Here is a 144,179-nt window from a genome sequence, read left to right on the forward strand (position 1 = left end):
TCCTTGGGCATGTGTTGGTGGTTTCTCTACTCTCCTAATCCAGGAACCATAGGGGGCCTTCTCAAATTTCATCCGCCCCAAAGACTGCTCATCATATGTATCGTAAGTGCTAGGGGCCTCAAAATCTCTCTCTACTCAAATCGACCCCGACATCCTTGAACACTCTAGTGAGAAAACGGTCGTAGGGGAGTACACGGGTCGTGCTCTCGCAGCATGAGATCATGTGTATCATCATCAAATACCTCACGTGAATCCGTCTCCCCATCAAAATGGAGTCCATGAGGAATGCCTCAAAATAGGAGACCTCGTCTCGATGTCCGCCTCGTGGCAGTAGGATGGAAAAGATCATGTGGTGTAGTACTCTGATACTCATGGTCAAGCTATGGGCCGATGGTTTGCCCATCCCCTAGGTGTTTGCAAGTCTACACATCCTCTGAATGGCCTCTCTAGGCTCAAAACCCAGCACAGTGGGTCAAACCTTGGACTCATACACCTTGAGTCCAATTGGAGCAATATCTAAAATGAGGCAGATGCTCTTCGGGTCCAGCTGAATCTCAACACCTCTAACGATGGAAATAATCGGGCCACCAACTCCATATGTAGCCCTTGAATAGAACGCACGCACTAGAATCAGGAAAATCGACTCCAAAATCGTCACTACTAACAGCCAACCTATCCGACTAAAGAGGCCCTCAAACCCGAAATGCTGCAGTTGGGAGAAATTGATACTTTTCATTGGAACTACTTTCCTCTGAGCAAATTTTTGCTTGTATCTTTGATAATCCTCCACGGAGCTGAAGAGGGTCGTGTCAAACCTCGCCTTTTGACGAGCCTCCATTTGAACATGCTGAGACGGCTCGGCTGGGCACTTGCCCTATGCCCTAGAGGCAACCGACACTTTCATAGGAGCCATGAGAAATCTAGAAACAAAGGAGATGGGGGCTGGTAGAGAGAAAAGCACACACACCCGAAACCCTCGGTGTGCAGGAATGGAGCTGAAACTGAGTGTGATGCGCTGAAGAAGGAGAAGTTGTCCCAAATCCAAAACCCTAGCCTCTAAAAATCAATTCGAAGCCCTTAATTTGTTGCAATGGCCTTAAAAAATACTCCTTGGCAATTGAATCACCACAATCCTTGAAGAACTAGAGGAAACAAGTGAGAAAATGAAGCGCAGAAGGGTTTTTAAATAGCTAGCCTCGACGAATTGGTCAACCGCCTGGTCAACGCGATCAATTTTTCAACTTTTTTGCATTTTCTCGTCTTGTGATCCTCCCCTTGCCCTTTTCAGTTGAAATCCCCAATTTTTTATGCCCAATACCAAGGGAATTTTGATTTTTAGTCAAAATTTGACCATTTATCTAAGTATATGTCTATATGATGCATATGACATGAAATTCATGCAATCATAAAGATAAATCAAAGCTAGGATGACTCACAATGGTACACTAAAAGATATGCAAGTAAAAATTTAATGCACCAAGAAAGAAATGAGAGCTTTTAAGGCAAGAACAAGTGAGTAAACAATTAATTTCAAGTGTTCTCTATGTCATAAATGAAGTGGAGCTCTCAATTTATATGTTTCTAACCTCGGGAGTCAAGAAAAACAAAAAGCAGCCTCAACCGATTGAGCTGAGGGTCGATCGGTTCACTAGCCGTTAGAGCATTTAATGTTTTTGCAGGTTACCGTTGCCTCGATCGGACCTCGACCGGAGGTCGACCGGGAAGGAGGATACCTTGACTAGGAAGGGAAGACTACTGGATAAGAGAGAGTGTCTTTAACACTCCTCGACTAGACCTCGACCGGACAAGGGAAACCGATCGACCGGTGCCCTGACCGGTTTAGTCGAATGGCTAATGCCTCAACCGGTTCAACCTTTTGGCTCCGAAAACCTATCTTTTTCAGTTATTTTCTTTTCTAACACTTAGGCAAGGTCTTTAGGTAAATTAATATGTCAATTTTGAAACGTTTTACCTAAGGTACATTTGATAAAACTTGGGTTTTAATGAAATTGTAATTTTAAAGAATAAACCGAGTTTTTAAAGATGTATGAAATGATATGTAAAACTTAAGCGCACTCATGCATTCAACTTACAATTGTTTCCTATAATTAAAAGTCTTCTAAATGACTTGATCTTGTATCCATTATGTTCTTTGATGAATTTCCAAATTAATACCTGAGATTCTTTACAAATCAAACCAATTCGTAACTTAACCATGATTTGTTATCATCAAAACCTAATTAGGAGAACCCTTAGGCTAATAGTATAATTATTTTTTTAAAAAATGTATTTAGAGAATAAATGAAAAAAATTAAAAATATATAAAAGATATTTTCTATTTTATAAATAAAAAATAAAAAATAATTAAAATATATTTTCTATTTTTAAGAATAAAAAATATTTTTTGTTTTCTTGTTGTCAAACATATTTTTGTTTTGTTTTAGAGAATAAAAAATTGTTTTAAAAAATAGTTGTCAAATAAGACCTTAAACTTAGCATGCTTTTTGAAATGTATTGCTTTTTTTTTTCTTCTATATAAAGAAAAAAGAACCAAAAAAATTATATAAAATTTAAAATGATTTACTTTAAGTTTAATTTTTCTTGGTACGCACCACATACATAATAAACTAATCATAGAATTAGTATTCAAGACTGCTTTTTCTTCAACATTAAAAATATGTTTGAAACTTTTTTTTTTACTAAGGTTAACTTTTTAAGAATTTGTTTGCAGGATAAATTTTTAGAATAAGTTTCATATTTTTTTTTTCTTTTTATGATTTTTAGGATATTATGAGAATAACACAAACATGAGAATAAGATTATTTTGAAAATAAATCTCATTTTTTTTTAAGACAATCTTGCATAGAAAAGATGTTTTTAGAATTGTATTTTCCAATAGAATTTCATTTTAAAAATAAATATAACTATTTTTAAGAATTACCTTAAAAATACTTATATTTGATAATTATTTTAAAAATGTTATTAGACAAGTATTAAGGGTGTGTTTGATAATTGTTTTAAAAAATAATTTAATTTTTTTTAATATTAGATTATGATTTTTATAGAACAAAAGTCTGTTTGGAAGCTAAAATGTATATAGTCTATTTTTAATATTTTTAAAAATAATTTAAACATAATTTTTATATCTAGTGTTTTATTTTTAATTATTCTACATATTTGTATAATTATTTTTTAAAATAGTTTTTAGAAAACAATTAAAAATAAGAGAAAACAATTACAAGACATTTTTTTTAAATAACTTGTTTTTTATTTTCTATTGTTTTATATTTTTAAGAATAAAAAAAAAAAAAAAATTTTGGTTGTTAAACGTGTTTTCTGTGTTTTTTTTTTAGAGAAAAAAAGTTGTTTTAAAAAACATTTTCCAAACAAACCCTAAAATTCTTTCACCTTTGTGAATTTTGTTTAACTAATGAATTCAATTCAATTACTTAAATTTTCTAATGAATTTGTTGCAATTTTTGCAAAAATAAAAAAATAAAAAAATTACACTTGATTTTGACACATCATCTTGAGCTAATTCTCGTTGAATTTTAACACATCACGCGCGTGACAAAACATAGCAAATTAGAGATGTGCAACTTTGCTTTTAATTTCAGTCATCTACCCTCTTGAATAAAGTTGGAGGATAAAAAAAGGATTATTATATTATCTAATTTGGTTAATTTGCAATCAAAAAATAAGAAGAAGATGAAATATAATAAATATTATCTAAGTTTTCTCATGACATTAAAATATAAATGTAAATTATTTTTCATTTTTTCGAGTGTGTTTTTATTTCTTTCCCACATTTCCAGTTGCTAAGAAGGCAAATTTATGAGACTTTTTCGACTTTTTCTTTTCAGCCTTTTTTCTTTTCTTTGTTTCTTTCCCCTCCATTTGTAAACAAAGGCTAGCTGACGACCCCAAGACCTGAAGACTTTTCTCTCTTTTGTGGTTTCCTTCCTTCCTTCTTCTTCATTTTTTCTCCAATAGCATTATCACAAGACAAAGACTTAGACTTGGAGACAGACTTTTAGTATTATTTTTTTTCCTTCTCCTCGGCATGCTTAAGGAGACAAAAAAAATCTTGTATTCCTAGTGTTTTTCTTTTCTCGAGGATCTTAATGTTAAGTTTGGCTTGGAAAAAAAAATGCTAGAAAGAGATTTAATTTATCTTAATTTTACAATGAAAAAACAGGAAATCACGATGGAGGATAAGGAAAAGATGATGAAAAAAAGTTCAAAAATACTTTTCTTAAAAGACTATATGGAAAAATCTAAGGTATGTTTGGTTCCTAAAAAATGTAAGAAAATAATATTTTTATTTTTGTATATTATGTAAAAGGATATTGAGAAAAAAATAAAAGGAAAAAAGAAAAAGAAAAATATTAAGAGAAATCCCACCCCACTTTTCTTGAAAAAAGATACAAAAGTTTGGGGAAAGTGTATTTCTTGTAAATTTAATTCTCTATTTCTTAATTTTTTTTCATGAACAATCAAATAACAAATAAAAAAAATTACAATTTTTTTTTATTTGTTCATTTCCTTCTCTTTTACCCCAAATATTTTCATTTTCTTAATTTTTTTAGGAATTAAACATAACTAAGAAAATGTGTAATATATAATAATTATTTTTTCAACTTACTTTTAACAAATGAATAAGAGATAAATTATATATATATATATATATATAAATTTCTCTTTTTATGTGTAATTTTTTCTTTTCTATTTTTGTCCCTCAAACTTTTTGAGAATAATGGGATAATATTTAATACCTAACTTTTATTCTTAACTCTTCTAATTGCCTTTTTTGGCACAATATTACTATTTTAATTGAAAGGATAAGGAGAATGAGTTCCTTCTCACATTACTTAATTGCATGAATTTGATCACTCGCTCATTTCCATCTAATGTTATTGACTTCCTCAATTGATTTTTGATAAGCATCTTGAAAAGTACTAAGAAAAAATATGCATAAATATATAAATTTTCTTAAATAGAAAAACAAAAAATCAAATATAACACAAATTAATTCAAAATTTTTGTTTTTCCATATGGAAGGAAAAAGAGAAATAAATTTGAAAAATATTTTTAAAAATTGCTAAGTTTAAACTTAAAGCATCTCCAAAGGTATGTTATATATACAATGCTAATGCCCAAAAAAAAGGCATAAAATGATATTTATTGTGTCACTCAAAGCTTCACAGCAAACTCCTAGAATAGAACCATGAGAAAAGCTATGCCAAATATAACACATGCTATCTTTTCAAATTGATGTAACAGTGAAATGACACCAATCATTTTTATTTTTATTCAATTCTTTTAATTATCTTTTCAAATTTTTTCTTATTTTTTTTTCCAATTATTTAATTATTTTAAAACCTTTTCTTTTCAATAAATTTGGATTGATTTCACTTCACACAATCTTAATGATATCAATGTAGAGTTTGGGAAACAATCTTTATTAGATTGTGGTAGTATCAAGGAAGGTTGTCAAAAGTCAATAACAACTATTATACAATTAATAAGCATAGGCTTGTTATAGCTATCTATCAATATGTAAAGTTTTCGTATATGAAATCTCCTTATCTTGTAAACTTCCATATATGTAAGCATTCAACCATGCATATCTTGTTTTGTGCTCTGCTCTATATACAATTAGTATTCCTTGGTTAATGACAATTATCTTTTTCCTTCACAAGATCATCATGGTATTGGAGCATTCATCTACAAGCCTTGAAACCATGTCAACCTCCTTATCCCTAAAGGAACCACAATCATGGGCCTTTAATCATCATCTTGAAAACAATGATAAACTTGCTAAAGAAATAGAGGATGAAAAGGTCCTAACCCTCTTCATAAATTATGGACTACAAATAATGGCCTAGTCATTTCATGTCTACTCAAAACACTGAAAGGAGACATGCAAAGTTTAGTATTTGGCTCTAAAACAGCTCATTGGTTGTGGATTGTGTTGGAAGAACAACTTCTTCCCATCATAGCTAAGAAAGAAGGCCATTTAAAAGGATTGTAAGTGACCATTCAAAAGGGATAGAAAATTACTTGAGGGACTTCAAGTCTATTTGTGATAATCTTGCTACCATTAAGAAATCCATCAAAGATTTTGATAAGGTGTAACAATTTGCTAATGGTCTGGGTCCAAATTATAAGAACTTTTGAATTGCTATGTTCACCAAACCACCAAACTTGTTATTTTCTCTAAAAAATTTTAAGTACAAGTCTAAGAAACTTTGGCAAACACTTAATTTTTAAAAGAAAAGCTTCCAAGTTATACTAATCATGATGGAAAATAATTTCAGTATATTTCATCACATTTTGTTTTATAATATACATACATATATATAAGAAATGCCTCGAGATTAGAATGCTCAAGATAGGAAAAGGTTTTTCTTAAAAGTTAGAAATTTTTATTGGGATGATTCATATCTTTTCAAATATTGCCCATACCAAATCCTTAGATGGTGTTTACTAGAAGAGGAAATTCCTAGTGTGCTTACCTTTTGCCATGAGGAAGCTTGTGGGGGAACATTTCTCTTCTAAGAAAATGGCGGCTAAAATCTTTCAATGAGGGTTTTATTAGACAATCTTTAAGGATGCTCACAATCATTGTAGGGCTTGCTATCGTTGCCAAATGCTAGGGAGTGTTTCAAGGAGGGACATGATACCTTTGAGCAACATCTTGGTAGTAAGTTACTTATGGGGTATTAACTTTCTAAGGCCTTTTCCCCTATCTTTTGGCTACCAATATATACTTGTTGATGTATAGAATACTTGACTAAGTGTGTTGAAGCCATACCAACTAGAGTCAACGACCATAAGGTTGTGTTAAAGTTCTAGAAAGAGCATGTGTTTGCTAGATTAGGTTTTCCTTGTGCCATTATTAGTGATAGAAGTACCCATTTTTGCAATAAACCTGTTAAGACCCTCATGAAGAAATATGGAATTACACATAAGGTTGCCTCTCCATATCAACACCAAACAAATGGTCAAGTAGAGTTGGCCAATAGGGGGATCAAGAACATCCTAACCAAGGTTGTTAACACAAATAGAGAGGATTGGTTTTATGTGTTTTGATCAAGAACATCCTAGCTTGTTTTGATGTGTTTCATTTTTTTATCTTGTTTAGTTGAATAGTACCCAAACTGTACCTCTTTCTTCTCCATGTGCCAGTTCTTTTCTAGTCGTTTCTTCCTTTTTCACTTCTTTATCCCATTAGATATTCTTGTCTTATACCTTAACTTTTCATTACTTTATATTCACATTAAGGATAATGTTGAGGTGGGTTGGGGGTAGGAAAATTTTGATATTGAAGGTTGACATCTATGGAAATTTGCATGTTGAATGTTGGTATAATGAGTGCTTTTTGGAAATTTGTGGCATAGAGTTAGGATATAGAGTGGTGTGTGTCGTGTGGATGCATTTTTGCAAAGGTAATGAGTTGAGTTTGGTTCCTATTAAAATCCAAAGTGAAGAATCTAACAGGATAAGAGCTTGGAATCTAATTTAACCTTAGGTTCAATTGTCACTCAACCTAGGAATCATTCCTCACTATGATTAGTCTGCACACACTACACTTAGCACGCAGGTGAATGGGGAACGCTAAGAGGTCTAAGACCATAACACAATGGATAAAAGGGTGAAATTAATATACGCAAGTTGTGTCTACCTTAGAAATTTTAGCCTAATCATGTTTTTGCTATTAAAGAAAAAATATATATATATAAAACTAAAAAAGAAAAATGAAAGTTGAATCCCAAGTTTTGTACTAATTAAGTAACTCGACCTCTTTTCCTAAGGCAACAGTTGAGATTCATATAAAAAGGCATGAGATTTTGGGTGTTTGTGATAAGGTGACTGAGCTTATGTAAGCTTGGAAACTCGAGTATATGCTCAAAGAAGGCTTTCAATCCCTAGTGCCTTAAATCAATTGGTTGAGAATCCCTGACCTCAAGGCCTGCTATATGGGTAAGAAGGACTTAGCATCATGTATTGCACTACCCACTAGAAAAAAATAATGAGAATTGAATAAAATAATTGTAGCTGAAGTTAAAAGTCAAGTGTGGTGCTCCAAACATCCATAAGCTTCTTGACGTAAATTGTGAAATCTAAGAACTTAATGGCAAAAACTTTTACATCTAGGTACTAATGAACCCTTCACCAAGGGTGGTAAGGAAGGTCTTTTAGTAGGGGTGATTTTTAGAGTTTTTTAGGGGAAATTTTGGGCCTTATACCTTGGAATGTTGGATTTTGAACAAATGACTGATGATGGAACTTGAACAAGGCAAATTTCCTAATCAAATATGTTTTTATAAGTTGAGCATCGTTAGTGTCAATGAGTAGGTTTGTTACGTGTAATCAGAGAAGGCATTCGGTTGATGAGATAAACTGCAACTTTAAAGGATGAGGACCAATATTTGAGTGGCATGAAAGCATGATGAAGCAAAGTAAGAGCATTTTTAACAATATGACAATGTTTGCACTCTGTTGTACCAACATGTTCAGGAGTATGAGGACGGGATTTGAAGTGTTGTATTCCAACTCAAGAGAGGATATGGCTAAGACCAGTGGCTTCGCCACTTCCATACACATAGATGGTTTGAATCGTTGTATAAAAGTAACGTTCAACAAGAGATTGAAACTGTTAAAAAACATAAGTGACATAAAATTTATTTTTGAGCAAATAAAGCCATGTATATTTTGTAAAGTAATCCACAAAAATGACATACTAATGATAATTATCAAAAGAAACAAGAGAAGCAGGTTCCCAAACATCCATAAAGAGAGTTTCTAGAGGTCTAGAACAATTTAACAAAGAGATGCCAAAAGGGAGTTTATGGCTTTTATTACAAAAACATGCATTACAAGAATTAGGAGAAAAACTAGATTTAGACAATGATAGTTTATAAGAAGCAATGATCAGATGAAGAATTTTGGAGGATGGGTGGCCAAGACAACCATGCTAGAGGTTAACATTTGGAGAGAGAGGATTTGTCATGGTTGTCGTGTGAGCTGAGGGTTGTGGTAAGAGATTGATTCGCTCACTAAAGTTTGCCATTCATACATGTTTCCTCTACTTTGACCTTACACCAAGGATGCCCCGATAGTTAGATCCTTCACAAGTAAGAAATTAGGGAAAAATTCAATTGAGGTGTTATTATGAGAGCAAAATTGAGAAACAGAAAGAAGATTTTTCTTGACGTTAGGAGCACACAAAACATTATTCAGTTTGAAAGTGGAATCACAAGATTTAAGAGTGGTGAATCCTATATGAGTAATAGGGATGTTATTACCATCTCCAACCATAATATCTTCATTACCACCGTACTCATAGTGAATTGAAAGGTTCTATAAGTCTTAGGTGATATGGTGAGAGGCCCCTGAGTCAACTATCCAGCCTGATTGATTACCCGGATTCTCATGAGTTGTGTAGTTGACTTGTGGTCAGGTGAAAAGTAAGGGGTGTGATCGGCACACTTTGGCAACATGGCCAAGTTTGTCACATAACTGGAAACCCACTCGAGAGTCCTTGTTGAAGGGAGGTCACCAATTCTGATTTGACTAGTCGGACGAGAATCCTTGACTATATGAGTTGTTGGAGTAATTTTTGTTTCCACGGTTTCCATAAGAATTCTGTTGAAATTAATTGTTGTTGTTCCAATTGTAGCCGTTGTTGTTCCAATTGTAGCCATTGTTGTTTCTATATATATTGAGTCGTGATGAGGGTGTCAACTTTTGTTGGATTTCGACGCTTAAGACTAAATTCATAGTCTAAATTAAAGCTTCTCTACTAATCCTTCAAATGAGATGGGTGACTCTCTGGCATGTAAAGCGGCTTTATGCTCTTTGTAGTCATTAGTGAGACCATTGAGCGTGCGAACCACGATTTCTCTATCACACAAATTATGCCCAATCATAGCAAGATCATCAATAATGGTTTTAACGGATTGCATGAACTCATAAATGCTTTTACCTTCTTGGCTAACCTTGGTGAGAGAGTCAATCAGACCAACCATCTGAGCATTGGATTTGTTGGCATATATAGGTAGTTTTGAGTTTGTTCCAGACCTCCTCAACATTTCTGTACCGTGACACAAGTGGCCCCATTGGTCCAATAACAACAATCTGGATGGCAAAGAGTAGTAGTCAATCTTGACGAATCCAATTTTTGTACTTTGGATCATCAGCTAGTGGGCATCGATAAGTTCCATCCACAAATCCCATGAAATCATATCCGAGGAAGAGATTTGTCATTTGCGAGCTCAACATTGAATAGTGTCCTCCTTTCTATAGTTTTTGAGGAATGAGTGTGACTGTATTGATTGACATAACTTGTGAAGAGAAATGGGTTGAAGAAGGATTTGTACTACTATACATAATCGTCTCTTTACTTGATTCAGTCATGATTGAGAGTTTAGACGAGATGAGGATGGAGCATAGGGCTCTGCTGCCATAAACAAACAAAGCAAGTTGAATGCAATGTTTTGTATTTGATTTTAAGTGATACAAGGCTTTATACAGTTGAATTGCCTAATTAGATAAAAGGAAATTTATCCTAGAGATTGACTAAATATACACGTAATTGAATAGTGAATATTATATACTAATTACAAAATAAATTACAGAATAAGTAAGAGATTATTTCCGTATATTCAATGAGGAGATTATGACTTAACAGAAGGAGAAATGAACGGTGTTGACCTATCCGAGTCAATATTGGTACTAAATGCTATATTATATATAAAATAAAATGTGTGAATAGCTGTATCGACAAGGTCAGTTAACTAATTTGTATTATGTGGCAGACATTGGATTTGAGTTTCTATAGAATGCCAAGCATCATGTTAGACGTGACACACAAAGCCAAGGAGAAGAAGAAGCAAGCACCAGAGAACCAGTCATGGATATCAATGTGTTGAGTTTATGTCCACAAATTCGATTAATTTGTACTAGCTGTGTATGATTATGTGGCTAGCATTGGATTTGACTTTGTATAAAATTCCAAGTATGAAATTACACATGCCACATACAAAGCCAAAGGGGAGAAGAACCAAGCACTAGAGAAACATATTGTAACATGTTCCCAACCATATAGAAATTGTCTGCTTTGGACTCAAAGGGACCCTCACAGCTTTAAAATGCGTATATAGGGTTACGAGAAATCTATACTTATATAGTGCCAAGAACTTTCCTTCCTATTCGATATGGGATGTTACAAGCACCCCCTCATATAGATACAACGTCCTCGTTGTGTTTCACGGGATTGTGGGGCCAAATAGACGAACATCTCTACGGGGCCAAACAAACCCTTACACTGAGTTCAAAGGTCGGCTCTGATACCATTTGTAACGACCCGTTCCCAACCATGCCTCTGATATCATTTGTAACAACCTGCTCCCAATCATATAGATTGAACAATATCTACATGATTGGAGTGAATCGTTACAAGTCATTATCAAAAGTATATATATATCTCATGCTCCTTTAACAACAAGGATAATAGACAAAAACCCCTTTGCAACAGGCTTCCTTTAATTGGTAGCTCCTCAAATTTAGGTGGCAACATGCAGTAATTGAGGAGCTTTGGCGGGTGGCTTCGCCATAGAATTATTATTATTTTTTTATTCCTTTATCTCGAATTTCATGAAGAAACTAACTATAATCCATTATTATAAATATCGGGCACCATAATTTGGTGCTGCGTAGGCATAGAAATAGAAAGCATAAGCCTGGCCTTTCCGAGAAAAGATTAGATACTTTGTTACAGTGCTAAAATTTTACCTTTTGCTACATAGATGAAGGGATACCTTCTTTTTTTCCATTAGGACTTGAGTCTGGAACTTCCCACATAGAATATTGCAAGCACTTTGTTAAGGGAACTTCCCACATCCCCTCCTAACCCTTTACCATCTAACTTACAGCTGAATTGCAACCACTTTGTTACAGCAAAGCTACAAGTGCTTGCACTTCACCACTAGTTATATATATTAAGTGGTTTCAAGAAATTACTATTTTGTTTTTATTTCTATCATTGAGACTCCAAAATGGAACTTTTCACATACCCACCTACGGGACAAAACAGGTTAATTTTGTAAAAAGTTTTCATGGTACTCTCAAAACCTCCTTTTTCTTTTTCCTTTTTCCAAAAAATAAGGCTATTTTTATAAAGAACTCAAGGATGTCCTCATTTGAGTTTATCTAGAAACGGATTACAGGTCTGAAAAAATTTTAAAACCAATGTTAAAAATCTAAGGTTGTGTTTGATTACCGGAAAATGTGAAAGAAAGAAAACAAAGAGAAAAAATAAAAAATAAATAAAAAGTGAAAAAAAAATAAAAAATATATTTAAAATCTACAAATAATTTTTATGTACTCTTTAAACTAATTTTACTTATTTCTTTTTATTATATAAAGATTAAATCATTTGAATATATATAATTTTTTTTATAAATTTTAATTATATTTAATTTTCTTTTATATTTTTCATGATGAAACCAAATACGAAAAAAACTATTTTTTAATATTTTTTTTATTTAGTATTTTTTTTGAACCAAATATAATCTAAAGAATTAGACTTACACTTCAGGTGTTTCTTTCATGAATGACTTTTTTTTTCACCGAAAAGACTTTTCAAATACTTATTTTAGTTTCTGTTTAAATAGTAGTTGATTCTTCATAGAAGTACTTCTGATAAGAATTAATATTATGGATAAAAGAGCTAGAAGCTAATTGAAATCCTATGATTTATTATGGATAAAAGACTTTTCAAAGCGATTGATTCTATGATTTATTTATTAATGACACGGCTGCAATAATTGAAATCCTTGGAAATAAATATGCTAAGCCAAAGATACTATCGCGATAAGCATAATCCATGTAAGAGAAACTAAAAACAATACCAAGGACGTGATCACAATGATCAAAATCCATGGAACTAGAGAAGGAAGGCCAAGGATGTGGTTGCGATGAGTGGTCAATCCATAGACGAGGCCGCAATAATTGGAATCCATTGGACTAAAGAAGGAAAACTAAAGATGTTGTCGGGATTATTGAAATCCGTAAAACTGAATAAGGAAAAAAGCCAAGAACACAGTCACAATGACCAGAATCCATGGAAATGAAAAGGAAAGCCAGAAAGGTAGTTGGAATGATCAAAATCCATGGAACTGAGAAAGGAAGGCCATGGACATAGTATGACCGAAATCCATGAAAATAAAAAATGAATGTCGAGGACACGCTTGCGATAACACAAATCCATGAAACTAAAAAGGAAAAAAAACACAAGGACATAGTCGTGATTATTAGAATTCATGGAACTAAAAAAGGAAGGCTAAGAATGTGGTCACAATGATCGAAATCTATGGAACCAGAAAAAAAGGACCAAGAACACAGTCAGAGTGAATAAAATCTATGGAACTAAGAAAGTACACCCAAAAAAGTGGTGCTAATGACTAACTAGGATTCGTGGAAATGTAAAGGGATTTTTTAGAAAAAGCATTTGTAAAGTGTCAATCTATGAATAAAAATCTAGTGATTCTCTAAATTATTAAATTTGAAACTTCGCCAAACTTTTAATTTTTACTTCCAAGTATTAGCTAACTCTACTAATCTTCTCAGAATTACTCCCATGCATGTACTTCAAAGGAAGAATAAACTTATTTGTTGTACATAATCGCTTCTACCAGTTCACACTGTCCTTATCTTTTCAAACTTTATATCGCCATCAAACTCACTTAGAATCAATATCGGTACTAAATGCTATATTGAATAGTTGTATCCACAAGATCAGTTGATTAATTTGTATTATGTGGCAGACATTGGATTTGAGTTTCTAATGAATGCCAAGCATCGTGTTACGCATATATGACATACAAAGCCATGAAGGAGAAGAAGAAGCAAGCACCAGTCAACCAGCTATGGATGACAAATCCAAGAAGAAGCAGGAAGCACCAGACAACCAGTTATGGATATCAACCTGTTGAGTTTATGTCCACAAATTCGGGTAATTTGTACTGGTTGTGTATGATTATGTGGCTAGCATTGGATTTGAATTTCTATAAAATCCCAAGCATGAAGCTACACATCCCACATACAAAGCCAAGGAGGAGAAGAACCAAGCACCAGAGAACCAGAAAATGCCTGGTGATCAACAGTATGTATCTCTCTCTCTCTCTCTCTCTCTCTCTCTCTCTCTCTCTCTCTCTCATGTTCTTTTATCTAAAATTTTAGTATTACACACTTAATCCTTTTTTTCCATGCATGTACTCTTAATGTTTTCAAGGATAACAGACAAAACCCCTATGCTTCAGGCAATCTTTAATTGTTGGCTCCTCAGGTTCAGGTGGCAACGAGAAGTACGGAGCTTTAGGGGGTGGCTTTGCCATAGAAAATTTTACCTTTTTTGTTCCCTTTATCTTGAACTTCATGAAGAAACTAATTATAATCTATTATTATAAACATCAGGCACCATAGTTTGGTGCTGCGTAGGCATAGAAAGCATAAGCCTCTCACCTTAAGCAGACCAGAGCAAGGAGTAGGCCTTTCCGAAAAAAGATTAGATACTTTTTTAGAGTACTAAAATCCTACCTTTTGCTACATAGATGAAGGGATACCTTCTTTTTTTCCATTAGGACTTGAGTCTGGAACTTCCCACATAGAAGTATTGCAAGCACTTTGTTAAGGGAACTTCCCACATCCCCTCCTAACCCTTCACCTTCTAACTTACAGTTGAATTGCAACCACTTTGTTACAGCAAAGCTACAAGGGCTTGCACTTCACCATTAGTTATATATATTAAGTGGTTTCAAGAAATTACTTTTTTGTTTTTATTTTTAGTCTACTCTCTTTATCATAGAGACTCCAAAATAGAACTTTCCACATGCCCACCCATGGGACAAAACAGGTTAATTTTTTAAAAATCCCTTCATATTACTCCCAAAACCTTTTTTTTTTCCCCCAAAAAATAAGGCTATTTTTGTAAAGAACTCAACGGTGTCGTCACTTGAGTTTATCTAGGAATGGCTCTTAAAGGGTTAGAAGAGCTTCTTAATTCTTCAAAATAACCTTTCTTATTTGACAAAATTTGAAAACCACTACTAAAAATCTAAAGTTATGTTTGGTCCCTAGAAAATTTGAGAAAAAATGTATACAAAAATAAAAAGGAAAATAGAGAAAAAAAAAAGTAGAAAAAAAAGAAGAAAAAAATAAAGAAAAATAAAAAATAAGTTTTCACTTAATAAATTATTTTTATATACTTCTTTAAACTCATTTTACTTATTTCCTTTTATTATATAAAAATTAAATAATTTAAATATATATAATTTTTCCATGACGAAACCAAGCATGAGTAAACCATTTTTTTGAACATTTTTTTTCTTTTCTTAGTACTTTTCAAAAACCAAATATGACCTAAAGAATTTGACTCACTTGTAGGTGTTTCTTTCATGAATGACCTTTTTTCCACCAAAAAGACTTTTCAAATGCTTATTTTAGTTTTTTTTTTAAATAGTAATTGATTCTTCATAGAAGTACTTCTTTATAAAAATTAATATTATGGATAAAAGAGCTACAACCTAAAAGCATTTTTACAAGAATCACTCCTAGCTAGACGAGTGCCTTCATAATCACTTTAACAACTTTGTTGTAGTATGTGGCTCATATTTCAGCGAAAAGACATATGGAGAAAAATGGGCAAAATATCGGAGTGAAACGGAGTGGAATGAGAGCATAGTGAAGTGGAACGGAGCAGTATGGTTTAGGGGTATTTTTGGAATTTCATTCCTAAAGGTTAGTATAAATACCTTTTTATGTAACCCTAATTTTAATATAGTGAATATCCTCTTTCCCCGTTTCCGTGGACATAGGCAATTAGCCAGACCACGTTAAATCTTCGTGTTCTTCTTTCTTGTTTTTTTTTTTCTCCATTAATCATTGCACGGATTCCAACAAACTTCTTCCAAATCGTTCCCTTTATACCTTCCTTCCAAAACTTTATATGAGCCTTGAGCTTTTACAAAATCCTCTCACTGGGTATCTCCACTTGTACTGAATGCATATATGCCAGAAACACCAACCCAAAACAACTACTTCCATGAGTATAGTTTACTAGCGGTGTACCATGGTGGTGGACATTGGATTTGAATCTTTTTATAATTCAAAATCTGGTGCTAGACACACATGCCAGTGTACTTAGCCAAGAGAAAAAGAATAATCACCATAATATCAGCCATGGAAGGATAAGTTCTTCTATCTCTCTCTTTCATATTTTTTCTTCTACACATTTTTGAGTTTTATAATGTTAGGCACTGATCTTCTTCCCATGTAACTGGTAGGTCATCAAAGCCATCAAACCCTGATATTACAAAAAGTTTCAAGGAGGGATTAGACGATGTTATTAATGTGAACGCACTCTTCACCTCAGCAGTCTTCATTGGATTATCATTTTCCAGCTCAACTCCAACCCTTGAGACCAGAGAGGAGTGTAAGCCGGGCGTGGGGATTGCAAAATGGCTGGTGATATTCGAAATTATAGCATTTGGTTTTTTCCTTGTATCCAGCCTGCTAGGCAAGGCACTTAAGATTCAGCTCCATATCATTAAGCCGAACTCCCCCTTCGTATGATATACATGCCGGGCGATGATGGTATTATGCGCTGCTTGTAGTATTCTTGGCTCTGTCTTCCTATTCCTTGCAATGATCAATGTCCTCCAGATGAGGTTAGGGAAGTTAACCTGCAAGGGGAATGTGTGGATTGGAGCTGGTTCACTGATTATTCTTTACTTTCTTGCTCTGTTGTTCTGGGTACCCTCGCTTGTATATGTTCAAATCATTTCCTGGGATATAGAATTCTAAACCCTCCAATAAAAAGGATGTGACTCTGCTTCCAAAGTCGTGGACTAAGCTCAAGAGTAGTAATTTGTAATATACCTATTAGTAGTCCTCAACTGGTGAGACTCCGGTGATTAATAGTGCTATCAGCTTGTCTATGTTTGCTATGTTTTGTATGCTTGGAATCCTTGAAGTATGGTTTGAAAGTGACAGTCCATGTATTAGCCTAATTCCAATGCTCGGAAATTCATGGACTAAGCTAAAGACTAGTTATTTGTAATATACCTAGTAGTAGTCCTCAACTGGTGAGACTCCGGTGATTATTAGTGCTATCAGCTTCGACCTTGATTTCAAGTCCTCTCTCTCTCTCTCTCTCTCTCTCTCTCTCCCTAGTAGTAGTCCTCAACTGGTGAGACTCCGGTGATTATTAGTGCTATCAGCTTCGACCTTGATTTCAAGTCCTCTCTCTCTCTCTCTCTCTCTCTTGGAGGCTTCAATATATTCATAAATTACTACAAAATATAAAGAGAACAAAATTACACTTGAAACATAAAAGTTTTTAAATGTTAAAAAAATTAGAAACACTTCTTAAAATAATTGTCAAACGTATTCTTGATATTACATCATTCAAGTGTCATTTGAATGTACTTGTTTTTTCTTTCTAAAAAACGGAAAAGGGTAAGTGTATACCCCCATGTGGGGCTCATTTTCATGCAGCTTGTTTTGCCAGGTGGAGGGCTCTTTGAGAGCCACATGCTACCCCGAGATTGGTCTTCAGAGAATCACAATAGTGGATTTGAGATGCAATAAGAATGTGACACTTGTCAAGGAGAATCAGGGGGAGCGCGCTTTCGGTTATAGGCAGCAGGTTGTTGTCTGGAGAGGGAGGTGATTTTTTGGTTAGTGGGTTTCTGAGATATTTTTCAGGGGGTGGTGCTTTTAAGGGGCTGGTTTTGCGAGATATTTTGATGAGGGAAATTAGCTTGGGAGGCAAGTTTGGCTAAGGACGGAAGCAGACTGGAGGGGTGAGGTTTTTCTGGGGAAGGGGAAAGTTTGAGAGAAAGAGGCAGAATTGTAGAGCATTTTTTTAAGAAGAGATAGCTTAATGAGAAAGACTGAGGGGAACAGAGTTTAAGCTTGAGATGGGAAAGGCAACTAAGATAAAAAGGCAGAGAGGTAAGCTGTGAGCAGAAAAAAAAACCAAAGAGAGAAGATAGGAAAGGTATGACTGCCATGGATCCTTCGATTTTCTTTATTAGTATACAGTCTCATTCCCTTTTCTTGATATTTTATGTGGATTGCTCGATTATACGTTGATTGGAGCCAAAATATGTGCTCCAATGACACATATTCGATATGATTTGTGCACCAAAGGACATTCAAATCACCCAACTTGACCTAAATCAATGCTAAGGCCCTAGCCATGAGTTTAATCTATACTTTGGAGATTTATCTCAGGTTCAAGGGAAGAAAATTGTGCAAATTGAATGACTTTAGATTTTGAAAGATCAAGAAAGAGCTAAATGAGGAAATAAGTGAGTCAAGACTCATTGAATGTAAGGAAAGGCAAAACAAGGATATCATGAGGTTGGAGGATGATAAATGACCATTATGGAGTAAGAAAGAAGGCAAGAAAGCATGGGAAATGAGGCATGAAGCAAGATTCAGCTACATGGAAATTTGGAACTCAAAAATCTGATGGCATTATATACTCTGACTTTGAGGACAAATTTGGAGCACTTTCTGGAGTCCATTATATACATACTGTATATCGTTTCAAAGCTCGGGAAGTTAAAAGTCCAACACTTCAAACGGTTTGCAAATCAGAGTTGAAATGAAGAAGTTATGGCCATTTGAAGACAACTGCACCAAGTTGGAGGGTCATTTCGAAATGATTTTGAAATTCAACTTATGAATTCGAAATCCACTTAAAAATGACACCAGTTTCGAATTCACCCACTGCCACTTTGATGTTCCACCTCCTCTACCTCGGGAATTGCATCTAAAGCACTCCATCTGCCCTAGGTGGACCCCACACAACTAGAAATCACCATTTTATTATTTTTTAATCATTTTTAGGAAATTATTTTGTAATAAGTGGCCAATGAGAGTGTGCCACATGTTAGGTAATTGAGGATATTATATAAACTCTCTCAATTCTAGGTTTTTGGGGATCTTGGATTTTTTTTCTGGAGAGTTTGACATTGAAGGTGGAAGAAGACGAGAACTTTGGTTTATTTTCTTTTTCTTCTTTATTGAATATATTGTTTTTAGTTTCTTTTGATTCAAATTATGGATTTTTACCCTATTATGGATTGTGAATGTGACATCACCCCCATGAGAGGCTAAGAGCCAACTTGGGGCTTGAAGCATGAAAACCTAAGGGCTAGGAAACCTATAGGGACAATGGGTAAATTATCATAATAATGAGATTAATTATTGGTTGGGTGACAATTTATCATTTTTTTTATCCTATCCTTGTGAGTTCGTTTAGGGAATGATACGGTAGGTTATTACTTGATACTAGTGATTCTTGGTAATTCTTGATCATTAGTTATCCTCGTCTTACCTACCGTTATTTGCCCTTAAACAAAGCTATAAGGAGTAGGAAGGGTTAAAAAGTCAAATCTTAAATTGATAATCAATCTCATTCATTTGATGGTTTTAAGAATCTGTTTTAAAAAGGAAAAATTAGGTTTCAGATGCAATTTTGAGTTATAGAACTCAACTTGATCGCGAGTGGCCAAGGATCCCAAAAACCCTAAGATCATATTACTTAAAATACCCTTGTTTTCTCTAATTTCTATACCCTAGGTTGGATTGTGGAAAACTCCAAACTTGAATCAATTGAATTTAAAATCAATATTCATTTTCTCTTATTAATTTAATTTCTTTTACTTAGTTTCACATTATTCACATATTGTTTTACACTTAAGGATTTAAACAAAAACAATTCATTTATTCTAGTATTGACAATTTTCATAAGTCAGTCCTTGAGAACGATACCCGGAATACTGCAAGAGTCGTAGTGACTCTTTCTCTAGTTTTTCTTGACCAGAGTTACTACGTAAAAAGGCTAAGTATTTTGGTACAATAGAGAATTTCGGTCATACATTCAGTTTATGGTTCATGTTTGATTCATGGATTTATTGTGGCTATCTCGTCTATTTTCCTTAGGGTGATTTGAGAATAACATAGCTCTGTTTTAGTTTCACTATGCATCATATAGGAGTCTTGTTTTGTACTTATCTCCATGGGACGCATTCTAGTTCACTCACCTACAACTAAGCCTGTTGATCTAAACATGAAACATGGTTTTGGGTTGTCTTATTTGTTTCATTGGTTTATGCTCTGTTTCATTTTGCCATTCCCCTGTTCTTGGTATCCTACCTTGTTGTACATCAGGTTGTACATCCCTACCTGAGAGAGCCAAGTAATGCTATCACAGAACGTAGCTCATGAATGTTGAGGATGAATAAAGCTCCTCCAGATGGTTTGGGTTTGCGCAAAGATCTTGGATAGGAAAGAAGCAGGGTAATACTGAAGCTGTATCTTGTGGAAATACTACAGTTATGGTTGATCTGGATCAGTTTGTTACTAAGGATGTTATACCAATCAATGAGAAAGAAGTTGGTGCTCTTCTAGTCATGGCAATGAAGCTTTCTATCACACCTATTGTTCACGCTACAACGCAATGCACGATCATATCTAACCATCTTACACTTGTTGAAGATTTGGAGCATTATGTTACACAGATTCTTGGTGGTCTATGCTATTGATGGATCTGGAGTTGCTCTAGTTGTTGCTCGAATATCTAAGGAAGCTACTCATTCACTTTGTTCGAGTCATCTCGTGCACTAAGCTGAAGCAATAAGCAACGGCGAAGACATTGATCTTTGTAGTCATGGCTCTGATACTGGTTTTGTCGACGCTCGAGAGCTCAGATGTTCCGTTCATTGTGACCCACAAGAAGGCCTCTCACACTAGGCTCAAGTCCGACGAGGAGCGAGTCTCCGTGTCCATCGACATCTGCAATCAAGGACCCACGACCACGTATGATGTAAGTCTCAGTGATGATAGCTGGTCACAATATGTATTTAATGTTGTCAGTGGCAACACTTCAATATCATGGGAAAGGCTTGATGCTGGTGGTCTTCTATCACATGCTTTTGAATTGGAGTCCAAAGAAGAAGTTTGAGTGGGCTAAGAGGTTGTTGGCAAAATATGGGTCCCAGATCTCTGTGATCTCCATTATGTCTTTCTTTGTGTATCTGGTCGCCAGTCCATCAAAATCCGGTGCTGGGAAAGGAAGCAAGAAGAAACGTTAACCATTCAAGCTGGAAAACAAAACAATTGGGTAGCATATATGTGATTAGGTTGGGCAAAAAGTATCCCCTATTATGACCTGTCACAATCGCCGAAAAATGTACGTCAATTCCACCAACTATTTCACCAACCAACTGCTCCTATTCTCAGAGATGATCACAGTGAGTTTCGAAGCCATGAAAACTCAGTAAGAAAGGCTGGAATATCTAAGATATTGGACGGTGACATGCTTGCTCAGTTCTTGGAGTTCATGAGTATGCAACAAGAGTATGCATCAGCATCAGGGTTCAAAAAATCAACCGAGTTTGGTACGACTCGGCAGAGTCGTATCTGCCTCGAAGCTGAGCGCAACGAGTCCAAGACCAGATACCTAGATTCGGCTTAAATCGGTTGGACTCGAATGAGTCGACCGATATTCCGAGTTAACTAGGTCAACTCGGGGAAAAAAATTCAACAGATTCTTTGCAAAAAAAAGCCCCATCACAACAAGTCTTGATTTTTTAGAGAAATCAGAGATTCCTCTACAAACGAAAACCTATGAAAATTTTAAACAAACCCTTGAAAATTTGAAACAAACCCGTGACCCTTTCAAAAGCCTTTAAAAAGAGCATCGGTTGAATAATAACTTACCTAACCCTAAATCCACCATTGTCGGAGTGTAGAATCTTCGTCTTTGGTGTTGTGCCTGGTGGGAAGGTAGCAAATCGTGGTCTTCATGGTGTATTGGGGAAGAACATAGCAAGGCTACAGAGTACAGATCGGTCTTCGTGATGTGTTGGGGAAGAAGATAGTAAGGTTGCGTCTTTGTAGTGTTGGGGAAGAAGACAGAAGGCTGCATCTTCATGGTGTTGCTATGTTGGGGAAGAAGAAGAAGATAGAGGGCAAGGGTTTCAACTTTCAAATCGGCAGGTAATAAATTAATAAAGGAATTCCTTTTCAAATATTGTTTAATATTGTTGCTATATTGTTGTTATATATAATCTGTTATTCCTTTTCAAATTAATATATATACTTTCTGTATATGGTTTAATATTGTTGTTATATATAGTCTGTTATTCCTTTTCAAATATTGTTGTTATATGTCTTATAAACTAAATAAGACATAATTAATAATTTTAAATTATTTCATGAATTTTTAAATTTTTAAAAATAATTTTGAATTCAAAAAACCAATCTAATTAATTACATATAAAATCAAAACATTTTATAATATTATGTTCATAATTCAATTCTAAATGAGTACATGGAATGAAAATTTTGACTCATTTTTAAAAAGTTAAACTTTATTAATTATTCAATTTAAATAAAATATTATGAAAAATTATTACTTTAAATATTTATTATTAATTTTTAACCCAAAAAATGATGAAGATGTTAATATTTTTATGTTTCTAACATATACTAAAATAGTATTTTTTTTTAATAAAAATAAAATAAAATTAACCTATGATTTTATTAGAATATCATATATAAGTAAAAAAATTATAAGTACTCTTTTGTAATAGATACTAAACCTTTGTTTAGGTTATATTTGATTTCCAAAAAATTATTAAGAAAATTTATTTATTTATTTTCACTATTTTTATCATAAAAAATATAAAAGAGAATCAACTGCAATTAAAAATTAGCTAAACATTTATATCTTTTTAAATTATATAATCTTTATATAGAAAAATAAATAAATTAAATGAATTAAAAGAGCCATAAAAAAATAATTTATTAACCTTAAATTTGTTTAGTTTTCTTTTTTTCCTCTAATATTCATAAACCAAATATAGCATTAGTAAATGACTTATTTAATTAAAAAGGTTATTGAAAACCCAATTTTGTAAATCTAACCCTTCATTATTTTTTTTGGCATCATTTTAAAAAAACATTCTCTTTTTTTCCTTATAAAAATAATTATTTCTTTTAAAGCATTCATGTAAATACTTAAAATAATCAAGGGTATTTATATATTAAAAAAAAAATGAGTTACTCTTCAAATATAAGGATTATTTCATCATTTTTAACTAATTAGGTTTTAATAAATTGAGTTACTCTTCAAGTATAAGGATTATATAAAATTTTGTATAATGGTACAAAATATAATGTACAAGAAATTGTATTGAATACTTTAAAAATATCACTCAATTTTCTATTAGTATAAATAAATTTACATTATATTAGTGACAAAAAATTTCCCTATTACTCAATTACATTAATACTATATTGCAAAATTAAATTACTATAGAAAATTAATAATTATTGAATTTTTTTTTTCAAATAATCATAAATGATTTAATAATACGGAATGAAGAGTATGCATTTACATGGTCCATTACATTTATATTTGAATTAATCTTACTCCATTATATCATGTAGATTTTTTTTTTTATAATATTCTACAATTAAATTACAATAGGAAATCAATAATTGTCAAAAGAAACTTTTTTAAAAGAATTTTTTTTATAAAAATATTCATTTATTTAACTATTATTTATTTTAATTAAAAAAACATATAAATAAGTGGAAAAAAAAATGATGAACTTAGGTGAGATCGTGTTTATTGCTTTTTTAGTAAAATTTATTTTTATATGGTAACAATATGAAATATATAAGTGAGTGGAAAATTGAATATTATAATTCTTATATAAATGTGTTTATATATATTTAATATGAAAAGTAAATTGTTTTCCTTTTATACATGGTTAGGTTAAAATTTCAAAATGGCTTCAAAACATGATATTGGTTGGGAGCATGCAGAACCTATTGGTGGTAGTAGAAGAACCACAAAGTGTAAATATTGTGGGAAAGTTATACATGGCGGTATAACAAGATTAAAGCAACACATCGCACATATATCTGGACAAGTGGAAGGATGTCCAAGTGTACCGATTGAAGTGTCACATAGTGTTAGACAACATATGTCTAATACTTCAAAAGAAAAAGCACAGTTAAAGAAAAAACAAGAATGACTTTTGAATTCCTTAAATAGAGAAAAATTCTATGAAATTGATGAGGGTGATTTTGATGATGAAATTGAGGAAGTTGCTATGGCTAATTTTGAAAGAAGACAAATGAAACAAGCAATGAAAGAAAGTCGTCGAATTTTTTAAGAAGGTGGAAAAAAGCATCAAAAGGGTGGTAGTTCCTCACAACCTTCTAATACTAGGATTAAGCGCGGACTAACACGTAGCTTCAGTGTAAGAGAAGGAGCTAGCATACCTCCAAAAGGAATTGATCCCTACATGTTCCCATCAAAGCAGAAATCAATAAAAAGCTTGTTTTCTACTGAAGGTGTGAAGAAAGTGGGTAAAGCTATTTCTAAATTCTTTCTCTTTAATGCAATACCTTTTAATGCAGTTGATAGTGGGCCTTCCTATCAATCAATGATTGATACCATACTAGAAGCAGGTCCAGGAATCAAGGGTCCCACGGGATACCAAATTGGAAATACATATTTGAAAGAGGAGGTGCAAGAGCTTGAGGTATACATAAGAACATTGAAGGCTAAATGGCCTATATATGGGTGCACAATCATGTGTGATGGTTGGAGTTCTAGGACTAGAGAGCCTATCATCAATTTCATGATTTATTATGATAGAAGTATGATATACCATTCTTCAGTTGACACTACCAACATACCTAAGATAGCATACTACATCTTTTCCCTTAGGGATAAAGTTGTAGAGGAGGTTGGGGAGGAAAATGTTGTTCAAGTAGTCACTGATAATGAAGCAAGTTTTAAAGCAGTCGGTATGTTGTTGATGGAGAAGCAAAAGCATTTTGTTTTTGTCTCCTTGTGCAGCCCACTATATTGATTTAATGCTTGAAGATATTGGAAGCATGAAACAGATTAAGGAGACATTAGATCAAGCTAAGATGATCATAGGATTTATTTATAATATCTTGAAAGTAGTGAATTTGATGAAAGTGTTCACCAAGGATAGAGATCTGTTAAGGCTAAGAACAACCCATTTTGCCACTAAATTCATTTCACTTGAGAGTCTTATACGTTATTAGGCTGTTTTGAAGAGAATGTGCACAACAAATGAGTGGCGTGAATTCAATAAAGATAGGAGCAGAAAAAGTCTAAGAGATAAGGTATCCAACCTTATCTTAATTGATCGATTTTGGAAGAAGATAGGGGAAGTTCAAACCATCATGGAACCTCTCGTCAAAGTATTGAAATTGGTTGATCAAGATAAAAAGCCCACACTATCAATCATTTATGAAGCAATGGATAGAGCTAAATTGGCAATCAAGGCATCGGTCAAGTAATGGGAAAAGTATTGGGAAGTCATTAATAGAAGGTGGGAAGGTCAATTGCACAGACATTTGCATGTTGCAGGTAATAAAAAAAGTCTTTATATATTTTTTATTATTTTTTTCAAGTACAAATTATTATAAACTGATCATTATTTAACTTATGGCAACATATTTTTTAAATCCAATGTTCCAATATTCAAAGCATTTCTCCAACCATCCGGAAATTAAAGTTGGATTAAAGGAGGTTATCAAGAGATTAGAGTCAGATTTGGATAGACAAGCAAAAGCTATTAACGAGGTATAATAATAGTTTGTGACCTTTATATAATGCATTTTGTATATGTAATTTGCATTAACAAAAAAAAATGTTAATGATGTAGGTGAAATTATTTGTTGACGGCCAAGGAGAATCTGGAAGTGCACTTACAAATAAAGCAATAAATCAATCTCTTCTAGGTATTCAATACATTTACGTCTATCACAAATAAGAAATTATCATCATTTTTTGTTAAATATATCATAGTGATTAATAAGTATGCATTTTCTTTATTATAGCTGAATGGTGGAACAACTATGGCGACGAAGGTCCACATCTACAAAAGATTGTTGTTAAAATTTTAAGCCAAACTTGTTCTTCATTGAGTTGTGAAAGAAATTGGAGCACATGGTCATTGATTCACACAAAGTTGCACAACCGTTTGGCAATGAAAAAGTTGCATAAGTTAGTTTATGTGCACTACAATATGCGACTTCAAGTTAAGAATTTGATGCAAGAGTGAAGCAATGAAGATTTATACAATCCAATTGATCTGAATCATATCTTTAATGATGATGATATATTAGATGAGTGGATACGAGAATGAGAGGAGCCTATTTTATCATCTGCTAATTTGGATTGGTTGGATAAAGGTCTTCCTACTAATGAAGAAGGTAGAGAAAGAGATGTTGATTCCCGTCGTAAAGGTAAGGCTTCTAGAACAATTTCTTCAAGTTCTAGTAGTGATGATGGTGACAATAGGGGCAGTAGGCGGGGTGGTGGCACTAGTGGGGGCAATAGAGGAGTTGGTGGCACTAGTGAGGGTACTGGAGGAGATGGTAGCACTGGGGGCAGCTATGTTAGTCAAGTAGATCCCGACATGTCATGAGCACAAGGAGGTGAAAATTACTATGCCACACAAGATACAGATCATGGATATCAACCAGGGATATGGAAACAACGAAAGCATTTGGAAACACTAACTACATTTCCCAGCAATGATGATTATTCTAGTGGGCATGATTATCATAGATCAAATTATCACTGTATTGATGAGCACTTACAAAATTTGGGTATAGGATCAAGGTCGTATTTCAAAGGGGTAGATGATAGATCATATCACAACTTTAGAGATCGTGACAGCTCTTCCAGTACTTTTAGTAGAAATGATTTTAATTGATTTCCAATGATGCATCTAGAGGGATATTCAAATACTGGAACACGAGCTAGTGACTCATATGGATATGATCAATCTTCTAGTAGCAGTAGCATTGCTTATTGAGGTTTTGGATACTATCAATCAGGTGTTGATCCCGAATAGCCTTCGAAACCATATTTTTCTAATTATGGATCATCAAGCCAATCATCTCACCCAACATATTCGAGTTATGAACAACTCTTTCAACCATATCCTCACTACAGGAATTGCCACTCCAATTTGTATGCTCGTCGTAGGACTGATGATGATGATTTTGAACCCCCCTCGTCATTCAACATGGAATTGATTATTGTATTGTATGTGTTGTTAGTAAAAATGTTATTATATTTGAAATAAAATAACTTTCTTTTATTAGCATTATCATAAATAACTTTGAGCAGATACTTTTATAACTATTTAAATAATGTTAAATGGGAGACAATTTTATTTTATTAATTTTTTTGAGCTTATTTAATTGTATATATTTTTCTAATGATTTACATAATATTTTTATATTTTTTTTAATTTTCTAATTAGCTTATTTTACGTATCGCCCAATACCAGACCGATACACCGAGACCAATACGCCTCGGGACTCTTCGAGTCAGTGACCGATACCACGACTTTGAACCATGATTAGCATTACCTCTTGGATCACTAGAGACGGTTACATCAAACTCAAAGCAAATTTTGCTTTCTACAATCTCTGTCAATTGTGTTGCGAAACTACTTGTGCAGGTTTATTATGCGTTGAATTGAATATCCCTCTTACACTCCCAGGAGGTGTTGTTGAGCCTCATCCACTACTTTGTATATCTCTCAACTTATTGGAATTGAGAACTGCTCAAAGCCCACTGATTCATTTAAGAGAGCAATAGTGTCTGTGCCATTAACCTCCCAATCCAGGCCAATATGATTGATTCATCCTATCGCCACGACGTAAAGAAAAATAAAGTTATTGTTCTTGGGTTCCTCTTGCATTTACCTTAAGTTTGTTCCACTATCGACCACTCTTCACATCTACCAAATCTAATTCATCCCACTGTTTATCTCCCATCAAATCATTTCCATTATTTTCCTTGTGCATGCAACCTCCACATAACCTGTCCAAAACCCAACTCCTTGGAAGAAGACATTTATGATTCCTTTCTCCCAACACTTGGATGCTCCACGCTGAATGCTTATCCCAAATCCCGAAATTAGCACCAAGGTCAAGGGAACGGTGTTTTACACCGAAACTAATGGACACTTGTAGACATTACTGTAGAATCTTCAGCATACTTGTCGGTTTATAAGGCAAGCACTCACAAAATAAAACACGTGGCAGAAGTTGGGATTGACATTACTCTCAGAGTTGTCACAAGTCAAGATGGAATGACAGCAAACTGGTACAATTTTGACCCGAGTTCCTTGATGATGTGGCAAGAAGAGGTCTTACCCTCTCCCCAAGAGACATAGGAAGATTAGGTGCAAGACTTATGATGTTGATCTCTCTTACCTAAAATGGACGGAAGTGGTTGATAAAGTCCATGAGAATGAAGAAATTGTTTGGCCCTAGGAACCCAAACCAATGTCAGAATAATGCAAATTGAAAACCTAGAAAATCCTTACTATGAAAGATGAGGATGACCCCTCTCCCTTTTTGGATGAATAAGCAGAGCTTCTCCAACCTAATAGAATTGATTGGATTATTTTACTTGATAGATTGGAAGGCTTGAGGAGCCAGGTTTTTCGACCGGACACGAAGAACTGCCGACAGCCTGAGAAATTTGATCTTAATGGAATCCACTCAGCTCTAAGGGGAAAATAAAATCGAGGTCACATTTGAAGTCTTCAAGGCACCTCATCTTAGTGCACCAGAAATGAGTTTTGTGAAGGACATGTGGAAGCAATAATGTTCTCTTGATATTGGGTCTTCACCAAAATAATGGGATTAGTCTGTCAAAGACTTTTCCTATTAATACAGCTCAACATAATTACACCCTTGGGACCCTCTCTTCCATGGTTTGCAGGGCCACCTTTGGGCCACGTTTCATCTTTTTTTATTTCATCATCTTTGATTTAAATTTTTTTTTTTTTTTCAAATCCCATTTTTCAAATAATTTTCCAGATTTAGTTTTTTTTTAAATAATTTCAACTATCCCATTTTTCATCTTTAGCATTTTTCTAGGTTCCGAAAAATTCATTTTTCAATAAAATTTTGCTGCCATCATTCTTTCTGACCAGCAATCTTCACATCTCTTCTGCTTTTAAAATAAGCAAGAATCAAATTTCATAATTCCAAATAATGGAGTTATCGAAATTGATTCATGCAAAAATAAAATGAGCTTTGGTGGGGTCCAACATATCTGATTTTATGATTGATTGATGGATGGATTAGTTTGATTGCTATATGCGATTGATTTATTCTATTCTATGATATACACACAATTATTCTATGTTTGTTCACTAACCCTTGCTTCCAATGAAATAAATCAGGTCATCACTCAGGTACGTTCTTTGCCTCTCATATTCATTTGGGTATTTTGTTGTGATTTTCATTCGGTATTCATTGATTTACTTATCAATCGTTGTGTTTGCTTCATTTTATTAGTAGAGACCCATTTTTAGGGACTTAGAAGGATGGTACAGTCTTTACTGTACCTTCCTGATAAGTAACCTGACCCCTAAACCCGCTTTGGTTTTTCATAGACCACCTTTTCCGAAATAAGGAGTCACACTTAGAGTTTTCTTTCTTATTTTGTTTACCCTTTAAAAATAAAACAAAAATAAGTGGCGACTCCAAATCATTTTTCTAAAAAAATAATCAATAAATCATTTTTTCAAATAAAAATCAAGTTCGCCATCGAGTGAAAGTGCATGAGCCGAAATGCGAGGTCCACAGTAAGACCTCCATTGTAAAATGTAAGAATTTTTTAATACATATTACAAAAATAATAATAATAACTTTTAAAAACTATTTAAAAATGTGAAGAGTTAAAAAATTTACAATCTCAAATGTTAAAATTTTAAAACTAATTTTAAAGACAAAAAAATAGAAAATGTATTCAAACAAAATCTCGATTAATTAATTTCTTCCTTGTATCTTGAGTGCTGGTGAAACAACTACATCTTGACCCTACAAATCATTAAGAATGACTACAACAACATTGGCTTTTGTTTTGTTTTGTGTCTTTTTCAACTATGTTTGATTTGTGAGAAATATTAAGAAAAAAAATCTAAAAAGAGAATGGAAAATGCTTTGAAGTTTTTCTTTCCATTTTCCTTAAGAAGAGGTGCGAAAGTTGAGAGAAAATACATTCTTCATTAATAATTTTATTTTTTTCTATTTAGTTTTTCATTGACAACAGATTATTGTTGTTTTTCTTTCCTCTGGATTCTTTTTCTTTTCTTTTCTTTTTCCTTTCCTCAAATTCTTTAAAACCAACCATAATACTCTTGTTTTTTGTTGTAAATGGACCAAATGAATTGGAAAACAAAAAATGCATCCAAAGAAAAGACCGCCGAGAAGCGTAACAACGCCGAGAAAAACTTGATTTATATCAGCCGCCAGCTATCAGTCAAACCAAATTGTCAAACCATGAACAAACAAAAAAACCATGAGCCAAAGAAATATTTAGTGTCTTTCATGTTTCAAAAGTAAACAAAATTGTTGTTATTTGGATACAATTGATGTTTTCTATCTTCTACTACTACTACTACTAATAATAATAATAATAATGAGACATGTTTAATTAAAAATGATTTTTAAAAACACTTTTTTGTTTTAAGTACTTGAAAAACATTTTTGGTAAATATTAATTGAAAATAAGTTTTTGAGAGCGTATTACAAAAACATACATTTTTTAATATAATGTTTTTAGAATAAATTTGAGGTGTGTGTGCGCGGGTGTGTGGGTGTGGGTGTGTTAGACAAAAGTGCAAAATGCCTTGAAAGAAAATAAACCAAAAAATCTATATTTCATATTTGAGTCCTAAGTTTTATCTTGTTTCTAAAAATAAATTAAAATTATTTTTGAAAAAGTTGTAAAATAAACCTATATATAGTTACTCCCATATAAAATATGGACACTACTCCTATACAAAGAGTGTGACTTACCTTATATTTTTTAAAATGTTTTCAAAGCTCTTAAATTTAAGGTAGTAAAAAAAATATTTTTAATACCTCTATTTTTAAAAAGTTTTTAATTTCTTTATTTTTTAAAAGTAATTTTCTACTATTTGTATAAGTATTCCTGTTGGATTAATGGGCGTAAAACACACACAAACAATTATGTAAAGAAAGATAATAATTGAAAAAATTTAATAAAAACTTATTATCTTACAGCCCTCTTATTTAACTCTTACACAACCTCTTATTTGTTAAAATTCACCTAACAAAATTGAAACTCCTAACAACAACAAAAATATAAAAACTTTTTGTATTATTCAACTACTTACATATAAAAATTAAGAGTGTGTTCAACGATATTTCTATTAGAAGTATTTTTAGTTGAAGTATTTTCTTATAAAGTGTTTTTAGGATAATTACCTATTAAGATTGCATTTGGTAGTGATTTTATGAAGTATTTATAATCTTTCTAATACTTAAAAGATCAAAATTTTTAAGTGTTAGAAATGTTAAAAACACTTTTTAGAATCACTGTCAAAAGCACTCTAAGTGTTTTTCAAAAAAATACTACAAGTGATTTTTTATATTTTTAAAAGTGTTTCCTAAATTTTGTCAAATACTTAATTTCCTTTATCTTTTTTCAAAAACACTTTTTAGGTTAAAAACATTTCTTAGAATCACTTCGAAATGAACTCTAAATCAATTACTTTAAATGAAAATATTCTAATTAACTTTAAAAAAAAAAACAAATTAAATTTTAACTTTTAAAAACTTCCTAAAATTAAGTTTACTTTCTAACATGCCCTTCAAAGTTGATTTGTAACTCTAAGTAATATCCTTAATCTTATAAAATCTTTAAACCGGAGAAACTTTATAAAAATATCAATAATTTGATTGTGAAGATTACAAATTTTAATTACACTTCCTTTTATAATAGACTCTCTAGTAAAATGATATATTATATTGACATACGTACTTGTTTCAATAATGGAAAAGTATATTTTGGTAGTACAATCATTAATTTTTCATAAACATAGATTTTTGCTGGCTCATCTTGTATAAATTAAGCTTCTTCAGCAAATTTTTGAACATACACATGATGTTGTCAAAACAAATTTTGCTTCACTGGTCGAAAATGTCACAGTTATTGGTTACTTCTTTAAAGTCTAAGTGAATACAATATCTCCCATAAAAGACACAAAGCTATTGGTGCTCTTTTGATAATCTATGTATTCAGCCTAATCACCGTCTTTAAATCCAAAAAGCCTAAAATTGTTGGAAGTTGAGTAATATAAACCATAATTAAGTTACCTTAATTTGATGTGATGAAGAACTCATTTGATGGACTTCATGTAAGTCATTATTCGTGTTTCTATATATAACAAGTCTAACTCTAAAAAGAATGTTCGGCCTTACACAAGTCCAGTAGAGTAGACTTCCAACTAAATTTTTACATTATATTAAATCCACTTTTTCTCACTTTTCATGTGTTAACGACTTAACTTCACTTTTTCTTAGTATGTTTACCGAATTGTACATATTCATATTATACTTCTTCAAAATTTCTTTTGCATAGCCTTATGGAGAAATAAAAATACCTTATTTTACTTTGTTTGATTTCTATGCCAAAATAGTCTGACAAGAGATAAATGTCAACCATCTCAAACTCTCTAGTCATTGCTTTTTTAAACTCATCAAACATGGTAGTTCATTTCTAGTAAAGATCAAATCATATACATATAAATAAGTAATAAATAATAAATCTCCCTTATCATTCATATGTAGAAAGTATGTTCATGAGAGCATTTAGGAAATTATTCTCTTGAAATATTTGTCAATATTACTACTCCATGATTTAGGTGCCTGTATGGTCCATACAAAGCTATTTCCAATTTTAGAACCTTTTCTTTGTGTCCTTAAACCACATAACCCATGGGTTGCTCCACATGACCTTCTTCTTCAAGATGCTTATTAAAAAAAAAAATCAGATCTTACATCTATTTGAAAAATTCTTTAATTGTTTTGAGCTACCAAAGAGATTATTATTAATCTTGTAGCGTCTAAATGAACAACAAATGCAAATGCCTTATTAGAGTCATTAACTTATTGCTTGTGGTCCTTAGCCACCAATCTTGTTTTGTTTTCTACTTCTCTTTTTGCATTCTCTTTATCTTGTGTATCCATCTTACTCCAATTGTTTTTTTTTTTTCCATTTTGGAAGAGTTTAATTTTCATTTGTTATTCGTCCTTATTGCTTTTATTTCCTTATCCATAGCATCTTTTTTCTCTTATCTTATAATGCTTTTTCAAAATCTATTAATTCACAATTTACAAAAAGACAAAAGAGGGTTAAATCATTATGATTTTCTGTTGCCTCATAAATTTCTTGTGAACTTCTAAAACATGGTGTCCTTTTGCTTAAACTTGCTTAAACTTTTTAATAAAGATGATGTTATTGGAACTTTAAGAGTTGAAGGAGGTGATGATGAAGGTGGAGTACGAATCTCTTGTAAGATTTCTCTTATTTATTATTTTTCTTCATAGAAGGGAGGAGTATCATGATTGTCTTGTTGAGCACCCCAATCTCATGCATCTTCTTCATTAAACTTAATATTTCTACTAATGATGATATTTCCATTGTTTTTAAATCAATCCACCATTGAAATGAGTTCCAAATGTCTTTGTGTGTACTTTGTTCATAGGTACCAATGATTTGGATGGTGCTTAGTCTATCAACTCTATCACAACAAAGAAAGAATCGCTTAATAGATCAAGGATCGAATAGATATCATGATCTAGACTATAAAAAATGATCTCGTTATACCTAATATATATCCATGCATTAGCATGAAGAAACCTTATCTTAACCTTCTAATCCTAATTGGCTTGAGTACCAAGGTTTCAATATATTTTAGAATGGAATATTGATCACTTTTGATATGAAATATGAGCATATAAAATGCTTTCAATACTTACAAACATAAAATACTTATCTTTCTTCTATTCCAAGCTTGTTGTGGTGTTTTATTCTATACACTTTGATTAGGAGAATGATTTGACAAGTAAATCACACAATCAATAGCTTCAACTCAAATTTCTTTAGGCATTTTCTTACTTTTCAACATACTTCGAGGGTAGGCTTTGAGACCATGAAAATATTCTCTACTGTGCAGTTAGAAAGAAAAACTTTCATATTCTGTTATTGATTCTTTATGTATTTATACAAGTGAATTCCAATGCTTACAACTTCTAAACTAACAGTCAACAGTTGAAACCTCTCAACTGTTAAACACTCTAGGAGCTTATCTGGTGAGAGTTTGTTGCTGGGATTCTTGATGGTTATCATTTTCTCTTAGGACTTGCAGCTATGACTTCCCACATGCCTATCTAACTCGCAGCTGAATTGCAGACACTTAATAACTGGAACTTCCCCATTAATTCCCACCTAACTTATAGCTGAATTGCAATAACTTCGTTACAGTAAAACCAACAAGTGCTTGCAGTTCACTAATTAGTTATTTTGTGTATGACTATCAAAAACAATTTTTTAATTTATATTCAAATATTGATTGATTCTTGTAAAAGTGCTTTTGATAAAACTTTTATGGACAGAAATATTATGTCCTAAAAGCGCTTTTAGGATAATAAACCCCAAACGGTACACTTCATAATCACTTTACCAACTTCACCCACTTCCTAATTGTTCTCTTCATAATGACTTTACCAACTTCACCCTTCCCTTATCTCCCAAACCTTTACAGTGTCCTTTAAGAATTTTACAAAATACTCTCGCTGGATGTCACCATTAATTTGAACTGAATGCATATATGCCAGAAACATCTCTGTCCAAGGCAACTATATCCACGAGGTTGGTTTAATATTATTACAAGACTATATATGTGGTGGACATTGGACTTAAATCTCTTTATAATCCAGAACCGGCTGTTGCACACACCTTACACTGAACCAATAGAAGAAGAAGAAGAAGAAGAAGAAGAAGCATCAGAATGTCAGTCCCGGAGGATAAGTATGTCTCTCTTCTCTCTCCTTTGTTTTTCTTCTGAGATATCTCGGAGCTTTATTAGGCACTGATCTTCTTCACCTGTTACTCTGCGTGTGTTCAAGGGCATTATCAAGTACTACAATGCTAAGCATTTACAAGGAAGGATTAGACGACATTATCAACATAAACACGCTCTTCACATCAGCAGTCTTCATCGGATTATCCTTTTCCAATACAACTGAAACCCTCGAGTCCAGAGAGGAATGTAAGCCGGATAGGGGGATTGCAAAGAGGCTGGTGATATTTGAAGTTTTATCATTCAGTTTCTTCCTTCTGTCCACCCTGCTAGCCAAGACACTGAAGCTCCACCTCTATATCATTAAGAATAAGCACAACTCCAATTTTCTACTAATGATCAGGCGCCTGATGTTGGTAACAGCTGCAGTAGGTACTATTGCCGGCTGTATCTTCCTAACGTTGTCATTGATAGATGTCGTTCAGATAAGGTTAGGGAAGTTAACATGCACTGGGAGCGCATGGATTGCGTCTGGATTTGTGGTTGCAATTTTCGCTCTTGCTTTGATCTTCTGGCTACCCTCGCTTTTATATTCTCAGTGCATCGCGTGGAAACTGGGCTAAACTGGAGAACAAGAAGGAAGTGATTGTGCTTCATATTCATGGAATAAGCTCAAGAGTGATAACCTAGAAGCTATTAGTCCTGAACTGGTGAAACACCTGTAATTAATTTTGAACTCAGCTTGTGTTTGCTAAGTTTTGTATGCTTGGATGGTATGAAAGTTCTGGTTAATGTGTGATTTGTCTGCAGTTACTATTGCTTATGCCTTTGTGCTTGATACCATCTCTATGGGGGCAGCATGTAAGGGTTATTAGAACATGATACATATTATGGGCTTGGCTAATTCCAATTTTTGTAGTTGAATTGACATTATTTGGTACGTACCTAAGTTAGGAAATTTTGTAGTTCTATTCATTAGCCTAAATCTGATGCTCAGCTAACCCAACTTGATGTCATTCAATATTTCCCCCTATATAGAATGGTTTTTCTGATCAATGATATATTTTCTTTATAGATGTGTTGTTCTTGAAAATTTGAGACAACTTCGTAAACTTTCCTTCACCAGTGCTAATGATCCAAGTTAGCGAAAGGCTAATTAGTTAAAATTAGGACTCGTGGACGGTGATTTAGGCAACGAACCATTGTATGACTTGGAGTAGTAGCTCTGGTTTAAGTCTGGTTAAGTCTCAACTTTAGGTCTCTCTGTGTATGTTATAGTTTTCCTATTTGTTGATCTGTAATATTTCAAAATCTATCTATATTAATGTTTGCCTCTCTGCAAACCTTTCAAGTGAAACCGGTAGTTTAACAAGAGTCATATTCCCATATATTTGTTTTAGAAAAGTTACTGATTTGACCACCCTAATAGACAAAAATAACATTACAACCCACTAGTCTATTGTCAACTTGAGTCTTTCATTTTGTACCCAAACCTTTGTATGGTCTTCAAATTTCTAAGCATTGGATTTCAATTTCTTTAAAACCAAAGTGTACATAAAATCATGTAAAGCCAAAGAAGATGAAGAAGCACCAAAATATCAACAATGGAGGATAAGAAATGCCTCTTGAGTCATAGATACGGGTAACTAAATTCAAGCCGTTGAATAAAGTTACAAATAAATAGATTAAGTTACAAAGAAAAAAATTTACTTAGATACAAGCAAATAGAACTTCATACAAAATAGCACCTAGACGAAAATTAAGTAAAAAGGCATTTTGGAAGGAGGACTTGAGGGCCTTTAGGAAGAGCGGAGCGCACCATTGGGTGAGTCTCGAAGAGATAATGCTGTATTAAAAGAAGTAACTTTTTGGTACCATAGAATGACTTATAGCTCTATCTTATATCTTTGGTGTTCAAGGGAAGAGAAAGAGGCCCTCTTTCCAATCATTTGTTTATATAAACTCACTCTTGACATCAGGGGTCTTCATTTGATCAATATTTTCCAATCCAGGCCATAGAGGAATGCAAGCCGGACCATCATTCAGTTTCTTCCTTCTATCTAGCCTGCTAGCCAAGGCTCGAAAGCTTCACCTCTAAGTCTGTGAAAGTGTCAAAAATGTCAATATGAAAATATTATGAGAAAATTATCAGTATTTGAAAAAAGTGTCAAATTTCGTTTTCATTTTTGGTTGCAAATGAACTGAAAAACAAAGAATAGACCAAAAGAAAAGGCCTCACTAGGACCCCACAAGGAGCTGGCAAACAAATAAAGCAGCTAGCACAGAGGCAGCAAGAAACTTATCCAATATCAGCAACCAGCTAACAGTCAAAACCAGCAAACCCAGAAACAAATCAAACAAAAATCAACACAAAACTAATCCTGGTGTTGAAATTATTGAAGAAAAGAATAAAATTAGAGAAAAAAGAAAAAAAAACACTCAGAATAAAAAATAATCAAATATTAATAAGATTTGATTCTCTAAATTTAAAAAATAATATTTATTTTTTCTTAATTTTAAGATATTTATTATTCTCTCCCTTGTATTCATAATACAAATTTATGAAAAGAAATAAATAGTCAAATTATCAAACTCTTCATGAATGGTTGGTGTGTTTGATGGGTTAAGTACTTAGAGGAGAAAATGAGTAGGAAATTAATGATGGGAGGAGAAAAACTGAGAGGAAATAGTGGGTTCACATGAGGGGAAGATGAAGATGATGGGAGGAGAAAATGAAAGGAAAATGATGGAAGATGGAAAGAAAAGAAAAGGATGACCTTTTCTCTTACATTTAAAGGACAGAAGCCATTAATGGTGGGCTCTACTGAGGAGAAGATGAGAGAAAAAGCGCATGAAGAAAAGTCTTTGGGCTTTGTCCTCTTTCACACCTGGGAAAGGAGATACAGCATAAGATGATTGCTTTCATGGACCAAACTAGCATCCATCTTTTATCGAAAAAAAAAAGGTATCTAATAACATATCCCATGGATTTTTCAGATATTATCAGAAAAGTATTTTGTAAAATATTTCATGGATTTTGATGGATTTTTGGGTATCCATCTTTTATCCAAAAAGCATCTTGTAAAATATCCATAGATTTTTTGGGTATCCGCCCGTCACACAAATTTGGGAAAGGATAAATGGTTTTTGGGGTTGTGAGAATTTTATTTTATTTATTATTTTGTTAATATAGATTTGGAATTTTTTTTAGAATTAATTAATTAAAAATGATGAAAATAATCCTCATATGAATTTAATTTCTTCTATATTTTTACTTGAAGAATAACTCATTTTTTTACATAAATGTCCTTAACTATTTCAAGTATTTATATATAGATTTTAAAAAAAATGATTACTTCTACAAGAAAAGAATATGGACATTTTTGTCAAATGTGACCAAAAAAATAATGAATAATTAAATTTTCAAAATTGGGTTTCTAATGGCTCTTTTAATCAAATAACCCTTTTTTTAATCCAAGTTATTTTAAGTTATTATCTTATTTCATTTTGATTATATATATATATATATATATATATATTTATAATTAAATAAAATTTTTTAATTTTTAATTTTTTTCTTTTAAACACAAAAAAAATTTATAATTTATATTTATTTTTAATATAATTAAATTTAAAAAAAAAAAGTGGATATTTAATGATAAAAAAAAATTAATTGGAGGAAATTCTCATAAATGTGTGTTTTAAATTTTTTTTTTTTTTTAAATAAGGATGATAATCGGTGTAAATAGTCTGAAAAAGGATAAGGTGGGACCATACGAAACTTAAGTCTAAAAACACTAATATCATAATATTTTTAAAAGTTTTATAGGGAAAAAAAGAAAAAAAAAGTTTAAAAACACTATCATCATTGGCATGTTCAATTTTTCAATGTTTGGCCAAAAACTTCATCCCAAGACTTAAAAGTGCTCCATTATATCAATGATCCTTCAAATCAAAGAATTCTTCAATGCACATTTGGTTTTTAGGGTCCAATATACCTTTACAAGTACACATCCAAAATTTAAAATCACTCTATCACTAAATACAATAAATATGGAATTAAACCAACACAAAAACTAGCTTAACAAGTAGTAATACAATGACAACATAGCTAATGTCAAGATGTAATGAATAAGGCATATTTTGTATGAGATTTTTACATAACATAAATGTGAGGCATATTTTCTTGTTGAACCGATCAATTGGGCCAGCTATTTGGTATGCATTAATTATACATGTGACTATTGGAAAGTTCTAAGTCAATCGATTGTAGTATCCATAGACTAGTATCTAAACCAATCAAGGCTCACCCCAATCAATTGAGCAATTGATAGCAACAATTTATGGTGTCTTATAAAATTAATAAAATAGTAATAATTATTTAAAGTGTTTGTTTAAAAAAATCGTCATGTCCAAACACATATTCTAATTTTCCAAACATCTAAAAATCAAAATAAAAAACAAAATAAAAGAATAAATATTATAGAGAAACTTTAGACATCATCGTCATAGTTATCATAGAAATTAAAATTATCACCACTTCCATCAAGACTAAATTGATAACTCTCCATCTTAGTATCATTTTGATTAATAAAATAATAACGCACCTTACACTTTGTTGAATCTAATGTTATATTAAATTAAATTACAATTTAAGTAAATTTAATGAAATATTTGGTTAAATGGATGAAATAATCTTCAAATTGTAAATTTAACCTTTCTATGTTTTTTCTTAAAAAGTAACCCATTTTTTTACATAAATGTCCTTTGTCATTTCAAATATTTACATATAGGTTTTAAAAATGAGTTATTTTTACAAAAAAATAATAAAAGTATTTTTGTCCAAATGAGACCAAAACAAAATAGGAGGTTAAACTTCAAATTTTGGGTTTTCAAAGATCTTTTTAATCGAATAACTCAAATTTAATATTAACCCATGGTTAAAGGCAACAACCCCTATGCCTTGCACCTTATCCCGAGATAATCGCCTAGGTGTTGCTGCTTTGAATCTACCTTGCATGGGTCTTCAAGAAACAACTTTTATCTACCCAGCCTAGGTAATCGAAGTGATTGCCTTTGATAACACTGCCAGAGACTAGGATTGGCAACAAGTGAGTTTGGGATTGGGCATCCCTATCCCATTCTCATCCCTATTATATAATTGTTTCTCATTCCCATTTCTAAACCCCTAGGGTGGGTTGACGGGCTCTCATTCCCTGCCCTATCAATGCAAACCCAAACAGTAGATTTTTCATGGATTTGGACCTTTTTCATGGTCAATCCTTGAACCAAGACCTCTTCAAATCTTCTGCTTCATCTTCGAGTTCAAGGCTTTCGAGGTCTTCCCAACTTGTGCCTTTGGACAAAGACTCTTATTTCTTTTACAATTATGAAGAGTTCAATGCAACCATGAAGGAAATTGCAACCACAAGAGCAACGCTCCAGATGATTAGGTCTTCTAAGCATATTTGCGATAGGGAAATGGTGTACCTTGAAGACACCAATGACAAGTACGATTGGGTGGTGGATGGTAACGATGAGGCCTAGGATTAGTGCAGTGCTGTTGCAGAGGAGTTTCAGTTGCTAAAGCTAAAGCAAGAGCAATATGGAATGAGGTTTCAATTAGTCGGTGGGAGGAAGAAGAAATGGGGGAAGAAGTGGGTCCATATTCCAACATGAGGCCCGGCTTTTTGTGGGTTTTAAAATGTATTTGGCAGTGATTCTAAGAAGTGTTTCTAGCATCTTTAATACTTGAAAGATAAAAATTTTAAAGTGTTAGAAAAATTAGAAACACTTCCTAAAATCACTACCAAACACACTCTTACATGCTATATGTTTCGTCAATGTTAAGGGAAGTTTTTTGCTATTTTCACATTCAGCAAGCTCTGTCTAGCTACCAGAAAAACAGAGGAAAAGAAAATAAGAGAAAGGAAAACCTGGGAAACTTACATCTTGGAAGTACAGGTGTGACAAATCAGATGATATTACTCTACCCCCAACCCTACAAAACTCAAACAGCTAATACATGATAAAACCCAATTACAGTTTTTATCAGTGAAGTCTTATGGACATTGTCAACTGCAACCAAGTGTATCAGACAGTTCAAATAGAAAGTTTACAGGTATGAAATTATTCCAAACCTAAGTACAGCAGCAGGGGATGGGGTCTGTTGTGCACTATTTGTCAAAGGAGAGAAAAACAAGAACCTAATGCGAAGTATAAAGTCAATCCAAGCGCAAAAGTCTCATGTCAGAAAAAGTTTATGATGCTATCTTTTCTAAAAGGGGGATCACATAGAAAATCCCCAATTACTCAGCCTACAGACTTCTCAATATAGTTCATGATAGCAAAATGGCAATCACGCTTGATCACTAACATTTTCTGCCATTCCAAGAACCATTTGATCTGTCTCAAAATTTCCGTTCTGCAAAGAATGATACAAATAGAGAGAATGAGTTAGAATGAGAAGAATGCAAACCATGTTCATACATGATATAGACAGTTGACAGGTTTCTCACTTCTCCAGTCTGGTTCAAGGAAGGACTTTGTCCAGCCTCTGGTGCTGCCTTTGAGAGGTCCCTGAGGGTACCCTGCAGTTCATAGACATTAGAGACCGAATAGATATTTACACCAACATGAATCCCCGATTTGGATCAGGTTTCCTTCCATGTCATACATTTTCCTTTATTGAAATAAATAAGTAACAACTCATAAGAAAATCTGCAATGATGATACTAACAGAAAGGTAACTGAAAACCAAGTGGGAAAGGGGGAGAGATTACATTAAAAGTCAACAAAAGAAATCACCAAGCTTTTATCAATGTGCATATATGAATATTTTTTATCCAATATTACTTTCTGATTACATGTGTAAGAACACTCAAAAGGGAGCAATACACCACATTTCTCTGTTGCTGTTCTAAAGTGGGGCTTCAAAGCAAAATTATAAATAAAATATTGGAAACAGAAATTGTTTCAGATTTTTTTTTAAATGTAAAAATTAGAAACAAAAGTACAACCAAATGGCACCAAAGGATGTCAACCTTTCCCCCATTTCAATTTATCTCCAGATATGACTTGTGATATACAGAAGCCCAGGGGAGTAAGGTTCGTGTCACCTATCCCTGACATTTAGCTATAGTTCCCATATTCAAAGGTAAAAAAGATCCATACCATATGATATCCAAAAACAGGCTTCAATACACTCCCCATTCCTTTCCTATATATTCTACGGATTATTTGGATGACCCATGCAACTACAACCAACATCACCACCACCTATGTTTCCCCCACTGCCACCACACTGCAACCCCCACACCCACCACAACATTTTGTTCACAAGCATTGCATGTGCCCAACCATCAACAATAATTGCTACACCATCCTTGCACAAGCATGGCAACCAACATCCTATTGTCCTCTGAAAACACTTCATTGAGTCTGAGGTGCAAAGAAGCATTTTGCTTCCTAATTCCTTTAGAGTACATTTGATAGCGATTCTAAGAAGTGTTTTTAGCATTTCTAACACTTGAAAATATTTACTTTTCAAGTATTAGAAAAGCTAGAAACACTTTTCAGAATCACTGCCAAATGCACTATTATTTATTTCTAGTCATAGCACCCAAGAGCTTTTTCAAACATGGCTAAACTGCACAGCAACCATATCACATATAGATCAATATGTAAAACAAAAGCTTGCACCAAAGCAGACTGATCATTGTCATCAAAACTAAAAGAGAAATGATCTGGTGAGCTTTGTCACAATTTAGAATGGTGCATCCAGATCAGGAACACAAATATTGGAACAAAGGTAAGACAGGACTCTAGTCTGATAGAACTTTGATCTTGGAAAGGACCAAGGATTAAAGCATTTAACCAAAAAAAAAAAAAAAGCATTATAGTGTTCTTTTTGAAATGGCATTCTATCCACCACAAAAAATAGTGTCTTAAGAATCATAGGAGATAGTAATGAGATCAATCAGAATAGCAGCTACTTCCAAATTGTGATGTATAAATAAGGCTCTAATATTCACCTTGTTTGCCCACATAAGTCCACATGCATTGCAAAGCGTCCTTGGCCCTTCCGGTCCACGGCGCATCATTGGAGTAGATTTCTCACCGATGCCACAGTGGCGACACCTAATGAATTTGGAAGAAACATAACATAACAAATCAAAACATCAAAAATTGCACAGAATAAATTATATAAGTTTAAAGAGAAGCTCTTTTATGCTATAAGATGGATTCCTAATACAAAAGTGTGCTCCCAATTCAATTTGGTTCATGAAGTTGAGATGTTATTAAGTATCCATCATGGCTATGCTATAAGATGGATTGCTAATAGCTACTTAATGCAAACCCTGGGAAACCCACAAAACGTGAAGCTTAAATATGAGAACTCAGAAATACAGTTTGATTTCATTGTGTAACCCCACTGGCCCCAAGTATCTAACTACAACTTTATTTTAGAACCCAAGAGAATGCATCTGCAACACCATCCAACATGCCCAACATTTCAAGAATTTCTTTTTCTCTTACATAGATGTCAAAAACAATACCTAGAAACGGTCATTTCAGAAATTCAGCATGCAATGTTATGTATAGTTTAAAATTTTAGTCTAGCAAAAGTCAGATACTTTTCTGTTGTTTTACAAACTTATCTTCTAGATTTTAGTTGTTCAGGCAGTTGCTTTTACTAAGAAATGAGTATTTGCTAAATGAATCACTTCAAAAGAAATTAAAATTTGACTCATGAAAACTAGTGTGGGGTTTAACAGATGCCAGGGTCGTGAAACATTTGTCCAACCAGAAGAGACAGTGCTTGTGAAAATGCAGAAGCCACCAACTTACTTCATGTCTGCATTTATTATTCTAGGGTCGGGTGAGAGGCACTGGAGCAGCTTCAGAAGAACTCCCTCTGGGGTGGATTGGAATGAAAACACATTTTATAAAATCGGAGGTGGCTTGTATGCTAACAAAAGCAGGGAGGGAGACATGAGGGGAGAGAGACAGACAGACACACACACAGAAGAGCTAGAAATTACAAACTACTGAAAAATATGTGAACTTACACAATCTCTTGATTTATGGGTCCATTGCCAGCCATACCCCAGCTTGACTCCCAGCCTGGTGTCGTTGATGCAGAATCATCATGATTGGACTTTGAAGATGTAAATTGACCTTTATTCCGTTGCATCCTACAAGATACAAACACAGAAGTAATCAAGAAAAAAGGAAAGATAGCACTCTTGCTGCCAACAAAGCATCAGAATTCTAGTAAATGAGAAACAAAATAAATAAATAAAAAGAAAAGAAGATCACCATAAAAGACAAAGCAGAGGTTGCGGATATGAAAAAAGATTTGCAAAGTATATAACTACCATCACAAAACAATAGAGGATAATTTAACTAATAAATGCTGATGCTGCAAACATGCACGCACACAATGCACAAATCTTTTAATTGAAATCTATAACCAAGTGCTTCCTTTTGTACAAAATGTACCATTTTAAACTTTACAACCAAGTACTTCTTTTGTATAAATACCATCCTAAAATTTGAAGTCACGGATTTCATGAAAGAGGTTTAGCCACCAAACTTAGGCAACAACATACACTTTATCCAACATGATAAAAACAATTTCAAAGAGTATGCCTCTACAAAACATATCCATGAAATCAATCCATCCACTCTCTGAAAAAATTAATGACACCCAATAGCAAATATGTAATACAGCTTTCTTACATGACAAAATCAGGGTTACTTTGGGAATACAGAAAGGGTACACCATGAACTCTGGTTCCCTTGATATAAAAAATAAAAAATAAAAAGATAAATAGTTTGTTCAAACATCAAAAGAAATGCAAGAGGCTGGAAGTGAATAACAAACATCTGGAATCCAAGAACAAATATCTTTTTACCCCCAAAGACAATGAAAGAGAAACTAATGCATTTGAAAGGAGCACAAAATAAAGCAGCTATTCAACATTATACAGCTTTCATGTACTTTTAAGAAAAGGCCACAAAATTGACCTAGTTTGATGTGTCATCACAATCTTAATTATTCTAGATTCAAACAATTAAATTAATACTTGTTATTCAGCTCAAACCATCTAAATATTTAGTACATAGAAATAACAGAAGATGCTAACCATTCTGTCACCATAACTGCTAAGACATAACTTGTATGCCATGGCTTTTGCTCAAATTGATAAAACTGCACATCTAAATTAATGAAATCAACTGATGCTTTTCCAAATGGACAATATTTCAGATTCAAATCATAATAGTAACAGTACCCTCTATGAACTAATTAGAAATGTAAGGAAAAGAATCCATAAAAAGGTTTATACATGTTGAAGGGACTGAAGGCAACTGCCGTACCTAAGTGCTACCTCTTTACGGACCGTATAGCGAATTTTCTTGTCAAAATTACGTTCTTTACGCTTTTCTCGGAATCTAATCAGTGAGGCCAATCTATGAGGGACATTGTACCGTTGTGGAGTACCAGGTAGTTCCTGTTAGAATGCTTCATTCATGAGGTACAAGAAGAAACCAAAGACATTAGTAAATCAATGTGTTATTCAATTAACATTGTGATACCCTATTATGACCAGCTATTGACAAAGCAGGCATGGTTGGAGGTACTTCACGGCCACCCAATAACAGAAGAACAGCTTGGACCTGCAGAAAAAATTACATTAAAAAGAATTCGAGCCACCAAGAAGAAAATTTGCCTGTGGATAAAGAAATGATACTTCACTAATCATTATAAAAAATGTATTCCATTTCATGGGAAAGAAGTGAGATGTTAAAAACAGCAAATGCTGCACTTTACCAATAGTTACATCTTGGGTACCCATCAAAAAACAACATATGCTGCACAGCTTGCATATGTTTTGCACTTCATAGGTCACAACATCATAATGACTAAAATTAAGTGTGAATCAAACATCTGTCCTATATCAGAATAAGGAACAGGAATATTTATTGGATGTCATATCAAGCTGATATTAATAGGGATTAGCAAAAATTACCGAAGTAGTAAAACATGAAAACTTTTAATAGAACTTTTGGGAAAATTAAAATAGAATGCAATGATCAATATAGAGTCACAATATTACCCAAAAAATGTAAGAATATATAGGGTACAACAACAGCCAATTAGGATATAAAGAGCATTCATCAAATTGTTGCATTGATAAATTCATTCACCATCTTAATACAAACTTTCATTAACTTAAACAATATGCATAGATTCCCTCTTCTTTTTTGGCCTTGGTGCCTTGTATACATTGTGTATACTTTTGCGCCCCCTACATTAGGTGCGCTTTTAATACAACTACTTTTACCTACCAAAAAATAAAATAAAAAAAACAATAGGCATAGATATTCTAATGGCTAGAAATCATCATCTCCATCTCTAAGAGGATGGGAACCATAATACAATTTATTTACATATTTTCTATTTGTTTCCAACTTTTCTTTTTGATATCATATTCCACAACATAATATAATTTTGTTAATACATTTTTCTAGTGGATAAAATAAGTCTATAATGATTTTTGCTATCTTGTGCTATTAGATAATAAATTATCATTTTTATGATAAACATAAATAGAAAAATATATAAAAATAGTGAGGTAAAAAAAAACAATTCCCATTTTATTAACTTTGTCCCACTTATATAGTTATGACATTCTTGACATCATGAAAATATTCTCAAAATTCTTGAAAAATGTTGCTGACATCTATGAGTTATCATAACACCACGTGATTATAATTTTGCAGCCTCAATAAGATTATCTCTTGTGGGTCTCAAGAAGTGGTGCATTGACCAATAATAAAAAATAAAAAAATCTCATTCCATGCAAGGAGCTTTCAAAAATCATCTTTGTTTGCCAACACAGATTAGAAGTTTTAAATAAGATCAGGTCCCCTTCCATATCTTGACAAGAAACAAGAATTTATGAATAAAAAGAGAGACTAGAGGATGAAATATCCTTCACAATCTATATATATATATAAACAGCAATGAGGGAGGACAAAGTACAAAACAGTCACTCTAGGCCTCAAAATGGTCAAGGAGGGTAGTAAACCCATTGAATATATCTATTGATCTAGCACTCCTTTTGCCAGACAGTCAACTGCCTGATTAGCTGATTCAGGTCTCCAATTAAAAGAACAATGCCTCTACTAAGAGCATGAGTTCTAATCCATTGTTTATCTTCAGTGGCCCTAATCTCCCAAGGAGGTGCATGAGATAATAACCCAGGAATCTCCTTCCACAAGAATGCCAATATCATACTGATAGATACTTGAATATGACAATAGAGATTTGAAGGATTATATATCAACATTGAAATTTTATAGAAACTTGTAATATTATAAATATTGAAGGATGTGTAGATATATTGATATATTTCATGATTGAATCCTATGCACAGAAAAGGAAGTATTTGCATTTAGTCATTTTAATAGGCAAAAGGAAGCTTTTACATTTATGATAATGTATCTACCACCAGCATCTCATTTCTATCTTTTTCTTTGCTTTCCTTTTTTCCTATCCTCCTTGTATTCCAGAACATTTTGAAGAATTGCACTAAGACCTCAGATCCATAGCAGACGCTGCATTATTTCGTTTGGGAGATGCTTAGTGAAAAAAATCATATCCTCATCAGACATATGTGTCCTTGTCACATAGAATTATAGTTCAAAGGCACAAGATGCACCTAAGGTACAAAGTTCTTCTAGAGCTTAAGTTAAAATGCAACCCAAGGTGCACACTTGAGCAAAGTGAGGTGCAACTTAGTTGTATCAATTTTATAAAACATGGTAAATTTGAACTTGCAAACATTTTTCATTAACTCATTTATCACCAAATATGATTCACAATTTCAATCCAAGCAACAAAAAACAATCAAGATTCCAAGCATTTAAAATAAGCATGAAACAAAAATAATGCAATTATTCAAAATTTCAATATACAATTAGAAATTTCAACAATTAAAGTGAAATAACAAAATAGACAAGGTGTGCCTCTCTAACAATGTGTGCCTTGGCAGGCAAAGAGCTACAGTTAGGGAATCATTGTGCCTCAGGCCTAGGCATGCATTTAACACTTATGCATGGAATATACTTTGCATTCCTATGATCACCGCAAAGGAAAAAGCAGCCACTGTCTTTACCAATAGAGAATCATAAGCTCCATAGTTTAGGAATTGGAAATTAGTTAGATTCTTGTTTCCTTTGGCTAGAACATATGGAAAGAATAAAGAGAAAGAAACAAAAGGGAGGATGCCCTGTAATTATTCCCAATTTCAGACAAAAAAAAATAATCTTAAATCATATTATAAGCAGGTCGTGAAAGGTGAAGACAATATTCCAGCCAAAGAGATTTGGGACACTAATGTGCCCACAAAGATTGGTTGGATCTTTCATGATGGCAGCACTTTGAGTTAAAATATTAACATGGATCAGTTAGTTAAAAAGATAGAATCATTCCAATATGGGTGTTGTACATGGATTGGACAGGGAGCATGCCAATTATTTGTTGCTCCACTGTCTAGTGGTTTGAGATCTGTGGGCAATTTTTTTTCTATTTTTGGAGTTCAATGGGTTATTCTGAAAACAATGAAGTAGATTACAATGAGTTGGCATTATATGTTGCGGTGGAAAAGGGGAATATATGGCAACAGTTACATTATGGATTGCATGGGAACATGGAAACGGTGGAACGGAAAAAACGTTTAACGGCTTACACTTTTTCTTTAACATCTGACTCTACTGCCTATGTGGCAAGATCTGACAAACTAATTTTCCCTGAGTGTCCCCAAAACAAGGCATCATCACAATCATTAATTCAGCCAGTGAAGAGAACTAGTAGAACTACCTTTTCTGTTTTCTGTTATAACATCAACAAAAAAAATCCATGATAGGGATATTCCTCCCTACATTTTCCATTCTACCAATCAACAAGAGAAAGGAAATTTACTTTATTTTCTTTTCACTTTTCTCTTGTTAAATTTCCTTTCCTTCCAATTCTCTATTCTAAATTGAGTATCATCATTAATTCACCCATTGAAGACAACTAATGATAACTACCTTTTCTCTTTTTCTTTAGAGCATTGACTAAAATCCATGTTGGACATATTTCCTCCCCACATCTTCCTTCCTACCAATCAAACAAGCCGAAAAAATTTACTTCAGCTCTTTGCTCTCTTTTCTTTTGTATAATTTTCTCACCCTCCAATTCTCAGTTCAAAATTAAGTATTATTGTAAATTCACCAGTGAACAAAACTACCTTTTTTTTCTTTATGATTACAACATCAATGAGAAATACCCATAAAAGCATATTTCCTTTATGCATTTTCCTTCCTCCAAATAAAAAAAAAAAAGAGGAAATTTACTTCACTGCCTATTTTCCTTTCACCTGCTTATTTTCCTCTCCCTCCAATTCTCAGTTCCAAACAGCATATTAACATGAAAAATTGAAGAACCTATCCCACGTCCCTTAATACTTATAAAGAAAAATCATTTGCAAAGAAACTTGAACTTTTGTAAATCCAAAAAATTCCATGCATGCTTAAGATAATGAAATTCAAAACAGCATTGAAATTGAAAGAAACCTGCACAAAATGGAGATTTGCTATTGTAATTCAAAGACTGCCAAAAGATCACCTTGAGTTTCAAAATTACCCACCATTAATGCTTTATTGAATAAAGATTTTCTATTTATCAATTGAATTGAACTTATATAAACACAAAAGAATTCATGCATGATTAAGGTTTGACGTTCCAAACAGAAACAATATTCAGATAAACCCACTAAAACGGAGATTAAATATGGGCACATGATTGCCTGCAATTTAAAACTTAATCACCTGCATTTAAAACCTATCCACTATCCCTTGATGCTTTACTATATATGAACCAGTTACTTGTCCATTAATCAGGACTTTTGTACACCTGAAACATTATGCATGTATAAGATATGAAGTTCAAACAGCAATAATATTCAATGAACCCCATGAAAATTGGAAACTAGAGAGGGCACAAAATCACCTTTACTCTATGACCAGTCCACTACACTTAATGCTTAATTACATAAGAATCTGTTATTCATCAACCAACTAGAATTTGCGTAAATTTCGTGCATGCATAAGACTTGAAGTTCAAAATAGTAACAAAATTCAAAGGAATACTGAACTGAAGACAAAAAAGGGGCAAAAAAACAATAACCTTTTCCGGTGACACAGAGTCAAATACATAAACCTGACCCTGGAAAGAGAGAGTGAGCTGATTCTGATTATCGCTGCCACCGGGCTGAACAGTAAGTGCACCCCGACCATCAGCAAGATTTCCAGGATCAGCCTGCACATCCCCTTCCATGCCCTCACCGCTACCGCCCTCATCATGATCTTCATCCATAGAACCACCATTGCTCATATGGTGCATCCCATGATCATGCTCTTGCATGTAATGCTGCACATGGATAGGGTGATGCTGACCATCTGGTCTGTGGATTCCCGCATTGTTTCCATGGATTCCATCCATCTATTCAGCTGCTCCACATTCAGATCAGTTCAGACCTAACAATTCAAACAGAAGGAAAAAAAAAAACGTAACTTCCTGTATGGCTGCTGAGAAAATTGAGGAAAAGTATTCAAAACCCCAAGCCTTGTTTTCTGTGTGCGGCTGTTTCGCATTTGTCAGTTCAGAACAGTCATCAATTCAAACAGAACAAATAACCCATCCACCGGTTTGGCTGATAAGAAAACGAAGGAAAATAAAACAAAAATTTTTACAGCCTAATTCTTGGATTCTCCCTTAAGTAGTTTCACATTGGAAGGAGTTCAGAACTATCGTTTCGAATAGATCAGATGGCTGGCCTATCCACCTGTTTTGGCTTCCGAGAAAGTGTGAGAAAACGAGAACATAAACTTTCAAACCCGATTTTTAAATTCTGTGTTTAGCTGCTTCAAATTCGTGTGATATTAAAAATATCAGTTCAAATAGATTACACAAAACATCAACCCGTTTTCCTGTCCAGAAAATGCAGGAAAATAACAAAAACTCAAACCCAATTTTAGATTCTCTCTTCAGCCGTTTCACATTCAGGGTCAGTTAGCACTGCGAATTCGAATAGATCTAAACCTGTTTGGCTTCCGAGAAAATGCGATAAACTAAAATCCAAAATCAAAACCCTAGTTCCCGGATTCTGCCCTCGCACAATTTTCCTTACTTTTCTCAGCAACCAAGCAGAGGTTAACGGATCGATTAAAAAGAAAGAGAAAAGAAAAACAAATTACCATCAGAAGTTTGAATTTCAATGGATCGGCGATGAGAAGCTCTGGCCGTTGGATGAATGCCTCTTTCGATTATCAACGGCGAAGATTCTCAGAGATAATGTTCTGAGAGAGAAAATCCTTTTTTTCTTTTATATATAAATATATATTCCCTTTTTTTTTCCTCTTATTTGTAGAAAAGGGTGTTTTAGGAAACTTGTGAGTGAAATTTAGGACTTTTTTGCACTTTGGAGTAGATTGATTTTGTGGCTTCCAGGGAGTTCTGATATTAATCATAATATTGTTTGGACCTTTTTGCCACTATGAAAAATTATTTTTAATATATAACAATTTTCTTCATACTTTTATTATGAAAATAAATAAATAAATAAATAAATAAAATTCAGTCAAATTTAGCTTGAATTTGGATATATTTTTTGTTTTTTATTTTTTCAAATAAAACAATATTTTCTTAAATTTGAAATTTAAAATCACAAAATTTTAAAATTTGAAATCGTAAAAATTTCACTATACCTCTTTTTTTAAAAAAAAAAAAACACACTTTTTAAAATCATTATTTTTAATATTTTTTAAAATTTTATATAAGATACAAGAATTTATATATATATATATATTCAAATTATTTAATTTTTATATAAAATGATTAAAATAAATTTAAAATAGTATATAAAAATAATATGATGACTTTAAATCTATTTTTATTTTTCTTTTTTCTATTTTTCTACAATACAAGTTTTTTTCACCAATTTTTCAAGAATCAAATATTGATTGTATTTTAAAGAAGCACATTTGGGATTATGATTAATTTTTGTGTCTATTATAATTACTACTTATAGTGTAAGAATTATATATTTGGGAACTATATTCTATAAATACATCTATAAAAACAATTATAATATTTTTAAGAGTTTTAATTAAATAAAAATATGTTTCTTACATTGACTAACTTCTTACTTCTCCAAAAATAAATCATGGTGGGAGAATCAAAAGTTTTATTCAAACATTTACCCAAAAAAATGACTTTTTTTTTTCCTAAAATGGAGTTAATTTGGGCATTTTAAAACAATTTTAATTAAAAAAATATTTTTTATACCACAATAAATAAAAAACATAAATCTTTCTACTTTTTAAAAATATTAATAAATCACTAAATCACATAGAAAATGTGATGTTCTTGCTTGAAAGATTTGTTCAATCACCTATGTTTCATGTTCATCATGATTTATTTATATTTTTTAAGCCCATTAAATTAGTCCAATTGATTAGGATTAACATCGGGAAATGTGATCTCAATAAATGACACATGATCCTGTATTTGAGTTTTGTCATTAATAATACCTTAAATTTATCTAGTACTAGTTGTTATGGGACAGTCGATACCTCGAGATTTGGGTCCCCATGAAAAGTCCTAAAGACTTGGTTGTGCAAATTTCTTATGATGATACCCTAAATTTATCTGGTATTGATTGTTATAGGATGGTCAGCACCCTAAGGTTTGGGTCTTCATGAAGAGTCGTAAAGACTTGACGATGCAAATTTCTTATATATATATCTTTATTTTTATGAAAATATTTTTAAAATGCAATTCTCAAATATAAGATATAATCCCATTAGAATAGTGACTACTTTGGTTTCCATTTCTTATATTGTTAAACATAGATGATGTCCTAGACACAACTTATGAGAAATTTATCTCTCAAAGAAGTTACTTATTACATATTTATATTAAAAAATTAAGCATATGTATGTAAAAATAATATTTAAACCTTTTCCCCCTTTTTAAATTGGGTTATTTAAAATTTATTAAAAGAATCATCTTTAAATTCTTTATAAAAAAATCAACAAAAATATTAATTAATTTTTTCAATTTTCCCTTTTTAGAATCTGAAATAAAAACAAATTCATTTCCCATGAAAATAAATTATAAAAAATGCATAAATTTTATTCATTTATTTATCTTTAATATGATTAAAATGTTTTAAAATAAAAAATATATATAAATAGGGTACCGAAATAGGCATCCTCCAATCCGAGCCATCTCACCTTATTTAAATTTTATTTAAAACAAAAATGAGAATAGATTTAAATGATCAAAATGGGGTCGGGATTAGGGTGACCTGTCATAAACCTAGTCCTTTACCAATGTATTCATATGGTGTAAACTTTGAATTGTGGCATGACAAAAAAAAGTTATTAATACATATTTATTTGTTGCCCACAATTTATATATTTAGTTTAAATAAAACATTAATTCACAATTTAACAACTATATTTTATGAATATGTTGAATATCTCAAAGAGACTTGTAGATGAGGTTGTGCGCAAAAGCATTTAATATAATTGCTTCTACATCAAGTATGTAATTGTACTTTTTCAATATTAAGCAAAGTTAAAATTCAGTGTTTAGAATTTTTTATAATTAACTATAAAATTAATATTTAGCTTACAATATTTAGCACTACATATTGCGCCTTAATACCTTGTATATTAAGAAAACCTTGGGTGTAAAATTAGGGTTGTTTTAGGAATTTTGTGGGAAATGTTGTTAAAAACTTTATGGGATATTAGGGTTTATTTGTCTACAGGTTCTTCTTTTTTATGATAACAAATTATGGTTCATCTATTAATTGTTTAAAATCAAGATGAGTTTCATATTTTATTTGAGAAATTCAAATGGAAATTCAAGATAATCATCAAATGATCAAACAAATGCAAATCTAAGTAAGCATAAAAACCATTCAAGTTTAGGAATCCTTTATAAGATGAATACTTGAGTGCACCTATGATTTTTATGTAAATCATGGATCACTTCATACTGATTTATGCATTAAACTTAAAATTGTATTAAAACATGAGTATTTCTACTTGAACCTTAGGCAAAATTTATTTAAACTTGATCTACTAAGGTACCTAAAGGTCTTACCTAAGTGTTAAAATTAAAAGAAATTGAAAAAGATAGATTTTCGAACAAAAAATGGCCAACTGGACAGGGTAGGCCCAATCAGCTTAACCGATTGGAAACTAGTTAAATTAGTTGCATTTTCCTAATCAAGAACCAATTAAGGGGTGCACTAACCTTCTCTCTCTTCCAAAAATGTTGTTTTCCTGATTAAGATGAGTCATTGCCCTGAGCAAGGGGCAACCCTTTCCTAGTCAAGGTCCAGTCAAGTCTTAACGATCATCTATCAAGCATTTAATACCCAATGACTAATCGGTTAATCAAGTTGGAGCTATAATGAGAAAGGTCGGTTTGAGATCTTTTTTATGTATGAGGTTAGAAACTTATAAATTGAGACTTTCACTTTATTTATCGAAAAAAGTACACCTACTATCATCTTTTTACCTAATTGTTTCTTATTAAAAGCTCTTAACTTCTCTTTTGGTGCACTAAACCATCACTTGCAAATCATCCTAGTGCACCCTTATCATTCATCCTAACTTCCATTGTATTTGCTCATTAAATGTGCTAGGTTGAGTGTTCTTTTGTTCATAATCATTGAAGAAATATTTTGAATGTTAAGTGCATCAAGTTGAGGTATACTTGAAGAAAACATAGTGCTCTTTGGAGCCAAAATTCTAAGTATAAAGGATTGAAACTTGACTAAAACTTCAAATTAGTGGAACTTTCATTTGGTTGGAGCTTGAGAAAACCAATTATAAGCAAGTCGAACCACAATAAATCTTGAATTTGCTTCCTTTATTCATTATTTGTGTTGCATTCATTGTTCTATATTTTGCTTGAATTAAGTGTGTTTGTAAAAGTTTTCAAAAACCCAATTCACTCTCCCCTCTTAGACGATTTTCTTAATTAATTAGCCTTTAAATTCACTATGTTGTTGCATTCGGAATTGTAAAAAATATAAAAATTTTAGTGTTGATTTGAATATATTTTTGTTTTTAAAAATAAAAAATAATAGCAATTTCTATATAAAAATATAGTATGCCTAATATAAAAAGTATAAACTTATTTTATCTTTGGGAGTCACTTTCAAAATTTGAGATAGTAAACTTTTTTTTAATACTTAAAAGGTTTTTTAAACAATCTTAAAAGTCATTATCTTTTTAAAGTAAATATCAAAGCATTCTTGCATTTTATATAAAAATTATTATCATTTTTCCTTTTAAAAATATAAAACAAGAATTGTATCCAAAGAATAGTTTAGTGATATTTGGATATATTTCTTGTTTTTTATTTCAAAAATGGAAATATAAGAGACTTTGTACAAAAAGTAAGTACACATCTTGTGCATTTGAAAACACTTTTTTAAATTTAAGAAATATAAAAAATATCCTCTTCAATATTTTTTTAAAATTTGAAAATAATTTATAAAAATACAAGATAAATTTCTTCTTATATTTTATAGAGGGTTTCTATTTTTAAAAACAAAAAATTAGAAAACATGACATAATATTTAATCCAAGCACTATTTCTCTGAGTAAGGAAGCGTTTAACGATATTTTTACTCGAATTATTTTCAATAGGATTATTTTTAAGAGAATCATCGATCAAATGTTTCACTATTAAATGATTTTTTCATAATTTTAAAAATATTTCCTAAATTTTTTCAAATACCTATTTTTTTTTTCCAAAAACAATTTTTAGATTAAAAATATTTTCTAAAATCACTATAAAACAAACCTTTATAACATATTTATTATGGATCATAATATACTTGGATTAGGTAAGGATTCACATGGATGATTACATTATTTTTACCTAATGAGTTATTATTTTTGTTTAGATTATTTTTTATTTTAAATCTTTTTCTTTAAATCTTAATTACGTTTATTATTTAATTTTTTTAAAATTATAAGATATTTATGATATTGAAATAAGTGAAATTTAAATTTTATACCTATTTTAAAATTTTAATTATAAAACAATTTTAACCTTTATGATTTCTTAAATTTATATATATATATATATACATATATATATATATAAACAATCAAAATGGGGCATCTGAATTTGCTCTATATTCTTACCCTTTTTTTTTCACATATAACTTTTGATTAAATTTTTTAATAAACACAAAAATGTGAGGGCAACCATGTAATTTTACAATCCATATTTGAATTTGGCAAAAACATTGTTTTCAATTAAAGTCCTCTTTGTCATTATTAAAAATAAAAATAAAATAAAATTAATTTTAATATTGTTTTTACATTTTTTTTTTCAATATAAAAATATTTTTTATGCTTCCCATATTGGGTTCATAAAAAAATTTAAAATATATATATTAAAAAAAAAAAAAAAGTGAATGAAAAAAAGAAAGAAAACTGCGAAAGAAAAAAAAGAAAAGTTTAAATAAAATATATTCATCAATAATTTAATTTTATTGCTCCCAAATCATCGTGGATAATTAAATAAATACAAAATTTTTCTAATTTTTCATTTTCCTTTTACGTCAAACTGATATCATAAAAATTCATCTGTGAAATTTTCATAGATTTTAATAGCATCCAAACCTTATGACAAAACTGTAGTTTATTCATAATGGCATGAATGATAATATAAAATATTGACACCAATCTCAATTTATAGCTTATTTCTAATGACGTGAATAATGATCTGAAGGATTAACACTAACCTAAAATTTGTAGCTTTTCCCAAATTTTCATTTCCCTTTCTCCAAAGAAGAAAGGAATGAAATCTGCAGTTCTGGTATATAAAGTAGGTTAATGAATTACCAGAACTGATTATCGTTACGTTGTCATTTGTTCGGAGAGGATGAAGGCTTGAACAAGGCTCTGAGCGGCTCGAGTTTGGTCTAGTGTCCCAGATACCACAACTACACCTTCAGAACTTCCAGTTCTTGGGTCTTGAATGACGACCCTTGCACCAGAGATCTAGGTTACCGACGTGGGAAGATCCAAGCATATGTTAGGAATTTAATGGTAGTACTGGGTTATTGCAAATTTGATTCAGGAAACCGAGAATTAATGGGAAAAATATTTCGACCCACCTGTCTGATCTGGTTCAGATTGCTGTTATTCTCTCCATAGACATGGCTCAGCAATGCTTGAGGGACAGCGACCTCAACAGTTGTGGTAGTAATGTTCGGTGCCTGACTTCCACTGCAGAGAGAAGAGTTTCAGGAAATGGTATGGTATAAATGGAGTTCAAGAGGCAGTGAAGAAGAAAAAGGGATCAGTGGGATCAAACTGATGTGGATAATATTCACAACCAAGCATCTCTCAGTGATATGTTGTAACTAAGGTATCCAGTCAATTATGTTTGAAATGCATATAAAAATTCAGGTAATAGATCTGCAGAAGAAAGAGATCACCTTCCAGGAGGTCCGTTTCTTGAAGCCAAGCCGCCTGAACCAATGTCAGTGCCCCTGAGGTTCCCGCTAACACCCTGGAAAGGGTAAAAAAGAAACAGGATTAAGGAACAAGAAATGATAATGGTAGCAGCTAAATTCTATCATGCTTGGTTCATTCAGTTTGAGGGCAGAGTAACAGTTTCCCACTGAAAGAACAGAGCGTCAACCTGAGGAGTCCACATTCTTGGAGAAGAAGATGGTCTGTCGAAGGGTGGACCATGTCCTGGTCTGTCACCACCATAAGGATAGGGAGCTCGGTCCAGATTGGATGGACCTATACGATCCACACCGTGTGAAAATGAGGACTGGTGATCAAGGGGGTGGCCTGGAACAGCAGAACGATCAATCCCATGTGGCACTCCAACAGGGGAAGAGTAATGACCAGGAGATGCTGGGTCATGCCTTGGTCTAAACATAGGGGGAGGTATTTCTAGAAAAGAAGACATGTATGGTGGGCCGTTAACATTTGAAATGGATGGTTTCAGAGGGAATATGGTTTCTCGAATCCTGCTTGTAATACGAAATAAAGCATCCTGTACAGACTGCAAACTACCAATAACCTGCCAAAAAGCAGAGTCCTCAAAAATATAGAACTTCGTAATGGAAATCCGCATAAGGAAGTTGATGTAATCAGCTAATTAGATAAAAAGCACACCCAACACATTACAGTGTAATTTGAGATAGAACATCGGCATGTGTATAATAAGTCAATGCAAAATGTAGTACACCTTAATAAGTTGAATACCAGTTAAAAGTCTAACAACCAATCACTTCAACAAGTCTGATGACAACATTATCATTAATACTAAATGGCTCATAAGGGAAGTCAACCCTTTATTATTAAATAATCATGGGCAACAATTTATCAATTAGTAGGATTATAATGTTGAAGTTTTTTCCAACTTTCATTGACCAAAAATTTCCTATACACAAAGATATCTTGTATTCAAGTATATTCATGAATTCTAACAAGAATTAACTCTTCAAAACAACCAAAAACACACACACACACACAAAAAAAAAGCCCAAATAAAAAACAAAACCTTCACATGGTGCACACCAGTGCTCCCACATGTGTGCACATGAGAGAGAGATAGAGAGAGAGAGAGAGAGAGAGCATGCTTATGTGGAACATAACAACATTGCAAGATAGCATTAAGGAGGTAGGTGAAGCTTTTGAGAGATTAGGGCTATGTTTGGTTCCCGGAAAATTGAAAGAGAAAGAAAATAAAGAGGAAAATGAGAAGGAAAGAAAAAAAAAATTAGATTTAAAGTCAATAAATTATTTTTATATGCTAATTCAAACTTATTTTACATCTTTTTTCTCTTCTATATAAAAATTAAATAATTTAAAAATATATAAATTTTTAACCAATTTTAATTATATTTGATTTTCTTTCATATTTTTTATAGTTAAATCAAACACGAGAAAATAATTTTCCTTAGTTTTTTTTCTTTCCTTACCACTTTCTGGAAATCAAACATAACCTTGAGGTTATTAGTAGGGAGCACGGAAGGACCACTTCCAATGATAAGTATGGAAATAGGAAGTAAGCAAATACCATAAACCACAATACAAAGGTATATTCGCTGTACCAGTCCCATCCTCACCTCATAGCCTTCGGCAGTACCTCAGAGCAATAGCAGCTAAGAGATGCATGATCTTGTGTGTAAGCCAGTTCACCCAGTTGCTCCGTAGTTTCACTTCCCTAACAGTAAATCTAAGCATGTGTGTTCTTTCACCAAGATGATGATGATTGGTTGAGAGGAAGTTAGATCATTGATGACTAAACATATTTTTAGACAAATCTTATAAGCGGTGAATTCTTTGTAGGCACATCTAGGGTTTGATGAGATACACTCCTATATATACGAATAAACCCGGGTTCTACAAGCAATCAACAGCAAATTTCATGGATAATTCTTATAAGCAGGCAATCACTTTACTCATTATCTACACATGACCACACAGCAACACCCTAAAAAATTCCATAGGCTCAGTAATTGAAAACCAAAATACCTTTAGCAGGAAAAGAGAAATATGTTAATCTATTTATAAAAATTTCAGAACTCATTCAAAACAAGGGACTACTTCTCTGACCTTGTAAACAGACAATGCCTAAAGCAGATGTTCTAGGCGCAATAAGCACGACTTTTGAACATATTAAAAGAGGATTTTCAGTAACAGAGAGTTACTTCATGTCTAAAACTATGAATTACCTGGACGAGTTCATCATTTTGGGAACCACACTTTGGAACTTGTTCCTTAGCAAAAATGCGTATACTAGCACCGGTAGCCCTTCTCATTTCACTAATAATGATACCTCCTTTACCCAATAAACAACCTATCTGCTGTGAATGAACAAGAAGCCTAGCAACAACGGCAGCACCAGGTTCAAATCCAATCTCTGCTATTCTACAATGCACTCGTATAACAGCATCCTGCGCAGGTGAATGTTTCTGCTCCGAATTCTGCAATTGGTTAAGACAAAATAACTTGTAAGAAGCAAAGAATTATTGCTTCCTATTAAAAAAAAAAAAAAACAGAAAATTTATGTCGTCAATCAATTAGGTAGTTATTTAGGACTCTCCTTAGTGACAAGAATCCAGTTTAACTGGTCCAGGAAGCAAAGAAAGGGATTGTCCAAGGAGACGACCCACAAGGTGGATAACCATCATCGTATGAACTTCTCACAAATCCACTGAATGATGGATCCCAGACTAATGCACATGATCCACAAGAAACCAGGTTAGAGCAAGAGCATAACTAGATCCTAAGTGGTCAAACATTGTCCCCAAAGACAAATTTACATGAGCAAGGCATCAATTGATGGTCCAATGAAGAAATTGATAGAACCAGAAATAATTTTCATTAGACAAACTGAATTACTTAAAAAGTAAATTATTCCTCCAAAAAAGAAAAAAAAAAGAAAAAAAAAAAAGGAGTTCCAGTAATTTTTGTATTTAATAAATTTGGAATCACAAGAAATTATATATTGTCAATTATCCTCTGATTGGGTTGTTTGTGTCCAGGATAGACTGCTAGAAAGGGCCATTTGTTTGAGGTCCAGATCCATGCTATATGTGACATTGTCAAACAATTGGGCAAGAAGGTTCACATTATGTGTACGATAAATCTAAAACAAAAAGTTCCCTTTACCAAATATGGAATAAAACTATGGCTCTCTATAAAATACTAATAGGATTGTAGTTGAGATACAGTTAAGGTGCATGCCTCTCGTGCAGATATCACAACAACCCGTTCATCTGAGTCAGGTGCAGCATCAGCAATCTTGATAGATGCACCAGTTTCACTTTGCAAAGACCTTATTATAGAACCGCCTTTTCCAATCAGACTGCCAACTTTCTCAAAATGGCACAATAATTTAAATACCACCTCCTCTTCCAGTACCATTCTGTGATTGGCACCAATATTTTCAGGGCCTGGCATAGAAGAATAGCCCCTGGAATGATAATCAGGACCATGAAGACTAGATCCATAACCTCGTTGAGGGAATGAGTCCAGCTGTCCAGGCATACCATTTCCATGAAGCATGCCTCCAGTTGGCTTGGCTGCCGCCGAGTTGGTTGCATCTGCCCTAGGGTTATCCTGAAGACAACTTGAAACCAACAAAAGTGCTTTCCTTACAGCTGGAAAGGTTCCAGTTATCTGCATATGAGAACCACCATTTATAGTAATAAGAAACAGAGTAAGCAGAATATAAACATATAAGAAATCGAAACACAAACATGATGTGGTTCATAGAAGATCATTAAGGACATTAAGTGAAAGATTAAATCATATAGAATTAGCAAGCAATTGAGGAAGTATATCAGTACATAGAACACATGTCATTTAGTGTGAATGAGATATAAACCTGTACAGACGTATAGAAGCTGCATGATTGCAAGCTGCATTCAGAGGGAATTCGGAAAGTAACATAATAAATAGCACATCCCCTCACAACATAAATGATTATGGCACCATGTTGAGCACTTGCATAGCCACTATTTTGAAGCAGTTAAAAGTATTTCCTCAGAACCATGAATCAGGTAGAACCTAGTTTACCCATATGAAAACAAAAGTTCTGTGAAAAAAGTAGAGCATGCAACTTCAGTCTTCCATAAATATTATTTGATGCTGGGGGAGCAGTTTAATGCTGTTTACAGTGATATCTTGGAAATTAACTCCATGTTTATCAGGGCACAGTTATTTTATTGAATCACCATCTGAGATTATGATTTACTCAGAAGTTGTTCACTCATTTAATCATAGTATCATACATTATTTATTTTTCCTTCCATCTTCTTGCATTTACATGATTCATATTTTACTTAATCCATTTTGCGTTGAGAGGATTTAACCTGCCTTTGCGATTTTATTAGGCTTATTGTTTCCTAAACACTTCAGGGCATTTTGCACTCATAGATCCAAAAGTTCAATATCTGTAACTGGTAGTCAGACATTGACTTTCTCCCCACCATAATTCTTTTCTAAATAGTAGGTAAATAGACAATAAATTAGAAACCACCTAAAAACAAAGGAGTAACCTTGATATGCATGAAATATACTAGGAACACCTGTCAAAGCATAAAACCAAAACAATATGGTCTGGACCAACACAAAGAGGCTTAGGTCTTTCCCTGGCCTTTCAAACTCTGTAAAAGATGACCTCACAACTGCTAGAGAGTCCCTCAACCAGACAAATATAGACTTCAAGGGAAATATCTTTCAGTTCCAACTCTGACAGTTCCTATCCTTCACTGAATAAGGCAAAGAACACAAACCACCATAGAAATAAATATGTGACTCTGTGTTCTGAATGGCGCAAGGTGCAGTAAGGCACAAAGGTCATCTAAAGCCTCAGTACAAGGGCACCCTATGGTGTGTGCTTGATAAAAGTGATGCATGCTCTAAGGCACATATTTGAATCACCAAATATGATCCAAGTTTCAGTCCAAACAACAAAAAACATTAAGATTCAAACATTTAAAAGAAATTTATGACAGAAAAAAAAATTGGAAAGCTTTGTATACCATGCTCATATGGTTCAATAATTTAATAAAATATAAAAAAATCAAAAATAAATTTAACGCATCTTGATGATACAAGTTCAGGAAATTTCAGATGAATTAATGCCATCCTTAATTTAACTAAGTTCAAAATGATATTATAAAACGTATAAACTTTTAAACTTATTTATCTTAATAACTATTTTTTCATGGACAATGTGAATCTCAAAAGAAAAAAAAAAAGAAAAAGAAAAAAAAAGAGGAAGCCATGAAGCTAGGGGGAGCTAGTTGGGGGTGGCAGGTGTGGGGGTGTAGGGGGCAGGTGGGTTGGTTAGGGTTACATGGGTATGGGGACAACAGTGCTGTTTGCCTAGTGTTTACTCCAAAACACTATAATATTGGGCCAAGGAGAAAAAGGGGAAAAAAAATAGGCATGTTGAACAGCCTCTGGGCACTTGGCTGCAAGGCAAGCACTTAAGCAGCATCTTTGCTCATGATGCTCTGGTGACTGCCGCTGCACCTGGCGACACTTCTAAGACATGCTTTTGACAACATAGAGGTGATTAGTCACCACACAAGAATTCCACCCTTAAATCAATTCGTAGATGATTAAGATCTTCTCCCTTGCTCGTCAATATGAAGAATCCTACATTGGAAGCAACAACAGAACCAGACACCACAACACCAGAAACTTCTTTACGGCTGCTAAAAGGGCCTTATAACAAGAGTCAACAGAACAATAACCCCTCTAGAGAGCTTCTAAACTAACTTATTGTCTCTATCATGTCTATATTTTGCAGCATAACCAACTCTAACTCCCAACTATGAAACCTTCTGTAGTATCTTATTCTCTTATATCACAGTTATGACTTACATTCTTTTTTTTTTTTTTAAGATAAATATACACACACAACAATGCTCATTCTTTTTTTGCCATTTTAATAACATTTTTTCCTCCTTTTGTTCTTGGGAAAAGGGGAACAATTCATAGTAGTAGTTTCAACTTGAACCTAATGACAGCAATTGATGGAATTCATCACTCAGGACCAAGCTATCATTACCAATTCTCACATTCCACCTCAATTGGAGCTCCTTAAATTCTGTGGTATAATCAACACTCTCCCATCACATCGGAATGGGCTTATTTGTCTTTGGCTTTTTAAAATAGGCAACAGTTGGCAGTGGCAAACATGTTTCCTGTTTAGAAAAAACCAAGAGCATAATAGGAAAGAAAGAAGAAAAGCCAAAAGTTATCCAACCGCACCTAAAATAGCAGGTTAGGCACATAGCTTCCTTTCATGGAACCGCCCTACAAGTGAAAGAAATGTGATCATTGGAACAGAAAACAAATAAAAACCTAGCTGCCCACTAAGAAAAATTGAGTTACACCCAATAGTTATCCAGTTAGGACCTTTGAAACCGCTAAATCCATACTTTCACCCGTTATAGTCCAGATAGCTCTTTTTATCATACCAAAAATGTTATAAATAGATTAAATACTTCTCATGTTCAAATGGTCATCACATATTCATTTCCACAAGCATAACAGTAATAATGCATAATCCATGAATCCCAAACTATACAGAGTGGAAACAAAGAGCACATGCAGGGCCTGATTGATATTCAAAATGAAAATGGTATTTTCACAAACAGTCACATTTTCAAAAATAAATACAGTAAACATGTTTGCATTCACACCATTATATCATTAAAGTGTTTGCATTTCTGAAGACAAGGAAAATAATGTTTTATGGCCTGTTTGCGGTGAAATAGAGAACTGTTTTTTCTTTTCGAAAACAGAAACAACAAAAATCTGACACAAATCATATTTTTTTTTTATAGGTAAAGCAATTATATTAAAAGCGCCTAAAAAGAGCCCAAAGTATTTACAATATATACAAGGCCAAAAAAAGCGAGGGATACACAAAAAACAACACTCTTGCCTCGCTTATAGCCCAGCCAATCTATAAAATCAAATAAAGACAACGAGCTAGACCCTAAACGAACCCCGACCCACTTAAAAAACATGCACATAAGGAGCTTACAAATGAGTTACTTTCTAGGCCTTCTCTCTTTTCTTCCCAACAAAGGCAACCCCGCCAGCTAAGGAGGGCATCCTTGATTGAGAAATGCATTATCCACTGTACATCAAAAAGAGCAAAAATAATATGTCATATTTTGGTTGCCCGTTGCCTTAGGACAATGAAGGAGGATATGCTTTGCTGACTCCTCTTCACCCTTAAACAAATAATATCTACTTGGAAGACACCAAAACCTCCTTTTTAGCTAATTTAGGGTTAGATTTTTTTCTCAAACTGCTTCCCAAGCAAAAAAAACTGACTCACATTAGGACCCAAGGATTCCACATAATGCCTGTGGGGAATCCTTTCAGAAAGCGACTTGCTAAGGAGTAAAAGGATTTAACTGCAAAGGAGCATCCTTTTGACAACCGCGAACCCATGATATCCTCAGCACCTCCTTTGATCACTTGCCCTTGCAACCTTCTAAGCAGCTTTTCCACCTCTCCCAATTTCTAATCATTTATTTGTCTAGTGAACACTGGATTCCAACAACTCATTTCCCTAACTTGTTCCCACATCCGGTCTACCTAGGCTTCTTTATCAGTGGCTATTGAAAACAACATTGGGAAAGCCACAACTAGGAGCTCCTCCTCACACCACCTATCCTTCCAAAACCTCACTCTCCTGTCATTTCCTACCCTAAAACCAACCCTATTGTTGAACTCCTTCAACCCACTCCAGATTACCTTCCAAAGGCCCACCCCATAGCCTTCCCTCAAAGCTCTAGAACAACAACAACACCCCCCCCACGACCCTACCAACCCCTCCTTTCCTCTTCATACTTCCCTACAATCACATGTTTCCAAAGAGGTTCATTCTCAAATGCAAATCTCCAACACCATTTCCTAAGAAGGGCCTTATTCAAAGAAGATAACTTTCTAACACACAAACCCCCATCCTATTTATCCAAGCCAACTATTGACTAATTCACTAGGTAAGGCCTTCTTTGGAGCTCTCCTCCCCCTAAAAGGAAGTCCCTTTGGAGCTTCTTCAATCTAAGACTCACCTTATGAGGTATTACAAATAAAGACATGTAATAGATTAGCAGACTAGATAAAGTGCTCTTTAATAAAGTCAATCTCCCTCCTTTTGACAAGTATTATCTCTTCCAGAAAGCAAATCTTTTCTGAAATTTTTCCTCCACTACATCCCACATAATGTGTCATATGTTTAATGACACATTTTTAAGAATTCTATAAAAAATATTTCCGCAAATTGAGTCACTTTTGTTTTTAAAAAATCAAACACTTAACAATGCAAACAAACCAAAAATGAACATGTTCATTGCTTTCATTTGGAAAAAAAAGCTTTTATGGAAAAATCATACTCATTTCCACTACTGAATAAGCCTTAACATTTAAGATGACTTAAAAATATGTTATAAAAAATGTTTTCTATACTGTTTTCATTTTTTTTCTACTGTACCAAAAAGAAATGCAATCCTTATTTCTGCAAAGGAACAGTTTCAAAGTTTCTGAACCTAAACATTATGCATGCTCTCTAAAAACAGTAAATTCGAACCACCAGCCGTCATAATTGAAACAAAACATGTTTTCCTTCATCATCATAAATACATATTTCCCAGGATTCATCCCCTCAGAGTATCACAAAATGCACAATCCATAAACCACAACCTCACTTTGAAACATTTCCATTTTTGGAAAATGAAAACAACCAACACATTCATTTCACATAATTTTCAATCTTTAAGGTGATGGCATTTTGGAAAACATGGAAAATAACATTTTTGTAGATGACATGTTTTAAGGAACATTATGGGTAACAGTTTTTGAAAACCAGTTACCTAACATCTTTTGTTTCTATGTTATTCTCATTTTCTTTCCTCATATGCAGCAAAATACTATTAATAAGGCCCCAATCTATACAACCAGAAAGAAAAGAAAGAAAAGCATGCAGTGACTATCATGGAAATGGAACTAGATTTCTTTCTTTTCAAAAGTGTCATTTTCAAAAAATGAAAACAATGATCACGTTCATCTCTGCTTCAATTTCAATACCTAATATGTACATTTCAGAAGAACCAAAAAAACAATATCTTCTGTTTCCTAAAAATGACCTATTTCTAGGAAATGCTTTCAAATTACCACATGTGTCTGTGTTGTTTCCATTTTTTATGTTATCAAAAACTGAAAACAATTCTCATTTCTTCTACCCAACAGGCCACAAATTCCTCAAAACCTAGCTAAATCATATTCATTTATGCTCACAAACAGGCCCTTTCTATTTTCATTTTTTTTCCTTGAAAATGGAAAACAGATCTCATTTTTGCCACCAAAGACATTCTAAACTACACAGAGACATGCAGTTTCTGAAAACCCTACCTGAATCACTCACTTTTAGAAAACATCGTAATGCTGTTTTCAGTGTTTTCAAAACCGCAAAACCGCATTTTCTTTGACAATGAAAGTGTCTCTGAAAACATAATTTTCGTTTTTGTCACCAAACACACTCTTACATCATTCAGAAATGACCTAATTATGTGTTACAAACATTTTCTTTTGCATCATTTGCATTCTTTCTTGCTCCCCAAGCAGAATTCAGTCATCATGTCCACTACCAAACAGGTCACATTTACCGAAAATATAGATCTTTCATCATCTCAAATATGTTCAAATGAAATCAGCATTCAAATGATCATCACATATTCATTCCAACATGTATAATCCATCAGCATTCAAATAATCAAAACTTATTCATTCATTTCAAAAAAATGTGTGATGAAAGTTTTAGTGTCAGTAATTTTTTTGGGGGGGTCATTTTCATTTTATTTTTTCTCGAGAAAATTAATTATCGTTCAGCAACCAAACAGCTTATGCACTACCTGAATCAACTCATCTCCAGGCGAAGCACAAGCTGGGATGTGATCTTTGGGCAAAACCCTAATCTGAGCTCCACTCTCCTGCCTAATCTTCTCCACAATCTTCCCTCCTCTCCCGAGCACACAACCAACCTGATTGCTCGGCGCCAGCAGCCTACAACAGACCGCCACATTGCCTAAATCTTCCTTCTTTTCCTTCTCCTCCCTCTCCTCATCCACCTTCAAAATCCTCTCAAAAACCCTAACCAGCGCCTGCTGCGCCGGCGATGACTCGTCATCGTCTACTGCCACTGGATTCGGACTGGAGTTGCTCAAATTCGCCGATTCTTCACCATCATTCGCCTCGGCACCGCAGATTGCCGACGCTTCCCTTTTGGACTTCACGGCATCGGCGACGATGAGAATGACGCGCTCGTCGCAGCCGAGGACGGAGTCGTCTATGCGGATCTTCGCGCCGGTGTCCTCCCGGAACTGCCGTATAATGGCGCCGCCCTTTCCGATGACGCCGCCTGTCTTGGTGGCGGGGCAGAGGATGCGGAAGAGGACCTGTGGTTTGGCCGCCCCCGCCGCAACCACGGTGGGAGGAGATGAAGTGGCGGCGGAGGCGGCGGAGGTGGCAGTGGGTTGGTTACGCCGCTTGGCGGTGGGCTCGGCAGAGGCGACGGTGGAAGAGTCGGCGGGGAGGCGCTTGGGGAGGGAGGAAGAGTCCATTGGTGTCAGAGGATACTCAACTGACTGACAACGGAACACATGAAAGGGCAAAGAAAGGATTGGTTTATTTATTTTACTTTTTTGTTTTGACTTTTGTGGATGTTTTGTCATGGCCCTTGTTGGACCGACTTGGGCATCGGGCTTGGCCTCGTGGCTGGCCTTCATCTAAAATAACAGGCACCCTCACCAATTGGGAAGCTAAAATTACAATTCTACGTGGCCATTCTTTCCCTTTGGTCAAACCTCTTTTTCCCTTCACTTTTCATCTAAGACTCTACAAAATAAAGGTCAAGGTCTCATTCAACGTTGTTGAATTTTGCTTCAATCATGCTATTGATTAGGGTTTGAGTTTTGGGGTTGTTTGGTTAATAGAAAAATATTGGAAAATGAAATGGTTCGATTAAGTGGTATAAACAATAAGGTTGTGATAGCAGAGATCAAAGAATTTGAGATTGAGCAAAATGATTCCCTTGTTTCTAATTCTTTCTCAAATTATTAGTCAAGGTTTTGAATTATAGGGTTGTGAAATTGTCGGAAAGTGGAAACTAGAATTTTAAAATTTTAAATACAATTTCATTTTATTAAGATTACGATAAGTGTTTGGGTTAAACTTTAGATCTTTAAATTTGAGAAAATAGTTCTCACATATATTCATCGGAGGCGGATGAAATAGGTGTCTTGGCCAACACTTTGCATACCTACAAGTGAAGGCTATGTGGAGCCATTGCGTTGAAACTTTGAGTTGTAACCAATCTCATCATTTTCAAAGATTAATTGGAATGCCATGGTTGTGGGTGTAATAGATTGTATGGTTTTTGCAATTTGTGTAGCTAATTGTATGGGTTTAATTTTTAAATGAACTTTGGTATATTCATTGTTCCATGAGCAAAAAACCATTGGCCTTTGACTGTTAGTTGGAGGATGTTATTCAGTGGTTGCATATGACGGTAATTAGCTGTTTTCTGTTTATCTCTTTGTTGAAATGGTCAACGTATTGCTTTGATTATTTTTAAAGTTAAATCTTGTATTTATCATGTCTAACCCATTTGGGATTTTGATTTCATTTATTTATTATTGATGATTATTAAGATGCATATGTCCTGAGAAACTCGGATTGGTCTGATTCCTAACCTTGGATCTCGTAGTAGGGTGTATGATATCTATTCTTAGACTCTCTAGATTTAATGCAATAAAAAACAATGGCGACAAACCATTCTCGAATATAGACCTAAATATTAGAAGTTTTATATCAACAATTTGAATGTTCTCATATTGAATTCAAGTGGATGAAGATATCAAAATGTCATAGAACTTGCCTATTTGATGTTCTTCTATCCAATCTTTCCTCACATGGGCTTAGGCATAAGAAAAATGTAGACTTTTCTTTTCTTCCTTAAAGGTGGTTAAAGTTTTTCTTTGATGGCTCTCTAAAAGATTAAAAAAAAAAGGGCAAAAGCTTAAACCCCACAAAACTTTTGTGGGCTTAAGTGACTTATATAATTTGATTTTATATTTAAAATTAATAAACTTTATATTTAAAATTAATATATTTTAATATTTTAATCAATCAATTATATATTTGAGTTTATATTTGAATTCAATAATTAGAAAGAAAAAAAAGTTAAATATTAATAAGAATAAATATAGGAAACAGATAATAAATTTATTAAATTATTATAAAACTTGATTTTGAGCAAAAAGTTAAATATTAATAAGAATAAATATAGGAAACAAATAATAAATTTATTAAATTGTTATAAAACTTGATTTTGAGCAAAAAGTTAAATATCAATAAAAATAAATATATGAAATAAATAAATAATTTATTAATTTATCATCAGACTTAATTTTTATTTTGATTTGGATTGTTATTATTATTCTAACTACTGCAAATTTCTCAAAAAATATGTTTTATATTTTATTTCCTTTCAAAATAATTTTTATCTTATCATTATTTATTTGTTTTGATTTTAAATTTTTAAAATTAAAAAGTTTAATATATTGTCATGTCACAAGGGAGCATTCAACCACCCCTCGCCATGAAATTAGACAGAAATAACTTTCTGCTATGGTGCCAACAAATGATGGCAGCCATTAAAGTCCATGGACTTCAACGTTTCATCTTGGATGGATTTTCCCCAAGAATTTCTCACAAAATTTGATCAAGAATGTGGCCAAATTAATCACGCTTTCATCACATAACAAAAGTAAGATCAACTCCTCATTTGCTGGCTTTTATCACCCATAAGTAGGAATATCCTTTCACACATGGAAGGATCCAAAATCTTGTTTGAAATCTGGCAGAAATTGGAGAAACTCTTCATCTCTCAATCTAAAGCACAGATCATGCAGCATAAAATGCAACTCCAAACCATGAAGAAAGGAGGAGCAAACATGGTCGAGTATCTTCTTAAAATGAAAGGTATTATCGATGCCCTAGCCTCCACTGGTCATATTGTCTCTGAAGATGACCAAATACTTCACGTTCTTACTGGCTTGAGCCCTGAGTATGATGCCCTTGTTGTTTCCATTACTCAAGAAGTGTCTCGCTCAAGTTTGAAGGTGTTGTTGCTTTGCTAATGGCACATGAGACCAGGTTAGAACAACATCATCACAACTTGGTTGAGACCGACCCTTTGGACATTAATATAACCACATCGCAATCTACTATAACACCTTATTCTGGTCAAGGAAGAAGACTATATTATAATATAAGAGGAAGACATCCAAGCTATACACCTCAACGTAGAAAAGAAAGAGGTTGCTATATTATATTATCCCTTGCTCTAAAAATAATATGGAGTCTTTGTGTACTGCATGTCAGATGGGGAAACATTATAAACTCTCATTTCAGCCTTCGGTCACTACATATAAGCAACCTTTAGACCTAGTTCATGCAGATTTATGGGGCCCTGCTCCTTGTTTGTCATCAAGAGGTTTCAAATATTACATTTGCTTTATGGATCATGCCACCAGGTCTCATGGTTGTATACACTTCATATAAGATTCGAGGCTTTACCTTGCTTTACCAGGTATCATGGTTGTAGGTGCTACCCTTATATTCCCCCTACAACGCACCCAAAATTGTATATCATTCAATCCCATTTATTTTTTTGAGGTGCCTTGAACACCAAAAAGGATTCAAGTGTCTTACACCAAATGACAAAATTTATATCACACCCTATGTCTCATTTGATGAATTACAGTTCCCTTTTCTTAAATCAATAGCTTCCCCACACACTGTTCATTCTTCTTCGTGTCCACGTTCTCACATTCCTCTTGTTGTTCCTAGTTCTCCTTCAACTGTTCCCTCTTCTCCCATGTCTTCTTCACCTACCTGTAACCCATCCCATACACAACAACATATATCCCATTCTATTACTCAAAATCATCACCCCATGATTACTAGATCCAAGAATGGCATGCTGCTATGGACTTGGTGTTTCAAGCTCTTTGTGCTAATAACACTTGGTTCTTGGCTCTACCTCTTCCCAACTGTCAACTTGTAGGTTGTAAATGGGTCTTCAAAGTCAAGCAAAATTTTGATGGCTCAGTAAACAAGTACAAATTAAAGCTCGTTTAGTGGCCAAGGGGTTTCCCCAAGTTCTAGGGTTTGACTTCCATGATACCTTCAGTCCGATTATTAAACTTACAACAACTTTCCTCAATGGATTTCTTAAGGAAAACATTTACATGGAACAACCTCTTGGCTTTGTTAGCCCATTTCATCCAAATCGGGTAAATAAGCTTCATCGAGCTTTGTTCGGACTAAAACAGCCTCCTCGGGCTTGGTTTGAACATCTCCATTCTAAACTTCTCAGTCTTGCACTACTACAAAAATAATTTATGGTGCCACTATTTATGATCACTTTTAAAATGACACCATGGGGTTTATAATTATTAATTGAGGTAGTTAGATGATGGTAGTTTTATATTTATAGTGCCATTTTTTTGGGAAGTAACATCATATAAAATAAATTTTTTTAAGTATTATAACTCAATGAGCTTACTTGAGCCCACTTTTAGAATTAATAATGAGGGATAATATATAAAAAACCCATTATTTCCACACGCCACCCATTATCTTAAAAATCTCAGTATATAAACCCTATATATAAAACCATAATCTTCTTCTACCTTTTCTCTCACCCTTAGTCAACACGCTCACAATCGACATTCTTCACTTTGTGGACTCCTAGGTAATCCAAAATCTCTTAGATTTATCATTTTTTTTCTTTTATTAATGTCATTATATCGATTGTTTTAGCATCTTTGTATTACGGTTTTTGTGAACGGTGTTTTCTTGAGTTGTAGGGAAGAAAAACTTAGATTTAAACTTTTAGCATAGAAGAAAAACCTGTAGATTAATTGATTTTTTAATCTCAACCAAACACATGGCCGTCTCCTAAAAAACAAGTGAAAAAAAAAAGAATGATTTTTAACATGTATTTGTGTGACCAGCTTTTGGTACCAGGATGCCTTGTTTAGCAATTCTGATGGCGGCCTTAAGTTTTCAAAGTGACTTTGGGGGCCCAAAATTTGGCCCACTGCTTGAGCCCATTCTGATGGCCACGCGCTATACCCATCTTCATCTAAAAACCCAACTCTCCGAAACCCTATGCTCTGTTCGCGTTGCCTTTGTCTTACTCTCCAATTTCCTCTCTCCCACTCTCCTCTCTAGCTATCAGATTGATCATAGATTTCGAAAGTATTTCCGAAATTTATTTTAGGTGGAGATTAATTAAGATTTCATTCCATTTGTACATAATATAAGTAATCCTCACCCTTAATGTTATTTTTCTTCTTCTTATTCAATATGATTATCATTTCAGCAATCCAGATATCTCCATTTAAATTCCTATATCTTCCTGAAACAATCCCAATTTGATAATCTGGGCATGTATTTGACTTAACAATAAATTTCTATTCTATATATCAAAGAATAAAATCATTTTTAAAAATTATTCTTAAAAACTTATTTAGATCAAAAATAGTTTTCTAACATAAAAATAATTTTTTAACTTAGAAAATATATTTGAAATTATTTAATAGAAAACTGGGCATGTATTTGACTTAAAAATAAATTTCTATTCTATAGCTCAAATAATAAAATCAAATTTGAAAATTATTCTTAAAAGCTTATTTAGAGCAAAAATGGTTTTCTAACATAAAAATAATTTTTTTTTTAAATTTGGAAAATATATTTGGAAACATTTGATAGAAAACTGGGCATGTATTTGACTTAAAAATAAATTTCTATTCTATAGATCAAAGGATAAAATCATGTTTGAAAATTATCCTTAAAAACTTATTTAGAGTAAAAACGGTTTTCTAACATAAAAATACTTTTTTAACTTAGAAAATATATTTGAAAACATTTGATAGAATTTTTTTTTAATGTCAAAAAGTTGTCTTTTTCTTAATTTAATTGCAATCAATTTGCTTATATGCATTTTAAAATATATATTATCATATTTAACAATATTTTGATTGATAGGCAAATTATCATTTTTGAGAGGAATTTTTGTAGCTCTCATAATTATAATTTTATTTTAATAACCATTCCCAATAATAAAAAGTTAGAAAATTATCAAAATCTGATTTTTAAAAAACCTACAAGTTAAAACTATTTATAATTTTGACCATGTGAGAACACTTCTTTTTTAATACTTTGAGTGATTTTGTTTTTTTTTTCTTAGTCGTTAAAAATATAAAAGAATTTCTTTTATCATATTATATATGTTTAATATTAATTTTTAACAATAAATTTATTAAATTATTATAAGACCTCATTTCAACCATTGAATTTCAAAGGAAAGAAATATAATTATATGGGAATAATATTTTACATGTTTAGATTATATGTTTGGTATAATAGAATCCCATGAAGTGGTTTATTTTGTTTGATGCTCAAGATTATTATATTTATTAACCTTACATATCTTTATATTTTATCAAATAGCATAAATAGCATTATTCTAAATTACTTAATAAAGTTAAAGTTATTTTATAAATGATTAACCTATGTGGTGTGTTGAAATTAACCTCTTTTATAGCATGCTTGCATTTATTCTATATGTTAATTTATATAGGTTATGTTTGGGTCTAGAAAGTCATCCAGGAAAGAGGAAAAAATATTAAGAAAGATATATATATTTTTTAATGTTTGGTTTTCTTATGAAAAATATTTAAAGAAAATTAAATATAATTAAAACTAGTTAAAAACTTATGTATTTTAAAATTATTTAATCTTTATATTAATAAAATAAAATAAATGAAATGAATTTGAAGCAGCAAATAAAACTAATTTATTGGTTTTAATATATATATATTTTTTTCTGTTCTTCTATTTTTTCTTTCCTATTTTTTTTCCTTTTCATTTTCTTTTAATTTTTTCAGGAATCAAAAGTAACTTTAATGTATATCTTTTTATGTTTGGTTATTAAAAAATTTAAGAGAAAATATAAAGGAAAGAAAATCCATATGAAAAGTAGAAGAAAATAAAAGACCAACAAAATAAAAAATAAAATATAAATAAATAAATTATTTTTATATGTTTCTTTAAACTCATTTCACTTATTTTTCTTTATTATATAAAGATTAAATAAATTTAAAATGCATAAAATTCTAACTAATTTTAATTATATTTAGTTTTTTTTTTTTTTTAATAGTGAAACCAATTCGAGAACCAAAAGAAGTCTTACTCTTTGATTGCCATATGTACATGTACACATGTCATTGTTACATATCAATTTTAATTTTAGATCTTATAGGTCATTTATCACTCTCTCTGCCATTAATCTATAAACAAGTTATAAAATTAATAATAAAAAGCTAAAAAATTGCTTTTAGTAAACATTGATGACTCCAACCATTTAACACCATAAAATGAAAGCAATTTTTTTTTTTTTTTTGGGGAAGAATAAAATAAGAAGTTCAAATTTTACACCATCTCATATATTTCACACATGATCTTCAACAATTTCTTAGGTAAAGCATTAGTTCAAATACTATCTTGGTTGAATTTTTGATATTTTAACGAGTTTTCAAGGAAAATATTACAAAAAATAATAGTAATAAAAATCATTTGGGATATAAAATAATTAAGAAATTATTTTTAATTTATGGTAATTTGTGAGGTGCCAACAAAAAAATTATTTAAATGGATTTAATACAAAATTTAAAGTTTGAAATTATTTGTTCAAGAAATGACTTCAGAATTCAATAATTAAATTAAAGTTATTTCTTCAAATGATGACTTATTATTAACATTTTAAAAATTGCTATATATTTGATATATATTTTTTTAAAACTTTGTATTTTAAAAAAAAATTCTTTTAGGTTATGTTTGATTTCCAAAAAGTAGTAAAAAAAATGTTAAGGAAGATAGTTTTTTCATATTTGATTTTACTATAAAAAATATGAAAGAAATTCAAATATAATTAAAATTAATTAGAAATTTATATTTATGAATTTTAAATTTATTTGATCTTTATATTATAGATAAAAATAAGTAAATAAATTAAATAAACATATAAAAATAATTTATTGACTCTCAATCTATTTTTTCTTTTTCGTTCATTTTTTCTTTTATTCTACTTTTCTTATCTATTTTTTTTTTCTCTCACATTTTCCCTCAATTTTTTTTTAAGAATCAAACATAACCTTAAGGACATTATATTTGGTTAAATATTCTATATTCTAACCAATATGAGAAACAAAATTTATTAAAATAAATCTAATTGTGATAAAAACCAAATTAATTTTTAAGATAATGTGCATAAAAGTGATAACATCAAATGGAAACTTCAAAATTCTACTAATAACATCAATGATCACCTTTGTATCTCCTTGGGCAGCAATTAATTTCTTTATACTCTTAACATGCCTAGTTTATTTATTTCCCAAAATTTCACATTCAAGTAGGATAGTAGAAGTATTATCCATGAATTTATTTCAAATAGCTAAAATTAATGAGTTAAAATTATTAAAAAAAAAATCATGTAATTTAATTCTAATGGAATGATCTAAATACTTCAAGAACAAACATAAAAATTAAAGGACAAATATATGCTTATATGTCCCATATCCTAAAGAGACATTTTAGAAATATCAAATAGTTTAGGCCCATTATTTTGCATAATATAAATTATTAAATTTATAGAAAAGTTTCAACTTTTAAGATGAGGAAAGTGAGGGGAAATTTTATCAAATTTTTAATATGCTATTCTTTTGGGGACGGAAATTCATAATTTGAAAAATATTATTATTTATAACAACAAAATATGCTATGCACTCTTATATTGTTATGGATTATTAGGTTTAATTTCTGGATTGAATTAATCAATGGGTATTTTTTTCATTTAAAAAGGAACTATTTTTTTTTTTTTAACAACTTGATCCCTTTCATGTAACTCATGTAGCTAGATATTGTTCGTGTTCCGAGTTTAATAGATTTTCATAGTTTTAAAATGTATTTACATGATTAATTAAGATGAGTCCACTTATATATAATTTGATTTTTTTTAATAAAAGTACAGTCATTTAGAATTTTTTAAAATACAATAGATTGAAAAATATTTTCAAATTTATTGTAGTTTATGCCATGTTGGATTATGATATGGAAGGTGTCTTTTCATCATTTTTTTTTTCAATGTGTGGTTGATATGAAAATCGTGGAGAGACACATTTAATATAAATTTAATTTTATGAAATTATGGAAATGTCTTTTTTAATAGACACCTTTAATATCAATTCAATTTTTTTTTTCAATGTGGGGATGATATGAAAATTGTGGAAGAGACACCTTTAATATAAATTTAGTTTTATGGAATTTTGGAAGGTGTCACTTCAAGAGACACTTTTAGTATATTTTTTTTTTCAATGTGTGGTTGATATGAAAATTGAATTTTTACAAAATTGAATTTATACTAGATGTGTATTTTGAAAAGACATCTTTCACAATTCCACAAATTTGGATTTATATTGAAGGTATCTCTTTTCGTAAATTTCATATCAGTTACACATTAAAAAAAGTTAAATTTATATTAAAATTATCTTTTCAGGAGACATCTTTCATAATTTTAAAAAATGGTATTTATTAAAAGTTCATTTTTTTTTCAATATGTGGCTGATATGAAATTTATAGAATGTGTCTCTTTAAAATATACCTTTAGTATAAATTCAATTTTATGGAATTATGGAAGGTGTCTCTTTAAAAGATACCTTTAATATAAATTCAACTTTTTTCAACGTATAGCTAATTTAAAACTTGTGGAAGATGACTTTTCTAAAGATACGTTTTGATGTGACAAAAATTGTTGTGGATTCCTCGATAGTTTCATAAGTACTTTTTTAAAGAATTTTTTTTTTTTTGTAATTAATTGTAGAAGTTAAAAAAACCCTATGTAATGCTATAAAAATTTTCAACTATTTGATTTGAGATATCATAATTACCTTTCATGGCCTTATTATATTCCATAAAATTACGAAGTTAAATATAAAGATATCCCTTGCAGGGTTGGATGAACAAAGAGGGTTGAGGATTAACTTTGATAACATTTTGTAACAATTTTCTTCTTTCCATGTAAATATTATTGGTTTTATACCTAATAGACCCTCATGGTTTTAAAATGAGTATATATAACTGAAAGAAATATATATTTTACCTATATACAATGTCCTCATCATGTTTTTCAGGATTGTAGGATCAAACAAACAAACATCTTTTATGAAATAGAACAAATAAAAACCCACATCAAGGTCAGAGATTGATCATTCTATGCAGGTATCATTTGTTCTAAGTCCAATATGCTTTTATGACTTTAAAACATATCTATATGATTAATATATATATAATATTCATTTCTCGATACCGAAGACATTCATGGCAATGAAAAGCTATATATTTTTTTTCCAGTATTATAGCATGAGTATAACAGGAATGACAATAAGAACTTTTCTCTTAGACTTATAGACATGACAATAAGAAGTGTTCTTTGGGTTACCCTTATTGTTCACTTCTAAAATGGATTCTCTTGTGCATTGGCCAAGCACTTCACTGGATTTTGGTTTTCAACATTTAGAATTTATGCTTTCAAAGAATGATATATAAATTTACAATTACTTAATATATATATATATATATATATTTCAAATATGAAATCACTATTTCTGAATGAAAATTTTCCCACTTAGAAAATGAACCAAACTATTTGATTTCCTCTAGAAAATGGGATTCTTAAATTTCAAGCTTAACAACTTCATAGAATTCTTTTTTTTTTTTTGGGCTAAATTTGGACAAAGCTTTAAATTGGGTGAAATTAATTTAGTGGTCCTGCAACTTAATTTAATCCCCTTAATGAAATTCAGGCTCTGCTGTCTTGCAGGCTGTGAAGATTTGTAGGGACCCAAACATAATTGAAAGCTAATAATAGATGCCTTACAAGTTACAAGTGCCTTAAAAATAGAACATTAAACTGTAGTGAGTTAGTACTTGACTGTGGCCCACTCTCATAAGGGCTCATTGCCCTTATTAATTTAAAAAAAAAAAAAAAAAGCTTCATGGCTCCAAACCTCCAAAAAATCCAACCTAAAACCCATGGGTGATTTTTTTGGTCAACCCAAGCCCAACCACAAGTTCGATCAGAAACCTTATATTTGTTCGTTATAATCGTTGAACCTTTGTTCGTTTATTTGTTTTTTTTCTTTTTAATTTCTCACCCCAATTGCCTTGTGGGGAAATTCTTTAAGTTATGTTTGGTTTTCATAAAATTTGTGAGAAAATGTGACGACTAGAACCTCCAGAAAATCCAACCTAAAACCCATGGGTGATTTTTTTCTTTGACTTGACCCGGAAGCTCAACCTAAGCCCAAGCACAAGTTCCATCGGAAACCCTATATAAACTTCATGTTATAATTGTTGAACCTTTGTTGGATTGTTTGTCTTTTTTAATTTCTCACCCCAATTGCTTGATGGGGGAATCCTTTAAGCTATGTTTGGTTATTGGAAAGTACAAAGTAAAAAAAAAAAAAGTGAAGAAAAATGATTTTTTTTTTTTCATGTTTGGTTTCAACATAAAAACTATGAAAAAAAATTAAATATAATTAAAATTAATTAGAAATCTATACATTTTTTAAATTATTTAATTTTTATATAAAAGAGGAAAATAAGTGAAATGAATTTGAAGTAGCATATACATAAATTTATTGATTTTAAATTTATTATTTATTTATTTTTTCATTTTTTCTTTCTTTTGACTTTTCATCTCTATTTTCTTTCATTTACATTTTCCTTCATATTTTTTGGGAACCAAACATAGCCTTAGATCATATTTAGTTTTCAAAAAATTTGAGAGAAATAAAATATAGAGGAAAAGTAGAAGAAAAGAAAAAGTGAAAAGAGAAAGAAAGTAGAATTAAATTATTTTTATATAATTCTTTAAATTTATTTCATTTATTTTCCTCCATTTAATAAAGATTAAATAAATTAAAAATGTTTAAATTTCTAACTAATTTTAATTATATATTATTTTCTTTTATATTTTCTACAGTATAACCATATATTGAAAAATCGGTTTTTATTGGAGATATTTGGACGATATATCGAACCAACCTTAAAAGGATATTGAGCATCGATTATTGAGCATCGATTATCAAATGTCAGGAAAATCGCCGAAATATCGACAATATAATAGTTTGGGACTGATAAATCGAAAAATTGAGCATGAAGTGCGGAACAGTAGAGGAAGCCTTTGACATCCGAGGTATATCTGGGAAATATTGGAGATATTTTTGAAAGTTTTTTTTTTTAAAAATATTTATTTATTTTTAATTATTTATTTTTAATTTATTTTTTATTTTAAATCTATATTATCATTTTATTTTTGACTACTTTTTAATTTATCTCATTAATGCTATTTTAAAAAATTACTATCACTTGATTCTTTTTTTTTTATCCGTTTAATTTTATTTAATTTTAAATGTTTTTATTTTAAAATATTAAAAATATAATTTTACTCAAAAATTGCTACAATGTAAAAAAAAATTAATGAAGTCCTAATATTCTATAAATTAAAATTAATTTGATAAGATAAATGAGTAATAATTTTAATTATTTAAGTAAATTAATGTTAATAGAAAAATTGTCACTTGTAATCAATTTTTAGAAATCAAATTTCAAATAAAATATTTTAATAAATCAATTTAATTTTTTATTTAAAATGTAATAAAATATGATTTAATAAAAATATTTTAATTTTAAAAATAAATGAATATAAATATATTAAAGGAATTTATTCTATTTTTTTTTATAAAAATTTGATAAATATTATATGTACGATTAAAGATAATATGCATCAAATTTTTATAAAAAATTAACATTACTTATTTTATTATTTTTTTTTTGAATTTTCTCAAGCATTCTTGTGAATTTTGAATTATTATTTTTATTTTTAAGTACTTTTTAGAAACCAAACATAACCTTTTTGAAAAAAAAAAACTCATCTTATACAATGAATAATAATAATAAGGTAAAAACATATACAACTAATAGTTTATTTTATTTTTTATTTTTTTATTTTTTTTAAGTATCCAGATCCAATGCTTCCTTTTAATATATTCTCCTATTTTATCAGAATTAATTGACTATAAAATAAAGAAAATTATAAGTTATTTCATTAAAAATGAAATTTCAAAATTTATTTCCCTTCAAAATTTTTTGTCACTCCTTAACCTTCCCTTTTTACTTATTTTTAATTTTGAGACGATAAAATATGGATGAATAATTGTAACCAAACATCTACATGCATTTATGGGGCCTCCATACAAGTAATGATGCAAAAGCCTTTAATTTGCAGAGTTCTGCATGCAGAAAAAAAAAAATTGAATTTGAGGATGAGAGAATGTCAAATCAAACTGTGAACGTATCATTAATGTTTTCTGATAATTTCCCATTTAATTTTGCTGTAAACCCTAATTGAATTCTGACCTGCAAATTCAATTCCAGAAGATGGTGGTAAACCCTAATTCTATGTGTATATATTCCCATACATGCAAAGCTGTGAAGCAGAAAACGCAGAAACAACAACATTAGAAGCTAGCCATGGCCATGGCTTCTTCTAGGGTTTCCTTGGCTTTCTCTCTTCTGTTAGGCACAACTCTCCTTCATCTCAATCCTGCCTTCGCCGATGAGTTCTCTGGCGAGCTCTGCATAGGCCACAAGTGCCAAAGACCTCCACCGCCACCTCCTATCTCCAAACCTCCTGCTCCATCTCCTCCTCCACCAACTACCCCACCATCATCCCCACCAACAACCCCCTCAAAACCACCAACATCCCCGCCGCCAACGGCCCCCTCAAAACCACCAACATCCCCGCCGCCAACGGCCCCCTCAAATCCACCAACATCCCCTCCGCCAACGGCCCCCTCAAAACCACCAACATCCCAGCCGCCAACGGCCCCCTCAAATCCACCAACATCCCCGCCGCCAACAACCCCCTCAAGTCCACCAACATCCCCGCCGCCAACAACCCCCTCAAGTCCTCCAACATCCCCGCCGCCAACAGCCCCCTCAAATCCACCAAGATCCCCGCCGCCAACAGCCCCCTCAAGTCCTCCAACATCCCCGCCGCCAACAACCCCCTCAAGTCCTCCAACATCCCCGCCGCCAACAACTCCCTCAAGTCCTCCAACATCCCCGCCGCCAACAACCCCCTCAAGTCCACCAACATCCCCGCCGCCAACAACCCCCTCAAGCCCTCCAACATCCCCGCCGCCAACAACTCCCTCAAGTCCTCCAACATCCCCGCCGCCAACAACCCCCTCAAGTCCACCAACTTCCCCTCCGCCTGCCTCGCCCCCGATTTCACCAGTCGTGCCACCAGTTTCGCAACCAGTTTCACCTCTACAGCCACCAGTTTTGCCTCCAGGCATTGCGGTTGACCCGGCCTCCAGGCCAGGTCCTCCGCCGCAGCTGCCTCCTAGTCCTCCCTCAGTGGAGGAGGAGCCACCCTGCCCTCCACCACCACCTATCCTTCTGACCCGGAAGCTTAAGCTTTAATAGAGAAGCATATAGCTAGCAATAGTACTACTAGGATCCTATCAATAAAAGTAGTTAGTACGCAGCCGATGTTTAAGAGAAAAAGAAGTCCATGGATGTACTGCTTGTATCATGTTTTTCTATGAGGATATATGCTTCTTTTTCTCTAAGTTATGGAGGTATTCCATTTCAACAAAAGCACTAATGTTTGCATTTGGGAACATGTCTTTTTTTAATAGTATTTTTTTTCGAAATATCAGTTAATGTTTTGATATAAATAAAACAAAATATTTTTAATCATTTGATATAAATAAAAATGATTAATTTTTGGAAGAAATATCTATTGACTGTTAGTCTAAAAATCAATTTAAGAAGGAAAAGGAATGCTCTTATGATCCTTCCATAATCATTTCTAAATACATTCTTATTCACAACAAATAACTAAATACAAATTATTTTGTTTGGTTATGTTGGGAAGTTAACACAAAATAATGAGACGGACCTTGTCAAAGCCGACACCCATTTTTTTTTTTATACCATAAATTCAATGCGTAATCTCAACATTCAATGTGTGTTCTTGAATAATCTCATTTTTCAATTATTAAACCATTTTATTTTACTAAGTTCAATGTTAGCCGGATTAGTCAACATTTATATGTTTGGATGCAACAACAAGATGTTATTTGTAACAAGTAGTTTTGTTGATTGGTTAATTGATCACATTTTATTCATGAAATGGGTTGGATTGGTATTGGTCTTGATACGACAAAATCCTTCTATTAGATCTATTGTACTTATTGGATTTAATAAGTAATACGTACTTTATGTCAGAATTGAGAAATTTTAAATGAGAAGCATCATTAATCTAATTAAAAAGTATAGGAATGATGAGACATCTTTAGCAAAAAGACAACACTAAACCTCAAACCATAGGTGCTAAAAGCTTTCCAATACAAGAGTAAAATACTCATGGAGGAAATGAATGACTACAAAATATATATACTTCATGTCAGTCCCAAATTACCCAAAAAACAATCATCAAAATTAAGAGCCTATTTGGTAACTATTTTTGAAAATAGTTTTGAAAAACAATTTTTAAAAACAGTTTTTGAAAGTCATTTTTTTCTGATGTTTTTGAGAACAAAAATCTATTTGAAAACCTAAAATATTTTTAACTTATTTTTAGTATTTTTAAATATGTTTTAAAAATATTTTTTATGTTTTGTGTTTTATTTTTAATCATTCTACATGTTAATATAATTATTTTTTAGAAAAACCCAGAGAAAATAAGTCAAAACAACATAAAACAATCAAACCCAAGAAATCAAAATGTCTATGCAATAATTATTCAAACAAATCACACTATGATGAGAACTAGGTGAAAGGGTGTTAGGAAACTCATCTCTCAGTTTTTTAGGTCCTCCTATGTAGGTACCTTTTTTTTTTTTCTATGCATTTTTGCTTTACTAAAACAAGGATAAATCCATTAATTTCATAGATATGTAGATATGCAGATATGCTTCCAAATACAGAGATGGATGTATGCCATGAAATATTTACGGAGGGATAATTTCAATGAAAAAAACACTTATATCATTTACCAAAAAAACCCTTAAATTGGAGTGCAAAAATAAAAATACATAAGAGACAAACATTACATGAATACTTTGATGATAAGTTTCAAATGCTTCTCTCTGCTTAATTTCAAACATGAGAGGACTATTTTACTTTGTTTTTTAATCTATAAAATGAAGAGTTTTTTATGCCCTAATCACGGGTTATTCGGTAAAATATATTTTTTAGGCCAAGGATGGCCTCCATCCATGGTCCTGGAGGGTGTTAACCATATCACTATTTTGCCAGGCTGCAGTGAAAGTTTGGTTTTTGTATACTTTAGACGAAAACCCTTATAATATACTTTCAACGGCGCGTTCATATATGGTTGAAACAAAGTTGGAGTATGAGATTTGCTGAAAAGTTAAAAGCAATTATTCAACTATCCTTATAGCAAGACTTACGAAACCGATTGATTTGTGTATTGGATTACAAATCGAGAGGAATCGCGGATATAGTATAAAAAGGCCAAATAACTTTCAAGACGGAAGTTATCCTATAGATGCTGTATTCATGCCTGTTCGAAATGCGAATCATAGTATTCATTCTTATGGGAATGGGAATGAAAGACAAGAGATACTTTTTCTCGAAATATGGACAAATGGGAGTTTAACTCCTAAAGAAGCACTTCATGAAGCCTCCTGGGATTTGATTGAGTGATTCTTTGTATACTTAAATTACAGTACTAATAATAAGTTTTGATATATATATATATATATATATATATATATTTTCTATTATGATAACATGATTTTAATTTTAGGTTTAACTAGAAAAAGAAGAAGAAGAAGAAAATCGAAAATTGCCTATGGGAATATTGAGGAGAACCAAACCCACAAGGAGATCCATCTTAAAATAATTGGCTGCCATTGAAAGTAATGATGCAAAAGCTTCTTGCAGCTGTCTTTGCATGCATGCAGAAATTGAATTTGTGTCATTTGCTTTTGGAATTAATGCATACAAAATAAACGGGAGTAAAGGAAAAAATAAATATTGCTGGCAACAAAAAATTAAATGTTTCTGAAAAAATTTCCATTTTTTTGTATAATTTCTATTGAATTCTCCAGTACAAATTTAACACTATAAGAAGGTGGCAAACCCTCAGGGTAATTTCCATGCACGACGGAAGGAACACCCGAAGCTAAAGAAAGCTAGCCATGGCTTCTTCTAGCATGAACTTGGCTTTCTTTCTTTTTCTGTGTGCTTCCCTTCATCTCAACCCTGCATCGGCTGATGGGCTCTCTGCTGAGCTCTGCAAAGGCCACAAATGCCCCCCTAAACAAACACCACCACCACCACCTTCCGTTGCCAAACCTCCTGCTCCATCGCCGCCTCCTTCCCCACTGGTGACCCCTCCACCGACCGGCTCGAATCCACCACTTGTCCCTCCAATTGGGGTTCCACCAATTGTTCCTCCCATTGGATCAGTTTTGCCTCCAGTTGGGGTTCCTCCAATAGTCCCTCCAGTTGGGGTTCCACCAATAGTTCCTCCTCTTGGACCAATTGTGCCTCCAGTTGGGGTTCCACCAATTCTTCCTCCCCTTGGACCAGTTGTGCCTCCAGTTGGGGTTCCTCCGGTTGTCGTACCACCTATTGCGGTTCCTCCGGTTGTCGTGCCTCCAGTTGGGGTTCCTCCCATTGTGCCTCCAGTTGGGGTTCCTCCGGTTGTCGTACCACCTGTTGGGGTTCCTCCGGTTGTCGTGCCTCCAGTTGGGGTTCCTCCGGTTGCCGTACCACCTGTTGGGGTTCCTCCGGTTGTCGTGCCTCCAGTTGGGGTTCCTCCCATTGTGCCTCCAGTTGGGTTCCTCCGGTTGTCGTACCACCTGTTGGGGTTCCTCCGGTTGCCGTTCCACCTGTTGGGATTCCTCCCGTTGACCTGCCACCAGTTGGGGTTCCTCCAGTTGTCGTTCCACCAGTTGGGGTTCCTCCGGTTAACCTGCCACCAGTTGGGGTTCCTCCCATTGTCCTTACTCCTGGCTTGCTTCCACCAATTCTGAATACACCAATTGTGCCTCCAGTTCTCCCTTCACCCCCAGGGAGCATCGTGATTGACCCGGCCACATCTCCTACTCCTCCTCCTCCATCATCAGACGATACACCCTGCCCTCCACCACCCTCCACAGTTCCCCGGAAGCTTAAGCTGTGATAGCAAAGTTGGGACTTCTATAATAGATCAATCTAGGATATCCTCTAAATAAACAGTATTAGTAGTATCCAGCTGTGTGCATAGGGCCACAGTTTTGTACCGCAACGTTTTAGGGAAAAAGAATTCTAAGGATGTAATGCTTATATCATGTTCTGCAATAAGAATATATGCCACCTTTTCTCTAACTTGTGCAAGTATCTCATTAATTTCATCTAAAAGTACTTCAGAGTAATAATAATTTACTTACAATCTTGTTGAACCCCACTTTGATAGAAAATGATACACACACTTATATATGGCATCCATTGGAATCATCAATTCTCTGATCAAGTTGCATGTATGTATATCCTCTCAAGTTATCCATTGACCAAAAAACCTGAACCATAAGTTTAAGGCCTAGCACTTTGCCTCAATGGTACCATTCTTTTTCTTCCATGAATGTTCAACAAATTGAGAAGAATGAACATAGGGTGAAGTTTGAACCCATAACCTCTCAAGTCTCACAGTATAGGTTAGTCTTTTGTTCTAGTTTATTTTTCCATATATTTATAAATATGAACAATGTGCCACACATGCATGAGCCAAGTGCATGATTGAGTCTCGACCAAGGTTTGTGAATCTCACTACTTTAAAGAAAAAAGATCATTATCGATCATGCCTATTTTTGCGGCATTGATCCATTGGTATGCTAGGCTAATTAGAATAAGGTTCCTTAGAGAATGTAAGGTATCATTTTTTGTATAAACTAGGTTGCATGAATTAATTACTTCTAAGGAAAAGCTGAATATATCTGAAAAGCATCTATACTAGCTAACTAGTACTCTTCCAACTTCAATGATGAAAAATTATAAGAACTTTTCTGCATCAGAACACATCACTGTGCAATCAATAATTGTTATATTAGAAGAAATTCATACAGATTACTGCAAACCAGTCACTTTTTGGCTGCATTGCTGGCAAAATGGCCATACCACACATAATCAAGAGATTCCTGGGATGCATTTTGTGAAAGAAGAAAAAAAGAATGGTTTGAAATTTCGGAAATAAGAACACCGTGTTTACAAAGAACATCAATGAGATTTACTGAATTATGGATTGAATTCTAAGAAATGATAAGTTATGATATATCTTTATCACTAACATGGCATCATTTCATTGTTGGAACTATGTTTAAGAACCTTGCAAATTATATATTTGAATTGGGTGAGACAAGAGGGATCTGCACGATAGGTATCCTACTGAGGCCATGCAGAAGTTTTAATTTACGCTTTTCTACCTGTATGCATATGCAGAAATTGAATAAATTGCAGTAATTGAAAGAATAAATATACAATAAATAGATAATGTACTCTCTGGTCATTTCCATTTAATACTGTAGTAAACCCTATTCAATTCTTCCGTACTAATTCAATCCAGTAGAAAGGTGGCAAACCCTAGTTATTCCCATGCAAGCATACCCCCCCCCCCCCCCTCCCTCCAAAAAAAAAAAAAAAAAAAAAAAAAAAAAAATCTGAAAGTAGGAATTTCTGAAGTGATCGATAGTTTAATTCTTATACCATTGATTGGGATTCCATTATTTTATAATTGTGTGCTTCTTCCTTCATCTCAAGCTTCCATTTGCCTGCATCTTCCTACCGGACCTCTGCAAAGGCCCTTAATTCTTCCCCTAAAAGGACTTCACAGCCACCACCACCACCACCACCCACCCACCCACTATAAAAATGATGAATAAAAGAAACAATTACACAGGGTTTTCTTTGTATGAGTTCCAGAAAATTTTCTGGACTCTTGATCTTCTTCAATTTTTATACTTGGATGTAGATAAAACTAGATAATTTTAGAAGCATAGAGAACCTACTATAACAGAAAGTTGCTAGCTCTATCAACTGATAACGAAGTTTGCTAAAACTAATTAACAACTTATTAAATTGATGACGGAGTTTGCCAAAACTAATTGACAACTTAAGAACTTGCTTCAACTAGCTCCATCATGTGATACTATGCCTTGGCAAAGATGAGCTTGTTATGAAGTAGTTCAAACGGAGCAGTAGTTAAGGGCTTAGTCAATAGGTCGATCTACAGGTTGTTCTTTAGTTGGCACATACCTTACATCTAGCTCCTTTGCAATGACTTTTTCTCTCACAAAATCAATGTCAATCTCTGTGTTTTGTTCTTGCATGAAACACATAATTTGAAGCTAAGGATCCTGCTCCAATGTTGTCACACCACAACATAGGACCATGTGTAGATTTTAATTCACGTTCAACAAACTTTATAGCCAAACTATTTCAATAGCAGCTTGAACTAAAGCTCAATACTTACTCTTAGTACTTGACCTTGCTACAACCTTTTGCTTTCAAGAACTTAATTGAATAAAATTTCCTCTAAGAACTTCCTTGAATCAAATTTCCTCAAAGAAAAATACAATAGCCACTAGTAAACCTCCTGTCATCAATATTAGGACCCTAGTCTACATTGGTAAATCCTTCAAGGATCAAGGCTTTTGCTGGTTGAAACTTCAAGCCATATCCAACCATGCCTCTTAGATACCTCAATACCCTTTTATAGGCTTGCCAATGTGGAACTGTAGGTGTATGAAGAAATTGGTTGAGTTTGTTTATAGTAAAAAATACATCAGGTCGAGTTGTAGTCAAATATTGAAGCCTCCAAATGATTCTTCGATGCAAGAAGGGTATGTTGCCCAAACAATTTGCTATCATTTGAGTGTAACTTAACTCCAATTGAAAGGGGTGTTGGACTTGGATTAGCACTTGTTATCATATCCTTCTCCAAAATGTCCAAAGTACACCTCATTTGAGTTAAGCAAATTCTGATTGATCTCTGTGTGTCTCAAAGCCAAGAAAATAATTCATAGAACCTAAAGTCTTTAATGCAAGCTTTTCATTTAAATCCCTCATTACTTGCTAAATCATGTTAATGTCATCACTAGTTATCAAGATGTCATCTACGTAGACTAACATGAGCAACAATTTGCTTGCAGGTTTATGTACAAAGAGACTGGTGTTAGATTTAGAATTTTCAAAACCCCAATGTAGTAGAGTAATTTTAGGCTTGTCAAACCAAGCTCTTAGCGCTTGTCTTAGACCATATAGAACCTTGTGTAGCTTGCAAACATAGTGTGGAGCATGTTGGTCAACAAAGCCAACTGATTGAGCCATGCACATAGTTTCTTATAGATCATCATATAAAAATGCATTGTTGATGTTGATCTGTTGAATATCCTAACCTTTTGTAACAATAAGAGTAAGCACTACACAAATGGTTGATGACTTGATAGCAACACTAAAAATATCAAAATAATTAAGCCCTGTTATTTGATAAAAGCAGGGTTCAAAAAATTGGCCGAGTTTGGTACGAGTCGGCAGAGTCGTATCCGCCTCGACGTCGAGCACAACAAGTCCGATACTAGATACAATTTATACTTAGACTCGACCTTGAATTGATTGGACTTGGATGACTCGACTGATATTCCGAGTTAACTCGGTCGACTCGATAAAAAAAAACCAATCAATGGATTCCTTGCAAAAGAAACCCATCACAACAAGAATCAAAATTTTCAGAGAAATAAGAGATTCCTTTGCAAAAGAAAACCCGTGAAAATTTGAAACAAACCTGTGACCCTTTCAAAAGCCTTTAAAAAGAGACATGGTTGAAGAATCACTTACTTAACCCTAAATCCATGATTGTCAAAGTGTAGATTTTTCATCTTTGGTGCGCTGCCGGTGCCACAACGGTGACTGGACGCTGACAAGGCAACCCTCCTCCCTCTGATTGTGGTTGTGTAGTAGCAGTGGGAAGGTCTGAGCCGTTTGAGAGGTTGCAGATTGTGGTTGTCGTGGTGTGTTGGGGAAGAAGATAGCGGGCAAGGGTTCTTAGGGAAGAAGCCAGCAGATAATAAAGGTAAAGTTTGATTTACCTTATTTAAATCAAAACACCCTTGCCATAGTCAAGATTATATTTTTAAGATAAAGTTTAATTTATCTTATTTAAATCAAAACACCCCTACATTGCCATAGTCAAGATTATATTTTTAAAGTAAAGTTTGATTTACCTTATTTAAATCAACACACCTACACTGCCATAGTCACACCAGATTATATTTTTAATTTACTGAATCTAATTATATAAATTGGTAAATTATATTTTGCTGGCTAATTTGATTCATAATTTGAGATTAGATTAAAAAAATTACATAATTTGAATCAATTAAAAATATATTTAAAATTTGATTTACCTTATTATGTTGAGATTATATTTTTAATTTATTAAATTATGTTTTATTTTATTTTATAATATTAAATTGGTTCACTAAATTCTTTTTGTATGGTATAGAAATATAAAATACATTTATATGGTACAAATATTGTATTTTTAATTTATTTTTTTATCTTATAATATTACAAAATTAAATTACATTAGAAAATTAATAATTATTTAAAACAATTTTTTTTCAAATAAACATTAATGATTTAATAATACGGAATGAAGGGTATGTATTTACATGGTATAGAAAAATTACATTTATATTTGAATCAATTTTACTTCATTATATCATGTAGATTTTTTACTTTATAATATTCTACAATTAAATAGGAAATCAATAATTATCAAAACAATAAATTGGTTCACTAAATTATTTTTGTATGGTATAAAAATATAAAATACATTTATATGGTACAAATATTATATTTTTAATTTATGTTTTTATCTTATAATATTGCAAAATTAAATTACATTAGAAAATTAATAATTATTTAAAACATTTTTTTTTTCAAATAATCATAAATGATTTAATAATATGGAATGAAGGGTATGCATTTACATGGTATAAAGAAATTACATTTATATTTGAATCAATTTTACTTCATTATATCATGTAGATTTTTTATTTTATAATATTCTACAACTAAATTACAATAGGAAATTAATAATTATCAAAACAATAAATTGGTTCACTAAATTATTTTTGTATGGTATAGAAATATAAAGTACATTTATATGGTAAACTTTATATGGTATAAATATTGTATTTTTAATTTATGTTTTTATCTTATAATATTGAAAAATTAAATTACATTAGAAAATTAATAATTATTTAAAACAATTTTTATTTTTCAAATAATCATAAATGATTTAATAATACGGAATGAAGGGTATGCATTTACATGGTAAATTACATTTATATTTGAATCAATTTTACTTCATTATATCATGTAGATTTTTTATTTTATAATATTGTACAATTAAATTACAATAGGAAATCAATAATTATCAAAACAAAAGATAATGAACTTAGGTGAGATTGTGTTTATTGCTTTTTTAGTAGAATTTATTTTTATATGGTAACAATATGAAACATATAAGTGAGTGGAAAATTGAATATTATAATTCTTATATAAATGTGTTTATATATATTTAATTTGAAAAGTAAGTTGTTTTCCTTTTATATATGGTTATGTTAAAATTTCAAAATGACTTCAAAACATGATATTGGTTGGGAGCATGCAAAACCTGTTGGTGGTATTAGAAGAACCACAAAGTGTAAATATTGTGAGAAAGTTATACATGGCGGTATAACAAGATTAAAGCAACACATCGCACATATATCTGAACAAGTGGAAGGATGTCCACGTGTACCGGTAGAAGTGTCACATAGTGTTAGACAACATATGTTTGATACTTCAAAAGAAAAAGCATAGTTAAAGAAAAAAAAAGGAACGACTTTTGAGTTCCTTAAATAAAAAAAATTTCTATGAAATCGATGAGGGTGATTCTGATGATGAAATTGAGGAAGTTGCTATGACTGATTTTGAAAGAAGACAAATGAAACAAGCAATGAAAGAAAGTCGTCAAATTTTTGAAGAAGGTAGATAAGAGCATCAGAAGGGTGGTAGTTCCTCACAACCTTTTAATGCTAGGATTAAGCACGGACTGACACGTAGCTTCAGTGTAAGAGAAGGAGCTAGCATACATCTAAAAGGAATTGATCCTTACATGTTCTCATCAAGCAGAAATCAATAAAAAGCTTGTTTTCTACTGAAGGCATGAAGAAAGTGGGTAAAGCTATTTCTAAATTCTTTCTCTTTAATGCAATACCCTTTAATGCAGTTGACAGTGGGCCTTACTATCAATCAATGATTGATACCATAGTAGAAGTAGGTCCAAGCATCAAAGGTCCCACAGGATACCAAATTGAAATACATATTTGGAAGAGGAGGTACAAAAGCTTGAGGTATATATAACAACATTGAAGGCTAAATGACCTATATATGGGTGCACAATCATGTGTGATGGTTGGAGTTCTAGGACTAGAAAGCCTATCATCAATTTCATAATTTAATGTGATAGAAGTATGGTATACCATTCTTCAGTTGGCACTACCAACATACCTAAGATAGCAAACAACATTTTTTCCCTTATGGATAAAGTTGCAGAGGAGGTTGAGGAGGAAAATGTTGTTCAAGTAGTCACAGATAATGAGGCAAGTTTTAAAGCAACTGGTATCTTGTTGATGGAGAAGTATAAGCATTTGTTTTAGTCTCCTTGTGCAGTCCACTGTATTGATTTAATGCTTGAAGATATTGCAAGCATGAAGCAGATTAAGGAAACATTAGATCAAGCTAAGATGATCACAAGATTTATTTATAATAGCTTGAAAATAGTGAATTTGATGAAAGTGTTCACCAATGATAGAGATTTGTTAAGGCTAGGAATAACCCGTTTTGCTAATGAATTCATTTCACTTGAGAGTCTTATACGTTATAAGGCCGATTTGAAGAGAATGTGCACAACAAATGAATGACGTGAATTCAATAAAGATAGGAGCAAAAAAAGTCTAAGAGATAAGGTATCCAACCTTATCTTAACTGATCAATTTTGGAAGAAGGTAGGGGAAGTTCAAACCATCATGGAACCTCTCGTCAAAGTATTGAAATTGGTTTATCAAGATAAAAAGCCCATACTATCAATCATTTATGAAGCAATGGATAGAGCTAAATTGGCTATCAAGGCATCAGTCAAGCAATGAGAAAAGTATTGGGAAGTCATTGATAGAAGGTGGGAAGGTCAATTGCACAGACACTTGCATGCTGTAGGTAATAAAAAAATTCTTTATATATTTTTTGTTATTTTTTTCAAGTACAAATTATTATAAACTGATCATTATTTAACTTATGGCAACATATTTTTTAAATCCAATGTTCCAATATTCAAAACATTTCTCCAACCATCCAGAAATTAAAATTGGATTAAAGGAGGTTATCAAGATATTACAGCCAAATTTGGATAGACAAACAAAAGCTATTAACGAGGTATAATAATAGTTTGTGACCTTTATATAATACATTTTGTTTATGTAATGTGCATTAACAAAAAAAAAATGTTAATGATGTAGGTGAAATTATTTGTTGACGGCCAAGGAGAATTTGGAAGTGCACTTACAAAGAAAGCAATAAATCAATCTTTTCCAGGTACTCAATACATTTACGTCTATTACAAATATGAAATTATCATAATTTTTTGTTAAATATATCATAGTGATTAATAAGTATGCGTTTTCTTTATTATAGTTGAATGATGGAACAACTATGGCGACGAATGTCCACATTTACAAAAGATTGCTATTAAAATTTTAAGCAAAACTTGTTCTTCATTAGGTTGTGAAAGAAATTGGAGCACATGGTCATTGATTCACACAAAGTTGCGCAACCGTTTGGCAATGAAAAAGTTGCATAAGTTAGTTTATGTGCACTACAATATGTGACTTCGAGTTAAGAATTTGATGCAAGAGTGAAACAATGAACATTTATACAATCCAATTGATCTGAATCATATCTTTAATGATGATGATATATTAGATGACTAGATATGACAAGGAGATGAGCCTATTTTATCATCTGATAATTTGGATTGGTTGGATAAATGTCTTCCCACTAATGAAGAAGGTAGAGAAACAGTTCATGAAGATGATGGTGCCACAAATCGTAGAGTTAGTAGGTGTACAAGTAATGCTACACAAGAAAGAGATGTTAATTCCCGTCGTAAAGGTAAGACTCCTAGAACAATTTCTTCAAGTTTTAGTAGTGATGATGGTGACAATGGGGGCAGTAGGCGGGGTGGGGGCAATAGTGGGGGCAGTAGAGGAGTTAGTGGCACTGGTGAGGGTATTGGAGGAGATGGTAGCATTGGGGGCGGTTATGTTAGTCAAATAGATCCTGGCATGTCATGGGCACAAGGAAGTGAAAATTACTATGCCACACAAGATACAGATCATGGATATCGACCAGGGATATGGGAACAATGAAAGCATTTGGAAAGACTAACTACATTTCCCAGTGATGATGATTATTCTAGTGGGCATGATTATCATAGATCAAATTATCACCATATTGATGAGCATTTACAGAATTTGGGTATAGGATCAAGGCCGTATTTCAGAGGGGTAGATGATAGATCATATCACAACTTTAGAGACCGTGATAGCTCTTCTAGTACTTTTAGTAGAAATGATTTTGATTGATTTCCAATGATGCATCCAGAGGGATATTCAAATACTGCAACACGAGCTAGTGATTCATATGGGTATGATCAATCTTTGAGTAGCAGTAGCATTGCTTATCGAGGTTTTGGATACTATTAATATGGTGTTGATCTCGAACAACCTTCGAAATCATATTTTCTTGATTATGGATCATCAAGCCAATCATCTCAGCCAACATATTCGAGTTATGAACAATTTTTTCAACCATATCCTTACTACGGGACTTGCCACCCCAATTTGCATACTCATCGTAGGACTAATGATGATGATTTTGAACCCTCTTGTCATTCAACATGGAATTGATTATTGTATTGTATGTTTTTTAGTAAAAATGTTATTATATTTGAAATAAAATAATTTTCTTTTATTAGCATTATCATAAATAACTTTGAGCAGATACTTTTATAACTATTTAAATAATGTTAAATGTGAGACAATTTTATTTTATTAATTTTTTGAGCTTATTTAATTGTATATATTTTTATGATGATTTACACAATTTTTTTTATTTATAATTTTTTGAATTTTCTAATTAAATTATTTTACGTATTGCCTGATACCAAATCGATACATCGAGACCAATATGCCTCGGGACCCTTTGAGTCAGTGATCGATACTGCCACTTTGAACCATGGATAAAAGCCCTTAGCAACAAGTCATGCCTTGTATCTCTGAATAGAGCCATCGAGATTATATTTTACTCAAAAAACCCATTTATTATCCATAGTTTATATGCTAGAGAAATTGAAAGAAAACTAAAACCAGAATTTGAGACAAATTTTAAACTTCTCAAGAGAATTGGAACATCAAGTTGATAAGGCCCTCTTTTAAGCTTACCTTACATCAAAATCTTCCTCTTGTTCTTGTCTAAGACAATAATCATCATGGATTCAACAACTACATTGTTGTCCTAAGTGAATTTAGATATGCTTAATAATTTTTTTTTGTAATTGTAGGTATGTGTAAGATATCATTGAGATATAGTGGTTGTGATGAAAAACTAGATGGTATAGTTGAAGAACCAATATGATAAATTTTTAAAGAATTACTATTTGCCAATAGTAAGTGTTTCCTTGCCTTTTTAGCTTATCTTGAGAGTTAGCTTATTAAGATAAGCAAAAATGTGATTTGTAGCTCATGCATCCATATACTAGTTAGGATCATTGATAGTGGCTAGCATGATAAAGTAAGCTTGAGATTGTCTTGTGAATGAGTGCCTTGTGGTTGAACAAAATTTTTGTATTATGGATTTTGTTGTTGTGGTCTTGTGAAGCTAATGTTGAACTGATGATTGATAGATAGGCTTGATTTGGCTTCCTTTTCCTCAACCACCATGAAAAGAACTATTGCTAGGAGCTCTAAAGAATTGATAGTTATTTCTTTTGTGGCATTGTTTGGCAACAAGATTAGCAGAGGGACCAATATTGATATTTTAAATAAAGTTAAGTTTTTGAAGTATCATCTCACAATTTTAGACAAGGAATTGAGCTTCTTCAAAAGAAAGAAAATCTTTCCGTCATTGAAGATTGACAATTACAACATCAAATTCATGAATTATAAAAAATGTGCATTAACAATTGATCATTGGTGATAGGCTCACCAATTGCAAACAAAATATCAACGATGATCTCTTTCATTTGCAGCAAATAATAAGCTATACTCGGGGAGCTCTTTGAAGCTTCTTACAATGTACTCTAAAGATGTTGCACCTGAGATTTGGAGTTGATGAAGAATACATGATCAAAAGTATTCCACACTTCAGTAGTAGTTTTACATCAAACAATATGACCAAACATTAGCTCTGAAAGAGAAGAAAGAAGCCAACTCAAGATGAATTGATCTATTCTAGTCTAGATCACAAATTTTGGGTTGATTATTGAGGAATTTTCATCTTCGTTCCAGATTAAATGAGGAGGACACACTATTGTTGCAAGCAAATAATCTTAAAGACTGAGAGCTCCAACAACCGGAAGAATCTGTGAGCGCCTGAATCCAGAGTTGTTTCTTCAGAGTTTTAAAGATTGCAGAGAAAGTGTAGATGAGAACCTCAATGAGGGGGCTTCCATCAATGGTACTCCATTTGTGCTGAAGATGCTTGATGAAGAGACACTAGTAGTCATTGTTGCAGCTTAAGCTATAGACGAAAGTCAAATGACTCTGGTACCATATAAAAATGATGAATAAAAGAAACAATTACAAAGGGTTTTCTTTGTATGAGTTCTAACAATTGTTCTGGACTTTTGATCTTCTTGAACTGTTATACTATGTAGATACAACTAGAGAATTCTAGAAGCATAGAGAACCTATTATAACAGAAAATTGCTAAGAAGTTGCTTCAAATCCCACCGACCCCACGACCGCCTCCAATTTTTACCACCAGCTGTCTTCTCTAGTTGATAAAAAGAATATTGTAAGAATTTTTTTTATTTCTTGTTTTTTTTTTGTTTGTTTGTAATAATTTTTTTTTTATTTTCTCTTCTTCTTTTGTTTGTTTTTTCAATAATAAGTTGGGTTGGTCTTGTGAAACTCAATTATCTTGTTGTATTTGTACAATGAATATCATTTTGGTAACATGATCAAATTGTTTAGTAATGTTAGGGAGTATTATTAATTAGGAGTGTTCATCTTAAACTTGTTTCTCCTATTTTTGCACTATATAAAGAACCAAAAAACTCGACTGAGGGGAGTTGTTATCCATGTTTTCATTAGGAGTCTTCTTCATGTTTTCAAGTGCCTCCCCTTCTTATCTGCATTATGAATGTCTCCACCACCAACGCACACATTACTAGCATGAATAGGAAAACTCAAAATATACGCGAAGTCAAGACTTTTTGTATAATAATTTTGGAGATAATAAATGCATTAATTTTGTGGTACCCAGACTTTTCAGGGTGGATCAAAACCGCTCATGTGGTTTCTAGGACGCCTGCATAAGTCAACACCATCGTAAACTCCCTCTCATTTCGAAAAACAAATTTTCTAAAAAATTAATAATAGGATGGCAATATCATGGGTTTTTTCAAATACCTACCCTACCCTACCCCACTGAGATAGGTTTAAAATTTAAATAAATAAATTAAAAGTAGGTTTAAATTTTTTTAAAAAAATTTAGAACAAATTTGAGATGGGTTCAGAAATTACCTTATCTCATACACTGTCTTTATTATATATAAAATTAATTTAATTTAATTTTTATTTTCTTATTTTTAATATATACAATAATAATAACAATAAAATACTTTTCAATAAAATAAGTCATAAAAAATTATAATATTTTAATTATTTATAAATTACATTTATTTTGATGTAATTAAAAAATTTTAAAAACAATTTTTTAAAAAAAAATTCAAAAATTTTCGTAAAAAAAAAAAGGTAAAAGGGGCAAAGTGGGAAGGGATGGGTTTGGGAAATTCTCATACATAATATTTAATTTTTTTAATGGGTTAAGATAAAAATTATTTTGAGTAAATAGGGTAGGGTTAAGATGGAAGCGGTTAATCTTAGACCTATCATGTCGTCATCCTAATTTTCTCTCACCTTTTCTATTCAAAACTTAATTTATCAAAATAATAATAATAATAATAATAATAATAAACCCTTTCTCTTTGAATAATTTACTGCAACCATTGTTTTTTGAAACAGTTATGGAAGACCAATAAAAGTTACTACAATCAGTATTTATTCCTTGTATGAATATATAAAACTTTATTTGAAAACTCAATTCTTAAAACCAAAATTTTCAAGTTATTCTTAACAAAGTATCATGTACTAGTGTTTAGTACAATTTTATTGACTTATTTTCAATGTCTCCAATAGTTTTTTAAACTTTGTTCTAAAAATTCACCCAATTTTTCATAGTAATTTTTTTTTTTAAAAGAAAACTTATTTCAATCCAAAATTTATCAAATCCATTTTTAATTTTATGTTTTTAATTTCTCAAAAGCCCAAAAATGAAAAAAGTTGAATGCCTTATGAAGGTTTCTGCAATATGCAGAAATTGAATGCCAATTAAATAAATTGCAGGAAGGGAGAGAATGAACATACCCCCATACAAAACATTGACTTTCTCATAATTTCAATTTCAATTTTGTAATAAACTCTATTCAGTTCTTACGTACCAATTTAACCCTGTAAAAAGGTGGCAACCAAACCCTATCATTCCCATGCAAAGCATACCACGAAAACCCAAGCCATGGCCATGGCTTCTTCCACCTTCACCTCGGGTTTCTTTCTTTTTTTGATTGCTGCTCTCTTTCATGCCACTCCTGCTTGTTCGGATGAGTTCTCGTCTGAGCTCTGCAAAGGCCATGGCTGTCACCCTAAATATCCACCTCCACCTCCACCTCCACCTCCACCGGAGCATGTTCCACCGCCAGTGGATCCACCAATTGTGCTCCCTACTCCTTACTATCCCCTCCCACCACCACCGGATTCCCACAGCAAGGTTCCTCCGCCGCCGCCAGTGGATCCACCGATTGTGCCCCCAACTCCTTATTATCCTCCTCCAACACCTCCACCACCAGAAGCTGCAACACCACCGGATCCCCACGGCAAGGTTCCTCCGCCACCAGAACCTGTACAAGCACCACCACCATATCCCGATGGCAAGGTTCCACCACCACCCTGCGATGATCTAACCTACAATTCAAGGAAGCTTAAGGCCTAATCTGTATTCAAATCTAGTTACTTGCATGAGTACATGAGTGCCCTAATCCTCTAAATAACTAGCTAGTACTAATTATGAAGGCGTGTGTCAGAGAAGAATAAACCCCAAGGCTGTAATATGCGTAACTGTAATATCATGTTCTGCTATTGAATTATGCTACCACTTCTCTGTAATGATCTGCTATCAATGTATGAAGCTATCATGAACTAATGTCTTAACACTACGCCTTAGAGTTAGAGAGGGTCCTTGCTCAGCTTACACATGGACTTAGAGCTTGTTTCATAGAGATTTTAGGAAGATTTTCTACTATTTGAAAATAACTCTTTTGATAAAAGTTTTCTAATGTTAAAAAAATTAAAAACATTTTTTTAAATTACTATCAAACTCGGATTCTTAATCAACATGTGAGTTCGAGATCATGGCATGCCCCAAGGGGTTAATTGCCCCCTGAAAAAACATAAAAGAATCTATTACTTTGAGTTGTGTTTCAACGCAAAAATATCTAGAGTATTTAGAGTCGCTATTAATTAAAACCACATACAAGTACAAAAGTAAGAAAAATATGAAATTTTAACTTGGTTCGACGCTCAATATGATCTCTACGTTTACGGAGTGCACCTAACACTCAATAATTCATTAACCAAAAGAAAAAAAAAAGAGTACAATGGTGAAGGTCTTGAAGAAAAATCCTCTCAATTGTGGCCTGCTCTTTAAAAATAACCCTAAAAACATAACATGATTAAATATATAAATGAGACAAATTTGTAATTCATTACATAAAAAAAATTCTTTAGGGGACACTGCCCCCTTCAATCCTTGCGAGTTGATCGGGTAGCTTGATCCACGCGAGTTGAACAAAAAGCTCAACACTCAACATCCTGAACGAAGTATAACAAAATTGATTTAGGTTTCATAATCTAACAGTTACAAGTATTTCAATTAATTCAAAATTAAGCATATATAATATTCTCTAATCAGACCATGAAATTGGAGGGATAACCAAGAAACCTTAACATGCAACAATGTTGAGTTTTGATTTTATGTATATAAATCTTAAGAATTTTTTTACTTTTGCTTGTAGGCTAGGTTTTATGATGTGAATGGTATACATAAAAAGATATTTCAAATAACCCTTAAATGAGAAATGAGAGGCAAAAACTGATCAAAAGCTCTTTCTAATTAAATGATAAATAGTTTTTATAAAGTATTTGGTTAAATAATGGGTCCGAATATACAACCAAAAACACGATCAATCAAGTCATACCACATGGGTATTTTTTTGTCTCATTCCTTTGTAGCTTCTTTTCATTATTGAAGCACTGTGCTTATTCTTTCGATCTCGTTATTTGTAGGTCCGAATATTTTCGCAACACCTAGATGATAGGTGAATGAATACGTAGAAAATAAAATGTCACATCAAATAATGAATATTGTTTTCTTAATTATCATTGTTGGATTGTGAAGCTTGAATTAGTTTTGTTGCACTTTGCTGGGGATGCTAGACATCAAGTTCTCCATTGAGCTTACTAGGATTGAGCTACTTGATCAACTTCCAGAGGTTTAAGGGGGTAATGTCCCTTATTTATTTATTTTATGAATGGAAAGTTTGTCCCCATTGTATATTTAACCTTTTTATGATTTAGGGTTTCATTATTAGAGAGTGTGACCACAATTGAAAGGAGAGTGAGAGTCTTTATCATTATAACCATTCTCTTTCGTTTGATTAGTGGATTCTTGAGTATTGGAGCACTACGTGGATATCTAGGGATCACTCCGTGGATCTAGGGGTCACATTGATTGCTAAATCATGTTAAAAGTCTCTTGTCTTTCATTTATTTATGTTCATGTGTATAATTTGATTAATTAACTAGTATATATAATATAATTAATTGGTTAAAATGGATGAAATAATCCCTAAATTTGTGAATCTAACCATTTCCATGTTTTTACTTGAAAGGTAGCTCATTTTTAACATAAATGCTCTTTACTATTTCAATTACATACATGTAGGTTTTAAAATAAAGAGTTATTTTTACAAGAAAATAGTGAGAGTATTTTTGTCAAAATAAGACTAAAAAAATGATGGAGGGTTAAAATTTTAAAATTGGGTTTTCAATGACCTTTTTAATCAAATAACCCTATATAATATGTACCCATGAAAAGACTCCTTTTGAGGAGCCTTCAATAGATCATCTCTTTATTCTCTTACTTCAATTTTCTTTTCTTAACAATCTTGGTGATAAACACTAAGCAATATACTCCTCCTTAGCAACATCAATCTAAAAGAGCATGGTAGATTCGTTCCAGGGTTCGAAGTATCAGTCAAGTCCAATATGACCCAACCTAGTCGTATTTACCTCGACAATTGCTATGATGAGTCTGATACCGGTTATGATATAATGCATGAACTCGATACTAAATTGGTGAGACTCGGTTGACTTGGTTGAGTTTCCAAGTTGACTCAGTCAACTCGATTAGGTTACATAGAATTTTCTAAAATAATACATAGATTCTCTTTTCTTTTCAATCACAACAAAAAATTAGAATGTTTTTTTAGAAAAACATGCACCCATGATTCTGAAATTGAATATTTCAATCCATTAATAATAAAATCAAAGAAAAAGAAAAAAAAAACTTAACCCAACTCATGACCCTTTCAAAAGACTATAAGAGGAGAATCCACCAAAGGATGAGGGCATAAACGATTTAGTATTTACTTAACTAATTTTTTGAAAATCGAGCATTGCCGGAGTGTAGGAGCTTTGGTACAATGCCAGTGGTGTCACGGTGGTGCTTGTCAAGTGGATTGAAATCTTCAATCTTTCACTAGAGAGGCAACCCTCCCTCACAATCAGATTCATCTCCATATCTTCTTCCTATTGTGGGTTGTGGAGTTAGAATTTTTCAATCATGGGTATCGCGTGGGTATTGTGGATTGTGGTGGGAGGAGAAATTGGTAAAGTAAAAAATTAATGTCAAATGTGTTGGTGTTGTTCCAATTGAATGCAGGCTCGTCTAGCTTCACCAGAGTCAGGCGAATTGCTTCCCTACACAAATGGATGTTCAGATAGGTTGTCTGGGAATGCCCCTCTGAAGCTTAAGTTAGAATCTAGCGAGAATGAATCCAACTTTTTGAATGGCTATGTACATGCGTACTTTTTTCATGCTTTTGGAGGGGTTTTTATAAAATGTATGACACTATTGTCACAACGTTGATTGTGCATTCATGTCCTTCTTACGTTGATGAATGTTGTCGTGGCGGATATTATAACTTAATAAGATAATAAACGCCATTTTCTTAGCGCGAAATGGACAATCATGCCAAATAAGAGTTGCTGATTGGTGCCATTTGTTGTATGTCATGTAAGAATTTTGGACCATGTCGTTGATTATGCATTTATGTTTGTCAATGTCACTGATTGCGTGTGAGAACTGAGGGACATTGATTTTCTGGCGTAAATGTTGTTTTGATTGTCGCTTAGGCATTGGTAGCGGTTAATAATCCGCTCAATGCTTGGAATTTCCAATTGGTTTGGTTTGTCTGTCTAGAAGTCCTTAATCGGCTTGATCTGTCCATTCCATCTAGCATTGGGGAAGAAGGAAATTCGTCTTTCCTCTTGCACTAGATAGAGTTTGCCTTGGTCCAAGTGGATTGTTCCCAGACGAATTATCCGCTTACCTTGGACAACTAAAGGGTCTTGAGCCTATGAAAGACATGTGGAGGGAAACCCCCCCACAATGCCCCATAATTCATCTGCTTATGTCTGGTTGCGTTGTTGAAAGGCTAGGACATGATGGATTATTTGATTTTTCAAGTTTTTGGGCGCCAAGAGGTGCGTGTCATTTAGTGCTTTAATGATGGGTCACGTCGACCGAGGCTAATTGTCAGGTGGCATGTCCCTTCACCAATCTTGGTTTAGTAATTTGTTTGCTACACTATTTCCAAAAGCAAACTTTATTGATAATACTGCTTTAAGTTAGTTAAGTTCCAAGGACAGAATAGGGGCCTGCCATCTAATGTTTGGAGGTGGTATGTCCCTGAGTCTCCTGCCTTAATTACAATATAAGGTCCTTTCCAATTAACTTGTAGCTTTCTAGCTCCCAATTCAGCTATGTTTTCAAAGACTCTTTTGAGAACCAAAGATCCTAGTAAAAAAAAAAACTGTGGTCATGCTTTTTTGTTGTACTGAGAAATTACCATCTGACGGTAAGAAGTTATTCGGATAGCCGTAACTTTTCGCTTTTTGCTTTTCGTTAGCCCAATTCAATTGCCTTTTGAGTTCTTCATCGTTGTCCCTTTGATTTTGCACGACTGTTTTGATGATAGGCATGCCAATTTTAGTTGGAATGATGGCTTTCATCCCATAAACAAAGGTGAAGGGAGTGACTCTTGTTGGTCATCTAGATGTTGTCCTATAGGCCCATATAGGGCAATTCGTCTACCCATTTTCTTTTTTTCTCATTTCAACATTTTCTTCAAAGTATTCAATAAGGTTTTGTTTGTTACCTCGACCTAGTTATTGCTTTGTAGATAGCAAGGTGTTGAGTATAAGTTCTTGATGTTTATCTCTGAGCAAAATATTTGAAAGACGACACTGTCAAACTGGGGCCTATTATTCGTGACAATTTCTTGTGGAATTCCGAATCGACATACGATGTTTTTCTAAAAGAATTTGGAGACATTTTTGTCTTTGATACTGACATAGGCTTTTGCTTCCGCCCACTTGCTAAAGTAGTCGATTGCAACGAGTAGAAACTTCTTTTGTGATACTTTAGTGGGCAAGGGGTCAACTATGTCCATCCCCCATTGTGCAAATGACCAAAGACTTGTGACTGGGTTGAGGGATTTTGAAGGTACACGGGGAATGGGAGTGTGTTGTTGACAGTGATCGCATTTTCTGACATAAATTTTAGTGTCTCGCTTCATGGTGGGCCAATAGTATCCTTGCGTGTAGGAGTGGTGCACTAGAGTTCATTTGCCTGGGTGATTGCCGCATACTCCCTCATGGAGTTCGACTAGGACATACTTGGCCTCTAGCTCACTCAAACACTTTAGGTATGAGCCTAAAAATGATCGTTTATAAAGTTGATCATTAATTAAAGTGAAACATGCTGCTTGTATGCAGAGTTTGTGTGCTTGCTTTCCATTTTCTAGTACATCCCTTGTTTGGAGGTATTTTATGATATTGAGCATCCATCCTGAATCTGTTAGACTTATATTACATATTGACCTGGGAGTGATGGAAGGTGTGGCTTTGAGGTAGATGGGCAACATTGCTGTCTCATTTATGGGAAGAGTGGAAGCTACCCCGGCTAGTGCATTAGCTTTTTCGTTCTTCTCTCATGGCACCGGTCTGATAATCCAAGCTGTAGACCCCCACTTTGGGAGGTAATTGTTGTAGCAAATTTTGCCAGGTGGAGCAGCTTTAGGAGGCCACGTGGTGCCTCTTGACAGGCTGCTGAAGGATCAAGTAGTGGATTTAAGAGGCAAACCAGGTGGTGACACCTGTAAAGTGATTCTTCAGGCAGTTATGAGATATTTTTGAAAATTGCCAGCTGCATGTGGGAGTGAGTGGAGAAAAAGCCAGCTGATGAGTTAGTGGGGAGGCAGCTGTGTGAGGCTGGTCTGAGAGCAGGCCGTTAGAGATATTTATTTTAGAGGAAAAGAAGACCAGAGTGGCAGATGAGAGCTGGGGGGGCTTTTCGGAGAAGGAAGCTAGAGAGCTAGGAGATATTTGGAGGAGAAGGAAGAGAGTTTTTCAGGCGAGTCTGAGAGATATTTTGCAGGAGAGGGAGTTTCTTTTCCGGTGGAGAAGATATGGATTTAGGAGAGAAGTGAGAGAAGATCCTTTCAGCTGAGGAAGGTAGCAGACTGTTTGGTTTGAGAAGGACTTACAGAGAGGTCCTCGAGCTTCAATAAGGGTATTCATTTAGCTGGAGAGGGGGGTCAGCTGAAGAGGAAAGCTGGCTTGCTGATTTCTGGCCAACCTAGCCGGAGACGATTATTTTCAGGTATGTTCATTGTGGATTTCTCATTCTCTTCAACCGGTAAGTTTTTTCTTCTCTTGTTTTTTGTTGATTCTTGGATGATTTTTGGTTGTTTGGGAGTAAGCATGCTCATATGTCTCTGTTTAATGTTTTTTTTGAGGACCCGTTTAGCTCTGTTTCAGCTTCTCCATGAGATATTTGTAACCTTGTTTTGATTTTCATTTAGCACTCATTTGATTTCACCCACCCTCATATGAGCTCATTGATTGATATATGAAATGAGGCTTGTATGAGTTCATTTTGTTCCTATCACTTGCATTTTGTTCTTGCTATCTACCCTGTTTCTGGTACCCGTACCTGGAGTGCATTGTTGTTCTCATTTCTGCCTGTGTAAGCAAGGAGTCACAGAGGATTGTTTTCAGTAGGAGAGTGCTTGGGGTGAACACCTAGACACAAAGATGACATGTTCATCAGGGTAAGAAGGTCCTAAGTGGGCAGTTGCTGGGTTGATGCGCTGCCTGATACTGTTGCCATGTAACAGAAGAAAAGTTGTCTTATCATTTGAAAAGAATCTTGCTGGGTAGAAGGTTCTTCGACTATGGGACTGACGAGTCTTTTCTAGAGTTATGCTCGTCCATGCGGTTATGAAACACCAGGTATGACTATGTAATATTGAGATGACCTACCTATGGTATTGAAGAAGCAGGTCTTTTCAAGGGGAATTCTGGAACTTGAGAAGCAAATTTGGGGTGACAGAGCAGAGAAAAGAGAGGAGGGTATCCATTGTTGTGAGGAGATGTAGAGAGCTTGGAGGAAAAAGGGCAATGGGTGTGTTGGTGCCTTGAGATTTGAGTGTCAAGACAGTATATATAATCTTCTATACTCTCAAATAGTTGTCATTTGAAAGGGTTCCATGGCAGGTAATGGCCTGCCATCTCTGGGTCGTGTGAAACTCTGCGATCTAATTGCTTACGAAGGCAACATCTTACCATCAGTCATGACTCAGGTTGGGATGAACAAGTCGGGTCATAATAAAATTGTAGGTTTCTCTCAAGTATAGTTGGACCAAAAAAGTACCCAGCTGGAAATGGTTTATGGGTTGTTTGGCTGTATGCGTACTCGGTCAGCTCATTTTATATATCAGTGCGCTGGAGATCAATTCGGTGGAGACATCCAAGCTGTTATGAGAGCTTGTGCCGGTCCTGTTGACGACTATGCAGAGGATACCATCTGTTATCGCTCTTTCTTCATAGAAGAATGTCATTGTTTTGCCTGTAACCTCTTGAGATCTTTTTCCATATTGCTGCATGTGAGGTTTCATTTCCTGAACCAAGGAAGTTGGAAAATACTCACGATATTTCCCTATTTGCTGCAAATTAATCCAGAAGCTACACGAAATCTTTCAGGTGGGGCTTCTCATTGTGAAGGAAATAATGTGGACACTGAACCTGAAATTTGTAAACAAGATGATGTTCAAGCTACATTTTTCCAGCCTGAAGAAGCAGAGATGCTTGATGAAACCAATATGGAAGCATCTGTACGATACATATTCATGTCCTGAGTAACCGCAACTCACAGCCACATCTCTGTCGGGTCTTGCTTTCGCCTTCTCATCTCTATGTTCGCATGGTGCTCATGGCCGCCTTCCATTCTTCCAACCTGCCATCCCACTAACCCATATCTCACTGACTCCCACCAACCAGTCCACTAATTCCATGTCCATATTCTCCTACCTATTAAACCCATTGCCCACAACCGATACCCATTCCACCAATTCTCATGCATATTATTCCACTCATACCCATTTCCACCTAAGCCCTTGCTTCATGCCCCATGCATGCCATATTTCTTTTTAACACCACGTGTCTTCATGCCCTTTCTTTTCATACCCACAAACCATCTCTCTACACTCATATCTAACCCATTTCCCGTCACCAGTTATACCCATTAAATCTTTCACGTCCCAACTCATATTTCCACCATGCCCATACTCATTAGATGCCCATAATAATCCTATTCACATTCACCCCTCTCACACATCCACTCGTCTTACCCATCTTCCTCCATCCAGTGTTATTCACTACATGCAGCAGTGTATATTTAATTATTTGAGATGTGATAAGGAGGATCACTACTTTCTTTTGACGGGAAGTCCACTCACTGCCCCGGAGAGCCGTGAATACACTGGTGAAATTATGTTTGAAACCTTCAATGTTCCTGGTCTTTATATTGCAGTGCAGCCACCATCACCTCCGGGTTCATCCCTCACAGAGCATCTTGATTATTCTTCTAATAATTTTACCTTGGAGCAGTTATGTTCATCTTCTTGGCAAGTTATGCATTGGCAGTATGGTTTGGTGTAAAGTTGACACTGGAAAAAGGATATACTGGGGGTACGGTTTCGAATGCCATTATTGCCGTATTGATTGGTTCCACGTCCCTAGGGTAGGCATCTCCTTGCATGAGTGCATTTGCTATTGGTCAGGTCGCTGCATTCAAGATGTTTGAGACGATACATAGGAAGCCGGAGATGGATGTTTGTGGCATCAAAAGGGAAGATATTGGAAGATATTCAAGAAAAGATATAGTTCAGATATAGATACATGGAGATTCAGTTCAAGGGTGGCACGGATAGTTTACGTCAAGTTTGGGGAGAAACTACATTGCGGTCATCTCCAACCTCCAGGGCAAGCATAGCGTGGTGCTTATATAGACTTTTTTGGGCATTTTCAGCAAGTTCAAAGGCGCCGTTATAAAGAACGAACGCTGCCGACGACACAACCAGATTGGACACTTTCCATAGCGACAAAATTGGAGTTCTCATGCTGAATCATCCCACTGATTGATTGAAATCTTGTTGAGATTTTTTAGCCAAAGATGTGGACAAAGACAGCCATCTTGCTTACGGTCAGAATATCAAAGTTGGAAAATTGAAGCGCCCGTTGATATAGTCACCCTTAGCACGCTCGTTGATCCAAAAGATGATGAAACAGCTTCATAAAAGCATGATCAGATTCTGGCCAGCAGGTAAGGACACGTACAGGAAATTGATTTCTGATGGAGGGGTCATATCAAGCATCTTGGTGATGTATTTGCTGCACCACATGTCCTGCTGAAAAGATGCTTCAGTCAAATGGTCAGAATTCCATCATAATTGCTGGGGATATCAATATGTCTATTTAGGCTTGAGACTCTTTTTGATGAGGATGCACAGATTGTAAAGAATGCGGGGATTGCTAGCTTTGCTTCAATGAGGAATTTTTGCTCTCCTCAGCATTCGAGTAATAAAGATTTGAAGGACTCCACAGGGATCTCTTTTAGAAAATGTATGCAGCCTGTAGAGAAGTGTTCAAGGGATGTTCGGGAATTATTTCGATAAGTTGGTGGTGCAGTACATGGATGGTCAGCCCATATAGCAAGATCATGTGATTCATTTGAAGATGAGTTGTGGACAGAGCAGATATAGTGGCATTCCAGATTGTATTCTTACTTGGTTTTCCCTCATCACCTTTTCATTTGTATGTCAATGCATGGCTACCTTTGAGGAATGTGCTATCTCCTATTCCCCTCTTTGAATTTTTAAAATAATTGCCCCAAATCCTATTTTGTAAATATTCTCTCAAATTCAGCTTTTCAAATAATCTCAACTCCTCTTATTTTATAATAAAATTTGGCAGCCTTTTTCTTTCTGGCAAGCCATTTTCAAATTTTCTTTGATTTTTAAAATGTTTTAAAATAAGCATGGATTTAATTCCGTAATTCCGAATAATGGAATTTATGGGATTAATTCATGCAAAATAAAACGGGCTTTGGTGGGGGCCCCACATAGGTGATTTTATAATTGATTGACTGATTGATTATCATACGTGATTGATTTATCATACTCTTTGACATGCATGCTATTATTCCTTAATTGTTTACTAACCCTATCTCTTGATAGCGCATGGTGGCTCGTTGGTCAGGTACGCACCTATTCTCACTCTGGTCACTTTATATACATGTATTGATTCCCATATGTGCATGATCAATTCGAGTATTCGTTGATCTCTTTATTAGATGCCAAGAGTGCTTCATTTTATTAGTAGAGACCCAACTTTAGGGACTTAGAGGGGTGCTACGGTCCTTACCGTACCTTCCCGATAAGTAACCTGACCCCCGAACCCGATCCGGTTTTTTGTAGATCACCTTTTCCAAATAAGGAGTCACATTTAGGGTTTTTCTTTCTTATTTTGTTTACCCTTTTAAAAATAAAACAAAAATAAGTGGCGACTCCAAGTCATTTCTTTTTAATCAATAAAAATCAATTTTTCAAATAAAATGAAAATCGAGCTCGCCATCGAGTGGGAAACGCATGAGCTGGAAATGCGGGGTCCACACAAGCATTTAGCTTTCTCTGGTGTTCTTCCACCATGGTGAGGTATCGGGCCTACGTTCATCCTTTGCTTCATACTCTCATTGAATATGCCCAACAATTAGCTGAGAATCGCTTCTAACATCCAACCTAGTAGTGGCAAGCATTAGAGCAAGATCTAGTTTGGCCAGCATAGCTTCATATTCTGCTTCATTGTTTGAAGTTGGGAAGTTGAGGCAGATAACTTGTTCCATTACTTCACCGGTTGGTGATTATAGGACTAGACCTACCCCTGATCCAAACGCCTTGGACGTCTTGTCTACATGAAGAATCCACCATTGCTCTCTAGAGTGGCTGACCATATGTGTTTGCTTTTGAGGGAGTTCAACTATAAAATCGACCATAACCTGCCATTTTAAGGATAACTGTTGTCGATACTTGATCTCATACGTACTCAACTCGATTGCCCATTTCATTATTCATCCGGATAAGTTCGACTTATGCAAGGTGACTTAGAGCGGTTGGTTTGTGAGTACGATCACTTGATGAGCTTGGAAATATGGATGAAGCTTTTGGGTGACAATCTTCAGAGCTAAAGTTGTCTGCTCCACTTGAGAATACTGCGTCTTAGCATCCATCATTGCTTTACTTACATAATAGATGAGTCTCTACTCCTTGTCCCTTATATATAAAAACAAAATGGCGTTGACAGTGCAATCAGATACGACTAGATACATGAAGAGTTCTTTGTCGGATTTAAGGCTACTTAGGATAGGTGGTTTGGTAAGGTAGCCCTTGACTGCCCCAAATGCCCTTTTACATTCATCTGTCCAACCGAATGTGCTTGTCCCTTTAAGTGTGAGGAAGAAATGTCGCAACTTATTTATGAAACGAGTTATGAAACGACCCAAGGCTGCAATACGGCCTATGAGGCACTACAATTCTTTTTTACTGCTTAGAGTGGGTGTTTCGAGGATAACCTTCACTTAAGTCGAATTAACTTCAATTTCCCTTTGAGCTACCATAAATCCTAGAAACTTCCTTGCATTGACATCAAATGCACACTTAGCTGGATTGAGCTTCATATTGTATGCTTGCATCAAACAAAATGCCTTTTCCATGTGTTGGACGTGCTCAACTAGGGTCTCACTTTTCACGACAATGTTATCAATGTAAACTTCCATAGTTCAGCCGATTAGGGGCTTGAAGATTTGTGTCATTAGTCTTTAGTAGGTAGCTCCAGCATTCTTGAGTCCAAACGACATGACTGTGTAACAATACAATCTTTGTGATGTGATAAATGTTGTTTTCTCCTAATCTGACGAGAACATAGGGATCTGGTGGTATCCGAAAAAGGCATCTAGAAAGGAGAACATCTCATGCCCGATGGTGGCGTCGACTATCTGATTTATCCAAGGTAAAGAAAAACTATCTTTTGGGCATACGCCATTTAGGTTGGTGTAATCAACACAAACTCGCCACATTCCCCATTTTTTTGGAACTACCACCATGTTCGTCAACCAATCTGAATATTTGACTTCTCTAATAAATCCAACTTTTAGAAGCTTGTCAATTTTCGTCTAGATGATTTTTTATCGGTTTGGATGAAAACGTCGAACCCTCTACCGAAGAGGCCACAAGGTGGGTGAGATGTTGAGCTTGTGGGAGGCCATGGCCAAATGGATTCCTAGCATGTCCAAGTGAGTTTAGGCAAATATATCTTTATTGCATTGAAGCATACTCCCTAGCAATTCTAGTTCATCATGCGTAAGTAAGGAACTGGTGTAGGTGATTTGATCTATGCCATATGAAATGAGCAATGGTTGGAGTGGATCAACTACGGATGGATCTTTCTCCGTTGAGCTCAATAACTACTATTGTTCTTTTATGTTTGATGGCTTTGGGTGCACTTTCTCGCCAGTCAGATGTTTGAACTCTAGTGCCACTTGATAGGATTGTCGTGCGGCTAGTTGGTTGCCAAGGAGGTCCACTTATCCCACTTTTGTGAGGTAACTCACCATTTAATGGTACGTAGAATGAATGACTTTTATTTTATGAAGCCATGCATGTCTCATAATGGCATTGTATGGAGACAAATCGTTGATCACCAAGAACCGCACGCTCAATGTGACCAGGTCGGCATGGATGGGCAACACAACATCGACTAGGGAGGTTGTTGTAGCTCCATTAAATCCGGATAACAAACATACCGGATTTTCTAGGGCGGATGGCGAGCAGCCCATTTGCCTGTAGGCCGACAATTGTAAGAGATCAGTTGAACTGCTTGGATATACTAGGATTCTTTGCACGTTGAATTCACTCACTCCCAGTGTTAGGATAAAGACATCTTCATGCGGTTGCAACACTCGATTGACATCTATAAGAGGGAAATTGATTGTGTCGTCGACTGGACGCACACTTCCTTTTGCAAAGGTGCACTGGATGGAACTAATTTGTTCTCTTATAGAAGTCGTGTGAAACAACCTTTGCCTTTGCCGCTTAGAGTTGTGCTTGTCATCTATTGAACCTCCGTGTATATAGTTAATGAAAACTCTGGGGGCTATTAGAGATGCAGGGGCTTGGACGGTTGCCTTTGGTGCCACCTCTCTTCCTGCTTACTTTGCAGATGTACTACTTAAGGCACTCGACCCTAATGAGTTTCTCCACCAAGTAATGCAGACTCTTGCATTGTTCAGTGGTGTGGCCATGATCCTTATGGTATAAGTACCTTTTGGTCTAGTCCCATCTATTTAGATCTGTCTTGATTGGCTCTGACCATTTGAAGTTTGACAGGTCATGAATCTACAGGAGGAGTTTCTCGTAGGAGATACTTAGGGGAGTGAGTCTCTTTTGTTGTTGTTGTTAGTTGTCTTGTCTTTTGCTACCTTGCCTTATTTGGTTAGAAGACTTAGAGCTCCTTATTTTATCATTCTTGGTCAGTTGATTAGTGACCAAGACTTATTGAGAGGTTGCTTGGACATCATCTTCAAGCATAGAATACTTGTTCGCTTGCCTGAATAGGCCATCCATTATTATAGGGGGCTTCTTCGCGATAGACTTGAAAAATGGAGTGCCTTGGTTGATGCTTCACTTGAAGATCTGCAGGATGACATCCATACTGTAGAATTCAACTTAAAGCACTGCTTGCCCAAACTGCTTCATGAAATCCCTTAGTGTTTCATTTTCATGCAACTTGATATTCTGCAGGGTGCTTATGTTTTGCTTTTGGCGAGTGGAACATAGGTAGTGACCTACAAAGGCTTCTAAGACATCCTAAAATGTGTTCAAAGAATTCTGTGGAAGACGTTGAAACTATAAGAGAGCTTGGCTATGTAGGCTGGCTGAAAAGACCTTGCACATCAATGCATCATTCCCTATGTCGAGGGTCATGAGTTGCCTAAAGTGCATGATGTGGTCAAACGGGTCGCTCGTTCCATCGTACAATATGAATTTGGGCACCACAAACCCTTTGAGTGGTTCATAGCTAATGATATATGGGTCGAACGGTGTAGAAAACATGTCATCTAGCCGTTAACTGATAGAGTCAAGTGGGACTCACATTGTTGGCACTCCCACCAGCTACTACCTTGGTGGTTGAGGGGGTCATTCGAATATGGTTATCGTGGCTGGCTGACTTAGACGTGCCCTCAGGTTTTCTAACATGTGTGATTGCTCTTCCACGCCTAGTGCTTGGGGTCTCAGTCGAGTTCTCATTATGTTAGATAAATGCGACCTTCTACCTGGCCTCATTTTCCTTGATGCCCGGGTGGAGGTTCCTCCATGGATCGCCTCGAGTAGCTGCTAGAGGAGAACTCTATGCCCTCGAGGAAAGATGCCTCAATAGTTCGTCGTGAATTTGATCGCCGACTTTGAGTGTGTCAACTTTGCAAGGGGCCCATTGTTGACATTTGAACCCGCAACTCTTAGTTTTATTCCCTTAGTCGTTTCATTTGGTAGAGCAGAGTCTGCATCTGCCACTCATTTTCTTATTGGTGTCTCTCCATCATTTCACGCTAGGCAAAATAGTCTTCATCACCAATGTTAGTGTTGTGCCAACTGGATGCAAGCTCGTCTAACTTCACTAGAGTTAGATGAATTACTTCCCTGCACAAAAGGATGTTCGGACAAGTTGTTCGGGCACACCCCTTTGAAACTTAAGTCGGAATCTAGCGAGAGTGAATCTAACTTTTTGAATGGCTATGTGCGGACATACCTTTTTCATGCTTTTGGATGAGTTTTTATAGAATGTCTGACACCATCATCGCAACGTTGATTGTGCATTCATGTCCTTCATACGCTGATGAATGCTGTTGTGGCAGATATTATGCCTTAATAAGATAATCAACGTCATTTTCTCAGCGAGGATTGGGCAATCATGCCAAATAAGAGTTGCTGATTGGTGCTATTTGTTGTCTGTCATGCAGAAATTCGGAACCATATTGTTGATTATGCATTTACATTTTTCAATGTCACTGATTGCGCTTAATGATTGAGAGACATTGATTTTCGGGCGTAAATGCTATTTTGATTGTCGCTTAGGCATTGGTGGCGGTTAATCATCCGCTCAATGCTCGAAATTTCCAACTGGCTTGGTTTGTCCATATGGAAGTCCCCAGTTGGCTTGGTTTGTCCATTCCATTTGGTATTGGGGAAAAAGGAAATTTGTTTTTCCTCTTGCGCTAGATGGAGCTTGCCTTGGTCCAAACATATTGTTCCCAAATGGATTATCCGCCTATCTTGGACAATCAAAGGATCTTGAACTTGTGAAGGACACGTGGAGGGAAGCCCCCCACAAAATGCCTTTATATTTATATTTTATGGTTATGTGGATAGTTGGTATGATTTAATATGGTTATATTTTATGGTTATGTGGGTGGCTGGTATGATTTTATGAGATATGATTATATGGAATAAATTATAAATTGTATTTATTCGTAAAATGGGAATTAAGTACCTAATTTGGTAAATATAAAGATGTTATTATATTTGAAATAAAATAATTTTCTTTTCTTACCATTATCACAAATCACTTTGAATGGATGTTTTTATAACTATTTAAATCATGTTAAATGTGAGTCAATTTTGTTCTATTAATACTTTTTAGCTTATTTAATTGTTACCTTATATATATATATATATATATATATATATATATATATAATTTACATAAAATTTTATAATTTTTTTGAAAATTTTAATTATCTTATCTTGTGTATGGTTTGATATTGAGCCGATGCATTGAGACTGATACGCTTTGAGATTCTTTTGAGTCAATGACCTATACCACGACTTTGAACCATGATTCATTCTTGTTTGGCATTGCAAGAAGAATTAGATCAACATGGGGCTTATAAAACAAAATGAAGAAGATAGAGGAGACCTTGTCTTCCATCATAGGTATGCTTATAGATGGTAAAGAGAAGCAACAACTCCCTGATTGGTTGGAAAAGCTCAAGGACGTTACCATGATGCTGATGATCTATTGGATGAGGTTCAATACCAAGCTTTGTAGCTTAGGCTATGGAATCACTAAGACATTAAAGCCATGTTTAGTACATGGGAAAGAGAAATGAGAATGAAAATTTTCTTTTCATTTCTATTTCTTTTCATAAATTCTTCTGGTTGTTCGAGCTCTTAGTCTTGAAGGTTATTTGCTTGTAACAATAGTGTGTCCTCCTCATTTCACCTTGAATGAAGATGAAAATTCCTCAATAATTGATCAACCCAAAATTTGTGATCTAGACTAGAATAGATCAATTCATCTTGAGTTGGCTTCTTTCTTCTATTTCTTACCATTATCATAAATCACTTTGAGCGGATGTTTTTATAATTATTTAAATCATGTTAAATGTGAGTCAATTTTGTTCTATTAATAGTTTTTTAGCTTATTTAATTGTTTTTTTATATATACTTTACATAATATTTTTATAATTTTTTGAACTTTTAAATTATCTTATCTTGTGTATTACCTGATATTAAGCCGATACATTGAGACTGATATGCCTTGAGATCCTTATGAGTCAATGACCCATACCACGACTTTGAACCATGATTCATTCCTGTTTGGTATTGTAAGAAGAATTAGCTTATGGGGCTTGGAAAACAAAATGAAGAAGATAGATAAGACCTTGTCTTCCATCATAGCTATGCTTATAGATGCTAAGGAGAAGCAACAACTTCTTGATTGGTTGGAAAAGCTGAAGGACATTAACATGATGCTAATGATTTATTGGATGAGTTTCAATACCAAGCTTTGTAGCTTAGGCTGTGGAATCATTGAGACATTATAGCCATGCTTGGTACAAGGGAAAGAGAAATGAGAATGAAAATTTTCTTTTCATTTCTATTTCTCCTTAAATTGAAATGGATTCGGTGATTCCAATTTTTGTGTTTGGATGCATAAAAGAATGTAAGATTGAAATGATTATTTTTCAATTTTGATGTTAAGAAACAACAACAATGAAAAAATAAATAAATAAACAAATTGACAATAATATCCATACATACACATAAAACTCTCACATTATACATAATTTAAAATAAAATATTTATTTTCATTAAAAATAAAAATCGAATAGTTTGTTTTGCTAAATAATAAAACCTAATTTGGGCTTGTGATTTTTTTTTTAAATTGTTTTTAAAAATTAATACTACTATTTGATTGTTGTTCTTGAGAAACAATTCTTAAAAACAAAATAATAAGTTTAATAATTTTGAAAATAGTACTATTAGAAATTATTAATTTTAAATTATTGTTATTTATTTTTAAGAAAATAAATCAATTATGCTTTTATAAAATGTTAATATTCATATTTTTATAATGTTTATAAAAAAATATAATTTATGATTATATCATGATAATACTATTCATATTTGATAAGAAATTACTTATTTATTTTAATTTATTTATAATTATAAAATTATTTTTATTTTTAATAAGACTTGAATTAATTTTATTTTATATTACATAAATTTAATTTACAATTTTCTTTTTATAAAATCAAGATAAAAAAATTATTTTTAAAAACAACTTATTAAAAAAAATTCATTTTTTATTTTGAAAAGAGTTTTTAAAAATAATTTTCTCTATGGAATCAAAGCACCTCTCAAAGATAAATCAGAATCCTTAGATTTCAATTCCTTTGAAGTCATTGAATAAGTGAGATTTCATTTCCTTTGAAATCATTTTTTATTTCATTTTCATTGTCAATAAAATTATTTCAAAATGATAATAAATAAGAAAATAAATGAGATATTTATTATCACTCTTTATTCTTACGTACCAAACATGACCTAAAGTACTTGGTGTACGATTATAAACCGGTGGTTGATCACTTTTGGATAAGAGAGTGACATCCGTCGTGAACTCACAATTTCCTTACAATATAGAAATCTGCACATTAGTATTAATGTTTGTCATTAATACCCAAATTTTAATTTATTTATAATTATAAAATTATTTTTATTTTTAATAAGACTTGAATTAATTTTATTTTATATTACATAAATTTAATTTACAATTTGCCTTTTATAAAATCAAGATAAAAGAAATTATTATTAAAAACAACTTATTCAAAAAAAAAATTAATTTTTTATTTTGAGAAGAGTTTTTAAAAATAATTTGCTCTATGAAATCAAAATGCCTCTCAAAGATAAATCAAAATTTCTTAATTTCAATTCCTTTGAAATCATTGAATAAGTGAGATTTCATTTCATTTGAAATCATTTTTTATTTCATTTTTGTTTTGAGTAAAATTATTTCAAAATGATAATAAATAAGAAAAGGAATGAGATATTTATTATCACTCTTTATTCTTACGTACCAAACATGACCTAAAGTACTTGGTGTACGATTATAAACCGGTGGTTGATCACTTTTGGATAAGAGAGTGACATCCGTCGTGAACTCACTTTCTCCGTACAATGTAGAAATCTCCACATTAGTATTAATGTTTGTCATTATTTCTTATATGGGCATTTAAGAAAGGAGAAGATAAGCAACACTTGGAATCGTTATGATACAAATTTAAGAAATATACTCCATGATTGTGAGGGAGGGTTGCCTCACTAGTGAAGGACTGAAGGTTTCAATCCACTTGATGAGCACCACCATGACATCACTGGCATTGTACCAAAGCTCCTACACTCCGACAATGCTTAATTTTAAAAAAATTAGGTAAGTAGATACTAAATCGTTTATGTCCTCATCCTTTGGTAGATTTTCCTCTTATAGTCTTCTGAAAGGGTCACGAGTTGGGTTAATTTTTTCTTGTTCTTTTTCTTCTTCTTTGATTTTCTTATTAATGGATTGAAATATTCAATTTCAGAATCACAGGTGCATGCTTTTCTAAAAAAATTCTAATTTTTTTTGTTGAGATTGAAAAGAAAAGAGAATCTCCGTATTATTTTAGAAAATTCTATGTAACCTAATCGAGTCAACTAAGTTAACTTGGAATCTCAACCAAGCCAACCAAGTCTCACTGATTTAGTATCAAGTTCATGCATTATATCGTAACCGATATCGGACTCGTCATAGTAGTTGTCGAGGCAAATACGACTAGGTTGGGTCATATTGGACTCGATTGATACTTCGAACCCTGGAACAAATCTACCATGCTCTTTTAGATTGATGTTGTTAAGGAGGAGTATATTACTTAGTGTTTATCACCAAGATTGTTAAGAAAATAAAAATGAAGTAAGAGAATAAAGAGATGATCTATTGAAGGCTCCTCAAAAGGGGTCTTTGCATGGATACATATTATATAGGGTTATTTGATTAAAAAGGTTATTGAAAACCCAATTTTAAAAATTTAACCCTCAATAATGTTTTTGGTCTTATTTTGACAATAATGCTCTCACTATTTTCTTGTAAAAATAACTCTTTATTTTAAAACCTACATGTATGTACTTGAAATGGTAAAGAGCATTTATGTTAAAAATGAGCTACCTGTCAAGAAAAACATGGAAATGGTTAGATTCACAAATTTGATGATTATTTCATCCCTTTTAACCAATTAATTATATTATATATATACTAGTTAATTAATCAAATCATACACATGAACAAAAATAAAAGAAAGACAAGAGACTTTTAACGTGATTTAGCAATCAATGTGACCCTTAGATCGACAAAATAGTGATCCCTAGATCCACAGAGTGATCCCTTGATATCCACGGAGTGCTCCAATACTCAAGAATCCACTAATCAAATGAAAGAGAAAGGTTATAAGTATAAAGACTCTCACTCTCCTTTCAATTGTGGTCACACTCTAATAATGAAACCCTAAATCATAAAAAGGTCAAATATACAATGGGGTCAAACTTGCCATTCATCAAATAAATAAATAAATAAGGGGCGTTACCCCCTTAAACCCCTACAAGTTGATCAAGTAGCTCAATCTTGGTAAGCTCAATGGAGAACTTGATGTCTGACATCCCCAGCAAAGTGCAACAAAACTATTTCAACCTTTACAATCCAACAATAATAATTAAGGAAACAATATTCATTATTTGATGGGACATTTTATTTTCTACGTATTCATTCACCTATCATGTAGGTGTTGCAAAAATATTCGGACCTACAAATAACGAGATCAAAAGAATAAGATCAGTGCTTCAATAATGAAAAGAAGCTACAAACAGTGTAAAAAAAATCGGCTGAGTCCGGTACGACTCGGCCGAGTCGTATCTGCCTCGAAGTGGACCGCGACGAGTCCGATACCAGATACCTAGACTCGGCCTGAATCGGTTGGACTCGGATGAGTAGACCGATATTCCGAGTTAACTCGGTTAACTCGGGGAAAAAATTCAATAGATTCTTTGGAAAAAGCCCCACAACAAATCTTGATTTTTCAGAGAAATCAGAGATTCCTCTGCAAAAGAAAACCTATGAAACCTATGAAAATTAAAAAAAACCCGTGAAGATTTGAAATAAACCTATGAGTCCGTGACCCTTTCAAAAGCCTTTAAAAAGAGGCTCGGTTGAAGAAATCCGCCATTGCCGGAGTCTATAATCTTCATCTTTGGTGCGGTGCTTGGTGGAACCGTGGAAGGTAGCAGATTGTGCCACGAGAGGCTGCGTCTTCGTGGTTTGGGGAAGAAGACAGAGGGCTGCCGGCTGCATCAGTGCATCAGAGCATCTTCGTGGTGTTGCTGTGTTGGGGAAGAAAAAGAAGAGGGAAAAACGTGTGTTGCTGTGTAGGGGCTGTTGTTGTTTTGGGGAAGAAGAAAAAAGAGGCAAAACACGGTGTTGCTGACTTGCTGGGGAAGAAGAAGAAACAGAGGGCAGGGGGTTAGGGCAGCCTGGGCAGGAGGTTTGACCGCAGGTAATAAATTCATATAAACTTATATTGAATAATTTAATTCAATTATAAAATAGGTTAGAAGCAGATAGCGAAATTCTGATACTTTTATTATTTGATTTAATAGGATTTAGTCCTGCAAATCTTAATGGAAGTCAAGTGTTCCTAATTTATATGATATATTATTCCTTTTCAATTTAATATATGTAATCTCTATATATAATTAAATATTATTGCTATATATAATTTGTTATTCATTTTCAAATATTATTGCCATATATCTTATAAACTAAATAAGATATAATTAATAATTTTAAATTATTTCATGAATTTTTTAATTTTTAAAAATAATTTTGAAATTAAAAAACCAATCTAATTAATTACATATAAAATAAATTTTTTTATAATATTATGTTGATAATTCAATTCTAAATGAGTACATGGAATGAAAATTTTGACTCATTTTTAAAAAGTTAAACTTTATTAATTATTCAATTTAAATAAAATATTATGAAAAATTATTAGTTTAAATATTTATTATTAATTTTTAACCCAAAAAATGATAAAGATGTTAATATTTTTATGTTTCTAACATATGCTAAAATAGTATTTTTTTTTATAAAAATAAAATAAAATAAACCTATAATTTTATTTAATATCATATATATAATATGTTATTCCTTTTCAAATTAATATATATAATCTTTATATATGGTTTAATATGTTGCTATATATAATCTATTATTTCTTTTCAAATACTAAATAATATATAATTAATCATTTTAAATTATTTCATGAATTTTTTAATTTTTAAAAATAATTTTGAAATTAAAAAACCAATCTAATTAATTACATATAAAATAATTTTTTTTTATAATATTATGTTGATAATTCAATTCTAAATGAATACATGGAATGAAAATTTTGACTCATTTTTAAAAAGTTAAACTTTATTAATTATTCAATTTAAATAAAATATTATGAAAAATTATTAGTTTAAATATTTATTATTAATTTTTAACCCAAAAAATGATAAAGATGTTAATATTTTTATGTTTCTAACATATGCTAAAATAGTTTTTTTTTTTATAAAAATAAAATAAAATTAACCTATAATTTTATTTAATATCATATATATAATATGTTATTCCTTTTCAAATTAATATATATAATCTTTATATATGGTTTAATATGTTGCTATATATAATCTATTATTCCTTTTCAAATACTAAATAAGACATAATTAATAATTTTAAATTATTTCATGAATTTTTTAATTTTTAAAAATAATTTTGAAATTAAAAAACCAATCTAATTAGTTACATATAAAATAATTTTTTTTATAATATTATGTTGATAATTCAATTCTAAATGAGTACATGGAATGAAAATTTTGACTCATTTTTAAAAAGTTAAACTTTATTAATTATTCAATTTAAATAAAATATTATGAAAATTATTAGTTTAAATATTTATTATTAATTTTTAACCCAAAAAATGATAAAGATGTTAATATTTTTAAGTTTCTAACATATGCTAAAATAGTATTTTTTTATAAAAATAAAATAAAATAAACCTATGATTTTATTATAATATCATATATATAATATGTTATTCCTTTTCAAATTAATATATATACTCTCTATATATGATTTAATATTGTTGCTATATATAATCTATTATTTCTTTTCAAATATTGTTCCTATATGTCTTATAAACTAAATAAGACATAATTAATAATTTTAAATTATTTCATGAATTTTTAAAATTTTAAAAATATAATGTACAAGAAATTGTCTTGAATACTTTAAAAATATCACTCAATTTTCTATTAGTATAAATAAATTTAGATTATATTAGTGACAAAAAATTTCCCTATTACTCAATTACATTAATACTATATTGCAAAATTAAATTACTATACAAAATTAATCATTATTGAAATTTTTTTCTTCAAATAATCATAAATGATTTAATAATACGGAATGAAGGGTATGCATTTACATGGTCAATTACATTGATTTTAATTTAAAAAAACATATAAATAAGTGGAAAACAAAAGATGATGAACTTAGGTGAGATCGTGTTTATTGCTTTTTTAGTACAATTTATTTTTATATGGCAACAATATGAAACATATAAGTGAGTGGAAAATTGAATATTATAATTCTTATATAAATGTGTTTATATATATTCAATTTGAAAAGTAAATTGTTTTCCTTTTATACATGGTTAGGTTAAAATTTCAAAATGGCTTCAAAACATGATATTGGTTGGGAGCATGCAGAACCTGTTGGTGGTAGTAGAAGAACCACAAAGTGTAAATATTGTGGGAAAGTTATGCATGGCGGTATAACAAGATTAAAGCAACACATCACACATATATCTAGACAAGTGGAAGGATGTTCACGTGTACCGATAGAAGTGTCACATAGTGTTAGACAACATATGTCTAATACTTCAAAAGAAAAAACACAGTTAAAGAAAAAAAAAAAACGACTTTTGAATTCCTTAAATAGAGATAATTTCTATGAAATTGATGAGGGTGATTCTGATGATGAAATTGAGGAAGTTGCTATGGCTGATTTTGAAAGAAGACAAATGAAACAAGCAATGAAAGAAAGTCGTCGAATTTTTGAAGAAGGTGGACAACAGCATCAGCAGGGTGGTAGTTCCTCACAACCTTCTAATGCTAGGACTAAGCGCGGACTGACACGTAGCTTCAGTGTAAGAGAAGGAGCTAGCATACCTCCAAAAGGAATTGATCCCTACATGTTCCCATCAAAGCAGAAATCAATAAAAAGCTTGTTTTCTACTGAAGGCGTGAAGAAAGTGGGTAAAGCTATTTCTAAATTCTTTCTCTTTAATGCAATACCCTTTAATGCAGCTGACAGTGGGCCTTACTATCAATCAATGATTGATACCATAGCAGAAGCAGGTCCAGGCATCAAGGGTCGCACGGGATACCAAATTGGAAATACATATTTGGAAGAGGAGGTGCAAGAACTTGAGGTATACATAACAACATTGAAGGCTAAATGGCCTATATATGGGTGCACAATCATGTGTGATGGTTGGAGTTCTAGGACTAGAAACCTATCATCAATTTCATGATTTATTGTGATAGAAGTATGATATACCATTCTTCAGTTGACACTACCAACATACCTAAGACAACATACTACATCTTTTCCCTTATGGATAAAGTTGTAGAGGAGGTTGGGGAGGAAAATGTTGTTCAAGTAGTCACTGATAATGAGGCAAGTTTTAAAGCAGCCGGTATGTTGTTGATGGAGAAGCGAAAGCATTTGTTTTGGTCTCCTTGTGCAGCCCACTATATTGATTTAGTGCTTGAAGATATTGGAAGCATGAAGCAGATTAAGGAGACATTAGATCAAGCTAAGATGATCACAGGATTTATTTATAATAGCTTGAAAGTGGTGAATTTGATGAAAGTGTTCACCAAGGATAGAGATCTATTAAGGCCAGGAATAACCCGTTTTGCCACTGAATTCATTTCACTTGAGAGTCTTATACGTTATGAGGCTGATTTGAAGAGAATGTGCACAACAAATGAGTGGCGTGAATTCAATAAAAATAGGAGCAGAAAAAGCGTAAGAGATAAGGTATCCAACCTTATCTTAACTGATCGATTTTGGAAGAAGGCCGGAGAAGTTCAAACCATCATGGAACCTCTCGTCAAAGTATTGAAATTGGTTGATCAAGATAAAAAGCCCACACTATCAATCATTTATGAAGCAATGGATAGAGCTAAATTGGCTATCAAGGCATCGGTCAAGCAATGGGAAAAGTATTGGGAAGTCATTGATAGAAGGTGAGAAGGTTAATTGCACAGACATTTGCATGCTGCAGGTAATAAAAAAATTCTTTATATATTTTTTATTAATTTTTTTAAGTACAAATTATTATAAACTGATCATTATTTAACTTATGGCAGCATATTTTTTAAATCCAATGTTCCAATATTCAAAGCATTTCTCCAACCATCCGGAAATTAAAGTTTGATTAAAGGAGGTTATCAAGAGATTAGAGCCAGATTTGGATAGACAAGCAAAAGCTATTAACGAGGTATAATAATAGTTTGTGACCTTTATATAATGCATTTTGTATATGTAATGTGCATTAACAAAAAAAAAAAAAAATTGTTAATGATGTAGGTGAAATTATTTGTTGACGGCCAAGGAGAATTTGGAAGTGCACTCACAAAGAAAGCAATAAATCAATCTCTTCCAAGTACTCAATACATTTATGTCTATTACAAATAAGAAGTTATCATCATTTTTTGTTAAATATATCATAGTGATTAATAAGTATGCATTTTCTTTATTATAGCTGAATGGTGGAACAACTATGGCGACGAAGGTCCACATCTACAAAAGATTGCTGTTAAAATTTTAAGCCAAACTTGTTCTTCATCAGGTTGTGAAAGAAATTGGAGCACATGGTCATTGATTCACACAAAGTTGCGCAACCGTTTGGTAATGAAAAAGTTGCATAAGTTAGTTTATGTGCACTACAATATGCGACTTCGAGTTAAGAATTTGATGCAAGAGCGAAGCAATGAAGATTTATACATTCCAATTGATCTGAATCATATCTTTAATGATGATGATATATTAGATGAGTGGATACGAGAAGGAGAGGAGCCTATTTTATCATCTGATAATTTGGATTGGTTGGATAAAGGTCTTCCCACTAATGAAGAAGGTAGAGAAAGAGATGTTGATTCTCGTCGTAAAGGTAAGGCTTCTAGAACAATTTCTTCAAGTTCTAGTAGTGATGATGGTGACAATAGGGGCAGTAGGCGGAGTGGTGGCACTAGTGGGGCAATAGAGGAGTTGGTGGCACTAGTGAGGGTATTGGGGGAGATGGTAGCACTGGGGGCGGTTATGTTAGTCAAGTAGATCCTGGCATGTCATGGGCACAAGGAGGTGAAAATTACTATGCCACACAAGATACAGATCATGGATATCGACCAAGGATATGGGAACAACGAAAGCATTTGGAAAGACTAACTACATTTCCCAATGATGATGATTATTCTAGTGGGCATGATTATCATAGATCAAATCATCACCGTATTGATGAGCACTTACAAAATTTGGGTATAGGATCAAGGCCGTATTTCAGAGGGGTAGATGATAGATCATATCACAACTTTAGAGACCGTGATAGCTCTTCCAGTACTTTTAGTAGAAATGATTTTAATTAATTTCCAATGATGCATCCAGAGGGATATTCAAATACTGGAACACGAGCTAGTGACTCATATGGATATGATCAATCTTCTAGTAGCAGTAGCATTGCTTATCGAGGTTTTGGATACTATCAAGCTGGTGTTGATCCCGAACAACCTTCGAAACCATATTTTCTTGATTATGGATCATCAAGCCAATCCTCTCACCCACCATATTTGAGTTATGAACCACTCTTTCAATCATATCCTCACTACGGGAATTGCCACCCCAATTTGTATGCTCGTCATAGGACTGATGATGAAGATGATTTTGAACCTCCTCGTCATTCAATATGGAATTGATTGTTGTATTGTATGTGTTGTTAGTAAAAATGTTATTATATTTGAAATAAAATAACTTTCTTTTTATTAGCATTATCATAAATAACTTTGAGCAGATACTTTTATAACTATTTAAATAATGTTAAATGTGAGACAATTTTATTTTTTTTAATTTTTTGAGCTTATTTAATTGTATATATTTTTCTGATGATTTACATAATATTTTTATATTTTTTTGAATTTTCTAATTAGCTTATTTTACGTATCGCCCGATACCAGGCCGATACACCGAGACCGATACGCCTCGGGACCCTCCGAGTCAGTGACCGATACCGCGACTTTGAACCATGGCTACAAAGGAATGAGACAAAAGATACCCATGTGTTATGACTTGATTGATCGTGTTTTTGGTTGTATATTCAGACCCATTATTTAACCAAATACTTTATAAAAGCTATGTATCATTTAATTAGAAATAGCTTTTGATTAGTTTTTGCATCTCATTTCTCATTTTAAGTGTTATTTTAAATATCTTTTTATGTATCAGATACCATTCACATCATAAAACCTAGCCTACAAGCAAAAGTAAAAAATTCTTAAGAATTATATACATAAAATCAGAACTCAACATTGCTGCATGTTAAGGTTTCTTGGTTATCCCTCCAATTTCATGGTCTAATTAGAGAATAATATATATGCTTAATTTGAATTAATTGTAATACTTGTAACTATTGGATTATGAAATCTAAATCAATTTTGTTATACTTCGTTTGGGATGTTGAGAGTCAAGCTTTTTGATCAACTCATGGGGATCAAGCTACCCGATCAGCTCGCAAGGATTGAAGGGGGCAGCGTCTCCTAAAGAATTTTTTTTATGTAATGAATTACAAATTTGTCTCCTTTATATATTTAATCATGTTATGTTTTTAGGGTTATTTTTAAAGAGTGGGGCCACAATTGAGAGGATTTTTTTTGGGGACCTTCAACATTGTACTTTAGTTTTATAGTAATTTTAAAAAATATTTTTAAAATTATCCGAGTTTTATAGTAATTTTAAAAAATATTTTTAATTTTTTTAACACTAGAAAACTTTTATCAAAAGAGTTATTTTCAAATAGTAGAAAATCTTCCTAAAATCTCTGTGAAACAAGCTCTAAGTCCATGTGTAAGCTGAGCAAGGACCCTCTCTAACTCTTAAGGCGTAGTGTTAATATTTTAGTTCATGATAGCTACATACATTGATATCAGATCATTACGGAGAAGTAGTAGCATAATTCAATAGCAGAACATGATATTACAGTTACGCATTACAGCCTTGGGGTTTATTCTTCTCTGACACACGCATTACTAACTAGTTACTTAGAGGATTAGGACACTCATGTACTCATGCAAGTAACTAGATTTGAATACAGATTAGGCCTTAAGCTTCCTTGAATTATAGGCTAGATCATCGCAGGATGGTGGTGGAACCTTGCCATGGGGATATGGTGGTGGAGCCTTGCTGTCGGGATATGGTGGTGGAGCCTTGCCATCGGGATATGGTGTTGGAGCCTTGCCGTCGGGATATGGTGGTGGAGCCTTGCTGTCGGGATATGGTGGTGGAGCCTTGCCATCGGGATATGGTGTTGGAGCCTTGCCGTCGGGATATGGTGGTGGAGCCTTGCCGTCGGGATATGGTGGTGGAGCCTTGCCGTCGGGATATGGTGATGGAGCCTTGCCATCGGGATATGGTGGTGGTGGTGCTTGTACAGGTTCTGGTGGCGGAGGAACCTTGCCGTGGGGATCCGGTGGTGTTGCAGCTTCTGGTGGTGGAGTTGTTGGAGGAGGGGTAATAAGGAGTTGGGGGCACAATTGGTGGATCCACTGGCGGCGGCGGAGGAACCTTGCTGTGGGAATCCGGTGGTGGTGGGTGGGGATAGTAAGGAGTAGGGGGCACAATTGGTGATCCACTGGCGGTGGAACATGCTCCGGTGGAGGTGGAGGTGGAGGTGGATATTTAGGGTGACAGCCATGGCCTTTGCAGAGCTCAGACGAGAACTCATCGGAAAAAGCAGGAGTGGCATGAAAGAGAGCAGCAATCAAAAAAAGAAAGAAACCCGAGGTGAAGGTGGAAGAAGCCATGGCCATGGTTTGGGTTTTCGTGGTATGCTTTGCATGGGAATGCTAGGCTTTGGTTGCCACCTTTTTATAGGGTTAAATTGGTACGTAAGAACTGAATAGGGTTTATTACAAAATTGAAATTGAAATGATGAGAAAATCATTCTCTCCCTTCCTGCAATTTATTTAATTGGCATTCAATTTCTGCATATTGCAGAAACCTTCATAAGGTTTTGCATGCAACATGATTACATTGGATCCCACGCATTTGTCTTTTATTTTTATTTTTTCATTTTTAGGTTTTTGAGAAATTAAAAACATAAAATTTAAAATGGATTTGATAAATTTTGGATTGAAATAAGTTTTTTTTTCTCTAAATTTTAGTATGAAAAATAAGTTTTTTTTTTCTAAACACTAATACATGATACTTTGTTAAGAATAAATTGAAAATTTTGATTTTAAGAATTGAGTTTTCAAATAAAGTTTTATATATTCATACAAGGAATAAAATACTGTTTGTAGTAACTTTTATTGGTCTTCCATGACTGTTTCAAAAAACAATGGTTGCACTAAATTATTCAAAGAGAAAGGGTTTTTATTATTATTATTATTTTAGTAAATTAATTTTTGAATAGAAAAGATGAGAGAAAATTAGGGATTACAACAGGAAGGTCTAAGATGGACAACTTCCATCTTAACCCTACCCTATTTATTCAAAATAATTTTTATTTTAACCCATTAATAAAAACCAATTGTTATTCACAATACCATTTTTACTAATGCAATATTTTACATTTCTAAACTACCCTCCCTTATTCCATCCTCTCCCCCCCCCCCCCCCCCCCCCCCCCCCCCAACCTCACGTCCCAATTGCACCCCTTTTTTATTTGTTTTTTATTTTTTTTTATTTCTTTTCATTTTTTTTTTCACACTCAATTTTTGTTCATATTCTTCTTATATTATAAAACAAAATAATTTCTTTAAATAATAAATTATAAAATGATTTTTTCTCCAAAAGTATATCATGTAAAATGATTTTATTATATTCAATGTTTTAATGTGAAATTCATAACTCAATTTTTTTAAAATAAAAATTATTATTAAAATTTTAAAATAAACAATATTTAATTGGAATGGTTTTTTTTTAAAATATATTTTTTATTATAAGCAAAAAAATTAGCCCAACCACCACCACCGGTGGTCGTCGACTTCCGTCCTTGCTCTAAACCCTAACCGTCGCCGCTGCTGCTGCCGCTTCCCAAGAAGTCGGAGCCCCACTTGGGTCGCGGGTTTTTTTTTTTTTTTTTGATAAACATATATATTTCTTTATAAAAAAAATGAAAGTTATAAATCTTACTTGAAAATTGTCATCAGATAATTGTATTTCGTCATTCATTGTATTTCATATGTGATTTACAGTCTTAATCAACTAGAATTTAGGTTTAATATGTTGAGAGGAGGTTAGAGAGAGTTCTTTATTAAAAAAGGTATATGTAAAAAAAATATAACAAAAAAATATTATGTTTAGCAAAAAGGATGTTGTGAATAACAACCCCTAAAAAATTAAATATGACAGGTAAGTATGCGAATTTCCCAAACCTATCCCTTCCCACTTTGCCCTTTTATCTTTTTTTTTTTTTTTTGAAAATTTTTGAACTTTTTTTAAAAAAATGTTCTTAAAAAATTTTAATTACATTAAAATAAATATAATTTATAAATAATTAAAATATTATAATTTTTTATAAAAAAAATATTTTATTGCCATTATTATTATTTATATTAAAAATTAAATTAAATTAAATTTTATATATAATAAAGACAGGGTATGGGATAAGGTAATTTTTGAACCCATCTCGAACCCGTTCTAAATTTAAAAAAAAAATTTAAACCTACTTCTAATTTATTTATTTAAATTTTAAACCTATCTTATTAGGAGTGGGTAGGGCATGGAAGGGTAGGTATTTGAAAAAACCCGTTTGCCATCCTATTATTAGTTTTTTAGAAAATTTGTTTTTCAAAATGAGGAGTTTACGCGTCCTAGAAGCCACACGAACGATTTTGACCCACCCTGAAAAGTCTAGGACAAAATTAATGCATTTATTATCTCCAAAATTATTATACAAAAAGTCCTGACTAAGCGGATATTTTGAGCTTTCCAATTCATGTTAAGAGCCACTTAAATTTTTTTTTAGTTCATATATATTTATAAAACATTTTTGTTAGTAATATTTTTATTAGGAATGTTTTTAAATTGAATTGCTTAATGCCCATTTAGATTTGAAAAACAAAAGATTTTAATAATTTTTATATAAAATATAAGAATTTTTAGACGCTACTATTAAAAATGTAATGATTTTTAAAAATTAATTAAAAAAATTAAATTATTAAAAAAAATTACTAACTCAATTTTAAAAAAGTTTTAAAATAATACTTGAAAACATAAGGTAAATCTACAATTTTCTTTTTATAAAATCTCTTTCTTTTTTCTTTTTAATCAAAGTTTCTATTTTTAAAAATAAAAAAAAATATGAAATATATCCCAACAAAGCTTTATTGTTGGAATATAAATTGAAAAAAGGGTTTTGAATTACTTCCGCTTAAATGGGTTTTTCACGTTATATTTGATGTCCTTTTTTGGTTGAATATTATTATATTATCATTGTTTGTTCTTACTGAAATTTTATTATTGTTGAAAAGTTATTATTATTATTGAGAGGTTATTATTGTGAAGAAATCTTTTTACCTGTACAAGCCAATTCTCTATATTTGCCTTTAACTTCGAAAGGGAGCAGGCTATGAACTCAGAAGCACCATGACCAAGAGCACACCACCACCACCTAGACCATAAACTAGGGGAAAGTCTGTGCCACCACCATATCATCCACCCGAATGAATCCTAGACCACTTTCTTTCTTATTTTCCATATAACTTTAAGTTATATCACTTTCTTTCTTATTTTCCATATAACTTTAAGTTATATTTTACTCCGAAAGTTAAGAAATAAACAAAAAATGTTAAGAAAAATTATTTTTTAAGGTTTGATTTTACTATTAAAAAAAAGTAAAGAAAATTAAATATAATTAAAATTAGTAAAAATTTATATAATTATAAATTATTTAGTCTTTATGTAGAAGAGTTAAAAAAGTGAAATAAGTTTGATGTGGAATATAAAAATATATTTTCCCATGTTTCCTCAAGCTTTATGTGAACCGGATAAAGTCTAAAAGAAATAAGGAGGAATTTTTTTCCTACACAAGTCTGACCTAGCTATTCAATCATTTCATCTTTAAAAAAAAGTCACTAGAAATGGAAAAGAAGGATAATATGGTGGTGGCTTTCCCCCAGTTTATGGTGTTGGTACAGGTTTAGACATACCAATAATAGGATAAGGAGGATGAATAGATGGAGGTGCTGGTGGAAGACCTGGTACGGTGGTGTTGCACCAGGACTTGTACTACCGGATTGGCTATGTTGCTTTTGAGCTCATGGCCACCTCCCCTTCGTACTTTGTCGCTGGCTCCTTCATGCATTGAAGTCGACCCCCCTGCGATGTCCATTTGGTTGCTGAGAAACGAAAAATAAATAAAAGAAAATTACAGAGTATATTTTCTTGGTTTGCAACCCTCAAAGCAAAAGAAGTCCAGGGAGGTATTTGACACAACAATTTGTAGGATTACTCTTACCAAGAATCCACGGCCAAGAAGGTTTCGTCCCTCATCCTTGAAGCAACAGTAGTTGACAAAAGGTTTGACATGTTCTTTCACATCTTCTTGAACCCTTTCTCTGAAGAAAGAAGTGGGAAAAAAAGAATCAAACAACAAGATTCATGAGAACCACAATTTTCACCCTTCCCCATTTGTTGCTGAGAAACAAAGAAAACAGAACCAAACAAGTTTTCTTTTTTCTTGAACCCCAAAATTTGAGACCATACAGCTGTATTCAAACATTTGGTTCCCCCGATTCCCTACACTTTCTTACCAACCAAACATGACCCTAGCCTTGTAACTTATTGATTGTTATTCATGGTGAGATAACGTACAACAAGATGGATTTTCTCCCAACTTGAGAGATGGGTGAATAAAGCAATATACCAAGAAAACCAAGAAATGCACGCATTCAGTATCAGAAAGATTATGAAGAAAGAATAGAAAAGAAAAGAAATATCACTAAAGATTCTTCTTATTAGCATAACCCTTACGATTGCATGGGCCTGAAGAGGTTGAAGTTGGAAATTGCGATACTCCGAGTTCTCTTTAATGGCCATGCATTCAGCCGCTACCATCATGAAGTGTTCGTGGGGAGCTTCATCTACCCGTGGCAGTGGTGATCGGTGCAAAGGATGGAAATCCTCTCTCTCTCTCTCTCTCTCTCTCTCTCTCTCTCTCATCTACCCGTGGCAGTGGTGATCGGTGCAAAGGATGGAAATCTTCTCTCTCTCTCTCTCACTAGTTATCCTGAGTTTGGTTTCTCTGTATTTGTGAGTCTTCTATTGAAGATTGCAGTGACCAACCGAATATTGCCACGTCCACAATTCTTTTTAAATCAAAATTGTATGTAACAAAGTTTATTAAAGTAAATTAAAAATGTTATAATAAGTGGTTCTAATATTTAATTTACTTTATTTCTTTTTTTCTATTTTATACAACAGTTTTGATATTGTGGATGAGTGCAAAAATTGATCATCTAAGTTCTAAAATTTCTGTATTTTTTTTTAATTAAAATGGTATTTGAAGCAATTTTAATTTATATTTTTATTAAAATGGTATTTAAGAGTAATTTTGAATTAATCGAATTAGCAAATTATTTGATCATTTCCATCCAGGGGTAGACAAATCTATCCAAAATAGTTTTAGATTAATATATCAATCCATCAACTTTCAATATTGAAACACAAATTTCTACATTTTTAAAATGATCCTTATATAAGATGGTTTATTTTAATATTTAACTCATTCTTTACTAAGCAAGAATAAGAGAAGAGAATCGTCTTTTCCAATGATTTTCTAATTAAATAGATTGATTTAATTTTGCTTGTCCTCCCTACTCTTGTTTTATATTTATTGAGGTAAACCCAAGTGTATTCTTGATTGGGTATCAAGAGGAGACCGAAATTGTACATACTCCTCTATTTGTATTTTCCTTTATTTTAAGTAGGAAATGAAGTTAGATAAAGTTTACAAAAAGGAAAAAAAAAACTTTTTATTTTTAATTTTTGTTTTTAAAAACAAAAATTAGTGATAACTAATATGAGTCGTTAAAAATTATTTTTTAAAAATTTAAAATTTAATACCATTACCCTTTTAATATAAACCAAAAAACCAAATATATAAGACACATATCGACAATTTTTGTACAACAAATAGCAAAAGATATGATATTTTCTTATATTTTTTACATTTCTTTTGACAAAAGAGTGAAAAAACATCAAAAATCAAACAAGACCATTCATCGTTATAAAAATTTTCACCCTTCTCGTTTGGGTCCTAAGAAAACAAAGAGAAAATTAGAACCAAAGGAGTTATCTTTATCTTTTCTTGAACCCCAAATTTGACTACATTTTCCTAAATTTTCTCACCAACAAATAAAAACCTTTAGGCCTGTAACATACTAATCCGAGGTTTTAACCATCGATATGAAGCTGTATCATCTTCATTCATGGCGAGCCATGGTGCAAATGGATCTATTTTCTCACAACTTGGGAGCTAAATCTACAGATGGAGAAGAAGAGTGGAATGTCAACTAACAAATCCTAGTCAACCACTATTTTGTGGATACACTTCCTATAGTTTTGGATCTGATTCTATACTTGTATCATTGATAACTAGAATGTGGTTATTTTAGCTTTTCTAGATTGCAAACCAGAAAAATTTACTCCAAGTATTCTAGGTCATCTTCAATGTTGGGAGGAGCTAATTAGGATAAAGTACATTTTGGACTAAGTTTGTCCAACCCATGAAAGTTTCCAAAACCCAATGACTAAGTTATTTTATATTTGGGTATTCTCTAAGCCCAAATATAAACATGGAGGAAAAATATCCCGGTGCATCCACATTACCATTGGAGTGTATTTGCCCCTTGTTAATAATCTTGCACCATATATACATATATTAAAAGTTTTCACATACACAAAATATTAAAACAATATTTTAAACAACAAATTAATTATAATTATTTTATAATTAAATAAAAATTTTCATTTAATTGAGTAACAAAAAGTTTTTAATATCAATTGATATTTTGTATCAAAATATCATATATCTTCAATATATCCTATATTTTCGATATATCCATAAAATTGAACTACCGATATATCCGTGTTTACCGATATTTTTATCCTTGAATATAAATAGCATTAGGGTTTTCATATGTGGGTGAAAAAGTGATTAAGAAAAAGGGAAGAAAATTAGGATTGTTTTCTTAATAGTATTTTTAAGCTTAAGGGTGAAGTTATAAGTTCTTTTATCAACCTTTTAGAGAAGTTCATGTGGTATGATTTCTTTATGTTTAGTGTTTTATGGGGTTATGGATTCCCACCTCAAGTATTGATATATATTATTTTACAAATATAAACACTTGAAAGTATTGCTCTTTAATATGAGATAGCAAAATATTACTACTATCTATAAAAAAAAATTATGTCAATGCTGATTTTTTTTTTTTTTTTGCATTGAAATATCATTTTAAATACTTAAAAAGAAACTAATTATTTTTATGAGCAAATAATAAAAAGGTTTGTATAAGAAATTGTAACGTCCAAATGTCTTTAATGATAGCGTTCTTACTAAAACATTTTTGAGAGAATCAAATAGTTCTTTATAAAGCATTATAACGGGTTTTTCAACTTTTTAAAAACATTTTTAAAATTTTATCAAGTGTGAAATTTTCACAAAAATATCGAAACATCCTATCTAGAGGTATGGGCTAAATATAAAGTAGCAAATAGTTATCTTCTTATATAAAATAGAAAAAAAAAACATATTAATAGTGCATTTGGTAGTAATATTAGAAAACATTTATAATTTTTCTAATACTTGAATGATAATATTTTTCAATTATTAAAAATATTGGAAAAATCTCCTAAAATCACTTTCCAACGGACTTCCTTTTAAATATTAGAAATACTATAAATGCTTCTAAAAATCATTGTCAAACACATTAAAATTAAGTATAACACCACTTATAACATTTTAATTTACATTTTTGATAACATGTTATGTTATTAACATTAATGAAACTAAACCACTAAATCACTTCACACATGAGAAACATCAGATGCAACCAATTGATAAATTACTCAATCACCTTTTACTCCCTATGAATGTAATTTTTCTTTTTTTTTCCCTAAGAAGCATATTATATGATTTTAACACACTTTGTCATGTACAATTTTGATTTTAAAAAATTATGCTCTTGGCAATATTTTGTTGGTCACTACAATCTTCGATAGAAGACTCACAACAGAGAAGCCAAACTCAGGGTCTTAATTTCCTGCCGACTATGCCCATATATATAACCGCCAAACCCCCAACAACCATATTATAACAAGTTAGAGAGAGAGAGATGGTGTTGTAATCACTAATCAAAAGTGATTTTGTACTGTAATTTTTCTCGAGAACCAAACACACCAAGTTCACCGAGAAGACGAATTTCCATCCTGTACACCCATCACCACTGCCACAGGAAGAGCAATATGAAGATCTCCACAAACACTTCGACGTGGTAGCAGACGAATGCATGGCCAATGAAAACCAGTTGGAGTTTCGCAATTTCCAACTTCAACTTCTTCACGTCCATGCAATCGTAAAGGGTACGCCAATAAGAAGAACAATTTCAATTCCTTGGGTTTTTTTTTTTTCTTTTTTTCATAATCTTTCTTACGCTGAATGCATTCATTTCTTGGATTCTTGGTATGAATTACAATGATAGCTTCATGTCAATGCTTAAACCCTACTGGTCATTATGTTTGTTTGGTGAAGAAATGTAGGAAAAGGAAGAAACCAAAATCTTTGAATACTATATGGTCTCAATTTTGGGGTTCTTCAAGAATAAGATAATTTGTTTAATGACAATTGCTATACCCAGTAACATTCTTATTTGTTTTTTGATGTTTGTTCATGTCTTTGTACAGAGAAAAGTTGAAGATGTGGAGGAAAATCTCAAACCTTTTTCCATCTGCTGTTTGAGAATTGCTTCAAGTATGAGGGACAACACCTGCTTGGTCCATATATAGATTTTTGGTAGGAGTAACTCTACAGATTCTGAGAAGTCAATCGGAAATCAAACAAATCATTTTTCACATACTTAATCTTGCTGTGGTTTGATCAAGCAGATGGAAAAAATGAAGGAAAAGAAAAAAAAAAGATTGGGTTTTATTTAGATTTTAAGGTTTGGGATTTTGATCACTGAAGAGTTTGATTCTAGTGGCAGAATAAAATCAAGAAGGAGTCGTCCCTCATCCTTGAAGTAATTTTCATACAGCAGTTAACAAAAGGTTTGAGATTTTCTTTCACATCTTCCACTTTTCTCTAAAAAAAGAAGCGAAAAAAATAAAAAAATCAAAAATCAAACAACAAGGTTCATGAGAACAGCAATTTACACCCTCCCCGATTTGGTAGCTGAGAAACAAATAAAACAGAACCAAACAATTTATCTTTTTCATGAACCCCAAAATTTGAGACCATGCATTATTCAAACATTTGGTTCCCTCCAATTCTCTACACTTTCTCACCAACCAAACATGACCCTCTAGCTTAGTAACATACTGTCCGTGGTTTCAACCATTGACATTAAGCTATCATTGTTATACAAGGTGAGATACCTTACAAATGGATGGATTCCTCCCAACTTGAAGAAAGAAAAGAAAATAAGAAACAACAAAGAATTAAAGATTGTTCTTCTTATTGGCGTAACTCTTATGATTGCATAGACGTGAAGAGGTTGAAGTTGGAAATTGCGATAGTCCAAGTTGCCTTTAATAGCCATGCATTTAACAACTAACACGTTGAAGCGTTCGTGGGGAGCTAGCTTCATCTTCGTGTAGCGGTGGTGATCGATGCAAAGGGCGGACACCCATGCATGTATAGAGAATAAGGGCGAACTTCCCTCGCACCTTAAGGTTTGTTGGTTTCAAATTTATGGTTTAGTATATATTAAGAGTGCATTTGATAGTGACTTTAGAAAGTGTTTTTAACATTTCTAATACTTAAACGATAAAATTTTTCAAATATAAAAAAATACTAAAAATACTTTTTAAAATCATTATTGAACGCACTCTAGGTACACTTACTTATAATCTTTTTATCTAAAATCTATCTCAAAAATAAATTCTATAAATAAAATAAATTGATAGGGGTGTTCACTAACCAAAATTTAAAACCAATAGTAATTAGATGGCATACAACTATTTTTATAGCATACAACTAAGAAATTACCTATCTACTATTAATGAATCATCTAGTAATTCATGGGTAAGTTTTAATGCAAAGCTACATAATAAACACGAACTAGATACATAAGATATTTGTCAACTTTCCCATAGGAATCAATCCATGATTTGAAATGTTTGCCAACATCTTCAACCTTTAATTTCCCTGAAGTTAATTCAAAGATATTTTTTAACGGTCTAATGATGTTTAGATGATCATATATAAGGAGTGTAAACCTGTCTTGTCTCTACTTTCTTTTTTATGAAATGCCTATCAACTTCAACATGTTTGGTTCGTGATGTATTAGATTATGTCTTATATTTATAGTTTCTTTGTTATCCTAGCTAGTATATATATTTATACTATCATTGGTTCTTTAATTGACAATTTCAAACTTTAGAAAATATTATTTTTAGCCAAAGCAATTGGCATATCCCTAAATTCCCTAGATACATGCACTACAATAAGAAACTACCAATTAATTACTTTTTTTATGCAACAAAATTCCTTACTTTGAAGTTACAACAACTAGTAGTTGACCCCTATCAACCTCTACATATTTAGTTTGATCATGATGCTTATACTCATAGTCGCTTTATTGTCCTAGCATATATGATGCTTATACTTATAGCCGCTTTATTGTCCTAGTACATATGCTATCATCGATTCCTTCACTATCAATTTAATTCAAACCTAGAAAATATTATTTTTAGCCAAAGAAATTGGCATATTCCTTGAGCCATAGTCCTAAATTTCCTTAATACACTACACCAAGCAACTACCAATTATTACTTTTCTATGCAACAGAATTCCTTACTAGAAGTTAAAATAAGGAGTAGTTAATTGCCCATCTATTGTACATCCAACCCAATCAACATCCATGTAAGCCCTAACTTTTATTATTAGAATAAGAGATATCTGTCTAATGTTTCTTTCAAGTACCTAATAATTTTCTAAATAGCATGAAGATGTGTGATTTATATGGAGCATGCACGAACGAACTTACAACACTTATTACATTGGCTATGTCCAATCAACAAACCATCTTCTCTTCCTCATTTTCTCCTACCTTGTGGTTTGGTTCTATCAAAGTATCAATAGACTTTTTGTCAAGCCACTTGCCTCTTAGAGAAGATATTGGGTATATTTTCATTGAGAAATAAAGATCCCATGTTTAGACCAAACAACCTCCATTCCAAGAAAGCAAACATAGGAAAAATGTGGCAATGGAAGCCTAATAAGGAATTAGCACAATATCTTCAACAACTTGCATTCCGCAAATCAAATGCAAGAAGGTGACAGTTAATCCTTTGCTTCTTTCTTGGATATATTCAGCAATAGCAAGTAAACTATGCACCATTCAACACGCATTAAAAAGAGTACTTAGATCAATAGAGACATCAAGGTCCAAGTCATCGTCCTATTGGAAATACATGTTGGTTTGCTCAAGTGTTATTCTTTTAACACTATTTTAATTGATTATAGAGCAGAGGGGCTGAAGATACAGAAATCTCTTTGGGAATAATGGTTTTTGTAGTAGGTTGAGGTCAAAGTGAAATAGGTGTTCCCAATTTTTATTCTTGCCCTTGCATGAAGGGGTTGGGGAGCCTTTGCAGGTTTTCTTCTTCACAAATATTTTGGAGTCTTGCAACATGTAACTTTTAAAACTTTCAACAACTTTTAGGTGAGCTTGTGACTTGTATATGAGATAAGGTGTGCACACACAAATTTTTTCAAATAAAGAAATTGAGGATAAAATTGTAAATTTGATAATTTAAGGGACAATCTCTAACATGTCCTCAAATTCTTCTTACGAAAGGGTTTCATCCACAAACAATAGATTATGAACACTTCAAAAAAAAAACCTCCAAATTTTTCTTCAATCTTCCAGTGAGTGTTTTTTTTATGGGAATTTTATTTTGATCTTATCTATTGATTTTCTAGACATATGATAATTATTATTTATTTTAATTATCATAATTAATTATCTACCATAATGATCACAATTAAATTTTCTAGAGATAAATCTTATTTATTATGATAATTATCATAATTAATTAATCATGATAATTATAGTATTTATTTGATTTTTTATTAGATTACCTTATATGACAATTAATGAGTCAACGTAAAATTTTCCAAACTTTGATTTTTTTTTTTCACTATTTTTATTTTTCTTATTTTGAATTTTGATTCAAATTTCTTATTATTATTTTTTTAAGCTTTGCTTTTACTACTTTATTTATTTATTTAGTTTGATTTGTTTTTTTATTGGAAACTAGAAATCCTAATACCAAAAGGATTTGAAATAAAAAATTTAATTTGACCCAAAAAATTTTAAGCCAATGAGGAAATTTTGGGGAAAAAAAATAATAATTAGAAATCCTAATGCCAAAAGGATTTGATGTATGAAATTTTAAACCAATAAATTTAATTAGACATAAATCTTAAATTTCTCAAGTCTCTAAAAGCAATCAATTTGATTGGTTTTATTTATTTTTATTTTTATTATTTATTTATTTGCACCTTATATATTTTAAGATGTTTTTCTAATTTTTTTTTACTTGTCCACAGTTAAATTTTTTGTATATTTGGCAATATGAATACAAAATTAGATCCTATTCTAAATATACTCGAGAAAGCTTAGTTGAAAGTAGGGGTCTCCAACGGCCGGGCTGACGGGCTTTTTGAATTAAGCCAAAATGGCTTTCAAAAAAGCCAAGGGAGGGAAGGGGGGGGGGGGGGGGGGATTCGATCCCTCGCCTCATGTTTAAACTTTAAGCTTCTAACCAGATAATTGAGTTAGTTATATATATATATATATATAAATAAAGTACATTATTTTTAAAAAAAATTAAATGACCGTTGGAGCCTAGCTCCAGCCCATGTGACCGTTGGAGCTAAGCCTCCAACGGTCACATGGCCAATTATTTTGAATTTTGATTTTTTTTTTTAACCTTCCTATAAATACATTTTCTTCCTTTTCATTTTTTCATCAAATTCTCTCTATTTCTCTCACATTCTACAATATTTCAAATTCTTTTATTTTTCCCTCAAATTATACAATATTGTTGGTGGTGCAAAACAAGCATTGGTGGCTCCAAGAGTTCAAATTTGCTACGAATTTCTGCATCGGTTCTCTAATTGAGTAACATACTTCACTCCTACTACTTTATTTTTTTGTTACATTTTTTTTATATATTTATTACTTTATTATTTTTGGCATAATATTTTATCAATAATTATAATATGACAAGTGCTTCTTCATCTAGTCCATATGATGAAATATCATCAAACAAAAAATTTACTTCAAATATATGGAATTTTTTTGATAGAATAGAAATAATTTTAGAAAATAATAAAAAAGAAATAAAAGCAAAATGTAAAATTTGTAATAAATTTCTTACTGGTGGTTCAAATGTAGGCACAAGTCATTTAAAAAGACATCATGAAAATTGTAAAACTAAAAATAATGTAGATATTAGAAATTATATGCAATTGGATAAAAATGAAAGTGGAAATTTAAAAACATTTTCTTATGATGAATCTAACTGTCGTGAAGAAATGATTGATTATATAATAAGAGCAGAACAACCTTTCAACATGATGGAAACTCATGATTTTTCAGGAACAATTCAACGAGGTATTAATCCTCAATTAAAAGGTTGGTCTGGAAATACAGTTAAAAGAGATATTATGAAAAAAAATTTATACACAAAAAGAAATTAAAATTTTTTTTTTGCAAATTTTGAAGGAAATATTTGTTTAACATCTAATATTTGGACATCTTTAACTCACACTGGTTTTTTATGTATAACTGCTCACTACATTGATAATGAATGGAAATTAAATAAAAGAATAATTTCATTTAAATTAATAAATGCTCCACATAGTGGTAAAAATATAACATCTTTAATAAATGATGAAATTATAGATTTAGGCATTCGTGATAAAATATTGACAATAACATTAGATAATGCTGTTAATAATGATGCAGCAATACATAGACTAAAACGATATTGGCAAGTAAAAGAAGATCATGCTAAAATATTTCATGTGCGTTGTTGTGCACATATTTTAAATTTAATTGTAAAGGATGGATTAAAAAATGTTGATAGTACATTGGAAAAAATTAGAGGCATTGCATATAGTATTAATAGTTCTCAAGCAAAACATTAATTATTTTTTTATTGTTGCAAAATGTTAAATATGAAAAGAAAAAATTTAAATTTGGATATGGCCATTAGATGGAATTCCACATATAAACTTTTACAAAATATTACAAAATATAGAAAAGTAGTCGAATTATATGAAATACAATTAATTAACAATGATTGTGAAGCAGATATTTATGCATTAAATGATTATGATTGGCATATTGCGGATCTTTTAAGAGATCTTTTTGAAATTTTTGATACTTCAACGTATATTATCCAACTTCAAATCGAGTTATTATGCAAATAACTAATATTTTTATTGTACTTAAAAAATATTTAAGTTTTGAAATATTTAATGAGACAATATTTGCAATGATAGAAAAATTTAGAAAATATTGGGGAGAAATACCTTTAATTTTTTATATTGCTTTAATTGTGGACCCTAGATTGAAATTTGAAGCTTTGGATGAATGGTTAACAATTATTTATTTTAATGACCAAATAAAAATTGAAGAAATTAAAAATGAAATAAATTCATTATTATATAATTTATATAACTATTATAAAGAAAAATATGGTAATGATATTAATACTATTAAATTACCACCTACATGTATAAACTCCTCATCTTTTTATAAAGGAGCTCTAGAAATGTTGAAAAGTTGAAAAAAGACAACAAATAGTTCTCCAAATAATACATCTAATTTAGATAAATATCTTAATACTGATATAATTTCATTTGAAGATCAAGAAGATTTTGATATTTTAATATGGTGGAAATCACATCAACACAAATATCCTGTGCTTTCTATAATTGCTCGTGATGTACTAACAGTTCCTGTGAGTGCAAGTGGAAGAGTAGTTAGTAAAAAACGATGCAACTTAGCGCTAGATGTTATTGAAGCAGGGATATGTGTGAAAGATTGGGAAATAGCATATAAAAGGATGTACGATTCCATTCGAGAAACAGAGATGCTTGCCGATATGGAATCTTTAAAATTATCAAGATCTTCATGGATGCATGATAGTTCGCCATCACCGCCAGAAAATAATGACTATATGTATATTATATTTTTATTTTTATTTTTTGTGGTTGAAAAATACAGATGATTGACAAATAAATAGGTGCCAACCTAGTTGGGATGTATTTATTTTGTAGTGATGTAAACTTTTCCCACATTTCCAAATGTAATTATACATTCAATGAATAAAATTTTGAAATGAATATTTTTTTTAATACTTTTTATTTTTGTAGTTTTTTTTTAAGAAGTGGGCCTACGGGTCGGGCCGGCCCGCTGGGCCTAAAGCGGGTCGTGGGCCGCGGGCTTTTTGGAGACCCTTAGTTGAAAGCTTCTCTTGTTGTGAGGTATTTGTTTCTTTAATTTTTATTTTATTTTTTGTAATTGTAGACCCCCTTTGGTGGAGAGGACCCGGGGGTTTGTTTTTCTTTCTTTTCTTCTTGAATTTTCAGGATATTGTTAGAAGGGGTAGGAGACCCCCAGCTGAGGTTGGATGCCGTCTGCATGAGACGTGCAGCAACAGAGAGAGTAGTTGCAAGCCCATGCTTGCTGATGTGATGAACAGGGGACGGGAGGAGTGGCTTGCGAATGAAGGAAAGAAAAACAGAGATTTAGGGGAAAAGAGGAAAAAAAACAGAGGCAGAGGGGGGAGCTCACGCGTTCTAGGGTCTCAAATCGAACATCCCCTGAAGTAAGTTCTCCATTATGAAACCTTATTTTTCTTTATCTGTTATTATTGAGATTGGTTTTTGTTGATTTTCGGATAGTTCATGGTTAATGGCTCCTCTATTGCTCTATGTTTATGTTCAAAAACTGATCTAACTCAGTTTTTTTTAATCTCTTTTGAGATATTCGGAAACCCTTTTGATACACCGACATTTAAGCCCGATGCTTAATACGTGAAGTGTGACTTTTAGTGGTTCATGTTATCTTCTTCGAACCAGCTCTATTTTCGCATTTTCTTCTTCTTTCTCTCTTCCTGGTGTTAGCTTGCGTCTACGCACCTGGCTTGCACCCTTGATCTAGGCCTTGTCTTCTCGTCCTTGCAAGCACACCACTTTCTCAATCACACATCACCCATGCTTTTCTTTCGTACCCACATCCTCTATACCATTCATATTCCATCATCCTCATCGAAATTCAGGACACCTTCAAGTCCCACCGTCAGAATCAAAGACAATGAAGAAGGCCACCTTAGTAAATATTGTGGTCATAACAGCTTTCTGCATGCTTTATGGGTGCATAGGGCATGCAGCTTTTGGGGACCTTGCACCTGGAAACCTTCTGACCAGATTTGGCTTCTACAACCCTTTTTGGCTCCTGGATATTGCAAATGTTGCCATAGTAGTCCACCTTGTTGGAGCATATCAAGTCTACTGCCAGCCACTTTTCGCCTTCACGAGGAAATGGGCAGCCCAAAAATGGCCCCACAGTGACTTCATCATCAAGAGGAATCACCTAGTATGGTGCAACCAACCCACAATGCCATGGGCAAGCACCCATTTCCTATGCCCAGATGCTAATCCAATGGCCATGAACCCTAAGTTTTTTTGCCATGCGGATCATTATCCACCTCCTAACCACCCATCAAACTCCTCAATGGCCCAATCTCACCCTCAGCAGCCACTTCGTCCATCAAACAGTCGTTGCCGAAGATGAAGCCTGCCACTCGTCTCGCCACCTCCCTCTTCATCAAGATTTCCGTCCAGCGGCAGAGACGGCGGTGCGACCAGCAGCACTGGCCATGGTTGCGGTGGCGCGAGCGCCAGCAGAAGCAGCAACCCCCCACCTCTATTTCTTCATACCGTCATGGCCATCATCGACATGAAGGCCCAATCCCCCCGCCGTCTTGCTATCCGTTGGCCACCCTGTTGCTTTTTTAAAAAAAATAAGGTGGCAGCACCTCTAGATCTTCATGATGGATGTTCTGATTGGTGGGCTTTGTTGGTGGGCTGATTATTACCCAAAAAGTGCTATTTTACACCTTTAAG

At 32.9% G+C, this 144,179-nt stretch overlaps 7 protein-coding genes and 1 long non-coding RNA gene across 15 annotated transcripts; 4 read left to right on the top strand and 4 right to left on the bottom strand.

Moving 5' to 3' along the window:
• Nucleotides 1-34,906: 34,906 nt before the first annotated feature.
• LOC117921589 lies at nucleotides 34,907-35,910 on the top strand. The gene is made up of 2 exons (XM_034839517.1): nucleotides 34,907-35,014; nucleotides 35,113-35,910. The coding sequence occupies exons 1-2, from the start codon at nucleotides 34,995-34,997 to the stop codon at nucleotides 35,627-35,629; spliced, it is 537 nt and encodes a 178-aa protein (XP_034695408.1). The 5' UTR covers nucleotides 34,907-34,994; the 3' UTR covers nucleotides 35,630-35,910.
• Nucleotides 35,911-40,973: 5,063 nt separating this feature from the next.
• LOC117922310 (GATA transcription factor 24-like) lies at nucleotides 40,974-51,440 on the bottom strand. 6 transcript variants are annotated; one of them, XM_034840416.1, is made up of 8 exons: nucleotides 51,318-51,440; nucleotides 50,248-50,570; nucleotides 45,609-45,689; nucleotides 45,390-45,523; nucleotides 44,078-44,203; nucleotides 43,040-43,145; nucleotides 41,525-41,596; nucleotides 40,974-41,430 (listed from the first exon to the last, which is right to left on the bottom strand). In XM_034840416.1, exons 2-8 carry the CDS (start codon nucleotides 50,560-50,562, stop codon nucleotides 41,365-41,367), a joined length of 900 nt encoding a protein of 299 aa, XP_034696307.1. In that variant the 5' UTR covers nucleotides 50,563-50,570; nucleotides 51,318-51,440; the 3' UTR covers nucleotides 40,974-41,364. The 6 variants fall into 6 exon arrangements, with proteins under 6 accessions (XP_034696307.1, XP_034696310.1, XP_034696306.1 ...); XM_034840419.1 differs by having other exon boundaries at nucleotides 50,248-50,573; XM_034840415.1 differs by having other exon boundaries at nucleotides 50,248-50,597.
• On the bottom strand, nucleotides 49,823-50,241 carry LOC117922311. Its single transcript, XR_004652472.1, has 2 exons — nucleotides 50,071-50,241; nucleotides 49,823-49,974 (listed from the first exon to the last, which is right to left on the bottom strand). It is a non-coding gene; the product is annotated as an uncharacterized LOC117922311 (long non-coding RNA).
• Nucleotides 51,441-56,733: 5,293 nt separating the features above from the next.
• LOC117922291 (KH domain-containing protein HEN4) lies at nucleotides 56,734-68,318 on the bottom strand. Its single transcript, XM_034840370.1, has 7 exons — nucleotides 67,580-68,318; nucleotides 60,879-61,313; nucleotides 59,864-60,115; nucleotides 57,811-58,203; nucleotides 57,605-57,678; nucleotides 57,281-57,392; nucleotides 56,734-57,164 (listed from the first exon to the last, which is right to left on the bottom strand). Exons 1-7 carry the CDS (start codon nucleotides 68,285-68,287, stop codon nucleotides 57,021-57,023), a joined length of 2,118 nt encoding a protein of 705 aa, XP_034696261.1. The 5' UTR covers nucleotides 68,288-68,318; the 3' UTR covers nucleotides 56,734-57,020.
• Nucleotides 68,319-81,360: 13,042 nt separating this feature from the next.
• LOC117922569 (vegetative cell wall protein gp1-like) lies at nucleotides 81,361-82,548 on the top strand. 2 transcript variants are annotated; one of them, XM_034840717.1, is made up of 2 exons: nucleotides 81,361-82,015; nucleotides 82,124-82,548. In XM_034840717.1, the coding sequence occupies exons 1-2, from the start codon at nucleotides 81,390-81,392 to the stop codon at nucleotides 82,344-82,346; spliced, it is 849 nt and encodes a 282-aa protein (XP_034696608.1). In that variant the 5' UTR covers nucleotides 81,361-81,389; the 3' UTR covers nucleotides 82,347-82,548. The 2 variants fall into 2 exon arrangements, with proteins under 2 accessions (XP_034696608.1, XP_034696609.1); XM_034840718.1 differs by having other exon boundaries at nucleotides 81,361-81,866; nucleotides 82,083-82,546.
• A 2,521-nt stretch (nucleotides 82,549-85,069) lies between these two features.
• Nucleotides 85,070-86,270, top strand: LOC117922587 (36.4 kDa proline-rich protein-like). Of its 2 annotated transcripts, XM_034840748.1 has the most exons (3): nucleotides 85,070-85,459; nucleotides 85,741-85,801; nucleotides 85,862-86,270. In XM_034840748.1, the coding sequence occupies exons 1-3, from the start codon at nucleotides 85,097-85,099 to the stop codon at nucleotides 86,083-86,085; spliced, it is 648 nt and encodes a 215-aa protein (XP_034696639.1). In that variant the 5' UTR covers nucleotides 85,070-85,096; the 3' UTR covers nucleotides 86,086-86,270. The 2 variants fall into 2 exon arrangements, with proteins under 2 accessions (XP_034696639.1, XP_034696638.1); XM_034840747.1 differs by having other exon boundaries at nucleotides 85,741-86,270.
• A 12,567-nt stretch (nucleotides 86,271-98,837) lies between these two features.
• Nucleotides 98,838-99,311, top strand: LOC117921930 (leucine-rich repeat extensin-like protein 3). The gene has a single exon (XM_034839877.1). It carries the CDS (start codon nucleotides 98,838-98,840, stop codon nucleotides 99,309-99,311), a length of 474 nt encoding a protein of 157 aa, XP_034695768.1.
• A 23,297-nt stretch (nucleotides 99,312-122,608) lies between these two features.
• Nucleotides 122,609-127,617, bottom strand: LOC117921931 (formin-like protein 20). The gene is made up of 3 exons (XM_034839878.1): nucleotides 126,961-127,617; nucleotides 125,767-125,841; nucleotides 122,609-122,719 (listed from the first exon to the last, which is right to left on the bottom strand). Exons 1-3 carry the CDS (start codon nucleotides 127,615-127,617, stop codon nucleotides 122,609-122,611), a joined length of 843 nt encoding a protein of 280 aa, XP_034695769.1.
• Between the last annotated feature and the right edge of the window lie 16,562 nt (nucleotides 127,618-144,179).

This window comes from Vitis riparia, chromosome 9 (genome assembly GCF_004353265.1).
Source record: "Vitis riparia cultivar Riparia Gloire de Montpellier isolate 1030 chromosome 9, EGFV_Vit.rip_1.0, whole genome shotgun sequence".
Taxonomy (NCBI): domain Eukaryota; kingdom Viridiplantae; phylum Streptophyta; class Magnoliopsida; order Vitales; family Vitaceae; genus Vitis; species Vitis riparia.

Coding starts and splice junctions, on each gene's coding strand:
- LOC117921589 (XM_034839517.1), top strand. CDS start 34,995: ATGTCAGTCCCGGAGGATAA. Junction 35,015..35,112: donor ATGTCAGTCCCGGAGGATAA/GTATGTCTCTCT, acceptor CGTGTGTTCAAG/GGCATTATCAAGTACTACAA.
- LOC117922310 (XM_034840416.1), bottom strand. CDS start 50,562: ATGGATGGAATCCATGGAAACAATGCGGGAATCCACAGACCAGATGGT. Junction 43,146..44,077: donor CCCATAAATCAAGAGATTGT/GTAAGTTCACAT, acceptor CAAATTCATTAG/GTGTCGCCACTGTGGCATCG. Junction 41,431..41,524: donor CCTTGAACCAGACTGGAGAA/GTGAGAAACCTG, acceptor CATTCTTTGCAG/AACGGAAATTTTGAGACAGA.
- LOC117922291 (XM_034840370.1), bottom strand. CDS start 68,287: ATGGACTCTTCCTCCCTCCCCAAGCGCCTCCCCGCCGACTCTTCCACC. Junction 60,116..60,878: donor TTGTGATATCTGCACGAGAG/GCATGCACCTTA, acceptor AACCAATTGCAG/AATTCGGAGCAGAAACATTC. Junction 57,393..57,604: donor AGAAACGGACCTCCTGGAAG/GTGATCTCTTTC, acceptor TTCTCTCTGCAG/TGGAAGTCAGGCACCGAACA.
- LOC117922569 (XM_034840717.1), top strand. CDS start 81,390: ATGGCCATGGCTTCTTCTAGGGTTTCCTTGGCTTTCTCTCTTCTGTTA. Junction 82,016..82,123: donor ACCCCCTCAAGTCCACCAAC/ATCCCCGCCGCC, acceptor AAGTCCACCAAC/TTCCCCTCCGCCTGCCTCGC.
- LOC117922587 (XM_034840747.1), top strand. CDS start 85,097: ATGGCTTCTTCTAGCATGAACTTGGCTTTCTTTCTTTTTCTGTGTGCT. Junction 85,460..85,740: donor CAATTGTGCCTCCAGTTGGG/GTTCCACCAATT, acceptor GCCTCCAGTTGG/GTTCCTCCGGTTGTCGTACC.
- LOC117921930 (XM_034839877.1), top strand. CDS start 98,838: ATGGCCATGGCTTCTTCCACCTTCACCTCGGGTTTCTTTCTTTTTTTG.
- LOC117921931 (XM_034839878.1), bottom strand. CDS start 127,617: ATGGCCATGGCTTCTTCCACCTTCACCTCGGGTTTCTTTCTTTTTTTG. Junction 125,842..126,960: donor CACCATATCCCCATGGCAAG/GTTCCACCACCA, acceptor ATTCCTTTGTAG/CCATGGTTCAAAGTCGCGGT. Junction 122,720..125,766: donor GGTCTCGGTGTATCGGCCTG/GTATCGGGCGAT, acceptor GGGAACATGTAG/GGATCAATTCCTTTTGGAGG.